General features: G+C 41.8%; 1 protein-coding gene across 1 annotated transcript; it reads right to left on the bottom strand.

Moving 5' to 3' along the window:
• Positions 1 to 46,164: 46,164 nt before the first annotated feature.
• On the bottom strand, positions 46,165 to 124,116 carry LOC126417182 (ribosomal oxygenase 1). Its single transcript, XM_050085083.1, has 9 exons — positions 123,964 to 124,116; positions 122,471 to 122,585; positions 101,895 to 102,129; positions 101,384 to 101,812; positions 101,089 to 101,302; positions 67,476 to 67,725; positions 46,808 to 46,928; positions 46,482 to 46,695; positions 46,165 to 46,383 (listed from the first exon to the last, which is right to left on the bottom strand). The coding sequence occupies exons 1-9, from the start codon at positions 124,021 to 124,023 to the stop codon at positions 46,330 to 46,332; spliced, it is 1,692 nt and encodes a 563-aa protein (XP_049941040.1). The 5' UTR covers positions 124,024 to 124,116; the 3' UTR covers positions 46,165 to 46,329.
• Between the last annotated feature and the right edge of the window lie 20,063 nt (positions 124,117 to 144,179).

Raw genomic sequence — 144,179 nt, 5'->3', positions numbered from 1 at the left:
AGGATTGATGGAATCTGAACAGGTGGAGGTCATTGTGGAAGGAGGGGTGGCAACCAGAGATGGGTAATTTGATGGTAAGGCCATTAGGGGTGATTTCATAAGCCAAGCAACAACACTGGAACAGTATGTGGGACTGTGATCTGGCTAGGGATAAGGAAACTTTTCTGTATTGACGTAGACAGAAGGAGCAAGGATCCACAGTGGTGCAAAAAAATGTGAAAAATTACATAAAAAAGTAGAATTACGTCTGAAAAATTACACAAAAAGACACCCAAATATGCGTGAAAAATATGAAAAGGAGAAAATGGATGCACATGGGGAAAAAACGAGATGAAATCTGAGGAAGACGATGATAGCGGAAGGCGAAAACTCACTAAAATTGGCGAGAAGTCACAAGGATCAAAGTAGAGAATAACTAATAATTAATGAATATATCTATATTACTGTGGGTAGCAGGTTTTAGGGCGGATAAGCTTGAAGAAGGGGGATGGTAGATGTGACCGGATGAGGCAGATTTATTGGGTGCGAACAGGGATAGAATGGGGAAAGTGTGGGGGCTGAGGAGGGGTTTGTAGGTAGAGATACAAGATCATGTGGCACCGGAAAGATGCAGCAGATAACATGCAAAGATGCAGGAACTGACACAGGGAGAGTGATCAGTTTGAAAGTATAGGATTAATTACATCGGTGGGAGTTTATTTCTCTCTTTTCCACTACTTAACACCCCCCCCCCCCCCTTCCTCACCTTCTCTCCTGCCCTCTGTCTAAACTGCAGAACTTCACTGTCCGCCACCCCCACCATACTATCCCTCCCCCTCCCTGCCCCAGCCTCCTTCTTACCCCCACCCAGTCGCCACTCCCATCATGCACTGCTGCTGCTGATCATGGTGTGATTTCAGTTCCTTCTCTAATGTTGTTACATTCCATCCTGGATCCTCCATTGTTTAATGAAAGGTTTGGAGAGATTTATACATGTATATTAGTACTGTTTAATATAACATTCAGCTTTTGTCTTCGGGCAGTTCAGAAATAAACAATCTAAATTAAGTCTTAGTTGCTAAGGTGAAATTTCATCTACCTTCAAGCCAAGCCTAACCTATAAGCAAATTATTTGTAATCTGTCTTGTCATATCCAGTTTGCTTATTATGAACTAAAAAACTGAGGAAAAATTATCATTGTATCATTTGATACTAAATAAAGATATTATTATTATCATTTCTAGCTGACCAAATCTGGCATTGCCAGGTACTCTTTTCCCAGTTTTCCATAAAAAATGAAAACTAAAAATGAACGTCATTTGTAGTATGATATCCCACACAGTATCTGTATGCTGGCTGCAGCTACTTCCCATGTCTACAACGTGATTTTGTATATAAGGCAATGCCTCGTCATAGCTCTATAGACAGCTTTTGCTTTCGCCTACAGCTGTTGGCACTTCACAGTAAAAGGCTGTCAAAAGTGATGTTAGGTATCAGCAATTTCCTTAAGTTGACCCATATTGTAGGAGTGTCTTTGTAGTGCCGAAAATATTTATTAAAACTTCATGCATGATACTGCATGTTTTCACATGTCTCAGTGTTTGCTTACGATATCACATCTCTCTTCTGATGCGACCTGCCTGATGTCTTCCTTATTCCCTTGAAATAAAATTGTTGTGCCATAAAAGTGTATTTTAGAGTGGAAAAAGTTAATTTCCATGTCATTCACCTTCCCAGACAGCCCTGCGCTTTCAGATGGCCCTGCTTTGAACCTGCCTGGCTGACTAATGATAAAGGCTGGTGTGCCAGCCAGTCTGAATGAGGTTCTTAGACAGCTTCTCACGTCCTGCTAGGTGAATATCCAGCTGATACCAACATCCCACCTCAAGGTACTCAGTACATAAACTTTCAGAACACTTTCTCGCACTTGGCTGCAGAATTTACTCTAGATGTAGACGGATGGGGTTCTCTTACCCTGTCGTTGGAGGAGGGAGATGGAGGTTGGATTCAACAGCTAGTGTTTTCACACTGTTGTAACTGACACCAAAATGCAGCCAGAACAGAACTGAACTTCTTGACGGAGAGTGTAGCTATTTATACAAACACTGAATATTCCAGAATGCTGTTTCTTATACAGTCACTGAATATTCCAGAATGTATTAACATTGCAAACGTAAGTTATTTCAAGAACCTTCCAGAAGTGAGCCAGTGGTGCTAATCACAATGTCATACTGCATGCACGACAGCTAACGACAGTGCTCCTGCTCCTGGAGAAACAGTGAGCTGCTGTTTCAGAAGTTTTCATTGGAGCTGACAACACAACCCTGGATCTATATCTTGTCAATGGTCCTATGAATGGCTGCACTGGTGTACCTTTGCATTCTGTTCATGCAGTTGTATCCTCTCCACTATGATGAGCGTTGAAGGTAACATGTCCAGCTGGGTTTTTCTTCAGTTTCCTCGAATCTTCCACAATCAATCTGAGCCTCTGGGCTTCAGTATGGCATCATACAGAGGACACAGATGAAGTCTCTGCATTTTCATCCTCTTGATGAAAAATCATAATCCTCGACTTCACACACTGATCAGCCAGAACATTATGACCATCTACCTCATAGCTGATATGTCTACCTTTGGCATGGATAACAGTGGCATGGAAACAATGAGGCCTTGGTAGCTCACTGGAGGGAGCTGGTGCCACATCTGCACACACAAGTCACCTAGTTCCTGTAAAGTCTGGGGAGAGGGGCAATGAACTCTTATGTCACATTCAATCACATCCCAGATGTGTTTGAACAGATTCAGATCTGGTGAGTTGGGGGGCCAGCACATCAACTGGAACTCACCACTGTTTTTCTTGAACCATTCCATTACACTCCTGGCCTCGTGACATGGCAAATTATTGTGTTGGAAAATGCCACTACTTTCAGGAAACATGCTCATCATGAAAGAGTGTATGATACTCCTTGGCTGTCATGGTGCCTTGCATGAGCTCCACTGGACCCATGGTGCCCATGTGAATATTCCCCAGAGCATAATGGAGCTGCTGCCAGCTTGTCTCAATCCCACAGTATGGGTGTCAAGGAGCTGTTCCCCTGGAAGACAACAGATTTGCTCACTCACATAGGCATGATGATGAAGAAGGTATTGGGGTTCACTAGACCATGCAATGCTCTGCCACTGTGCCAATGTCCAGTGCCAATGGTCATGTGCCCACTCTATTGTAGTTACCGATGTCATGGTGTTAACATTGGCACATGCATGGGTCATCAGCCACAGAGGCCCATTGTTAGGAGTGTTCAGTGCACTGTGTGTTCAGATACACTTGTACTTTGCCCAGCGTTAAAGTATGATGTTAGTTCCACAACAGCTTGCTGTCCGACATCTGTAATGAGGGCTGGCCAAGCAACCTCACAATGTCTGGATGTGGTTTCACCATGTGTTGAAGGCACTTACCACAGCACTCCTCAAACACCCGACGTGTTGTGCAGTTTCCAAAATGCTCAAGCTGAGGCCCTGGGCCATCACGGTCTGCCCTTCATCAAACACTCAGATAGATTGTGCGTCTTCCCCATTCTACAAATGGACAGCAAACTCACTGATACTGCACATGCGCTGTGTGTGTGTGTGTGTGTGTGTGTGTGTGTGTGTGTGTGTGTGTGTGTGTGTGTGTGTGAGAGAGAGAGAGAGAGAGAGAGAGAGAGAGAGAGAGAGAGAGAGAGACCAGCAAACATTCCTTACCAGGTGACACTGCTATCATCTGGATGGGCTTATATTGATAGTGTGTTCTGGCCGATCAGTGTATGTGATATCTGACAAGCGATGAAAGACAGGCTACAGCCAAAAGTACTGCATTAGTAACTTCTCTGGGAGTCTCATTTTCCACACAGGATTCATCTCACATTTTATGATTTTGGTAACTCTTAAGCAATGCTGTACAAATAGTTACGTTCTCCACCCAATATAACGATAAAATTAATTAGGAGATGGCAGGCAGCAATTCTCTCTCTTATACTTTTTTGTTCTTATTACTCTATATCTCATATATAGGGTGTCCAGTGAGGAAGTCCTCATTTCAAAATTAAATACAGGGTGGGACAAATAAAAGTAGCCCAGAGAGCAGAGTTCCAGTGTGCAAAGAAACACAGCAGAGGAGATGAAATACAGAACTAACCTGACTGTAGTAGATGTTGAAAGTGACCACCATTCATCTCTTGGAACTTTTGGGCCCTGGTCAGCAGGTTGCTGAAGGCAAATCAAATCTGGACTACTGGAATTGCTGCAGTCTCACCCTAAATGTTCTGCTACTGTTCTGGAAGACTATGAGGGTTGTTGCAGTACACTTTACTTGAGGGGTCCCCACACAAAATAATTGCACACTAACAGATTAGGTGACCCAGGTGTCCACTAGGGTGGCAACCAGACTGATATCTGCTAACAGCTCTGTAAGGTATGAAGATTGTGTAACTGTGCTCCCAGGTTTGGCTGGGTGTATGGGCAGTTACACCATCCAGCTGGGGTGTTGGTATATGCATACATTCATGTCCAGTTGTATCCAGTCATCTGGGCCACTTTTATTTCCCCACCCTGTAGCTTGAGGACTAAGATTGATAGATGAGTGCAACAAAAGTTATGTTTATTATAAAGCTGTAAGAATATTATAAAGAACTTGTACAGAAGTTTCAAAATTGTTAGAAAAGCTGTTAAGAGCTCATACAGTACTAGCAAGCTTAATTGAATCCATCCTACACAAGCAGTCTCTGCAGTCACATCATACTCTTATTTAAATGTCCACCAAAGACAGTACAGGGGTTGAAGTATTTGCACTAGCAGAATAGAAAAGTGGAAAACACAAATTCAAAAACAATTTATTGTTCTCACCGAAGCAAAACAATAATATAATATCCCAAAGAACAACCGACGCGATCCCAACTGCGGATCAACACAAATACAAAATAACAAATAATAATAATAATAATAATAATAATAATAATAATAGTAATAAAGACTCGACTCTTCAAGGGGAGAGAACACAAACAGTTCTACAACATCAAGAAGTTCGTCGACTATACCAAGAGATCGGCCAGCTAGAAGAGGTGTCTGGCCGTGGCCGTGGCTGCTGGCCGTGGCTGCTCTGTATCCTTCTGAGTGGTGTGTCAGACCGCCTTTTGCTGGCAGTGCACTGTCTTATGAAGCCTGTTGGTGGATGTATCTGCCGGAACTATTTGGGATAACATGCCTGGCATAGCAAAGTAGTTCCTAGGCTAGCTGAGAGCTCTGGTGAATCTGTTCTACAGGCTCCGCAAACAGGTAGTGGTCCCTGGTGGCTGTTGGTGGAGACGTGGTGGTGTGGTGTGGTGTGGTGTGGCCACTGGTAAGTCTTTGTTTTGACAACACAGACGACGTAGGATTTGCTGGTGAATATACACCCCGTGATGGTTGGACGTAAAGTGGGATGCTGATGCAGTAGGCACTAAGATGTCTGAAACGTGCAGCCACAGCAGACCTCCCCTATGGGGGGTGGGGGGTGGGGGGTGGGGGGTGGAAGGCCCAACTCGATGTCAGGCCCCGGGGACGTGGGCGACAGGAGACCAGGGGCAGTTGCAGGCGCAGGATGCACCTCCATGGGCGTAGGGCCCTCTGCCGGAGGGTCTGCCTGGGGTGTCACCAGCATCGACGGCGGAGGCGACTGCTGTCACAGCGCAGCCAATGAGCAACGAGACTCTGGTGGGAACCCACTGGGGATGATGCCAGGTAAACACCAGTGCCCAGGCTGGATCCTGTAGAGAATAAAGGGGCCGTGTTGAATGCAGAGGAGCTGGGTGGGGAGAAGACGGAAACAGGAGAGATGAGGGGAAATGATGAGGACAGCCGTGAAGTTTTCAAGCTGGGGATGATCCATCCCGAACAGTGGATTGGTAGGAGGAACGAAAGATGGTAAGGGCGTCATCTAGGGAGTATTGGGGACGCAATTTCAACATCTGGACTTTGAATGTCCGGACAAATCATTCAGGTAATCCGTCAGATGCAGGATGAAAGGGAGCATTATAAATCAACTGGATGCCCTGGGAGGTGCAGGAGGAGGTAAATTCAGCAGATGTAAATTGAGGGCTGTTGTCAGTCACCAACATCTCTGGAAGGTCCTCGACGGCAAATATGTGGAAAAGAGCTTGGATGGTATGGGTGGAGGTCATGGAGGACATGCGGGAGACATAAGGAAACCCACTGCTGGCGTCCAAAAGGATAAGCCAGGAGAAAGCGAGGAATGGCCCCGCAAAATCCAAGTGTAAACAGGAACAAGGAGAAGGAGCAGGAGATGATGGGAACAGATGGCGAGGGCGTGCCGACTGGTGCTGTTGACAAGAGGGATATGAGGCCACCATGTGGGTGATGGCAGCATCCACCTCCTCCAGAACACATGCTGGCTTGCAAGCCGTTTCGTCAGGATGATCGCCCCAATGACCAACATGCAGGAGCTCCATGGCCCGCTGGTGGAAGGATGGTGGCAGCACCACCCGTAAGTGATCATTACCACCCAAGATGAGGTGGACCTCATCTCTGACAGACAGGTCCTGGCAGTGGTGCCAGTATGCCCAGACCTCTGGTTGCAGCAGCTGACAACGATTTGATGGCCACCCAGGCTGAAAGTGGTCCATCAGCACCTGGAGTTTCAGGTCATCCGCCGTGTGACATGGCGACTAGCTTGGCATCCAGTGGCAAATCAGTGACTGCCTCAGCAGTGGTATCATACAGGTGGAAACAGGAAATCTGGTCAGCATCGAACTCCGGGTCAGCATCAAACTCTGGGTCAGCATCGAACTCCGGGTCAGCATTGAAATCCGGGTCAGCATCGAAATCCGGGTCAGCATCGAAATCCGGGTAAGCATCGAAATCCGGGTCAGCATCGAACTCCAGGTCAGCACTCACTGGGAGATGAGAGAGAAGATCCGCATTAACATGGGAAGCCATGGCGCGAAAACGATGTTGTAGGAATATTCCATGAGGAACAATGCACAGCACTGGAGGTGGTGAGCAGTCCTTGTGGGGATGGTGACCATAGCGCTAAACAACGAGACCAGAGGCTTGCGATTGGTGTAAAACGTGAAGTGACGGCCATAGATGAAATCGTGGAATTTCTTAAACCCAAAGATGATGGCCAAGGCCTCCTTCTCAATATGGCTGTAGTTACGCAGAGCTGGGGAAAGCAATTTGGAGACAAAGGCCCCTGGGCACTTGACTCTGTCGATGATGTGGGAGAAGACGGCCCTCACACCATAGTGTGATGCATCAGCAGCTGAGGTGAGAGGCTTGGTGGGGTCATAAGGGACAAGGCAAGCCGGCAACAGGAGAGAAGACTTCAGACAGCAGAATACCCTATCACAAGCCGGTGACCAGTGCCAGGGAACATTCTTATGGAGGAGGTGGTGAAGTGGTTCTGCCAGAGCCGTGGCATGTGGGATGAAACGGCAGTAGTAATTGAGTTGACACAGAACTGACTTGAGCTGGGAGATGTCCTTTGGGGATGGCAGCTGCTGAATAGCCTCGACATACTGGGGCGTTGGTCGAATGCCATTAGCACTCAAAACATGGCCGAGGTAGGTCACCTGAGGAAACAAAAAAAAAGGAAGACATTTCTCCTTGTTGCAACATAAGCCAGCAACCAGAAGAATCTGGAAGAGGCACCGGAGGTTATGAGCCAAGTCCGGGGTGGAGACTTGGTGGTGTGGTGTGGTGTGTTGTGTTGTGGCCGCCGGTAAGTCTTTGTTTTGTCAAGACAGACGACATAGGTTTTCCTAGTGAATATGCACCCTGTGGTGCAGGCATCCCATGATGGGTGGACATAAAGTGGAATGCCGATGTAGTAGGTGCTACAATGTCCGAAATGTGCGGCCACGGCAGAGGTGGTGCAATCAAACAATGAAATTTGTCACCACATCCTGTAGTGTCTCAACAGAAATGGATTCAGATGCCACACAGATTGGTGATTCAAGTTTGTTCAGCATAATGGGGTAGTTCCAAGAGACAGTGTCTTTCAATGTGCCCTGCAAAAAGTAGTCACAAAGAGTCAGACAAGGCAAATACAGAGGCTAATCTACCCCCTGCGCCAGTAAATTTCAGTAATCAAATGGAGCGTTCTGCTCCTGAAGTATTCATCAAGAAAGTGAAATGCCTGTTCAGTTCAATGTGGTCCAGCCCCATCTTGCATGAACCACTTTGTGCCTGGTCTGTTCTGCAACACTAGCTATGTGGAGACAAATTATTCCAAAATTGCAATGTAGCGGCCAGTAGTTATTGTTTCTTAGATAAAAAAGGCCTATAATGCCTCTGGTGCGTACCATATCCCAAACAGTAACATTAGGAGAATACAGTAGTGGGGTTCACTTCGCACAAATGAGGATTTTCAGAACCCCAAAATTGCAAGTTTTGTTGTTTCATGACTCCATTCAGGTGGAAGTGTGTTTTATTTGTGAACCAGATGTAACCAACATCAAGTCCTCCTTTATCAATCATTGTGAGAATCATATTCACAAACTTTATGTATGTCAGCCTGAAACTGTCAGTAGAGGTATGCGACAGTTATTATTAATATAATTGACTGGATTTTAGAAAAGCTGAGTAATCACCAACAAACAGGTACTAGCTGTTTTTTGGTGCACTTATTCCGAAAGATGCATCAGGTTCCCATTTCATAGCAAAAATAACTTTACAGCCTGCAACTAAAATACTTAAAGACATAAAAAAGTACATAGTGTTAAATAAAAGTGTTTGGAAACAAATAAAAGGCAATGAATGGTTATTTGTAGCACTAAAGGATCAAGGCATTACAGTGTCATGTAGCGTTGATAAACCTACTGATGCAGTTATTCGTGGTACAGGAAAATTGAAATTTATGGAAAGGTGTAGAGAATATGGTGGTCACATATTAGTACATCTGAACATATTACTAGAACAAATGTAACAAATAATGGTAAAGATCCGAATTTCAATATGTACATTGTATTACATTGTTAATTAAGAAAAGAGAAATACATTCTAGCTTCACACATTTCATGGTCATGGATAGACAAAAGAGGAAATGTTTGCTTACAAATTCTATGACTCTGCTCTACCTTTTTACATAACAACTGATCATTATTTAACTTCACACACTGTCTTTCTGCATCATCTATTAACAGTATTTCCTTCTCTGGCACTATATGTGTAAACAATTGTTTCTTTACATCTACTTCAACAGGAAGTGGCCAGATCTTATATATGTCAGAGACACTAGAGACTGTAAGGGGAATATTCAAGACATAACTTAAAATATTGCCAGCTAAGAACAAATCAAAGTCTGTTACTTTGAGCAACTGATAATCATTGTACACTGTAAGTGCTATTGGGAATCTCTTATCTTTAATGTCACCTTCTATCGGTTCTAAATATTGTACTACTTGCACAGAATTAATGATATGCGGTTCTAAAATATGTTTTTGTGCATTTGCAGTTGCAGTAATTTACTTTTCTAACTGTTAAAGATAGACATCTGCTGGATTAGGTTCTCATTAATGGTTATCAATATAACAGCTTTCTGCAACCTTCTCACAGTGCTACTTTTGAACTGTATTGTGTGCTGACTAAGCCATTTCATTCCCTGTTTGATAAGCCATTCATTTCTTGTTATGGAGCTTACTGTTTGATTAAAACTCATTAGCAATGCTTTTACTGTGGTAATCAGCTCTTTTTAAGCTTAATAGCTGTTTCTGCTCTCCTTCCAATACATCAGTTTTTGCCTTAAAATACAATGCATCATCTTCATCCAGAATTCCAAATATTTTGCTCATTACCCCAACAAAATTTAGTAGTCCACACTTTTGTAATCTTTTTTCATGGTGAACTAACTGTCCAATTAGTCTTTATGATTTCTCTATTTTACCTATGTCAAACAACAAAGCCTGTTTTGCACCGGCACATCCTGAAGCACTCATGTTAAGCAAAGTGAGTCTTTTATGACAGAATCCCACAGATCTGGTAGCTAATACTTTGGTGTTTTCAAACTTATTCTTTAATTCTACTAATCTTTCTCCATCTGACACTATAAAGATTGGCTTTCCCCATGTTGTCATAGTATAATCCTGGGGATGGCTGGAATTTTGTAAGTTGTAAACCTGGATGATGTGTCACCATTTGAACCAATGTAATTGCGAATGATAGTATGGCAACTGCCACTCCCAGATATGTTGTGGCCATCTTGTAACAAAAGTGTGTACTATCAGATACTTATTACCTCTTAAATGTATGACCACGTTTGGTCCTTTAACTATGTTTACCACATATGGGCCTTACCAATGACTATCTAATTTCTTCGATCTTCCTATAGCGGAGCTTTATTCCCTGGTTGAAATTCTTTTGGGTGTTGGGTCTTGTCATAGTATTTCTCATTCTTTAATTTAGAATGAGGTGCATAACTCTCATTCTCTCTTTTAATTCAGGGACATAATCACTGTAATTATAAATTACCTCTGATGAGTTCTTTTGCAAAATTTCTGGTGTATTACACACTCTCCCAAGGAACAACTCATGAGGTGTGTAGTCCATTGCACTATGTGGTGTTGTATTAAATATGAATACCGCATATGGAATCCAAGACTCCCAGTTCATCTGTGCTCTGTCTATAAGGTGTCTGAGCATTTCAGTTAAGGTTCTGTGCATTTTCTCTAACACGCCATTATTCTGTGGATGGTACCAAGACATCTGGATCTTCTCTATACACAGTAGTTTGCATACTCTTTGCTTTGTTTCACTAATAAAGTAACTATCCATATCACTTAGTAGTATGGATGGTATGCCAAACTTTAAAATAATCTTTTCCACTAGAGCTCTTGCTGCCATTTCAGTATATTGCTTTTCAATATGTTCTGCAACTACGAATTTCATCAGTGCATCCTGATGGTAAGGATGTACTTATTACCTTTGTGGAAGGGGGTGTACAAGGGTGACATCACATCTTTCAAAAACACACTCGGGTGTTGTTATTTCCAAGGATAATCTTATTCTTTTGGCAGCTTTCACATTGGCAAATATACTGCTCTATATTTGCTTTCATATTATCCTCTCATATGTTCTAACTATTCCCTGATGGACACCAGCTGGTGAATCACAAAAAATCTTTTAGAATCACTTTCTTTCCTCTGAACTCAAGTCTAGCAGCTGGTTCCTTCTCAGCTATGTCCCCTCTCATTACCTGCATACATTTATCTTCCACATGGCCTGGGGTGCTGGGCCCTCTTATCTCCCTTTCTCCATATGGGCTTTTTAAACTCTCATCCCCTGCATCTGTCTCGCCTGTTTCGGTTGCCTTTCCCAAGTTGCTATTATTGCCTTCCTTCTCATAAGTATCCATTCTCAGATTGCTGATTCTAGAGAGGGTGTCTGCAACCTGATTTCACCTGCCACTTGCCTGTACCATAAGGAATTTGATGATCACACTCTTCCAGTTTTAATCTAAATTTTAACAATCGAGATGATGGATCTGAAACACTACATTCCATGTTAATGTTTAACTTCCCGACATATGGCAAACATTTCCCATTCTATGGTGCTGTATGACTTTCTGCCTTTTTTAAAGTTCTGGATGTGTAAGCAGCGGGTAGAGCACTGCTCAGTTTTCTTTGACTCAGTGTGGCTCTCTCTGATTAGCATCAGTCATAACAACGAACTCTTGACTAAAATCAGGATACTGCACTACAGTTTTTCCTTCAACTGTTGAAATGCTTCCCCCTGTTCCATTCCCCAATTGTAAGCTACTCCTTTCTTCAGCAAATCATACAGGGGCTTTGCACTTTTCTATAATTGCTTATAAAATGATGGTAGTACCCACTTTGTAATTTTTCCTCCTATCTATGTAATTATGTAGTTCTCAATTCGTTCGAGCAATCAATCATTCATAATAGGAAATACAATCATAACTCAGTCACTCAAAATGATTCAGAAATTTTACTTGTTAGAATGAAATCAGGCGATGATTCTTCTTCTCTGCAGGCTCGTGCTTTGCAGCAGTCTGCTAATCTGTACAAATAAAATGCCTCATAATTTTGTGAGCGTTGTATAATCAGTCGGGAAACCTCAGATCAAGCGGATATTTGGGTTTGATGAAGTTTGACCTTCGAAAGAAGTAATGGAGCCCATCCCCTCAAACCCAGAACCGCCCACAGAAGAACGCCAAAAGTGACAGGATACTTTCCGGGACTGGATCAGACTCCGAATGTGGCTCTCCAGCAGGGATACGACTTCCTCAAATCCTGCCCTGAAATGAGATCCATCCTTCATGAAATCCTCCCCACTCCACCAAGAGTGTCTTTCCGCCGTCCACCTAACCTTCGTAACCTCTTAGTTCATCCCTATGAAATCCCCAAACCACCTTCCCTACCCTCTGGCTCCTACCCTTGTAATCGCCCCCGGTGTAAAACCTGTCCCATGCAACCTCCCACCACCACCTACTCCAGTCCTGTAACTTGGAAGGTGTACACGATCAAAGGCAGAGCCACGTGTGAAAGCACCCACGTGATTTACCAACTGACCTGCCTACACTGTGAAGCTTTCTATGTGGGAATGACCAGCAACAAACTGTCCATTCGCATGAATGGATACAGGCAGACAGTGTTTGTTGGTAATGAGGATCATGCTGTGGCTAAACGTGCCTTGGTGCATGGCCAGCACATCTTGGCCCAGTGTTACACCGTCCGGGTTATCTGGATACTTCCCACTAACACCAACCTGTCAGAACTCCGGAGATGGGAACTTGCCCTTCAGTATATCCTCTTTTCTCATTACCCGCCAGGTCTCAACCTCCGCTAATTTCAAGTTGCCGCCGCTCATACCTCACCTGTCATTCAACAACATCTTTGCCTCTGTACTTCCGCCTCGACTGACATCTCTGCCCAGACTCTTTGCCTTTACTAATGTCTGCTTGTGTCTGTGTATGTGCGGATGGATATGTGTGTGTGTGTGTGTGTGTGTGCGAGTGTATACCTGTCCTTTTATCCCCCTAAGGTAAGTCTTTCCGCTCCCGGGATTGGAATGACTCCTTATCCTCTCCCTTAAAACCCACATCCTTTCGTCTGTCCCTCTCGTTCCCTCTTTCCTGATGAAGCAACCGTTGGTTGCGAAAGCTTGAATTTTGTGTGTATGTTTGTGTGTCTATCAACCTGCCAGCACTTTCGTTTGGTAAGTCACCTCCGGAAAGGCAACTCACTCACCCTTCACAACCTTTCCAGCAAACCTCAACCTCCTCTCATTGCACACAGACCCAGTCTCTCCCATCTACTCAATCTCCCACTTCCAGCTCCACTCCCCCCAAAACCTCAAAATTCCAATCAACACAATCTGGAACCACAACACCCTAATTCAGTAGTTAACCTTTCCTCCAAACCTCTCTCCCAGTCCGAAACCTCTGTCCTATCCAAAGACCTCACCTACAGCCCTACTCCCAGATTCAACCAAACAGCCCTCGTCAAAGATTTACTGTCCTACACTCGTACTCTCTGCTGGAAATATCACTTTGCCATGAAGAAAAATGATCCTAATCCTACTCCTAATGATCCAACTCCCCAAGACACTATCCAAATTGAACGCTGCCTGGAACAGTTCCGTCCTCCGTCACAGCGGGACCCACCTCCTCTTCCTCAAAATCACCCTCTCGAAACCTTCCAGGAATTTCTCACTTCCAGCCTTGCCTCTCAGTCCTTCTTAAAAAACCTTAATCCTACTCCCAACATCACCACTGCTGGAGCCCAAGCTATCCGTGATCTGAAGGCTGACCGATCCATCGTCATTTTTCCGGCGGCCAAGTGTTCCACGACCGTGGTACTTGATTGTCGGGAGTATGTGGCTGAAGGACTTCGTCAGCTTTCAGACAACACTACATACAAAGTTTGCCAAGGTAATCCCATTCCTGATGTCCAGGCAGAGCTTCAAGGAATCCTCAGAACCTTAGGCCCCCTACAAAACCTTTCACCTGACTCCATCAACCTCCTGACCCCATCGACACCCCGCACCCCTACCTTCTACCTTCTTCCTAAAATTCACAAACCCAATCATCCCGGCCGCCTCATTGTAGCTGGTTACCAAGCCCCCACAGAACGTATCTCTGCCTACGTAGATCAACACCTTCAACCCATTACATGCAGTCTCCCATCCTTCATCAAAGACACCAACCACTTTCTCGAACACCTGGAATCCTTACCCAATCTGTTACCCCTGGATACCATCCTTGTAACTGATGTGTTGGTAAATGTGCCAACACCTTGTAGATATAGGAGGCCGAAATGCACGCTATCTAACGCAGACGGGCGTGAATTCTGGAACAGGATAAGTAGTGAATGGTAGCAAGAAAAGTATGCAGCTCCTCGAATACTTAACTTTTATATATCCTTTGTTGTTTACAGCATTCTTGATGAGACATTTCATACGATAACTTTCAAACTATGTAAGGCTAATGGCGCCTTGCTAGGTCGTAGCCATGGACTTAGCTGAAGGCTATTCTAACTGTCTCTCGGCAAATGAGAGAAAGGCTTCGTCAGTATAGTCGCTAGCAAAGTCGTCGTACAACTGGGGTCGAGTGCTATATCGTATCTCGAGACCTGCCTTGTGGTGGCGCTCGGTCTGCGATCACACAGTGGCGACACGCGGGTCCGACATGTACTAAATGGACCGCGGCCGATTTAAGCTACCACCTAGCAAGTGTGGTGTCTGGCGGTGACACCACAGTAACCATTGATGCCACTTGCTTATACACAAATATTCCGCACGTCCAGGGCCTCGCTGCGATGGAGCACTTCCTTTCACGCCGATCACCTGCGACCCTACCTAAAACTTCTTTTCTCATTACCTTAGCCAACTTCATCCTGACCCACAACTACTTCACTTTCGAAGGCCAGACATACCAACAATTAAAGGGAACAGCCATGGATACCAGGATGGCCCCCTCGTACGCCAACCTATTCATGGGTCGCTTAGAGGAAGCCTTCTTGGTTACCCAAGCTTGCCAACCCAAAGTTTGGTACAGATTTATTGATGACATCTTCATGATCTGGACTCACAGTGAAGAACTCCAGAATTTCCTCTCCAACCTTAACTCCTTTGGTTCCATCAGATTCACCTGGTCCTACTCCAAATCCCATGCCACTTTCCTTGACGTTGACCTCCATCTGTCCAATGGCCAGCTTCACACGTCCGTCCACATTAAACCCACCAACAAGCAACAGTACCTCCACTATGACAGCTGCCACCCATTCCACATCAAACAGTCCCTTCTTACAGCCTAGGTATTCGTGGCAAACGAATCTGCTCCAGTCCGGAATCCCTGAACCATTACACCAACAACCTGAAAACAGCTTTCGCATCCTGCAACTACCCTCTCGACCTGGTACAGAAGCAAATAACCAGAGCCACTTCCTCATCCTCTCAAACCCAGAACCCCCCACAGAAGAAACACAAAAGTGCCCCACTTGTGACAGGATACTTTCCGGGACTGGATCAGACTCTGAATGTGGCTCTCCAGCAGGGATACGACTTCCTCAAATCCTGCCCTGAAATGAGACCCATCCTTCATGAAATCCTCCCCACTCCACCAAGAGTGTCTTTCTGCCGTCCACCTAACCTTCGTAACCTCTTGGTTCATCCCTATGAAATCCCCAAACCACCTTCCCTACCCTCTTGCTCCTACCCTTGTAACCGCCCCCGGTGTAAAACCTGTTCCATGCACCCTCCCACAACCACCTACTCCAGTCCTGTAACCTGGAAGGTGTACACGATCAAAGGCAGAGCCACGTGTGAAAGCACCCACGTGATTTACCAACTGACCTGCCTACACTGTGACGCATTCCATGTGGGAATGACCAGCAATAAACTGTCCATTCGCATGAAGGGACACAGGCAGACAGTGTTCGTTGGTAATGAGGATCACCCTGTGGCTAAATATGCCTTGGTGTATGACCAGCACATCTTGGCACAGTGTTACACCGTCTGGGTTATCTGGATACTTCCCACTAACACCAACCTGTCAGAACTCCAGAGATGGGAACTTGCCCTTCAGTATATCCTCTCTTCTCGTTATCCACCAGGCCTCAACCTCTGCTAATTTCAAGTTGCCGCCGCTCATACCTCACCTGTCATTCAACAACATCTTTGCCTCTGTACTTCCGCCTCGACTGACATCTCTGCCCAAACTCTTTGCGTTTACAAATGTCTGCTTGTGACTGTGTATGTGCAGATGGATATGTGTGTGTGCGCGAGTGTATACCTGTCCTTTTTTCCCCCTAAGGTAAGTCTTTCCGCTCCTGGGATTGGAATGACTCCTTATCCTCTCCCTTAAAACCCACATCCTTTCGTCTTTTCGTCTTTCCCTCTTTCCCGATGAAGCAACCGTTTTTTTCCCACGTGGAATGTTTCCCTCTATTTTATATATATATATATATATATATATATATATATATATATATATATATATATATATATATATATAAAATAGAGGTAAACATTCCACGTGGGAAAAATATGTCTAAAAAGAAAGATGATGAAACTTACCAAACAAAAGCGCTGGCAGGTCGATAGACACACAAACAAACACAAACATACACACAAAATTCTAGCTTTCGCAACCAATGGTTGCCTCGTCAGGAAAGAGGGAAGGAGAAGGAAAGACAAAAGGATATGGGTTTTAAGGGAGAGGGTAAGGAGTCATTCCAATCCCGGGAGCGGAAAGACTTACCTTAGGGGGAAAAAAGGACAGGTATACACTCGCACACACACACATATCCATCCACACATACACAGACACAAGCAGACATTTGTAAAGGCAAAGAGTTTGGGCTGGATAGGAGTTGATGGGCGTGTTGATTGGCTGAGTGGATGTGTAGGTGAAGGATTAGGTGGGTGAGGGCAATGGATTGTTTGGTTTGGAACTGGTATAGGGACTGATGGAAAGAAGGGTTGCAGCCAGAGATGGGAACTTTAAGTGTGAGGCCTTTGGGGGTGATGCCAAATGTCAGACAAGCCTGAGAAAATAAAATATGGGAGTGTAATCTGGCTAGGGCGAAGGCATGTTTGCGGAGGGAATGTAAATAAAACTTAATGGGGTCGTTGTGAAGGTGTTGTGAGGGTGACATGGTACTAGAAGGTGGAAAGTGGAACACGAGGCTGAAATGAAAATGAAAATAAATATGAAAAAATATATGGGGAGAGATAAAGGTAAAATTAGAAAGCAAATGGAGATCTGGTGTGAAAAAAGGCGAAAAAGGGTTGGTTAGGGCTGGGCTATGTTGATCCTGTGGTGAACTTGTGTAGGTAGATAATGATGTGCATAAAGGTTAGGTGGTTGTGTTGCCGCCAAAACACGTTAAAGGGTGGAGAAATTCGGGAAAATTTCGAAAAAACTACGTGAGGATGTATTAAAAGGAGTGGTTTGGTGGTGGCAGATTATGGAAATGAAGCTAACAATTGTTGGATGAAGAAATAATGACGTTAAAACCTGTGGGAAGCGGCTAAAAATGATCGGTGATGTGAGAAAAACGGAAATGGAAATAAAGCAAAAGTTATTAAAACTGCCGAAAGGGTTGTTTAATAGCTAAAAGGAACTGTTTGTGGACTGGAAACGGTGGATTTTATAGCAGCAAAGCAGGAAAAAAAAAAAAATTTTTTTGGTTATGGTTTCGAAGTGATTTACGTATTATTACGTATTATTGAGTGTATATCGACGGGATAAAATTGTATACTGGATTACGGTAAAAAAGGGAGAAGGTGAATAGAAAGTGAAACTGTTGGCAAAAACAGAAGGAGGAAATAAGACGACAGAAAAGACTTCGAAATGTAACAGTGACAATAACAATAACGATAACAATAACAAACGTGATTGTTGGCTTCAAATTAATGATATGAATATAATAGAGGGAAACATTCCACGTGGGAAAAATATGTCTAAAAAGAAAGATGATGAAACTTACCAAACAAAAGCGCTGGCAGGTCGATAGACACACAAACAAACACAAACATACACACAAAATTCTAGCTTTCGCAACCAATGGTTGCCTCGTCAGGAAAGAGGGAAGGAGAAGGAAAGACAAAAGGATATGGGTTTTAAGGGAGAGGGTAAGGAGTCATTCCAATCCCGGGAGCGGAAAGACTTACCTTAGGGGGAAAAAAGGACAGGTATACACTCGCACACACACACATACACAGACACAAGCAGACATTTGTAAAGGCAAAGAGTTTGGGCACTGCCCAAACTCTTTGCCTTTACAAATGTCTGCTTGTGTCTGTGTATGTGTGGATGGATATGTGTGTGTGTGCGAGTGTATACCTGTCCTTTTTTCCCCCTAAGGTAAGTCTTTCCGCTCCCGGGATTGGAATGACTCCTTACCCTCTCCCTTAAAACCCATATCCTTTTGTCTTTCCTTCTCCTTCCCTCTTTCCTGACGAGGCAACCATTGGTTGCGAAAGCTAGAATTTTGTGTGTATGTTTGTGTTTGTTTGTGTGTCTATCGACCTGCCAGCGCTTTTGTTTGGTAAGTTTCATCATCTTTCTTTTTAGACATATATATATATATATATATATATATATATATATATATATATATATATATATATATATATATATATATATATAAATAAAAAAAACAAAGATGATGTGACTTACCAAACGAAAGTGCTGGCAGGTCGATAGACACACAAACAAACACAAACATACACACAAAATTCAAGCTTTCGCAACAAACGGTTGCTTCATCAGGAAAGAGGGAAGGAGAGGGGAAGACGAAAGGATGTGGGTTTTAAGGGAGAGGGTAAGGAGTTATTCCAATCCCAGGAGCGGAAAGACTTACCTTAGGGGGAAAAATGGACAGGTGTACACTCGCACACACACACATATCCATCCATACATATTTTTCCCTTTTAATCGTACAATTTACTATTAGTTATCTTTCATCATAAACCTCAATATTCAGATTACAATTCTTCAAACAATGCTCAGGCTAATCAGCACGAAGACAATCTCGGAAGCTTTTTCCTAACAACCATCAGAGAGAGTACTACAAAGAATAATTATGCGCTCATGGCATAGCTATTGTATGAAACTACTTTGCATGTGGATTCTGCGGGTATGAAGATAGAAAATTAGTAAACTTCATTCAAGGGTAGAATTGTATCAGAATAATTCATCGAATATAAAGAGATATTACAACTTAACTCTAAAAAGGCTTTTAATTGTGCAGTCATCTCTGGTTGGGGGTAATGCTATACTACTTTAACCTTCTTTGGATCAGACTTTAACCCCTCTGCTGTAAGAACATGCCCCCAAGAAAGTAATCTCTTTACACAAAAATTCACGTTTATCTGCTTCTAACTTTAAACTGTAACATCATAATCTTTCAAAGACCTCCTCAAGATGACTATTATGCTCTTCTAGTGAGGAGCCAAATACTACATGTCATAGATAAATGAATACCTTTTCTCCTTGCAATCCCATTAGAATGGTATTCATTAGCTTCTGGAATGTACTAGCAGCTGTTTTCAAACCCCTTGGCACTGTACTGTACTCATAATGCCCATATGGCATACTAAATGCTGTTTTCTCCTGGTGTTTCTCGTGTAATAGCAGTTGATTATACTCCTTGGCTAAATCAAGTGTTGAGAAATACTTGGGTTTTTGTAGCCCATCTAAAATTTCATCTATCCTAGGAAGAGGATACACATTATTAACAGATATCTCATTCAGGCATCTACAGTCTTCTAAAATCTGTCATTTTTGTTTCCTGCTAGCACCCATTTTCTTTGGAATCATTATAAGGGGAAAACTCCACCACTGCTACTTGGAACTATAATACCATCTTATAACATTTTATTAGTTTCCTTTGCAAGAACTGTTTTTGCAGTTGGGGGTATTCTATATGACCTTGAACATATTATCTGATCTTCTGCTTCTGGTGTTAACTTTATTTCACGCCTTAGCACTTCTGTTTACATCAACTGGTCTCCTGGCAAGTGAAATATATCATTATACGATATATATATATATTTCCATTATGGAATTTCTTTCTTCATTATTTAAGTGCTCCACTCTAAGATTCTCTTTTAACTTACTTGCCCTGGATTTTATCTCTGGCCTTACTCTTTTCACTTGCCTTACTCTAAATGCCTCTTCAGGTGGTCCTCAGCCATCAGTACAGGACACTTCATTGATAAGCTCTCCTCTGCAGTGTTTAGCACATTTGTTACGCATGTGCTGTCATTTACTGATACCAGTGCTTCTTGTACGTACACTCCTGGTCTAATTTCTAGCATAGGGATGATCACTTCTGACATATTCCTTAAGTCTACATTCAATTTAAAGATTCGCTCTTCTCTTGGTCCCATTATTATTCTTCTCCCTTTTTTCATCTCTATTCCTGTGGATTTTCTCTTGCACCGACATTTCCCTACTTCGGAGGCTCCAACTGCAGCTGAATCATCACCTAGTTTCGGAGCTTCTGCTGTCATCAAACTGGCTCCAACCATACTCGATAACACTATTCTACATCTACATCTAATTTATACTCCGCAAGCCACCCAACGGTGTGTGGCAGAGGGCACTTTACGTGCCACTGTCATTACCTCCCTTTCCTGTTCCAGTCGCGTATGGTTCGCGGGAAGAACAACTGTCTGAAAGCCTCCCGTGCGCGCTCTAATCTCTCTAATTTTACATTCGTGATCTCCTCGGGAGGTATAAGTAGTGGGAAGCAATATATTCGATACCTCATCCAGAAACGCACCCTCTCGAAACCTGGCGAGCAAGCTACACCGCGATGCAGAGCGCCTCTCTTGCAGAGTCTGCCACTTGAGTTTGCTAAACATCTACGTATCGCTATCATGCTTACCAAATAGCCCTGTGACAAAACGCGCCGCTCTTCTTTGGATCTTCTCTATCTCCTCCGTCATCCCGATCTGGCACGGATCCCACACTGATGAGCAATACTCAAGTATAGGTCGAACGAGTGTTTTGTAAGCCACCTCCTTTGTTGATGGACTACATTTTCTAGGGACTCTCCCAATGAATCTCAACCTGGTACCCGCCTTACCAACAATTAATTTTACATGATCATTCCACTTCAAATCATTCCACATGCATACTCCCAGATATTTTACAGAAGTAACTGCTACCAGTGTTTGTTCCGCTATCATATAATCATACAATAAAGGATCCTTCTTTCTATGTATTCGCAATACATTACATTTGTCTATCTTAAGGGTCAGTTGCCACTCCCTGCACCAAGTGCCTATCCACTGCAGATCTTCCTGCATTTCACTACAATTTTCTAATGCTACAACTTCTCTGTATACTACAGCATCACCCACGAAAAGCCGCATGGAACTTCTGACACTATCTACTAGGTCATTTATATATATTGTGAAAAGCAATGGTCCCATAACACTCCCCTGTGGCCCGCCAGAGGTTACTTTAACGTCTGTCCATTGATAACAACATGCTGTGTTCTGTTTGCTAAAAACTCTTCAATCCAGCCACACAGCTGGTCTGATATTCCGTAGGCTCTTACTTTGTTTATCAGGCGACAGTGTGGAACTGTATCGAACGCCTTCCAGAAGTCAAGGAAAATAGCATCTACCTGGGAGCCTGTATCTAATATTTTCTGGGTCTCATGAACAAATAAAGCGAGTTGGGTCTCACACAATCGCTGTTTCTGGAATCCATGTTGATTCCTACAGAGTAGATTCTGGGTTTCCAAAAACGACATGATACTGGAGCAAAAAACATGTTCTAAAATTCTACAATAGATCGACGTCAGAGATATAGGTCTATAGTTTTGCGCATCTGCTCGACGACCCTTCTTGAAGACTGGGACTACCTGTGCTCTTTTCCAATCATTTGGAACCTTCCATTCCTCTAGAGACTTGCGGTACACGGCTGTTAGGAGGGGGGCAAGTTCTTTCGCGTACTCTGTGTAGATTCGAATTGGTATCCCATCAGGTCCAGTGGACTTTCCTCTGTTGAGTGATCCCAGTTGCTTTTCTATTCCTTGGACAATTATTTCGATGTCAGCCATTTTTTCGTTTGTGCGAGGATTTAGAGAAGGAACTGCAGTGTGGTCTTCCTCTGTGAAACAGTTTTGGAAAAAGGTGTTTAGTATTTCAGCTTTATGCGTGTCATCCTCTGTTTCAATGCCACCAACATCCTGGAGTGTCTGGATATGCTGTTTTGAGCCACTTACTGATTTAACATAAGACCAGAACTTCCTAGGATTTTCTGTCAAGTCGGTACATAGAATTTTACTTTCGAATTCACTGAACGCTTCACGCATAGCCCTCCTTACGCTAACTTTGACATTGTTTAGCTTCTGTTTGTCTGAGAGGTTTTGGCTGCGTTTACACTTGGAGTGAAGCTCTCTTTGCTTTTGCAGTAGTTTCCTAACATTGTTGTTGAACCACGGTGGGTTTTTCCCGCCTCTCACAGTTTTCCTCAGCACTTACTTCTCCGTCTTGTGGCTCCAGCCACAATTGGACTAACGCATTGCTCTTTTATGTTAAGTTTTCACTTTTCTGTGGTGCCTGCCACCATAAAACCAGCCCCAACCACATTTGACACACCTTTTTCTCTCTCTGTGGCTCCGAACCGCCATTGAGCAGGCACCTATTATGTTCGACACACCTTTAAGTTTTTCTGTGGTTCCAATCACAAATGAACAAACACATCACTGACTAGTGGCTCATACCACACCTGCACTATAGTAACTGTTTCTCTTGGGTTCTGTACCCTATAATTTATGTTTTTCCTTTGAAATTCTCTCTTCGGGAACTGTTGTTTCCTTGCAGTTTACAACTCAATTTGTTTCCCACAAGTCCATACGTTTTTTTGTACCATAATTTATCATAGCATTCTGTCTGATTAGGAAATCCCTTCCTAACAGGCCTTCAAATGGAAGATCTACCTCTGCCCCTGTAACATGAACTGTGTGCCTTACTAACAGATCTCTTGCGACTTGTAATTCAGTGATTGTAGTACCGATACTTTCTATCTTAGCAAAGGTATTAACCATCCCTCTGATCCTAATACCTGTCTCTGGATTACACATTCCAACATTTCACAAACTTTCCTTTTTAACTAAACTGGTCTGTGTGCCACTATCTCATAAAAAACTCATCGGATTCCATTTTTCTTTCATACACAGCAATTCTACAAAATTATTCTTATTTGTGCAGTTGACTGTAAATATCTTGCATGATAAGGTGCAAAGCGACTGCCTTATTGTGCCCTTTTCAGTTTTCAGCCCCTTTTTCCTTCTCTTTGCTAACCATGCACATTCATTGCAATGCCTGGCATAATGGCCTCTCTGGTTGCACTTAAAGGATGTTACATTACTTGATTGTGCACATGGAGTGCTGTGTCCCGACAACTTACACTGGGAACACTTTACTGGCTTTAGACCCTGTTTCTCTACAATGCCCTTTGAATTCTCATTCAATTTCTGCTAGCCTTTCTGCATTTTATCATTCTAATTTTGCTAGCTTCTCTGCCTTTTCTTTTTCCTCTTTATGTTTTCTTTCCACTTCTGTCTCAATTACTCTCAATTACTCTTACTTGTTTTCGTAGTTGACAATCTTTCACCATGTGACTTTGCTTACCACAGTTAAAGCAAGACAGGTTTTTAGGTCTGTCTATCCTTGGTATCCTAACAACAGTTCTCCTCATCGGCTTTTCTTTTGCTGATCCAATAGCAATTTCCTCCGTAGAGGCAATATCAATGGCCTCGGAGAGTGTTACCATCTGTCCTCTAGCCATTACTATTGTTTTAATTGTCCTCATAAAGTTCTTGTATGAATACTGCCCTGCCCAATTTCAGAACCAGAGCAATACCACCAGCTAACTCAGTTTTGGTCATTACATCTCCAATTGCCTTTCTAAAATGATGCTGTAAGGCACCTATGCGTGAAACCCGCTGTGTAATGCTTTCGCCATGTTCGTGTCTGCTTGCAAACAGTTTAGAAGCATAATAATCTAAAACCTGTTTGCAACCCTAGTTTTCCACCAAAATAGCACATACACCTGTCACAGTGGTTGTCCGATCCCCGAATAACAATTTACTCCTGGCAATTCCAATTATTTGTATCTTAATGAATTTGAGCAATACATCATGTTGATCAGGGGCCACTAACTCAAATCCACTGATGCAGTTATCTAGAAATTCATGTAACTGCACTTTAATACCATCAAAACACTATGGCAATAATTTCAGAGCACCACTTAAACTAATGTACTGACTAACTGGTGATGATTGTGCAACATTACTACCACTTACTTCTGTCTGTTCGCGTGACTGCATGCTGCACCAACAATTTTTCTTACCTTATTTGATTTTTTCTGGAGTCTGCACTGCCTTCTGCCTCACCTCTCTTGTCACATCACCTCCCAGCCATGTTGTTAACACTGTCGGCCCAGACCTGTCTGCCATGCACCTCCAATTACGTTACCCACTTTCTTGCTGCTGGAGGACCCTTCTGGCTTGTCTGCTTAGTGACGTTACGACCTCTCTCTCTGGAACAGTATTCTCCCATGCCTCCTGTGAAGTCAAACCCACATTATGGTGGACCTCCCTGGCCCATCCGAAGGTCTTGTGCAAGGCTACCTCTCTAGATTGGTGTGCTATTACGTCTCGTCATCAACCCGCCTCTCACGTAGTCGAACCCGCACCATAATGGACCTCCCTGGTCATCAGAATCATTTTCTTCATTGTTCTCTATTCTTTCTTCACCTCAAGACGCCTGCTACACCTCGTCTCAGTTTTAGTTATCAAAGCTGTCAATCTTTTCCTGACTTCGGGCTGAGTACCGTCAGAAGTCGGCAACATCCTACACCTATTTCTCAAATCTGTGGCCTGGCCAACTGCAATACTGTGCAGAAACACAGTAAGGCTTTGGCTATCTGTAACCACAGTGTGACAGAAGGGATGCCTAATGCATGCTAAAAGCACAGAACAGGGTGCCTATTTTTGCCAACGCCACACCTGGCACCAAAAATTAATTTGTCACATCTGTAGTGTCCTGTGAGTGAATCAGAACAGGAGCTGACGCTGTCTCCAGTCATGAAGTGGCTCATCCAACTTGTAGATTTGGTGCCTGAGAATACAAGCTGAATTATTTCAGATAAGGAAACTCATTGGGAAAAGGACTAGGAACTCTGAATAATAATTGAGACAGTTCAACAAAGTAGGATTGGAAACTACTGTCGAATCTTACAAGGTACTTCCAAACTGACTATGTTGTGCAATCGTGTGTTCACACTGTGCAGTTAAGTGCCATGAGAAATGAAGTCCTGTCCCGAGGGCAGAGTAATGCAAGTCCAGCATCTGAGGCAGATTGAGATCGGAATCAGAATCCCCATCAGAACTGGCAATGCCGCTTATATAGGCTCACATGATGTGCCTCCCACTTGATCATGCTCTGTCCTCTTGACCTCAGCTCCTTTCAGAAGCTTCTATCAACTGGTCATATAGCCCACAGTGCCCTTATCACAAACATACAGTTCCTCCTGCTACCTAGCATCCCTGCTGATATTAGGTTACTCCTTTACTGGCACCCCTTGTGCAACATTACACTCTTAGCTATACTCTCTCAATACTTCACACTACTCATTTGTGACACCTCCCTCCACGAGGGAAAATTTTGTAGTCTCTGCCCTCAGAGACCGCAAAATTTTTCTGTCAGCTGTTTTAGTCCGTGCCTCTTCAAACTGACTCTTTATTTACATTCATATGTACATTTTCAGAGTTCTCCATCAATTGGACTTTACATGTAGAATGACTGAAACCAGCTGATCAGAGCACATATTGTTAAGTAAGTTATTACAACAAACTTGAGCATGAGGCTCCCTCTCTCTGACAGAAGCTGCTTTCACATCTTGGTATGCTGCAGTCAATTTGACACCTTTCTGAAATCCAGATTCAGCCAATGTTGTAAGTATTAGCACTTGATTGCAGCAACTCCAGTTTTTTTTTTTTACACTCTTTGCTTGAGGTATTATTTTATCAGTGACCTCTTGGTTGCACTGAAAATTAGACTTCCCAATAATTTATATGTCATGATCAGTAAAGATGGCCAACAGCTAGCCACATCAGTTCCTTTTCCCCCCCTTATTTCAGAATTGCAATTACTTCAGTTCTCTTACACATCTCAGGTAATTTTGAGTTCGCAAAATTTCACTGAAAAATTCAAGGAGCCATTGTTTTGTGCAGGGGCCTAAAGCTTTAAGGAAATCTGAATGCCCTCCAGCAGTTTTGTTAGTCTTTGGAGAGCTCCGAGCTAAGTTAAGTTCACACTTGTCAAAGTAACATGCATACTGGGGTAAACATTCAGAAAATATCTCTTTGCATATAGCTGTTTCTTCACAGTTTGTTTATATGCCTTAATGATGACTAGCTCTGTCACTATCACTACACTGCAAATAATCCCATGAATTATTTTGCCATCAAGTACACAAAAATAAACTGAAGAACCATAAAATTAACTACTAATAATCATTTGCAGTTTAATTCTTATTTTAGTTTCTATGCAGATGTATTTCACTCAATTGTTTTAGGTATCTTCAGCTGTCTTACAAGGATAAAAATTCTATTCATCCAAATTTCAATAAAATAAACAATTTCAAGAATTGAACCATTTTAATAAAACCCAGCCAAGTTAAACTTCACAGTGAGAAAACAGAATGTGAAAACAAACAGAAGTTAAACGTACAACAACAACAATTTATTGATTGAAACAAATACCATGACAATCCTTTAAATTATTATAGATTTGCACCTGTTAATAATAAAGCCTTACAAACACATAGGCCAACAATTGAAATGAAGTTTCCTATAACCTATGGCCAAACTTGATGCACTGAAGTATGCAATATGTACCCCTCCCTCCCCCTATTACGTTAGAAGTATGACATAGTGAATGAGTGGTACTGTGTTTAGAAAACCCGCCCCATACCTTTCCCCTCTCCAGCATTTCACTACTCAATGGGATGTAAGACATTTCTGTTTCAGTATTATAAATTTATAAATATATATTTATTTTTTTATTGCTGTTAATACAGAGTATATGTATGCTCATGCCATTTTGTTATCTAACTGCACAGATTCTCTTAAAGTTTCTACAGTGTATCACAGTTTGTAGCTAATGCCAACACAAGATCAGCTGACAACCAGTGTGCATGAGGTGAGCATAATAGTTAACAGCCCTAAAACACTCGCAATAAGCAGCATCAGGGGTAGGCTGCACAGGGTGTGGTAAACCATCAAGGAAACGAAATGATGAGGAACCGTGTTCAGTAACTCGTGCTTTCATCGCAACTAACGCTCACCAACGCCCAAGCCGCTGTGATGGAGGATATGGCTACTGCTCAGTCACAAAACTCCTGACAGCAAACAACTAACAGTGTTTCAGTTTCAAGCAAGCAGCCGAGGGCATCTCATACTGATTTTTTGTGACAGAAAGCTTATCAGGAACCACATTTCTGGTCACAAGGGGTGACACTTCAATGAATTGCTTCAACACAGTTTTAACACAGAGGATACAACAACACAGATGCCAACAGCAGCTAACAACTCTTCTATTTCCATGTACGGAAGGAATTAATGGGACTGAACTCAAAATTCACATGCTGTTTATTTCAATGGAACTTCCTAGTAGCTGAAATCATGGAGCCAATTCTAGGTGCGGACATAAGTCATCAAATACAGGACCGTATAAGGGCACCTCAGGGACCTTTCCACTTCGTACCTTTCTTTTTGCATCACATGGCACATATGCGGTGACTCCAGAGCATTTAATGCAAAGATTGTGCTGGACACAACCTGATTCTGCATACAGCACACTTCAACAACACAATTGCAGATGTCTGGATATTTAGCATCATCGACTGTGAGAAAGTTTACTAAATAAATACCAGTGGCCCTAGATGTCAAGAAAACAGCCATTGTAATGCCATTTGGCTTGTTCGACTACCAATTCATGCAAAATGGATTTAAGTATGTGGCAAATATTGTCAACTATTTTTCCACAAAGTTCTTAGAGGTTTGGACTTTGTATTTTGACAGCTTAATGTTCTCAGTCTCACCAGAGCAATGTGAAAAGCACCTCACACAAATTTTCAAGCAACTAAAACACTACAGAATAGTCATAAACAAAGAAAATGCTCTCTGAGCAAAGAAGAAGTGGACTATCTCAGTCTCAAAGTGCCAGCTGCAGGTATCTTGCCACTGCCACAGAGAGTGCAAAGCATTTGAAACACATCAGTTCCATAAACATACAAGCAACTGAGACTTTTTTTTAGAAATGCTGATCTATTACCATTGGTACATGCCCAAAGCCACTGACCTGCAAGCACCACTGATAGACATTTTAGAAGGAAAACATTCATCTGGAAGGAGGACAGTGAAGTGACACAGGTGCCATTACATGGACTCCATAAACTCATGCTGTGCTTCTTACGCACTTACATCATGACACACCACTGGCATTAATTGTAGACACCAGCAAGAAAGCCATTGCAGCAGCAAGTCAGAGGAATGGTGTTTTTCCACAAATGTTCTGAACCACCAGCTACCATTCCATTAGTAATGGGATGATAGAATGGTTCCACAAAGCTATCATAGAGGCTTTAATGTGCAACGGCAGCCATCAGAACTAGTGCATGGTGAAAAAATTATGACTTCCAGCCAAGTCTGTCTCCACTAAGTCCCAGCAACTCCCAACCCCAGAAGCCACAATGGAATTCAGTTAACTGCTACAGAAAAGAAGGGCATAAGCTGCAGAATCATGGGGACTAAACGGGTTTTTGTACACAAAGAGCTGCAGTCGACACTGCAAGTCTGAGTGAGAGAAAACAGTGTACGACAGCTCTTGCAGCCATATTAGACAGGACCTTACAAAGTGCTCCACCAAAATAGAGTAAACTGTAGAGAAAAGATAGTATCAACTGAAAGCCTCAAACCGGCACATGTAGAAACAAAAGCCACACACCAAACACCCATTGTCTTAGTGCAGACTCCTCCAAACACTGAGAGATCACATCTTTCTAAACCCCAAATGCCTACAAACTCCAAAGAACGGGATAATGCTTTGAGCAATCGCTGTCACATGGACTGGCAAGACCATCAAGTTACCAGTTCTCTTCCATTCCTGGTGCTCCAGGTTTCAAGGAGGGGGGAGCTGGTGTAGCTACTTTGGCAATCAAAACATCAATTGTTAAGAGTGTAGGGTGGGATCTCTGCTACCAAGTTTAATTTCTTGTACGCGTGCTGTATAAAGTGCACCTAGCAAGTGTTTAATGAATGTCTAGTGTTTGATTTATTCTGCAATCAATTCTGTTTGGAAGTCATTACATACCTGTAACTAAACTCCAGTATTGTGGTTACATATGGGTATTGTACAATATTTTACTATGTTGTATGAAACAACAAGATTTAAATGACATAACACATACACATGCTGTTTTAGGACTGAAATTAATTTTTGTATAGAAAGTTCATGTTTTAACACTTTCGCTGCGGCTGACGCTTATAAGCGCCGCAAAAAGCCATGAGCCAGTGCAGCTGACGCTTATAAGCGTCCGCGCTCACTATCGGATTACTCAGTCTAGTTGCAGTGTCTAAGCTAGCATCATAGCGTGTAAACTTTTGTTTTCTGTGATCAGTTATCGAATGTATATTGTTCGTAATGGCGGCTAATGAACGTTTGAATGACGCCTGTGTGACCGTATAGGTGTCAGACAGCAAACAGACTTTAAAACAAGACCACAATACAGTCGAAGCTTATTTGAAGTAATGCATCTAAGGTGTCATCCTTAAGTCTGTGTATAACATGACCCTACAGATCTTACAAGGTCTTTACGTCAGCCTGTAACTCAGGTGTGCTTAGGAGCGTCGGTTACGAGCGGTAGCTGCACTTTCGGAGTGTTACCGGCCCGCACTCGCAGGTTGCCGGGCCGCACTGGAGAGTTGCGCGCCTGCACCGATGCCGCAGCGAAAGTGTTAATATTAGTAATCTGAATGTACATTAGTTTTATGAAATACTGTTATCAGTATACTATTTTATTATAAGTATGTATTGAGTGACAATCCAAAATAACTACCTATTTTACATCCTTAATGTGAAGCTAGCATACCACATGTTACCTTCATTACTCAAATACACATTGTTTGACCTTCAGGCAGACTTGAATAATGGTCTCCAAGGTGTCCTGGGTTAATCCCAGTCCTTTCTTGTTTGGGCATGTTTGTACATACTACAGCAGTTGAGTACAACATGTGAAGTTTGTATTTCATTTCCATGCATTTGTGAAAACACCTTTAAAATTATGAAACAGTTGTACAAAAATGGATGCATAATGTACCACTGTATTATGTACAGCTGCTTCATGTGTCTACAATGTGATTTTGTAAACGCCTCTAAATGCCTCTTAATGATGCCATATGTTTTATGACTTACAGTCAGCTCTAAGTAAGCCGTACCATACTTGCACTGGATATCGTAGACATCTTTTTCATGGAGCCGCATGTCAACTTTCACCATACCTAACAATGCACGTTTTCAGAGATGGACGGAAATTGCATTTAATGTTACATCAAGCCAGGATTCTGCTGATTCGGTTCAGTATCATGGGCTCAGTAAAGCAGTGTTCTCAGCCCTTTGTATCAAACAAAATCAGCGGAATTTTGGCTCAACAAAACATTAAATGTGTTTTCTGTCACCTCCGAAAATGTGTTGCTGTTACTCTACACTATCTTCTATTTCATGCATTGGGAAAGAGGATATTACGTCATGGAGCTTTGCCCCATCTGCCTCGCACAGATGAACATGTAGCTCAGATGTTATCTGAATTTCTGTATAAGAATTTATATCTATTAGGATCAACTGTAATTCCTGTGGGTGAGTCCCTCCGTCACCTCCCAGTGCCACATGTGATGCAGCATGTAACATCCAGAGGCAGCAAAACCATTAATTCTGCAATGATGCAAAAACATGAGTGGAGCAGCCTTCAACTGTGATATTAACATCAACCCGTTTAACTGCTCTGGACGTGTTAACGTGCGTGCCTTTGTACCTGTCCCTGTGTGCTCTGAACGTTTTTACGCACCCCACTAGTCGTCCTACCTGGTACTCTGAACGTGTCTACGCGCAGACACGTCAAAGTACCAGGTAGAAGGGACTGGTGGCACGCGTAAACATGTTCAGAGTACACAGGGACAGGTACAAAGGCGTACGCATTAACACGTCCAGAGCAGTTCAGGGGAGTTGGAACACACTTTCCCAACAATGTTAAATTTAGTGACTTAGCTTACCTGTATTTCAGGAACCACTGTAGCCATTGACATGAAACTTTTACAGGACATTAAACTGTATGTTCTGAGTCTGCTGAACTACAATAATTGCTTTTCAGCCACTGCTTTTGGAAATGCAGTTTTTTAATTACACAGTTAAAATTTTGTGCACTTTTTTTGTATGTTATCTTAAATAATTTTAATTAAACACAACATTATGTTCTTCTTTTAGTTCAGTAGACTCAGGATATGTATGTCATTACTCCCTGAAAATTTGAATACTCTACTCAACGTGATTTCTGAGATTTAGGGAAAAATGCAACAGAAAATGTAAATTTCTTGGAACAGCTTCTTAAGTTTCAAAAGACTGTAACTCACTCAATATATGCTTATTTTTTTATTTTTAGTCACTCAGTAGCACCCTGCACCATACTGTATATCATCCTCTTGATCTTTTTTGGAGTTTTTCTTCTTTTCTTCTTTCTTGAGTCCTTAGTGGCCAACTGTGTTGCAGACTCTGCTTTAATCAATGCGGACCCTGTCCATCTGTTCAAGTTCTCTGATGCAGTTTGCTCCAGGATTAATTCCCATATGCTGTAGCACTTTCACCCTACCAATGTTGTCATCATTAAAAGCAGTAACAGCATCACTGACCGCCCACTTTAGTATCTTCATTCCAACAAAAACATTTTTTGGTAAGCGAGTCCGTGTAAGATTATTGAACGACTCATTGGGATTTTGAGTCTGACCATGCAGACACTTTTTCAGTAATTCAGGATTTGCCAGCTCTCTGTAAATAGGTTTTATGATATCCATGACTGCTGCTGGAATGGAATGTTTATGGCTGTATGAACTGTTCGAGTACTGGGCATTGCAGTAATTGCACCATGAATCAGGTCCAGGAAGGTAAAGATGGTGTACTGGTTTTTCATCAGTTGACAGTCTGTGGAAGAAGGTAGCCCATACTACCTCCTTCATTTTCAACAAATCCTCAGTGTTATTTCTAATGGACATAATACAGTGGTACATTATGCATCCATTTTTGTACAACTGTTTCATAATTTTAAAGGTGTTTTCACTGCTGTAGTTCATCAATCATTTTGTCTGTCAGCCTGCCCCTTAGGGTTTTTACCATCAGAAAGTTTCTTGTTTCTCAAACTTTGTTTCAACTTCCTCCACCTGGCGCCCATCATCTTCTGGACATGATCAACACATTCCAGTTTTGTGATAATCTTCTCATCATAAGGCTGAATGGCTATTACACTGTCATATGCTTACGAGTCTCCATCACCTAAGAACTTACTGTAACACACTCCCCCTTTCATTCACAGATAGACTAAAAATTTCAATAGCTGCAGAGGTGTCTCTACCACCACTTGTTCCTTCATAATTTCTGTCACAGATGTGCCATCTTCATTCCCTGATTTATACTTATAACAATGTTTGGTTAAAATCTGGCAATCTATTACCTTTCCAGTATCCACAATGGTCACCGTAACAACTGAATTCTTATACCATTTACATATGTCTGCCTGTGTCTGTATATGTGCGGATGGATGTGTGTGTGTGTGTGTGTGTGTGTGTGTGTGTGTGTGTGTGTGCGCGCACGAGTGCATACCTGTCCTTTTTTCCCCCGTGTGTGTATGTATATATACAGAGTGTCCCAGCTATCTTGTCCACCCAAAATATCTCTGGAACAATAACAGCTATTGGAAAACGACTTTCACTGGTATCAATGTAGGGCTGGGGCCCATGAATGTACATATTTGGAAACATTCTAAAATGAAAGCATATGTGTTTTTTAACACAAACTTATGTTTTTTTTAAATGGTCCTCCTATATTTTTTCTTCAGCAATCCATAGCATCACAAAGCACATACACAATGCCGTTAATTGCATCGCAATATTCCCATTACATCCCGAGATATTAAGACGCGAAGTTGACGCTTGAAACACCCGACATGCGCTGCTAGCACACGTCTTGAGGCTCAGGCATGAACCCCATGCTGCCCGTAATCGCGATGCGATTGACATGCGTAATCACACTTCCATACTTATCAAGAGGTCTGAAACGAATAATACAGTCTGCTGCCATCCTGCATTAACGTCGTACATTCCAGCAGGTATTTATCCCATAGGCTATGGGTGATGCGGTTATGTAACATATCTGTGTACCGCAACGTTAGTCACAAAGTTAACTTCGCTTATCGTTAATCCATTACTAAAAACGTAATGCCGTTCAACGTTAAAACTTTACTTTACTGTAAATCTAACGCAAGTGGCAGTTAATCATTCACTCGTAATAGTAAAATTCATGTTGATGGTTTTAGTGAAACGAGCAAGTGGACTAAAAGTGGTAACAGTAAACTTGTTTCATTTAAAGTTTTACCGTTGTTTAGGTAAAAATGTTTTGATTTGGGAAGTTCAGGTAGGCCATAGAAGATGAATGTAAACATGTTTAACCAATTAGTTTTATTATCACATAATTATCAATGTTATGTTTATCTAATGCGTTAAATGACAAATTGTTGCAAACAAATGTTTCTTAACATCACTGGGTAAAATGGCCCTTTGTAGAAACTTCCACTGTGATACCAGCACTACATACTAAACATAGTGTTCACATCTCATGCTCAAAGTGATGCCCATTGGCCTGCATACATAGGGTCACTCTGTGGATAAAGGATGCCCTACTTCGTGCAACTGTTTCCTCTTTGATGGCTGTACAGCATCAATAATGCATTGCTTCATGTCCTCTGGTGTTGTTGGTTCATGTTGGTAAACAGCATCCTTCACAGGTCCCCAAAGAAAATAATCCAGCGGTGTAAGGTCCAGAGACCGGGCAGGCCACCTAACTGGGCCACCTCGTCCAATCCACCTACCAGGGAACTTACGGTTCAGAAGTCGTTCTGCTCGTAAGGCATTATGTGCAGGGCATCCGTCATGCTGATACCACGTGACCATTCTCCGGTTCAGAGGTACGGTGTCCAAGAGAACAGGAAGATTGTGTCATATAAATCTGGAGTATTGTCTACCATTTTAGATGCCATTTATAAAGAAAGGTCCGATAATGGTATCTCCAATAATCCCACACCAAACATTAACTTTCCACGGACGTTGATGCTCTACCTGACGGAGCCATTTTGGATTGTCTGTGGACCAATCACAAGATGTGAGACGACCAAACATCCGGCGCGAAGGCGATGGCTTGTCAGGGAATCATCTTCTGTACAGTCGTTCTGCCTGAACAGCATTTTGTCCACCTACAACAGGGTACAGTACAGGTATGTAGAGTGGGGTAGAAAACAGATATATTAACTTAATAATCATAATGTTCGCTAACAGTACTATCAACTAACAAGCAATCTCATAACGTATTTGCCGTCAACGTACATTCTCCATAGATCAGCAGCATTTCTACCATATCTTCATGTGTGTACATTATACTGTACAGTATAAGTTCCACAACACAACGTTTATTCACAATGTGTACTACCTCCGTGCTGTCACTAGATTACTCTGAAGCACGACTACACTAGCAAGCGGTGTACTGCACGCCAAAGCAACAACAAATGGGATGCTCTGAGGGTGGCGGAGTACAGGAGTTTGCATGGGTCGCAAATCATAAACAAGGCGAAGTGGTAACTGTGGCAGTAGCCAGGCCCTGCGCGACAGGCACAATGGGTCATATAACGCATTAGATAAACCTTATTTTGGGTGTGCAGGATAAATAACAATCTGGAACCACAACACCCTAATTCAGTAGTTAACCTTTCCTCCAAACCTCTCTCCCAGTCCGAAACCTCTGTCCTATCCAAAGGCCTCACCTACAGCCCTACTCCCAGATTCAACCAAACAGCCCTCGTCAAAGATTTACTGTCCTACACTCGTACTCTCTGCTGGAAATATCACTTTGCCACGGAGAAAAATGATCCTAATCCTACTCCTAATGATCCAACTCCCCAAGACACTATCCAAATTGAACCCTGCCTGGAACACTTCCGTCCTCTGTCACAGCCGGACCCACTGCCTCTTCCTCAAAATCACCCTCTCGAAACCTTCCAGGAATTTCTCACTTCCAGCCTTGCTTCTCAATCCTTCTTAAAAAACCTTAATCCTACACCACTGCTGAAGCCCAGGCTATTCGTGATCTGAAGGCTGACCGATCCATCGGCATTCTTCCGGCGGACAAGGGTTCCATGACCGTGGTACTTCATCGTCGGGAGTATGTGGCAGAGGGACTGCGTCAGCTTTCAGACAACACTACATACAAAGTTTGCCAAGGTAATCCCATTCCTGATGTCCAGGCGGAGCTCCAAGGAATCCTCAGAACCTTAGGCCCCCTACAAAACCTTTCACCTGACTCCATCAACCTCCTGACCTCACCGACACCCCGCACCCCTACCTTCTACCTTCTTCCTAAAATTCACAAACCCAATCATCCCGGCCGCCCCATTGTAGCTGGTTACCAAGCCCCCACAGAACGTATCTCCGCCTACGTAGATCAACAGCTTCAACCCATTACATGCAGTCTCCCATCCTTCATCAAAGACACCAACCACTTCCTCGAACGCCTGGAATCCTTACCCAATCCGTTACCCCCGGAAACCATCCTTGTAACCATTGGTGCCACTTCCTTATACACAAATATCCCGCACGTCCAGGGTCTCGTTGCGATGGAGCACTTCCTTTCACGCTGATCACCTGCCACCCTACCTAAAACCTCTTTCCTCATTGTCTTTGTGACCCTATCATCAACAAATTTTATAAAGAGGATGGTTTCCAGATGGGCCTTCAGCTGCAAAACATTCACATCCTGTTTAGTCTGTTCTTTGCTCTTTTCTTCTGTTGCTATAAAAGCAAAGGAGAGAACCTGCTTGCTTACTAATGTCTGCAATGTTTCATTTCCTACACATCTGTCAGTTTCGGCTTGTAGATTTCACATTTTTTGACCACATCTGGAACATTTACTTATGCATGCACGTTCCTCAACCTCTGACTCTCAGCTAAGAGTTCCTCATTATTACCTTCGAGTTTGGCTCTTTCAAGTGCATAGGGTAGATGATTCTTAATTTTTGTGGTAAGTATCATGCTCAATTTTCTCATGTTTCTCTATTAAAGTTCCCTGGACACTTCCTCTACTATTCTGCCTATGACAGTCTTTCCTCAGATCTGTGGTAGAGAGCACTTGACACTTCCATAGTGGCCATGCTTACAGATTGAAGGTCCACTCATCTTCTGTGGGGCTCTTCATTAGTAAAGCAGCAGTACGAAGCTGCACTGTTTGGAAGACCAAAGGTTGCCTCTGTCTGTTGAGGTAGCTGTCAAGGTGGGCACGGCCACTAGGGGTAATGAACGATGGCTCCTGCTACATTGGCTACCACTGCTGATGGGAGTGTAGTGCTGTGCTACATACAGACACAAGAACTGACATGACCTGAGATGCTGAATGCAAGAGCAACACATGTCGTACAAGTGCCGACGGATGAATGCTTTGCAAAACTTTAATCATTCACTTTGTGTAAATTATACTATTTATAAATTACACTACTTATGGGATAAACAAGAAACGCAGTAAGCCACAAAACATTCCCAGCAGTCACAAACATAAATACTGGAACTTTCTGTAATTAGTTTCAACTTATGAATATGACGTCTGAATACGGAGCTACAGCACCCTGTGACTGACTTGGCTGCCATATTACTTCATATCATACACCAGATCTGCTATAACTTCTGCACATTTTATGTGGGCATGGCCACCATCAACCACCTGTGGGCAAGATCAGAGTTGTCCAGCCAGCAGTGGAACATAGCGCTGAGCACAGCATTCTCAACTTCAATGGTTGCTTCACATCCTGTGCCCTTTGGATACTTCCTCCAGTATCAGCTTTTTTAAATTTTCCTTGAAACACATTTCCTTCAACCCATAGTCCTTACCTCAATCTCAGCGAGCCGCCATCCCACAACAGACAGTCGTGTGGAGTGCTTTTGAAGAAGTTTTCTGAAAGATGTCTTGAGCAGCTAGTTCAGCTATCCACACATATTGGAAATATCTTAGACCTTGTAGCTACAAATAGGTCAGATCTTGTAAATATTCTTCACGGGTTTGCCGCCGGATCACGTTGTGCAAATTCCACAATATTTCCTCGGAGCAACTGTCCGACAACTTCAGGTGGTTCAACCTTGCTCGAGGCTAGGTATGATTGATGGCATCCGCACACCGATGTCCCGTTTTTATAACACGAGCGCGAAGAACGCGCAGCTGTGAAAATTGTGCATGCAGTGATTTGCCCTATTCAAACTCCCTATGCCGAAAATTGCAGAGCGGCTCTCCCGCACGTTCACTGCACACTGCGTTTGTCAACAGTGTAGCCAGACATTACTCACCAACTGCCATACTAGGCCAGTGTTATGACGGGCCTGTTATCGAAGAATCTTGATTTTTGTATTGTGATTTAATGGTAGCCAATGCAGGGTTCCAGGCTGTAGTCAGCTGAAATCCCGTATCCTTGTTGATGAGATTATCGGCTGTACGGACATGTATTGCTTCCTTAATGACGCAGTCCCAGAAAGATGATGCCGGGGTTAAAACTTCCGTCTTTTCATAAATCATACAATGTCCTGTATCAGGCAGTGCTTCGCAGTTGCCGACTTTTCTGGTTGACAAAGGCGTGTATGACGATGTTCATCGCAGTGTTCTTGTACTGTGCGGCATGTCTGGCATATATACGCTGCCCCACACTGACAAGGAATCTTGTACACACCACATTTCCTCAGTCCAAAGTCATCCTTAACCAAACCCAACAGGTTTCTGTTTTGCAGATGGTTGAAAAACACACTTAATTCCGTATCTTCCAAGGACTCTTTGGTTTCTTGATGACATGGCACCAAAATACGGCAAACAGGCCACCAGCGAGGAAGCAACAGCGGGCCGCTCGGTGGCTCCCAGCGAAGTAGCACTGAGTCAATGGGGAAGAAGACTGCCGAGCTGGCTGTTGGCGCAGCCCTGACGATGCGGCCCTACAAGGCTGACACACAGCAGCGAGTTGCACTGGGTCGCTGGCCTCAGCATTGTGGGAGCCTGCGATGTGGACTGACTTGAATAGGGCTCTGTAGTTGAAACAAATAAATAATTTAGAAAGCTCGTACGAGTCTTAATGCGGTGCCTTCTGCCTCATTCCACTACATTTGGTGTCCGACACCACTACATTTGGTGTCAGAATAGTGGACGTCGTCTGTACAGTACGACGTTCGAGCTCACCGCCTGCATTACAGTCACAAGATGTGCTGAGTTTTGACCATTTTTCTTTAGAGTATTGGACTTTTCTTACCTTTTTTTTGTTTTTTTCGAGCATGGCTCCTGGCAAGCCACATTTTAGATGTTTTATGCTGCTGCAGTATTTTTTGTTATCAGAGTAAGTGTTAGCATAATGACACTGAGTGTGATGATACGGAGCTGTAGGAAGTCAGGCAGGAGGACGAGCAAAGGGCGCTTGATGTATTTTTGAAAGGCTTACTGGCGCATATGTCACGGAAAGTGAATGGACTCCGAAAGTTTTGTATTCGGCCATTCAGCTGGCAATTCAATGAAATAGACGTGGCAACAGGGGTACACGAGAGGCAAACAGTGTTTACAGCTGGAGTGAAATGTTTTAAGTGTGGTCGTATGGGACATGTGCAGAGGCAAAGCACCCAGTCACCAAGGAATAATGGAAAGGGTGGAAATTGGCAGCAGCGAAGATGGAGAAGTGGGGATAGGAGAGGTGGGCAATCGTTAAACGGCAGAGGAAGCCAAGACCCACCTAAGGGAGCTCCCATTTAATTTCAATGCTACGAATAAGTATGCAAAGGTGCAATGTTCAGTGGTAGGATCCGTAGGAACTAAGAAGTTTAAGATTTTGTTGGATACATGGGCGCACGTGTCAGTGGCTACTAGGAATATAATGGGACGAAGGAAGCTAGACCCACCATGTTATAGGTTGTGTGGAGTGGGGGATAAGGAGGTCATGCCTTTGGAGTTGGTACAGTTGACTTTTGAACAGAGAATGTCTGATTTAATGCATGCATAGAGGTAGTACCATGGGTAAGCGAGGGCCACGACATGGTCCTAGGAGTAGATTTCTTGCATCAACATCATGCCAAAATTGACCCTGGACAACAAACTGTGGAACTTGTTCCAGCTAGGAGAAACCATTGTCAATGCAGAGCTGTCGCGAGGGGCATTCAACGTAATGAACAAACCAATTGAACCGCGTACATCAGCATTATGGCTTAATTCGCATTAGTGTGTGTCTAGTGGCACCAGGAAGTCGCTTTGGGTAAGTGTGGAGTCAAATCTACCTGTGGGTACAGTATGTGTTATTGAACCATTGGAGGATAACGAATTTTTGGATCCATTAGGTTGTATTGTGAAACGTAGTGTTGTACGCGTACAGGAGGGGAACAATGGGCAAGTAGTTCCCGTGAATGTGGATAATTTTAGCAGTGTACACGCAAATTTGAGAAAAGGAGTTTTAGTAGCAAATTTGGATGTGCCAGATGACAAAGACTGGTGTTCGAGAGGTAGACGAAGCGATCAACCACTAACTGCCGATAGAACTGCATTGTGTGACAAAATTAAGCATTTGAAAGGAGGAGAAAGAGAGCATATGGAAGAATTATTGTGGGAATTTAAGGATTTGTTTTTCTCACAAGGGTCGTTATCAGAAACTACATTAGTTCAACACAAGATACCAACAGGGAATGAAGCACCTGTTTACCATAAACCATACAGAATACCGAGGTATTTGCAGCCGATTGTGGAGGATTTCATTGATCTGCAGCTTGCGGACAGTATTATAGAGCATAATAATAGTTACTGGGGAGCGGGCATTGTCTTTGTGCCTAAAAAACTACAGATGGAACTAAGAAATACAGGTTCTGTTGTGACTACCGATACCTCAATAATAAGACAGTAACAGACGCATACCCCATTCCAAACATATTGGGCACTTTGGATCACTTAGGACAAAGCCAGTACTTTTCTACAATGGATTTGACAAGTAATTATCATCAGTTAGAGGTGGCTCCAGAGGATCGTCCAAACACTGCTTTCTCTACGCCTGGAGACCATTACCAGTACATTAGAATGCCATTTGGTTTGAAAAATGCTCCGGCAACGTTTCAGAGGTTGCTAGACAGTGTCTTGAGGGGTTTGAAACAACAGCAGTATCTTGTCTATTTGGATGACATTATATTGTTTTCAAGTAGTATGCAGCAACATACACAGCAGTTAAGGAAAGTCTTTATGAGGTTAAGAGCAGCTTATTTGGTGTTGAGCTGGGAGAAGTGTAATTTTGTATTAGAAGTAAAATATTTGGGTCATATTATCAGTAAGGACGGAGTGCGAACAGATCCGAGATTGGTACAGGCTGTAAGGGATTTTCGGGAACCGAAAACAGTTAAGGAAGTACAATCATTCATCGAAATTTGCAATTTCTATCGAAAGTTCATGAAGTGTTTTGCAGATTTAGTACAGCCGTTGACGTGATTGTTGCGGAAGGGTGGGAAATTTGAGTGGACAGAATAGTGTCAGAAAGCATTTGACAAACTGAAAGAAGTGTTAACGTCAAGTCCGGTTCTTGCATTTCCAGATTTTGAAAAGGAGTTTATACAAGCATGCAATGCATCGAATCAAGCATTATGGTGTGTTCTTAGTCAGGAAATTGGTGGGAAAGAGCATCCGGTAGCCCATGCGTCTAGGCAGTTGAATGCAGCAGAGAGGAATTACTCAACAACAGAGAGGGAGATGCTTAGCATAATCTACAGAATCACATATTTTAAATGTTATTTATATGGGAGAAGATTTCGGATGTTGCGTTGAAGTGGTTGTTGGGGTTGAAGGATCCGTCCACTAGACTCGCTAGATGGGCTGTGAGGCTTAGTGAATTTGACTATGAGGTGGTGCACAAGCCTGGGAAGAAGCACAGTAATGCGAATGCACTAAGTAGGAAGGTGGCAAAAGTAGAAGTCATAGTTATGACCTAGCCATATGGCAAGAATTACAGGACGTGGACAATGATTGTAAACTGTATCGGACACAGCCACAATTTAATATGTATGACTGTCTTCTGTGCAGGGAAATGAAGTTGGGGCCAAGGGTAGTAGTGCCAGGGAAGCTGAGAGATGAGGTTTTAAAGGAAACACATGATCACGTCTTATCCAGTCATGGAGAGTGTAGAGCGACGAATAGGAGAGTAGCGGAGAGGTATTGGTGAAGAGGTAGGAAAGGAGATGTGGATCAGTATGTTAAGAATTGTATACCATGTGCACAGAGAGCAGATTTGAGTCAGAAACAGATACAGCTTCAACAATTGTCAGAAGCGACATGTCCATTTTCTTTGTTGGGGATTAATGTCTCATGACCTTTTACGTGAACACCATCGGGGAACAGATTCGTCCTGACAATAATAGAACATTTTTCAAGGTATATGGAGATGGTGGTTATACCAAATCAACAGGCAGCAATGCTCGCACAAGCGTTAGTAAACAACTGGATATTGAAGTTTGGTGTACCGTAGACAATAATTACTGACCAAGGGACCAACTTCATGTCGGATTTAATGAAGGAACTGTGTAAATTATTGAACGTAAAGAAGTTGAGGACGAGCGCATTGCATCCACAGGCCAACAGAAGGACAGAACGAGTACACAGAACAATTGGGAAGATGCTGAGTTTTTATGTGGATTCTCACCACAATCAGTGGGAGGAGTATTTGAAGCATGTTGTATGCTCATATAATACAGAAGTCGATACAAATACTGGTTTATCTCCATATGAGGTAGTGTACGGCCGAATAATGCCGTCATTGTTTCATTTGGTGAGGGTACAGAAAGGAAGGACTGGTGAATCTGTACGTCAATTCACAAGGACAATTCGGGATATTTGGAAACGGATACAAAAGGCGAATACAAAGGCTTTGGAAAGGCAGGAAGATGCAGTAAAGCAGAAAGGAAGTTTACCGCAGTATTGAGTGGGACAATGGGTAATGCTGTCCAGCCCCCATACGCAAAAAGGGAAAACAAAGAAGTTCCTCACGAGGTATCCAGGGCCATACCGAGTTGTTGAAACCACATCTCCCACTAATGTTAAGCTTCAGCTGCCAACTAGAACAGCAGTAGTACACACTGGGCGATTATGGCCATTTGAGGGTTGCCAGGATGTGATTCCAGGCGTGTCACAGGAAGGAAAGAGGAAGAAAGAGAGAGTGAAGAGAGGTGCTAAGCACAGAGAAAACCAGGAAGATAGAGTACTGCATGAAGTACCGTATGCTTTGCGATCCAGAAAGTAGTAGGATAATTGTAGTTTTGTTTTGTTTTCTTGTCATGTATCATTGGGTTTGTGTAGAGTAATTAGGCATTGTATTTTCATATGTTGTATGAGTTTTCGAGTTTTGTGAGCCTAATAGGGGCAGCAGTCTTTTTGGAGAGGGAGGAAGGGTGATGGTGATCCCTGACCTCGTGTCACTGAAAAGGGAAGTGTAGCATCTGACATATGTGGAGTGTTGTTGGAGGCGAAATCAAACGCGGGTCTGGAGAAATAAATGCGTCGCAGTACATTTTGCCGCAAAGTTGTAATAAATATGTGTTGAACGATGTCAGAGTTGTACGATTTCCAGTTTAAATTTTTAGTTATTGACAGTGCTGGGTCAGGAAAGTCGTGTTTATTGCACCATTTCGTATAATGTAAATTTAAGGATGAAATTAGTCTCACAATCGGTGCTGAGTTTGGATAAAAAATAATGAATGTTGGAGGAAAATCTGTGAAGCTACAAATATGGGACACATTCATGGTGCAGTTATTTTTAGCCAGGGGAAAAGTAATAGACTGTCCAAGGGACATCATGGAGCAAAAATTGAGCTTGCAACGGGTCGGGATGCATTGGATCTTCTCCACCTACGAGAATTTGGTAGTAGTAGCAAAGTGTTTTGAGTGGGGAGTATTTGCAGAAGTGAAACGTACAGAGCTTGAGGGGAGCAGAATTTTAATCTATGGAACTAAGTGTGACATAATAGGACCAACCCTCTACCTGCCAGCGACAATTTCAGGTGTCACACAATTGAATGTTACGCAGCCACAGCTGTACTGGCCAGATGCCACTTTAGAGTTTTTCCAAGGCAGACTCTGACCTTGTTAAAACATACTCTGGAGCCATGTCTGTTGAGATCCATAAACCAGTTCATTTTAGAGCAAGAGGGCACATATCAGCCGAACAGCTTGTGCAACATGTTGCTCAGTATAGGGGAAAGGCAACAGCAAAGAACGATCATTTTGAGCACCTCTGTGCCAAGTGTCATCGCAGCCTTAACTTTGTTATATGTTGTTTTCTTTCTAATCAGGCGGAGAACTAATTCCAAGAGGGAACCAAGGGTAGTCAAAGTCCCAGTGGATTGGATACCGAGGGCATGAGATGAGCAAGTAAGGGGTTGATTGAGCAGTGGTTGTCCAGTACGGAATTTTTACATTTTGTTTCATGTCATGGTTTTAAGGGGCACTAGACCACATTTAAGTTTTCCAATAGTAAGGAAATATACCACGGGTGCCGACCCCAACAAGTTAAGAGCTAGTTAAGGGTCGACCCGGGGACCGGCACTTTCCGAAGAGGGGAATAATGTAGCGGCACCACAGTTTAAAATAGGAAAGTTAGATTCGGTGCAACATTTCTGACTGCATAAGTTACAGCCAGGCGTTGGCCTGTTGAAAGTAAGTGACGCTGGCCAGTGGTTGCGAAGTAGAAAAGAGTAAACGCAGTGGTATGCATGTCGCAAGTTACAGGCAGAAGGGACCCCACTGCTGCAATCTAGGTGTTGTGAGTACATGACTCAGAGCGGCGCTTTAGCAAAACAGACACATACAGCCCCGTATAAATAGGTGCGGGTTTCTAACGAGATTCATTCAAGTGTGGCAGCTCTCCTGGGCGGCAGAGCGTGTCACACCACCAGCTACACACAGCAGCAGATGGGGCGCCAGTCGACGATGGGTTGCTGGTTTGACCCTCTGAGGCCGACACGGGGTATGTAGCCAGCCAGCCAGCCAGCCAGCCAGCGGCAGGCCACTCCATGGTTTGTTACCGCGGGCAGTCGTCGTGGTTTCCAACACACGCCGGAGGCATCCCAAGGCGAGGGTTGCAAATTAGGGTGCCGGATCGCAGGCGCCTGTGGTCACTGTGATCTCAGCTACGCCAGCAAGGAAGGAAGCAGAGGGCCGCTCAGCGGCTCCCAGCGGAGCAGTGCTGAGTCAGCGGGGAAGAAGACCGCTGAGCCAGCTGCCAGTGCAGCCCTGACGACGCAGCCCTACAAGGCCAACACACAGCAGTGCGTTGCACTGGGTCGGTGGCCTCAGCATCGGGGACCTGCAACGTGGACCGAGGTGAATGTGGCACTGTAGTGGAAACAAGTCAATCATTTGGAAAGTTCGGATGAGTCTTAATATGGTGCCTTCTACATCTTCCCGCTACATTTGGTCATCCTGATACATTCTGTGGCAGAATTTACAACTACAAAAGAAAGACATTGAAGCAATTCAGAGGGGGTAGCCAGATATGTTACCGGTAGGTTCCAACAACATGCTAGTGTTACACAGATGTTTCGAGAACTCAAAGGAGTTCCTGGAGGGAAATCGATGTTCTTTTCGAGGAACACTACTGAGAAAATTGAGAGAATCAACATTTGAAGCTGACTGCAGGATGATTCTACTGCCTACAACATACATTGCTTGTAAGGACCACACAGATAAGACATGAGAAACTAGGGCTCATATGGAGGCATATAGAAAGTCTTTTTTCCCTTACACTTTTTGCGAATGGAACAGGAAAGGAAATGACTAGTAGTGGTACAGGGTACCTTCCTCCATGCATCATATGGTGGCTTGCGGAGTGTTTATGTAGGTGTTGATGTGTAATGTGCCTTTTGACCGTTCAGTGTCTTCCTTTCAATATTTATATTCCATCAAGAACTTCCCATTATCATATCTACAGCAAAAATTCTTATCATTAAACTAAACTGTCTTAATATAGAAAGAGTAATAAACTTCTTCACATCAAGTTCAAAATTAGCACAACGGCCAACCACAAACATTGCCCCACAACCAATTATCAAAGTACAATAATTTACTAACATAGTATCATCAGGCATATGAGCAGCCATAGCAAAAGTAAGTCAAGAAGAGAAATGACCCTGGAATTCTTTTAGTTGTAACAACCAAAACTATATGTATGACAATAAGTTTTATTGCAAAAGAATTAGAAAAAATAATCATAGTCTCTTTCACTGACTCATTATTTGTCATAAAAATTATCATTGTTTTGCCACATCTCTTACTACACTGTTGCTAGAGACAGTTTTACGTTCCCACCAAATTTCAGGATGAACCTTTCACTAAAGCTGTGTGGGCGTTGTAGTGAAACTTTCTAACAGATTAAAACTGTACGCTGGAATGGAACTTCAGCCCACACTCTTACATCTCCTGGACAATGTCTAAGCAACCAAGTATCCACGTTAAATGGACAATCTGTCGTCCTACAGTTTCCGCCAATATCTCTCTTCTAGTTTTGAAACTTCTGAGCAGTTCAGCTTCATACCTGGCTGGGGTAATGGTCACAGATTAAGGTTTGTTTCCTGAATGATTCTAACATTCTGCAGTGCTTGTGAGTTCTTTCAAGACAGTTCCTTACCACAACAGGATGATGATGATCAAGTTGTTATGTTAAATTTCTTTCTCAGAAGATACATGCTGATGCTATCATAAAATAATTACAGGATAAAGTAAACAGGCTGGAAAAATGTAATGATGACAAATTCACCTAGATAATAATTCAGCAACAAAGTGAAGTCAGTTTATTAAAAGTTTAATCTGGCTACAGAAAGGACAAGCATCACAAGCTGAGGTGGAGTAGGATGTCACAATCTGCCACACTTTCTAAGATACTCAGTCAAATACACAGATCAGAAATGTTTTACAAGTAACCAGTTGGGAACTCTAATCAGACTTGAGGAGGAGCCCACGCTGCCAAAGGTCTGAAGCCAGGCTTATCTAAAGGAAAAAAAGCATATAATTTAATTATTATGCAGTATAAAATAAGTGAATCACAAATACAACACAATTTTATGCCCTTGAGAGCAACTGCATACCTTCTCACTGTCAGTATCCAGTGGTATGTCTGAAATACTGACAAACTGTGGGTAACAGCTGATGAGAAATTCAACACCTGGCGCTAAGTCTGCTGAAATTTTGAATGATTGTGGATCTTCTCCATGGTACTCCATAGAATTATCAGCATAATGAAAAATGTCGACAGTATCTTCATCATCATTATCCTCATCATTGTCATCTTCCATTACTAGCCTGCCAGAATAATGATTTGACTGAGTCAATTTGCAAATAAAACTTTCAGTGCCTCTCACAGGTTCAACCAGTACTTTATTATCAGTACTGCCATATTCTAAACTTATATTACCTTAGTATGTGTGCACGGAGCAGTTTTATTTTTGTTGTAAGCTGTAGTTTGGTGTCCTTCGATATCTTCCCATCACTTAACATTCTTAACCCTCCACCTGTTACAGTCTGTTTCACTTCCTCTGTAAATATGATTCAGAAATAAAATTAATTTATACAAATACTAGAGAGTGCTTCACTTTTATTATTGTAATGAATGTGTGATTCATTGTGAACAGAGCATTACAAAGAAAACTTAAAGAAACACGATTTGAAATCTAATACTCTGTTATAACAGTGTTGTCTTTCATTAACAGGAAAACAATATTCTGAGTGTAGAGAAGAGGTAATATGTTTCCTTTTTTCCTTGAAATTGCATAAAAAAAATTAAAAAGTAAATTTGATAAATATATGAAACACTTATTAACGTTACAGCTGCCAAATTCTTAACCCTAAATATCCTAGGTATGTTCATAAATCAGTGCACTCCCAGAGTATGTTGGGTGGGGGAATAGTTCCACTTTCTGCCACCAGGTGAACATATGGCACTGTAAGAAATCATAATGTGCTGTGGTTGCAGGAAAAGGGGAGAAATAAACACATGATAACGGTGGTTCTTAAACATTTGTCAGGATATGGTCACAAGTTATAACATATGTTCAATACGGCCTCCTGACTCGGCAACATGCTGCATCCATAAGATGGTGTGGTTGACAGTTGCTCGCAGCATATCTGGTGTAATCAGAGCAATATGTTGTGTGCTTTCCTTCTGATCAGAAATAGTACAGATACATCCCTAATGGACATGATATCCCCACAAGCAGAAATCATATGGATTTAGGTCAGGGGATTTGGAGGGCCACACATCTTGAAATTCTCTAGAGATGATGTGGTCATTTCAGAATGTTTCTTGAAGCAAATCTTTCACCTGTCACAGCATGTGCTGTTGCCCCAGCTTACATGAAAATAGTGGTGCAAACATGGTTGTGTTCTTGCAAACCTGGAATCATGCATTGCATAAGGAGATACTTATAACATGCACATGTCACTGTACACCTAACAGGCCCAAGAGATGTCATCTCCTTGAAGAAATACAGATTGAGAATGAAGGAGCTTGTGAAACCACACCACACAGTCACATACACTGACTGAAGTGGATGTTCCTGCACAACATGTGGCAGAGTATTCATGGGGGGATACCAGAGTAAAATGTGCCACAAAATCTTTTGAACTGTTGACCAGGGCAGAGAGATTTCCTGTGACACAGTTCAAGCACTGGCATCTGAATCTGAGGCATGTGCTGCACCGTTGTCCACAGCTACAGAAAGTTTGTCAACAACTGTCATGGGAATGAGTTGTCTCCCTCTCCCTGCTGCACAACTTAATTCACCTGTTTTTCCCAACTTCTTGATCATATTATTTAGCTCATTTACTGACATGGGGACTCTTTGCAGCTGTTTCTTTCGGTGATGTTCCTGCAATGTAGATTTGCTATTGCTGCCGTTCTTATAAAACAACTTTATCAGGAGTGCACGGTCTTTCTTCTCAACAGCCATTACATTCGTATGGAAAATTTCAACCTCCTTAAACCTTTTCACTGACAGACATTTCACAAAAGAAATCAACAAACATCGCCAAGTGAAAAAGAACATGTTGTTGTTGTTGTGGTCTTCAGTCCTGAGACTGGTTTGATGCAGCTCTCCATGCTACTCTATCCTGTGCAAGCTTTTTCATCTCCCAGTACCTACTGCAACCTACATCCTTCTGAATCTGCTTAGTGTATTCATCTCTTGGTCTCCCTCTACGATTTTTACCCTCCACGCTGCCCTCCAATACTAAATTGGTGATCCCTTGATGCCTCAGAACATGTCCTACCAACCGATCCCTTCTTCTGGTCAAGTTGTGCCACAAACTTCTCTTCTCCCCAATCCTATTCAATACTTCCTCATTAGTTATGTGATCTACCCATCTAATCTTCAGCATTCTTCTGTAGCACCACATTTCGAAAGCTTCTATTCTCTCCTTGTCCAAACTATTTATCGTCCATGTTTCACTTCCATACATGGCTACACTCCATACGAATACTTTCAGAAATGACTTCCTGACACTTAAATCAATACTGGATGTTAACAAATTTCTCTTCTTCAGAAACGCTTTCCTTGCCATTGCCAGCCTACATTTTATATCCTCTCTACTTCGACCATCATCAGTCATTTTGCTCCCCAAATAGCAAAACTCCTTTACTACTTTAAGTGCCTCATTTCCTAATCTAATTCCCTCAGCATCACCCGACTTAATTAGACTACATTCCATTATCCTTGTTTTGCTTTTGTTGATGTTCATCTTATATCCTCCTTTCAAGACACTGTCCATTCCATTCAACTGCTCTTCCAAGTCCTTTGCTGTCTCTGACAGAATTACAATGTCATCGGCGAACCTCAAAGTTTTTATTTCTTCTCCATGAATTTTAATACCTACTCCGAATTTTTCTTTTGTTTCCTTTACTGCTTGCTCAATATACAGATTGAACAACATCGGGGAGAGGCTACAACCCTGTCTTACTCCCTTCCCAACCACTGCTTCCCTTTCATGTCCCTCGACTCTTATAACTGCCATCTGGTTTCTGTACAAATTGTAAATAGCCTTTCGCTCCCTGTATTTTACCCCTGCCACCTTTAGAATTTGAAAGATAGTATTCCAGTCAACATTGTCAAAAGCTTTCTCTAAGTCTACAAATGCTAGAAACGTAGGTTTGCCTTTCCTTAATCTTTCTTCTAAGATAAGTCGTAAGGTCAGTATTGCCTCACGTGTTCCAGTTTTTCTACGGAATCCAAACTGATCTTCCCCGAGGTTGGCTTCTACTAGTTTTTCGATTCGTCTGTAAAGAATTCGTGTTAGTATTTTGCAGCTGTGACTTATTAAGCTGATAGTTCGGTAATTTTCACATCTGTCAACACCTGCTTTCTTTGGGATTGGAATTATTATATTCTTCTTGAAGTCTGTGGGTATTTCGCCTGTTTCATACATCTTGCTCACCAGATGGTAGAGTTTTGTCAGGACTGGCTCTCCCACGGCCATCAGTAGTTCCAATGGAATATTGTCTACTCCGGGGGCCTTGTTTCGACTCTGGTCTTTCAGTGCTCTGTCAAACTCTTCACGCAGTATCATATCTCCCATTTCATCTTCATCTACATCCTCTTCCATTTCCATAATATTGTCCTCAAGTACATCGCCCTTGTATACACCCTCTATATACTCCTTCCACCTTTCTGCTTTCCCTTCTTTGCTTAGAACTGGGTTTCCATCTGAGCTCTTGATATTCATACAAGTCGTTCTCTTTTCTCCAAAGGTCTCTTTAATTTTCCAGTAGGCGGTATCTATCTTACCCCTAGTGAGATAGGCCTCTACATCCTTACATTTGTCCTCTAGCCATCCTTGCTTAGCCATTTTGCACTTCCTGTCGATCTCATTTTTGAGACGTTTGTATTCCTTTTTGCCTGTTTCACTTACTGCATTTTTATATTTTCTCCTTTCATCAATTAAATTCAATATTTCTTCTGTTACCCAAGGATTTCTACTAGCCCTCGTCTTTTTACCTACTTGATCCACTGCTGCCTTCACTACTTCGTCCCTCAAAGCTACCCATTCTTCTTCTACTGTATTTATTTCCCCCATTCCTGTCAATTGCTCCCTTATGCTCTCCCTGAATCTCTGTACAACCTCTGGTTCTTTTAGTTTATCCAGGTCCCATCTCCTTAAATTCCCACCTTTTTGCATAGAGACATCAAAACCCAAACATTTTGTATTCTGACTGCTTACAGTGCCATATTTTCATCTTGTGACAGAAAGTGGAAATATTATTTTTTCTCCTACATACTCCATGAGTGCACTGATTAACAAACATACCTACAATGTTTCAGTGTCTGCACTGTCACACTCTCAAAACCCTCAGTTTAATTATGAACACCCAGTATTATACTGACAAATAATTCATAAACACACAATACTAACAATTCCAGTTAAATATAATGATGTGAGGTCTGACAAAACAGAAATGAGACTACGTACATTAGTCGAATCTGTTTGTCTTCGAGCATTGGAGTATGACGTTTTCAACTTTGAACTGTGTCTTCGTGCTATGACAAGTTTCACTTTGGTTTACCATCACAGCAGCAGCATACAAGCAATTGTGTTCTTGCATTCTAAAAGAAAATGTGTTTGAGGTCTGACCCAGAAATTTAAACTGATCATGTTTACTTACAAAATATGTTCAATTCAGGGTCATTATCTTCAAAGTGAAGCCAACCTGAGCCCAAACATATCCACAGTGAAAGGATTCAGTATATCAGAAATGCAACATGTGCAAATATCAAACAACAAACAATTCCTAGGTAAGGTAAGGTAAGCAGACTGGTTATTTTGTCAGATTTTGTACTATAAGGCAATACAGTGTTCTTTGGCAAATCGATGTCTAGCAGACACAATTAACAAACTGAATACAAAATACATAAGCTTATATGTAGGGTACTGTAAGTAAGAAACAATGAGAAAACATGTTTATGATTCATCAGATGTTGAATAATATCATGTATGGAAAAGGGTAAAGAGGGGCAGAGAAGAGACACCACGGGCAACAACAAAGGGGGAATAAGCAGATGACAAATATAGTCAGAATCAGGGATCACAAACTCAATAAAAGGTTAACAGAAGATAGCTTGTTTTAGGTCTTGGGAATTGCATATGTTAATGACACCCGAAAAACACAGTTCTCTAATCATGAAAATCAGTGTTGTAATGGGGACCCTTTTCGCAACATGGTGGTTTTATCTATTGACACAAACTGACAACTGCATATTTAATCCTAACAATAAACCTACTGTGACAGCTGAAAATTTGTGCCAAACAGGCTTGCAATTGGATTTCCTTCTTACTGCGAGCAGCTGCCTTAACCATTAAGCTATCTGAGTATGCCCCAGACCCTATTTAAACTTTCATTGTAAGTGATGTTTCCACAATGGTTTTTGAACACTACTATCAGAGGTTCTTCAGGAGTTCATTGTGAGAACGGAGTTAGTAGAAGACTGTGACTTTCCCTGTGACAAGGGGTATATACCAAATGGATTAAATGCACTGAAATGAAAACAATGGATCAATAGGGATGAAATCATTGAAGATAAAATGAAATATGATTGCAGTGCAGTTCAACTGAATGCTGGTTGCAGTAGGTACGCAACAAAGAAGATATTGAGACAGAACAGACTAGTGTGGAGAACAGTATCAAACCAATTTTTGGACTGAAGAAGATGACGACGACCATGTGACCAAACATTATGGAATTAATGGCATATTTACTTCACATGGCTAGAATCTTATCCAAAGACAAAAACTTTAAGACCACTTTAAAACAATCAGCAAACCATTTTGCTCCTTTAAACTAATTTATCTACCAAAAAGGAACTAATAATGTAACTAGACAGACAGAGTCTACTCACCATGTGGCAGCAGGAGAACACACGCATAAAAGATATTACAGTTTGCAAGCTTTCAGAGCCAGTGGCTGCTTCTCCTCCTGGCAGAAGAGCTGAAGGGAAAGGAAGAGGGGTGAAGTAAACGGACTGGTGAGTTTTGGGAAAAGGGGTAGAGCTTGGAAAAGTTGTTCAGAAGCCCGGATTCTGGGAGACTTACTGGATGGGATGAATAGGAAAGACTGATTGTTGGGGACTGCACAGGAAGAGATTTGGAAACCTGAGAGCTTAAAGGTGGAAGACGGGGCAATATGCAGGACAGAGATTACAGCAGAAAACTAAATGGGATGGAAGAAAGGAATAGTCACTGTGACGAAATGCTCTGACAAAGAAATTAATCTAAATTATGGCCAGATGGGTGGCAAGAACCAAGGACATGTTGCAGCACCAGTTCCCACTTGTGGAGTTCTGAGGAACTGGTGGCCTGAGATGGGGGGGGGGGGGGGGGGGAGAGGGGGAAGAACCCAGATGACACGTGTGGTGAAACACACATCGACGTCATGACTGTCATACTGTATAGCATGCTCTGCAACAGAATATTGTGTGCTGCCTGCATGCACACTCTGCCTATGCCCATTCACTCAATTTGATAACATGATAAGTGGTGGTAGGGGGGTGTATAGGGCAAGCCTTGCAATGGATACGGTCACATGGGTGGAGCCATAGGGTAGGGAAGATGGGTGTAGATGGAGCAAACAGTCTGACAAAGATATTGCGGAGACTGGGAGGGCGACAAAAAGCTATTCTAGATGTGGTGGGCATAATCTCTGACACAACGAACCTCATTTTTTAGGGTAAGCCTTGTTTAAGTAGCTGATTAATACATTCAAGACCACAATAATACTGAGTGATAAGTTGTGTACTCGTAAGTTGTTTCTTGGAGGGATCAGCAGTATCAGGATTGTATGTGATAGTCCAGAACGTTTGGGTGAGAATAGTGGTGTATTGTTGTAAAGAGTTTGCATCTGAACCAATATGTTTGCCTAGAATTTCAAGGGTGTACAAAGGAAATGTTTGACATGGAAAGGATAGCAACTGTCAAAATGTAAGTACTGTTGTTTTTTAATAGGTTTAACGTGAACAGGAGTGTGTACCTGACCTTCGGTGAGGATGAGATCAATGCCAAGGAAAGTGGCATGGGATCTGGAATAAGACCATGTGAAATTTAGCTGGGAGAATTATTTAGAGATTCCAGGAATTATAATAGGTCAGCCTTGCCTTGAGTCCACATGGCAAACATGTCATCAATGTATCTAAACCAAACCAGGGGCTGAAGGCTTATAGATCCCAGGAAAGCCCACTCCAAGTGACCCATGAAAAGGTTAGCATAGAAGGGGACACCTTAGTTTCCACAGCTGTGCCTCTGTCTGTTTGTACGTCTGCCCCTCACAGGGGAAGTATTTGTCGGTAAGCATAAAGTTGATTAACATGAGCGGGAAGTATGTCATAGGTTCTGAATCGAGTGTGTACTGACTGAGGAAATGCTCAGCAGCAGACAGACTGCATACATGGGGGATGTTGGTACAGAGGGAGGTGGCATCACTGGTGACAAGCAAGGTGTGTGGTGGAAGTGGGATGGGCACAGAGTTGTGATGATCTACAAAATGGTTGGTGTCTTCAGTATAGGAGGGAAATCTTTGGAGTAGTGTTGCAGGTGTTTATCAACTAAGGTAGATATATAGTTGGTAGGTGCTTTGAAGCCAGCAACTATAGGACGGCAAGGGTAATTGAGTTTATGGATCTTAGGAAGAAGGTAAAAGGTGGGGATACATGGTTTGGATGGGGTAAGAAGAATAGATTGAGGTGTAAGTCCTTGTGAAGGTCCTGAGTTTTTAAGGGGGGGGGGTGGGGGGGGGGAGGGGAGGGATGCACATCAGTTTCAACCACGGGAATGGGACCCTGATAGCAAGAGCACTACATAGATGTGTCAGACATTTGGCAGAGACTTTCACTTACATACCCCCATTGGTCAAGTACCACAGCAGTAGATCCTTGTCTGCAGAGAGGATAGGGATAGAGTCAGCTCTTAGGGACTGAAGAGCCTGTAGTTCTGGATAGGACAAGTTAGGGTCATGTTGCAGGAACTTGAACGGCTGTGAAGCAATGCTAGATGTTAGGAATTCTTGGAAGGTTTGTAATGGATGATTCTGAGGTACTGATGGTGGATTAAGTTGGGATTGTAGGCGTTCAATGTCAGGTTTGCTGTGGGAATGGTTTTGGAATTGGGTTGGAAAGTGATATTTTCAGTTGACATTATATTTAAATGAAAGTTGGCCCTTCACCAAAGTAGCATGATTAAACGCAGGTTTAGGGCTGAAAGTGAGACCCTTGGGTAACAGAGATAATTCATAAGGGGAGAGTGCTTTAGGTGAGAGGTTAAGAACACTGTACTGTTATGACTTGTTGTTATGATTATGAGTTTTTATTGGTCTGGGAAGCAGTGGTGAAGGCTGAGGGATGTTATGGAGGCTGGCCTAGCTCAGTTTGTAGGAGAGGGGTGGTGACTGGTGATGTGGCAGTTTATGGAGCTGCAGAGGGACAGGAAGGGAAACACCACTGTTCAGGTAGTTTAGGAGAAGGTGAGATAGCTTACTGAGTAGAAGTCAGGCATGTTGTTGCAGTTTGAAATTGGCTTGGCAGGAAACAAGAGGGGCACACAATTAGAGGATTTTGTAGAATGAGATTAGTCTGGTGGAGTGGAAATTGGCAGACAGAGCATATATATCACAGATTAGCTGGTTATGTGCAAAAGATAACTGTATTTGAAACTGTAAAAGAGGCTGGTGTAGAGTAGGATTACATCTAGAAACAGAGGCTTTCAATGCTAGGCCTTTGGGAGCAACCACAAGGAACAAGCAGGTTTCAAGAAATAGAATGCGCAACCTTAGTTTCAATAGTGCAAAAGCAGGAATTTTCAAAGCTCCTTACTATAACAGCAGCTGTGTATTGATTGATTTTTTGAAGCTTTAACCTCAAAAATTAAATAATGATTACCAGCACAAAAACTGGTGAAAACATACAGGCACTGAATTAATACTTTGCATTTCTGTATTCTTTAAAACAAAAATGGTAACCATAGGTGAAACTATACTCCATAAATGACATTTAGACTGATCTGTAACATGAAATATTTTCCAATGGGACATAAAAAATGTTTCCCCATTTCCTGTTGTTTTACAGGATATTGTTCTGTGAAACCGAAGAAATGAGCTATAATTATATACATTGTTAGTACACTAAAGTAGACACTGTACAGATTGAAACAAACATCTTGCAACAGTGTATGCTGTGTTTGCCAACCTAATAATTTTTGGGCAAGTTCTGCAATACACAGCATAACAAGCTACAACAGGATAGTTCACAATGCACCAAACTGGACACGAGTATGATGTGCAGGCTAAGGCTCAGCCTGTCTTGTCTTTGCTTGGTACATCTATGAAGTACACAGTACAGCATGACATTTTATTTAACACTGCAGTGCGGCATTGTTCTATCGCTATGACCTTGTTTGTTTTGGCACAATCATCGTGTCACCGCTGTTTATGCTTCGCTACTTTTTCATGGTATAAATCAATTTCACAGATCAAGTGACTGTTTGCACAAAAAGTGTCAGTCTGGTGAACTATTGTTACAAGCCCTTAAAAATGAACTGGACTGACAGAAGAGAACAATAAGAATTTTCAACATCTATTGTGTTTTATACAGTTGCATAATTGATGGGTACCGCAACTATTGAGAGATGAGACCATTTGTTACACCACAGAGTAGAAAAGGGGAAGGAATCAAATTTTTTATAAAGCTCACGCTGGTACTGCCACAGGCAACACTAGGCAGAGGTGGTGACTTAACAATGCAGCAGAAAGAAACAATCAACACTGTAGATCAATTGCGGACGTGAGCAAACGTTGCTGCATCTGCACTAATTCCCAGGCACGAGCTACTCGTTCAGTAGAACCTTGACTCAGAGAGAGAGAGAGAGAGAGAGAGAGAGAGAGAGAGAGAGAGAGAGAGAGAGATTCATTAGCTCTATTAATGTGTAATGTGGAGAAACAAGCTATATCTCAGATGCAATAACACCTATCAGAGACTTGAGAGAGCGGTTAAGAGACTGTAACAAATTGTTAAGCAAACATAGCAGAATGAGAGTCACTGACCACTAGTAAAAAAGCATGCCACATTTGGAGATAATGAACAGAGCATCACCTAAATGCCTTCTACCTGTCTCCATAAATACCACAGTTCTCTAGCTCTCATTTCAATTTGTCATTAGGATTGATGGCACTCATACCAAAGCACACAATTCAATGATTTTTTACAATGTAGTGACATCCATGTATTAGGTGTTCCAGCACTTCTCATGATCACACTGCTTGCCATTCCTGAGATAACAACATCCAAGTAACCACTATCTGCTGCTTGTGGAACTTCACACTAGCCTCTTAACACGATGCTGAGGGGGAGACTGAGGGCCTTGTAACACCAATATGTCTTGTGGTGCTCTCTGTACTATCATCATCACTGCTGGATGAGAGGCCATCCAGTGCCCTGTGCCTGACCATCACTACAGGTACTACTTCTGGGTGCCAGGAGTCTATCTGTCTCCAAGACAAATTTGAGGACATGGGCTTTAGCATGAGGTCCACCAGCTTGATGAAGTCACTGCATGAACACCAAGACATGCCGCTGTGCCAGGTTGTCCTCGTTGACAACCTGGAAAAATCGCAAAATTTTATGGGTGCAATATGTTGGACGTGTCAATGTCACAGTAAAGTCACTCTGGGCCAAAGGTGAGACAGTGCAATGCTATTCTTGCCAGCAGCTTAACTACATCCAGAGGTACAGGTCTATCCTGGCCTACTGCATCAAGTGCTCAGGCCCGTGGGCTTTTTCGCAAGAAGCAGCTGACTTGCTGTGATGGCAGAAATGCACATGTTGCCAGCTAAAGAGGGTGCTTGCCCTTCTGCAGAGGCTGTGAACACAACAGCGAGGCACGGATGCATCTTACAGAAGGGTGTAGCTTCACACTAGCTTCGCTGCTGCTACTAAGGGTGGGGCGCCTGACCCTCCACCCAGAGGCATGAGTCACGGCAGCCACCTGCAGCGTCTGTGGCTACACCTGAGGCAGCGGCTTCTCCCGCAGCCAAGACTGCCGCTCCCCGCAGGTGCCACTGTCGCGCAATGCAAGCCACACCCATGGCAGCCTGAAACTGATGTGCTGCTGTGGTAGCAGCCCATTCCACGTGATGTGCCACAGCCAGCATCTGAGGCCGTGCAGCAGCTGCCGCATGCTGAGCGGCCACAACCAGCTGCCTCCATGGTGCAGGCCGCCCAAGCGGCCTCCACAGCTGAGCTCTGATCAGTCTTGTGATCATTGAGCCAGTTGCTCCAACAGCTTCTGGCACTAGTCATCTCTGCTAGGATGGTCCTGCAGGCCTGCGTTGTGACTTCCGAGCAGTGGCAGGTGCAGAAAAACCTCAAGGAGGGGCGCTAAAGATATCTTAAGCTACCTTGACTTTCACCATAATGATAAATAATCACGTACAGGTAAAGTTTAAGAAAGTTTTATCTAAACTGATTATACTAATATACAAGACAGTGCCTCCTTATGATATAAAAAAGTTAATTGTGGTTCTCTTCCTTAAATGATGAATTAGAAGGAAACGTATAAAATACAATGACATGGACATGCATGCTACATAGAAAAGTACAACTACTCGATAACTCAATTCAGTCAAATTGACTGACGAAAGAAATGAACGAATAGCGTGTGGGCTGACTGCCGGGGGTGGTGCAGGTGGTAATGTGGGCAGCTCCACAAGTGGGGCGCGTGTGGCCTCCATATGTAACCGCGACTGCTTCCAAGACGCAACATTGATAATTTACATATGAATGGTCTTACCATTTGTGCATTCAATGCAAACCGTTTGGTGTCCTAGCAAAGGGAATTTGGGGAGTTCTTGTGGGATGAGGCACCTAACACCTGCTTCATGTGCGAGACCTTCCTGAAACCTGGAATACGGGTAAGGGTAGCCAATTATCAGTGCTATCGCAGAGACTAACTGATTGCCGGTGGAGGGACTGCTGCCTACTACAAGGTCCAGCTGCCGCCTCTCGCCGTGATGGAGGCTAGGGAGTAATCAACTTCGTTGGACCCTAAGGCCACTGAAGGTATTGCTACAGGAAGCAGACCTCGACATCCTGCTATCACTGTGAAGGAAACATTTCACTGCGGGTGATTTCAATGTTAAAGGCATGCAATGGAACTCCTGCCTCACCAACACCAATGGGTGTCAACCTGCTTCATGCTGCTCTATGCAATGGTTTTAGGGACTTATGACCACGTAGTACTCCTCGCTCGAGGCCAATCCATATGCTCAACATCACCATATTCAAAGGTGTCAGACAATTATGTTGGCCATGGCCCAATGCGCCCTGTCATCCAACCATCTCCTGGTGGTCTTCGACATGGAGGTAATTGGTGCATCCATGCCAGCTGGCTGTCTCAACTCGGAGCCAAAGTGCTCGGCTGACTTAATGATGTGCCTGATCCTGACCTGGCGGGGACAGATGAAGTGTTGCCCTTCTTCGCCTGGCAGTTGATCGGTGCTGCACAGGTGGTCACTCCCTGGAGGTGAGATGTCATGCCAGCTTCCATGGCACACCTTACAGATGATTACTGACAAGAATCGCCTCTTCTGCCTCCCTGTGATGAAGCACTGCCTAAACAGGGCATGGTGCGAGATTTGGGCCACCATTGATGACCACTGAAACCATGAATTAGCGGCCTTGTGGCTACCCCACAGATAACTGACAGCAGTGCCTGACCGATTGCTACGTGTTTCCTCTGTTGCCATCACCAAGTCCTGCCTCTCCATGCGGGGGGGCAACACCACCTGCAAGCCTGATGCTAAGACCAGCATCCTTGCAAACGTATTTGCCAAAAACTTCCAGCCAGCCGTGGATGTGATTGATGTCGATCACGTCCATCTTGTCAAGAACTGACTGCTGGTCTTCCTTGCAGGCAGGTGCGATGATGACATGATCGTACCCGTAACAGCCATGGACTGTGATCGACAACTTTGCCGCCTCGTTGTGAAGAATGTGGGTGGCACCAAAAGTATTGGCAACTGTCTGTTGCAGATACTGCCACCAGAGGTCTATCAGCCCCTGGTGGACATCTTCAACAGTATTCTGAGCTCCAGAGTCTTTCATTCCATGTGAAAACATGCGGAAGTGGTTGCCATCACCAAAAGCGGCAAGGACCCCTGACAGGCAGAACACTACTGGTCGATCAGCCTGCTTGCGCCCTTCTCCAAAGTCTTTGAGAAGATGTATGCAGGGTGGCTGCTCTGCCATGCCATGGCTGAACAGCTCAATCTAGAGGAGCACTTCGGTTTCTGGAGTGGCTATTCTATAACATAACAGCTGCTGCGCCTGCTGGAGCAGGTGATGCAAGCCTTGGAGATGAGGGAGTACCTAGGGGTGTTGCTCCTCGACATCTCCAAGGCTTTCGACTCCATGTGGCAAGACAGCATCGTGTACAAACTCTTTGTGCACGGGGGTACCAATGTTGCTTGTGGTCTTGCTGTGCTCATTCCTTTCAGAATGCACTTTCCATGACTGAGCAGATGGAAGGACTTCCACCGATCCCCCAGTACATGCGAGGATGTCACAAGGTTCCATTCTTGGCCCCTTGCTTTACTCCCTGTACATGGTCAATGCACCATGGGTGGCACACATGTAGTTTACACTCTATGCTGATAACACAGAATTGTTCACCTGCAGCATGAATGTGGTCATGATTCAATGCCACTTCCACGGCTTGACTGTGATGTCCTTGTGACTGATCCACCAGATAGCACCTTACATTCAGTGCAGCAAAGAGTCAGGTGGTTACCTCCTCGTGGAAGAGTCTGGCTCCCGACCTGCCGCTGTTGCAGACAGGCAAATACCTAGAGGTGATACTAGACAGATGCCACGCATTAGAGAAATCGGGGAGGGCAACAGGATGTCTTTGTGTGCTCTAACTGCTGCTCAATCCTTCCTTCCCCCCCCCCCCCCCCCCCCCCACAGCATGGCCTCTCCACGTACCTGGCCCCATTTCAAGCTGGCACACGAGTATGCAGCCATGTTGTGGGGTAGTAATGCTGCTGCCTCACACATTGCACACTACAGTGACTCACGTTGTGTATAAGCTGCCTCACTACCAATGAAGCTGCTACATGAGGAGGCTGGAATCCCATTCTTGTGGGACCACTTATGACAGACTGCCAGGGTGTTCTATGCCATGGCTGAACACACTGACACCTACCTATTCAGGGAGCTGGGCCACCAGGCTCTCCACAGGTTGACCAGACGTTGGCCTGACCTGTTGCGGGAAGAAGGCCTCCTGCAGCAAAGAGGCAATGCAAAGAAATGTCTCTTGACATTCACACAGGCCAATCCAATGAGAGAGGTCCCTACTTCCAATATTAGGTCCCTGCAGGAACAGCAGTTTTCTGCTTAATCTGCATGCTGTCTCAGAAAGCCAGAGATCTTGAGCGATCAAGCGGAGCCTACCTGTCCAGTGGGACCAGGATCAGCTGACTACATAACTTCCGACAACACAGTACTTCCTGACGGTTCACCACAGTCATCATCATCATCATCATCATTATCTTCTTCTTCTTCTTCTCCAGGAGCAGGATAGAGGACTTTCTAATGCAGTGTGGGGGGATAATCTCTTGCTATGGCTTTGCCTGCAGACTGCAGATGTCATCCTGCAATAGTTCAACTGGATTACTTGGAGTAGCAGTCTTGTCAGTCGAGCTGACAGTGGGAGTCAGAGGAATTTCACCATGTCACTGGCACGAGGCATCAGCCAAGATTGACAAGACGACACAGAACTGTAAATCCTTCACACTGTTATGAACATCAAGAAGCACTTTGTGCTAAATTTGCAGGTATGAGGCACATGATCAAATTGGTGAAACAGATAGCACATTTTCTGTGGTTGCACACATTGTTCCACTGCTAGTTGCAAAACTTTTCGGAGGCACTGATCAAGTATGGAGAAAGGAGACTTTATATATTTCTGTGAAGTGCATTGGTTAAGTCAAGTGGCACACCTGGAATGATTTTTCAATTTTAAACCCAGTAGTTTAATTTATAAAGGTAAAAGGAGAGCAGGTATGAAAATTAGGACATCTGGAATGGGTTGCAGGCTTCGAATTTTAAATAGACTTGACTACACAGCCCACAGACATTGCAAGGTGGGAAACAACTTATTTCTTATTTGAAGGGGCTACATTTAAAACAAAAATCGTACAGTGGAAGGAATAAATTCTGAAAATGAACACTGCCCACTTCTCTAAGCTCAACGGCATTAACACAAGTTTGAAGAATTCATTGTGGTCCTGAAAGAATTACAAGAATATTTTTCTAAATGTTTTAGGACACTGCCAATGCTACATTTGTTTTCAAGCTGTTTTCGAGCCCATTTAGCTGAAAGAGACCCTGTGATCTGCAGCTGGAACTGATTGATTTACAGGGTAATTCCTGCTTACAAGACAAAGTCTTTTACATTAAAACTGTCCAAATGATGAGGTTGCAAATGTGATAAAATATTTCAGTCAAATTATGCATATGAAAGGCTTTGTTTGACTATGAAACTAAAAAAGTCATGATTAGTGCAGAACCTGAGTGCGAAAAATGGTTAAATTGTCTTCGTCTGTCTGTATGCTGACAGTCTGTAGCAGATAAAAATTATTTTGTCTTCCATGTAAACAAAATAAATAATACTGAAAATCTGTTTTGCTTTGGATCTATGTTGCTGAGATATATAAAACCAGTCTTACACAGCGTGAACCCACTGCCATTTAAATGTGGTGCTTTTGCAGTTTTCCTGTCTTCCCTTCCTCACACTCAGATAGTGCAGTGTAGAGGTGGGGGAAGTGTGCACCCAGGTGAGAGTGCTACAGGATGTAAACAGGAGCACCGCTCGTGTGCCAAATTCTTGGCCGTCCTACAACTACAATAATGATATTTACTATTCTACTATCACTATTCTAAGTTCTAGAATAAGTTCAGCTTTCAACTACCAGCAAGATATTGGAAGTTACTGTATATATAAAAATGAATAGAAAACTTGCCATAAATCAATAACTATTATTGAGAGAGGTGGTGGAAGGAATCTTTTGTGGTCTTCCTGAAGAGAAAAAATTTAAATCACGATATCAATGTAAGAATTGTAAACCTGCTCCTCTCACACGTGAATCCACTTTCCGATGCCAGCAAGATATGGTACTCTGGAAAACGAACAACAGTCCAACTGCAACAGTAGTAGCTGATTCCTTGACACTCTTAACATCATACACTATGTTTCACAAAATGCAGATATAGGATGTGGCAAGCTACAAATGGAACATTTACTGTGTCTTTTACTTGTTTATTGTACTGGTACATGTTTCATTGGTCCACACAATCATCTTCATATGGAGAACTGTTTGGTTACACTTTCGGGATTAGTGCACAGCACTGAAGTCACAGTAGCAGGTGTGTGTATTCTGCACTAATATCAGGAATGAAACCACACATGATGATGATGATGATGATGATGATGATGATGATTCCTAATATGTACACAGTCCAATCTAGTCACGTTCACGAATGATGATGGAATGATGAGGACAACACAAACACCCAGTCCCCGGGCAGAGAAAATCCCCTAACCTGGCTGGGAATCGAACCCGGGACCTCATGATCCAGAGATAGCAATGCTAGTCACTAGACCAGGAGCTGCAGACTGCGTCAACTACAGCTGAGCAGCTGGCCGCCCGGGAGTTTGTCCCGGGGGCCCACAATTCTCTACCTGGAGACAATTGAGTGAATCATTAAAATGCCTACAAGTTCTGATGGTTCACAAGTGTGTGAAGCAATAAACTGTATTATTTATATTCAATTATCATTGCTGTTGTAATGACGTTGCCCTTTATGGGCAAAATAAATACGACTCAAGCTACCATCAACTGTATCTGAATTCTACATAAACGATCAATTATCACTGGTATCAGTCAGTGTTATTTATAAAGAGTACAAACCATTTCACATAAGCTTAAGTAAGTTATGTGTGAAATGATCAATTAATAGAAATACTTTTCTACTTTTATTTGGAGAGATATAACAACAGTGAATTCTTTGTATGTCCATCCTTTTGGCAGGAGATCTCTGGGACGATGGCCATTTCCTATTGTGACAAAATAAAGCACCTAGAGCCATCCTTATGATTTTATTTTATTTTGTTGATGGCCGTTTACTATTTTGACAAAATAAAATACCTACAGCCGTCCTTATGATTTTACTTTATTTTGTTGCAACCAGTTTCAATGCTTCAATGCGTCATCTTCAGGCCGTTGTTGAAGCTGTACAGGTTGATACGATCCCTATATACATCACATCAGTTGCCAGCATTACTGGATGGATTGAAACTGGTTGCAACAAAATAAAATAAAATCATAAGGATGGGTGTAGGCGTTTTATTTCGTCACAACACTGAATTCTATTCTTAACTTCACACCATGATCAACATTGAGGGAGGGAAATAGTTTAATTTGAAATTAAAGTAAAGGGTGATGACTTCCAAGATTTGTGACACACACACACACACACACACACACACACACACACACACACACACACAGAGAGAGAGAGAGAGAGAGAGAGAGAGAGAGAGAGAGAGAGAGAGAGAGAGGAGGGGGGACAACATGTGAGCTGTATAAACAAACTAATGAGGCATACCATAAACATAGTAAAGCTGAACTCTGAACTGCATAAGTGCTTACGAGAGGGATTAAATTGCCCCAAAATTACTGATCAGGACAGGGACTAACATAAGAAACAATAAGCGTGTGAGAATGAACTGACAGTAAATATTAAGTATTACACATGACAAGATGCTTTTAGCGGATAGGTCAAAAGATGATAAATGACATGCTAAAGAAATAATTAATTGCAAACAGAAACAAATCATAATTAAATGCAGAAAAATAAAAAATACATGGAGGCACAGTCAACTGAGAAAGAAGGAGGGATGGGGCAGGATAAACTCAGAATATAATACAAGTCAAATTTAAAACTCAGTGTTTGAGAGAGACTCCACAGAAGTCATAGACTTCCCAAATTAAAATTTCTGCTGCCTGTTTACACTGTGATTGATCATATATGACCACCCACGGCTCAAAATTAGAATTATATTAATACCTTCAGCTACTGACGGGGACAGGTGAAAATGTGTGCCCCAACCGGGATTCGAACCCTGGATCTCCTGCTTACATGGCAGACACACTATCCATCTGAGCCACCAAGGATAGAGCAACTGCAGGGACTATTTCGTGCACACCTCCCGTGAGACCCACATTCTCACCTTGTATGTCCACACACTACATTCGTAGTGTCCCACCCCAACACACTCACTACTCATGGAACACATTCTTACCAAGTCCCGTAAGAGTTCGGGAATGTGTGTGCATCCGCACAGAAGAAGGAGGTCATGGCCGGTATTGCCAGAACTATATACTTATATGGATATGGTGTCGGACATGTCCGAAAGAACAGACAGCATATCCATATAAGTATGCCCACATCTCACTCCAGGCTGTTTCAACTCTACCCCATGAGGCAGAGATGTCTGCAAGCACCCACAGCTCACTCAGAGGGCAGGTGCAGAAGACAGACTATCTTCCACATCACCCTACTGAATGATGTTCACATCTTGTTCTGTTGTGTGTATGGGCCATTTGCCCATACCTGCCAGTGGGCACATGGCTGGTACATACAATCTTACAGGCTATGGCCTAGTTTCCTGACTGGCCAAATGTGCCCACAGGCAGGTACTCAAGCTGGAAAAATATGGCTTAGTTCTGATAGAGACGCAGTATCAGGGCCACAACCACCAGGATCATTTTAGTCTCATGTTGCCCCCTCTGATGCTCTACTACACCAAGCAATTCGTTCCATGTAACACAAGCAGACTATCTCTTTTGGGGTTGCTGGTATAGATGTATTTCTAGTCTGGCACTCTAATGCAATTACTAAATTTTGCTGATATTAGGTACATGTGCATCACAGGAGTTTAGTGCTATTAAACACTATTCTGTGTTCCTTTGTCATGTTGTTTTCTGAGACAGCACACTTCTCAAACTGTCTTAGTTTTATTCAGTGGTTGAAGTGACTGCTAATCATCACTGACAAGCCCCAGTTAAAAAATTTTGTATGACCTTTTACAACTGGTGATAATGTTATGATAGTAGCAATGGCCTCTGTGAATTTAAGGAAGTCTTACAATGCACATACTGGTATTCTGATTTCTATCTTTTTTTGATGAAAACAATATTATGATCCTTGGTAACTTGAGTATGTAAGTTTTACATGGCTTATGAATGACTTCTTTATATTCGTGGTTGCTATAACGAAAAAATATACAAAGAAGAAGCTATGGAAATTACAATTTGTACATAAGATACAAACATATCAAACAGGAACGTAACAATGGTGAAGAGATGGGGAAAAGTATGCAGAATGCAAACAGAAAATTAGAGGAATGAAGCCTTTGGAAGAGAATGGAGTAAATCAAACTAGAGTAAATTGAACTTATGTCAATTGTAGTAGCAAAATATAACTGGAGAGAGAGTACAAATCTCTTGAGTAGGGAAGCACAATACTGGGAGCAGGTCCAAATGATTTTAATGGTTTATGAAGTACCCTGGCTGTTACGTTAAACATTATGCATGAAAATAGAAGTTGCTGCCAATTAAGACTGTTTGTAACTGCTAAACTTTGTGACTGACTTTCTTCCTTTGGTGTCTGCAGATATTATCTTTTTCCTTCTTGTTTGCTACATTATTCTTGAAGCTGGAGGTAAAAAAACAATTTCAATTACTTTTTACACTTTTGTTGCTCAGTACAATTTCCACAGTTCCTTTCGTGACATTTGACGTGTAGCTGCCTCTCTTCTACAGTACATATTGTTATAATTATTTTTATAAAGAATGTTGTGATTGTATGTAACAGATTATATGATACTAACTCACTATTAGCAACAAATTGTATTAAAACATAAACAATAAGCATGTCATTTTCAAATCACAATGTTCTTGAAGACACTTAATTATTCTGTGAAAGAGCAAGGATTGAAAGTATGCAAAATAGTAGCATGTTAACAAATTGAAAGTAGTTTGTAAGTGCAAGGCAAGTCTAACTACAAATACTGATCAGCTTACCACTGAGTATTTCAGTTTGTTATAAAATGAAATCTAGTAATTTTTTGTGGACAGAAGATATTTTTGGAATGTGGTTCATCTAATGCAACTAAATGAAAAGCTGTTTTTATTGTGCCATACATGTTTCACTTCTTTTTATTTATGAAGCATCTTCTGTAACCTGTAATATAGTTTATATATAATATTTGTGTTCCATAATAATTACAGACTTGTCACTTGATTACAGTTTTTTCTTATTCTTTTGTTATTAGGTGAAAAACAACTTTTTGTTGCACAAGTTTTGTGAAATTAAATTAATATTTATATCTGCTTACAATATCTCTGATCTTATTAGTGCATATGTGTCACCTGGAGTTGTACTTAGGTGGTCTGTGTACCCAAGATGTCCAATTTTCAGCATTTTACGAAACAAATATTAATTTAACAGAACGAAACTTGTGCTACAAAAAGTTGTTTCTCACCTAACTACAATAGAATAACAAAAAACTGTAATGTAGTAACAAATCTATAATTATTATGTAACAAATATTATACACATTAACAAACTGTATTACAAGCACCTGCAGATGCTTCACAGATAAAATGATGTAAAATGAGTACCGCAAAATAAAAACTGCCTTTATTTAGGTGCATTAGATGAGTCACATTCCAAGAGTACAGAAGCAACTTAGCTACAGCGGAAAACATAAAAAATGGCAACAAGATGTTTGTTTACTTACTAAAACACTTTGCAATAGAAGTATTTATAGAGAAAAGTTATGTTAACAGCTGATAAACTGTATTCACGACAGTACAGAGCTGACTTATCATCATATCTTGTGATCTGGTAATAGACCACACTGCAAGAAAAGCGCAATGAATGAATGAATGAATGAATGAATCATCAATGATGTGTGGGCTAGAACTTCACCTTCTGTTAGAACAGGAGGAAATGCATCATGCATGAACTCCTTTGCCATCTGATCAACAGCTGCATCAATGGGCAAATGTTCCCACAACTTATCAAACAGCTGATGCAGCTGTGTTATGAAAGCTTCTCTACGTTGATCTCCAGTTTTATCGCTGTGTGCAACTCCCATATACTGCAGATAATCAACTGGTAAGCCTCGCCGAAAATCTACAGTTTCCTCAGTAGCAACGCTAAGTGCCGCAGGCAGCATCTGCAATATCAACATATAAATCTCATCATGAAGGAGAAATTTCAGGGATATGGAGCATTTCATGTTACACATTGTCACAAGAGAATCAGTCACTTAAAAAATGCACTAATAGGCCAGTAGGCTTAAAGTACAAATCAGAAATAATTGCTACAAACGGTTTTATTGTTTTAATGGCTGCATTTTTGGCCCAATATGACTATCCTAGGTTTCCTCCCTGGCAGAGATGTGTTTAAATGGTGGGGATGGGGAAAAAAGGGGGGGGGGTAAAAATATACCCTCAAAAGGGGTATTTTTGAGGTTTTATGGTTTATCTCATAAAGAATACATTAAAATATATCTAAAAACAAAGATGATGTGACTTACCGAACGAAAGCGCTGGCAGGTCGTTATTCACACAAACAAACACAAACATACACACAAAATTCTAGCTTTCGCAACAAACTGTTGCCTCAACAGGAAAGAGGGAAGGAGAGGGGAAGACGAAAGGAAGTGGGTTTTAAGGGAGAGGGTAAGGAGTCATTCCAATCCCGGGAGCGGAAAGACTTACCTTAGGGGGAAAAAAGGACAGGTATACAATCGCGCACACACACATATCCATCCACACATTTAAGACACACCAAATGTGTGGATGGATGTGTGTGTGTGCGCGAGTGTATACCTGTCCTTTTTTCCCCCTAAGGTAAGTCTTTCCACTCCCGGGATTGGAATGACTCCTTACCCTCTCCCTTAAAACCCACTTCCTTTCGTCTTTCCCTCTCCTTACCTCTTTCCTAACGAAGCAACCGTTTGTTGCGAAAGCTATAATTTTGTGTGTATGTTTGTGTTTGTTTGTGTGTCTATCGACCTGCCAGCGCTTTCGTTCGGTAAGTCACATCATCTTTGTTTTTAGATATATTTTTCCCACGTGGAATGTTTCCCTCTATTATATAGAATACATTAAAAGTGGTAGGACATTAAATTCTGCATTGAATGAGACCAGATGTATATTTTTTGGACCACTGTTCCCACACTAGTGCTCAACATAGTTGTACAAATTTTATACATTTATGAAAAATTTTCGTTTTATTTTCTGCTTTTTGGTAACATCATCTGAACTAACCCACCTATCAATAAAGTGGTTCTTATGAAAGTTACAGAGGAGTAAATTCTGCATTCAACTAGACAAAAAGGGAATTTTTTTGGACTGCTTGTTTCTGCATAGCTCCACCTTAAATTTGGACCAACTCACATTGATTGTATAGGTTGTAATGAAGAATAGGGTATTGTTTTGTTGCAGCCTGTTTCATACTGAAGTCAGGCAAAGGGTAAAATGTGTCATACTCACAAGAATGAGTGACAATGAGAGAAGAGATCAGCACCTTGAAGAGGGGTCTACCTCAACAAGTCCCTTGGAAGCCCTTGATCATGAAACTTTGAAGCAGATATTTGCACAGAAACTTTAAGAGCTGGAGCTGAATGGACTCTCTGCATTGACATGACTACTCTGATGAAGCAATTCATCCAGGCTGAGTGGAGTGGCAACTGGGAACTGCACTTCACCACTGATAAGAAAATGCTACCCTATTTTCAGGCTAGTGGGCTTTTTCTGTATGCTAAATTTGCGAAACTCTATTCATAAGACATGGTGGGCCTTGAAAAGTAAATATCTCAGGAAGACTATACACAGTTTGCACTCAACAGGTGGTTTCAGTCAGAAGGTCTGGTAAGTTTTGGAGGGGGTTATGGTCTGACATTATGACTGGCAGACCCTAACGCACTCACTGTAACGTTCTAGAGGGCCCAGTCATGGTCGCAGCATTTCAGACAGAGTAGATGGATCCTGACCATGCCAACTGTTATTACTGTGACTCGGCAGGTGGAAGAGTTTTGTGGCGTATAACTCACTACTTCAGAGCAACATGTTGATGTGAGGAATGCTAGAGTGCAGAGTGATAATGCAGACCTCCAGAAGTTTATTGAGTGGTTTCAATCCCAGGATCCTTCCCCTGTTACTAATTTTGTTATGTCCATCAGTACAGGAATTATCAGAGATGACTCAATCAACTGCCAAAGAGCCTTTGAAATTGGTAATTCGTCAATGTTCAACCTGGTTCGACAAACCTTTGACAAGTTTGTATATTAAAAAAAAAAGAAAAAAAAAAAAAACACAATGATTCAAATCTCAGGTGACCATTGATTGGGGAATGTACCAGCGAACACTGAAACAGTATTCCATTAGATAGTACTCCTCAAGAAAACCAATGAATAGCTTAAAGAATTCTTCCATCATGAGCTAACACCCTATTCCCTCTCTCTGTTTGATGCAGTGGGACTGAGTAAGACTCCCAAGTTAGTGTTATATGACACCACTGAATGAGGTAAACGTGGAAGGAGCAGCTTTTGTCATCAATGATGGATTTCTTCTCCACAGAGTTGTGTGGAAGAATGGTGAAACATTCCAATTAAATATGTTGACTACCTAAAAAGATACTACAAACGAAGTGTGACAAGTGTGGTGTTTGAGGGCTACCCAGAAGACCTGCCCACCAAGAGCATCAAATAAGCTGAGCATCTCTGTCGAAGCCAAAGACACACTGCTCCTGGGATCATCTTTATCGAGTTAATGATGCTGACCATGACGCAGAAGCAATTCCTTTCCAATGATAGAAATAAAGTGCTTCTCATTAACTTGCTTACCGAGAGGCCTGAAGGTGAAGGCTTCTCAGTAAAGCAAGCCAATGAAGATACAGACCACCTAACTCTGCCACAGCCTTTGAGGTATCACAGGAGCATGAGACAGTTGTGACAGTTGATGAGGATGCAGACTTCTCATCATGCTCAATGCCCTAGTCACACCATCAACAAAAATATTTCGCAAAACTTGAAAGAGGTACAACAAGTATTTGGTCGCAAACGCTTCAAATTGGCAGACGACATCAGAAGGCCACTTATATTTCTCCACACCATGAGTGTGTGTGGTATGACCTCAGCATTCTTCAAGTAGGGCAAAGAAGTTGGTCAAGCTGTTGGTTGAAAATAAATGTCTTCCAAAAGAAATCAAACCTTTCTTTGAGCTCGACGCTTGATCTGAAGCTATTGCCAAAGCTGGGCTAAGACTAACAACCCCTACGGAGGTAGGGCAGGAGGTATTTTAGATAAATTGGGATTCGACCTGTTTTCCAAAGATCTCGAGAAATCCAAATTCAACCTGGTGTCCCTACCACCAACATCAGAAGCAGCCCGCCAACATTGCTTGAGAACTGACCCACAAGTGCACATGTGGTTAGGACACCATATGAATTCATTCCTCTGCAGATGGGAGGCGTCAGAGTTTGGTCTTTAACCCTTTCCTACCTACAAGGTGCCAGCTCCACAGTCTCTTCTCTCCACAAATTTCTGCAAATGCAACAAGGGCATGCAGGTGGTTGTGGAAGTTGGAAGGCTGGGATTAAGTGCTCACTGATTTGTACCAACTACAATGAGAATTCCTGTTCAAAAATGGCTTTGAGCACTATGCGACTTAACTTCTGAGGTCATCAGTCGCCTAGAACTTAGAACTAATTAAACCTAACTAACCTAAGGACATCACACACATCCATGCCCAAGGCAGGATTCGAAGCTGCGACCGTAGCGGTCGCTCGGCTCCAGACCGTAGCGCCTAGAACCGCACGGCCACTGCGGCTGGCAGAATTCCTGTACAAATCCCCTCCAAACCAGATGAAATTGATGAACCAGACATTGGACTGCATGTATGGAGCAGCGAAAATTACAGACCTTCAGGAGCTGAGTGATTGGGCGACAGACTCCGAATAGGAAATTACAGACTTTGAGGAGTCCAGTGGTGCAACGACAGTCAAACATCGACATCTGTGAAATTTGTGTACTTACCTATTTTTTCCCCTTTTCATCTTCATATCTTTAACTACAATTTTTGTTACTATGAAATACGATCACTAATTGATTTCAATAATTGTGTTTCTTTCTCTGCCTCCATCTTCACATCAATTGAATAGATCTCATCACATTCTATACGAAACCATTTTTTAATATTATCTTTTCATATATGCTAAAATTTTAATATTTTATTGTATTATTATATTTACTAAGTACAATGCAAGTACCATGGAGTGTTACAGCTATGCTTAATATACGGTAAATAACACTTATTGAAGAACTACAGTTTAAACAGTCTTCATTAATGATATGAAATGGTCCAAGTTTAAGGTGGTGCTGTACAAAAACAGGTTGTCCGAAAAATTCAATTTTGGCCTCATTGAACACAGAATTTATTTCTCTATAACTTTTGTAAAGACCACTGATAGGAGGGTTAGTTCAGATGATATTACCAAAGAGCAGAAGTTAAAATGAAAATTTTTCATAAATATGTAATATTTGTCCAACTTTGATGAGCATTAGCATGGGAACAGGAGATCCACAAAATACGTGCCTGGTCTCACTCAATGCAGAATTTAATGCCCTACCAATTTTAACAGGACCATGCTTTCGATATTTTGAGTTCTTTACAAGGTATAACTGTAAAACCGCAAAAATATCCCTTCTGGGGAAACATTTTTACCCTCTACCACTTAAGCACAACTCTGCCAAGGGTGAAAACCCGCATAGTCATATTGGACCGCAAATGAAGGCATTAAAACAATAAAACCTTTGGTAGCAATTACTTCTGATTCATCTACTTTTTTAATTTTGCTCTACTGGCCTATTATAACAAATTACACCTCCTGCTGATTCACTCACACTTATTTACAGAAATTATTCCCAGATATCATTTACAAGTTTCTTCACCATCACCTGCCTATATAGAATGTCTGTATGATTCAGGAAAGGTTTATGTTTTTTTGTCACATTCCATATTATGGAAAGACAATTACAGAAAGTTTAATTCATCCTATTTATATTTTGCAAAGTGAATAGTAGCTCATTTGGCACATTAATTGCAAGCCTGTGCAGGTGGGTCACACTATCATATTTTCCCCCAACAGGTTCTACAAAAGCCCTCAACTTGCTCGGGAATTGTACAAAATGAAGTTTCATCTAACAGGTGCAGTTATCCCTTCTACAGAGGATTTTCCATGCAATCTGAAGAGAAAACTTGCTGAATATGAGTTCTGTGCCTATCGAAGTAAGATAAAAAATTTTCATCTTTCATTCCATGACAAGAGGTTATTGACTATATAAGGTCCTCGCTATCTTCGAGATTTTGTGGATTTTTTTCAAAAACCTGATGATATGTCTCCATACTTGCAGATTCTACAAACCAACTTGAATGGTCATTTGGTTGCCACTCCTCCCAATGATTTTCAAAAATTCTTATATGGTCCTATATCCAGTAGAATCACACATCCTTGCCCTGTTGCTGTGGCAGGAGGAGACAATCTCATATAACTTGAAAACTGTCTTTATTATGTACTTTTATACAACCTCCGAGTGAGCATGTGCCACTAACACTTTCCAAATGTAGAAAGATTGCTTTTTCCCCCAAAAACTCTACTCTCATGTAATAATAGTAAACACTTTTGGTATGTTACTGTTTGGAACAGTAGACTCTGTTGATGTTACAGAAATGAGAGATATGTAAGCTACCAATGGTAAATCCATGCATACTTGAGTAAGCCTAAACCAACAAGGATGCAACATTTGACACTATGATGGGTCACGTATGGCACTATATCAGAATGAAGCTTATTCTGAGGTTGAATTCCTTTTTTAAAATAATACTTTCTTAAAGGTTTGTAATATACTTACAACGTAAGCATACATCTAGCTTTCCTGTGACAAAATATTACATGACTGTGTCAGATATGCAGTGATCACTGAAGCATGTCCAGAGTTTGTGGTAATGATGGACTGGTGGCATACACAGAAAGCCCAATTTTTCCAAACCTGAATAAGGATAACAATGATTGAACTCTGTGAGGTTCTTTGTGTTTGCCATGAATCCAAACACACATGTAGCTTGTCATTATCCCCTTACAAGCACTTTTCTACTAAGGAAAGATTCTAAGTAGCCCATATTTTCACAAGTAAACCATAAGTGAAATGAGCGGAAGCAGCCAATTTGGGCTGGGTCACTTGGGCACATACCACCCACATCACCCTGAATAGATTTTCATAGATTACATAGGCTGGCACTAAGAATGACTCTACATTATTAGTAGTATTTTGCGAACACAAAAAGTAGTTTGTTTTTAGGACACTGTCTGAATTTACTATGAATCTAAGGAACATACAACATCAAATAAATTGTACTTGCTACACTTGTATTAAAGCTGTTTACTTATGTAAAATACCCACATACAGCTGACAAGTTCTTCAGCTTAATAATAGCTGGAAAGCAATAAGTGCCAAGTCAAGTGAATAGACTGAATGTCCCCAACAACTTTTATTTCAAATTCTGAGTATTTTCAGTGGTGAGGTATCTTAACTGCTATCATGAAAGATGATTTTTGTGTTCTTTCTAAGGCAATGCAGATGCCATCCATTGAACTTTTTAATGAACATAGTTAGTTGGAAACATTTTTATAGTATCTGCCACTTGTTTTAGGCACTGCAAGGTAAACAACAAAGATTCTAAAGCATCCCAGAAAACACCAGCCATCTTTTTTGACAAATGAAATCTACTACTCATTTTCTGGCACAGAGCGACTGGCTTTCATGAACCGTTAGTATCACAAGTTCCTTTTAGCGTGAAGCAGTAGACCAGCATATCTACCACAGTAACATTTTAAATTACAAATACAACTGGATTCTTCTACAACTAGCATAAACATTTGCAGTGCCCACCTTGCATGATACTTCCTCTTAGTTAATCCACCATGCAAAATGTATTGTAATCTTTATCTCGATACGCATGTGATGTCGTCTACTGCATACAACTTTAATTGCCCATTTTACAACAGAATATTGTGCACTGTGTTGATATTTCCATCTCTGGTTACCATTATGGGACATTTATCAGGTGAATATCTTTAAGACGTATACAGCCAAGATGAATTCAGCTGCCCAATTTTTCAATGATGAACATGACAGAACTGACTCCTTATAAACCTTTTCCAATTAGGAATAATTTCAACGGGTGATATAGGGACCTGAAAATATAGCATCTGTTTTTGGCAAAATTAGCATTTTTTTTGTAAATAACTGAGGGTATAAATTCAAAAAAGTGTCATTCTATGTGCCTGAAGATGAAACTGGCCATGAAAAACGATTGGAGGTAAAAAAATAACAATGAAAGAGGATAAACAGTTCTCATCTTTATAATAAGTGGATTGTTTGCTTTTGTTAAAACTTCAAGAGCTTTTTCCAAAATGGTCTTTGCTTTTCGTCTACTTTTGGCTCTATTTAAGATTTTGACAACTGATTGTTCCTGTTGAGAAGCAGACTTTTATCCTCAGCTGGTTGAAGAATGTTGACTAATTTTGTTTTCTGGTCGCTTTAAGTGCAGACACTATAACATGGCAGTCAGCCACAAATGTAAACAAATGAGTATTTTGATCGGCTGAAGTGAGAGGAGCAGCGCGGGAGAACAAATCCAGCCTCCCTCTCGCAGGCCGGCTAGCCTAAAATCACATTCTATTTTTCTGTGAAAGCAGAGCTGGTACATTGCCATAGGGATAACTGATCCCTTCTGGTGCCATGGGCATTGAACTTGAAATAACAAAACAACAAGCAATGCACAACCCACGGCAAAATGGAGTGCACAAAGCACTTGGTAACGGTTACAGGTTGACTGCTTGCTGAGGTTGGCTGTGACATAAATGACATAGTTCAGACACGACCTCTACTAGTATACAAAATTGTTAAGGCTTTCGTGGCCACTTGTTGACAAACTGCCTGTTGGCTTCTATCTCGGGTTCTTCAGTCGACGTTTGTCTAATCATTTTTCCGACATTTTTACAGCATGAGTGGCTGGCATTGTCGAAGTTTCACTTTCCATTTCTGGTTGTAGACTGGAGTCGAGCTAGCAGCCGCAGACTATATGCATCTGGCACGCCAGGTCCAAGTGTTTCTCTGTCATTTCCGGCGTGGTTCTCTTCCTACCTGTAATGGTCATACGCTGCAGCACAGGGGGCCAGGATCCGTTTACCTTGAGGCTTTCTACTTTCTTATTGAAGCTATTCTAGTGTTCGTGTATTTCTATAGCTTCTCTGAACAAGCAGGTGTGATAGTTCTTCTCTACAGACAGAACTTCCATCTCAGTGAATTTTACTATGTGGTCGGTGCCCTGCTTCAGCTGATATTCCCACCTGCCCCAATCACCAGTGTCACTTATGTTCCATGATTCTGGTGTTAACTGATCGTCTAGTCATTCCAACAAACTTTTCCACATGTGCATGGTATGCAATATACAGGGTGATTCAAAAAGAATACCACAACTTTAAAAATGTGTATTTAATGAAAGAAACATAATATAATCTTCTGTTATACATCATTACAAAGAGTATTTAAAAAGATTTTTTTTTCACTCAAAAACAAGTTCAGAGATGTTCAATATGGCCCCCTCCAGACACACGAGCAATATCAACCCAATACTCCAACTCGTTCCACACTCTCTGTAGCATATCAGGCGTAACAGTTTGGATAGCTGCTGTTATTTCTCGTTTCAAATCATCAATGGTGGCTGGGAGAGGTGACCGAAACACCATATCCTTAACATACCCCCATAAGAAAAAAATCGCAGGGGGTAAGATCAGGGCTTCTTGGAGGCCAGTGATGAAGTGCTCTGTCACAGGCTGCCTGGCGGCCGATCCATCGCCTCGGGTAGTTGACGTTCAGGTAGTTACGGACAGATAAGTGCCAATGTGGTGGCGCTCCATCCTGCTGAAATATGAATTGTTGTGCTTCTTGTTCGAGATGAGGGAACAGCCAATTCTCTAACATCTCCAGATACTGCAGTCCAGTTACAGTAGCACCTTCGAAGAAAAAGGGACCAAAAACTTTATTGGCGAACAAATGTACAACTAAATGAAACTTTATAGCTCCCTTAATTCCCCGACAGATAGTGCTTAGCTCTGCCTTTTGTCGTTGCAGAGTTTTAAATTCCTAAAGTTGTGGTATTCTTTTTGAATCACCCTGTATTCCCAACACTGGAAGTGGGTCTCTTTTCTCCTTTGCTGATCTGAGACACTCTTTGATCTTTGTTGATTTGGGCATAGTCTTTATGCCATGTTCGTGCAATATATGGCTGATTCCATCTGTCACTCTGGGAATGTATGGCAGAAAGGCCATACCTGACTTTTTTTTCTTCTATTTTCTCACTTCACCAAGTGTTTGGTTGTTATACTTCTAATATAACTTGTGGCATACTCACAGCACCTCAGACCATTTTCCAAGTGTTGTATTTCGCATCAGAGGTGCTGCGGCTCACCTATTCGCCTTGCTCATGTTACGAGTGTATTAATTTGACTCTTTTTCTGGCTCAGGTGGTGATTTGATAGTTTATGCAGGTATTGGTCTGTGTATGTCGGTTTTTGATACACATTGTGCCCCAGGTTTTCACCATCCCTTGTGACCAGCACACCTAGAAGTGGTAGTTTTTTGTCCTTTTCTACTTCCATGGTAATGGTATCTTTCAGAATCATGGTTCAAAACATCCCTCTCCCACCCTAAACCTGCCATGTTTTCATGCATACTAGCAAAGATATGTATTCATTTGTTTTAAAATGCTATACCTCAATTAGGCAGCTAGTTGTTTACACAGCTATCACAGCAAAAATCGGTCAGAGTATGAGCTTGGTCGCATTATCTATTTGTTCCTCATTGCTGTAGCAGAGGAAACTAGTGCCACTTAATGCTTCCTGTGAAGTGATGTTAAAATGACATGCTTCCATAAAACTAAATACAAACATTAAAATCCATAGCACTCAAGTAATGAAGAACCTTGGAGACTTCTTATTGGATATCATTATTTTCATGTTATAACTGGTGTGCTATTACAGTGTGCCATTTCAAGGTAGCTATACATTGTAGATTTATCACAAACATGTCACTCGTGGTACTATTTATTCTAATTAGATGTCAGTTAATGACACATCAGCACCAAAAACCTGGATATTCTATGATGAAAGACATTGTTGATGGGTGCTGTGTGTGTTCACAGTGGTGTGCGATTAGAGATATGGAATTACGAAGCCACAAGATGTAGTTGTGTGTTGTGCTATACTCAAATATTTTTTCATACATCTTTACATTTCTGAAAGATTCTAGGACTTTCTTATTTTTGTAACACAGGTATATCCTGCAATATTCATTGTTGTTTACATTCAAGATTGTTCTCTCTCAGGAGAGTATTTGTTCTATTTTGTAACTTTAGTCTGATTAAAAAATGAAAGATCAAAATGTGATTGAAATGTGCAACAATGATAATTACATCCTTGCTTGTCACAAGCATTTATCTTTATTTTTTCCCTGAAAATGCCACAATTTCTGAGGGACCACTCACACAACTTACTTTTGTAAAACTCTACAAGACAACAAAACTCGGTAGTAGTCTACAAATGAGTTGGAGAGATACACAATGCTTTGGACATCACTTCCCAGTAAGCTTCGCCCTTGTAATATCACTCTGTGGATGACAATTATGGCTGCTAATGCACAGTAACTGTGGTGATTAGCTTTCATCTGTGCTTTGCTTCTATTTGTTAACTTCTTTATAATATGCACAAGAATGTCTGCAGCTAATAGCCAAAATGAGAAGCAGAGTGATTAGGCTATTAAGATCTGACAAGGGAAACTTATCACTGCTGATTAACGGTAAACTTTCAGTGGACTTCAGCACTAAATTTTACATCTGCTGCTACCGTGACCATTTTGGCGTAGGATAACAGTGAATCATAATCACTGTCCTTTTTCATGGCTAGTTGTCAGTCATGTTGTTATTCTCACACAGGCAGAAATCCCACAGCTGAGACCCACATAGCCATACTTGACATGTATCTTAAGGGCCCTTGCAGCCTCAAATTATTGACATGATAATGCTGTGTCAATGTATCTTGTGAAATTACAAGGCCAAGAAGGGCATAATATTATGCCTTGCAATACGCAGGAGAAATTATGCAGAATGAGTGAACAAGTCTGAAAGCTTTCTGTGAACGTTTCAATGGACCAGGAACTCTCTCAAGGCAGCAAAGAATCATAACCCCAAAAACTAATTAGAAATTAAACAAGTGAACTGTATAAATTATTCTGCATGTATACCATTTTCTATGTATTGCTCTCTGTTGTAACAACTGTGCTGATTGATAACGTACATGATCTTATGCCTGTGCTGTAACAACAGTTTCAAGAAAGCAGACATTTCTGCTAACTGTCATAACATCATGATCTACAGTTTCCTCTGCTGTTGCGGACAATGAGGTATCCGTCATTTTCAGATTAATCGCGAACTTAATCTATCCACAGCATGACCTGGTGCTTTTCTATACATTTTCCAGTCCACTTTCTAATCTTCTGTCATTTCCTTTTCTCAGTTCTTTGCGAAAATGTGTTCAGAGCAAACAGAATTTCCCTCGGTGATGCAAGTGACATGTATTGCACAATATTGCCCTCACATGGTACAGTATATTGTGTAGTAATTATTGAGCACGCAAGGGTGCCTATATTGATGATTCAATGGGCACAGCTGATATGGCATCAGAGCATAATTTAATGACTCAGTAATACATCACTGTGTTTATGTACAGGTGTGCTCTTTATTTTGCAATCTTACGCACATTTTCTATCAGAATTGAGCTTTGGTAGACGACGTGTCAAAACAAGTATCTGAAAACTGGTTACTTTTTTGATATTTATACACAGAGAATAGAAGTATTTCAAACTATCTTTGATAAAATAATTCATCTGGATAGAGTCTGCTATGAAATAGCATTTATTATGTAAAGGATAGTTACTCACCATATAGTGGAGATGCTGTCGCAAATAGGCATAACAAAAAGACTGTCTGAAAGTAAACTTTTGGTGAACAATGCCTTTCTTGAAAATATAAAACACACACGCACACACACACACACACACACACACACACACACACACACACACACGTGACCAGACAGAGAGAGAGAGAGAGAGAGAGTGTGTGTGTGTGTGTGTGTGTGTGTGTGTGTGTGTGTGTGTGTGTGGGGGGGGGGGGGGGGGAGAGGGAGGGGGGTGTGTGTCTATTTTCAACAAACACCTTTTTGGTTGAAAGCTCACTTTCCGACAGTCTTTTTGTTGTGCCTGTCTGCGACTCAGCATCTCCGCTATATGGTAACAACTATCCTTTACATAGTAAATGCTATTTCATAGCAGACTGTATCCAGATGAATTATTTTATCAGATATAGATTGAATTACATTGTTACATTCCATCCTCGATTTTTTGATTATTTATTAGGTAAACTCGCATTCTTACATTTTGAGGCAGAACTTGCATCTATATTCAAGTTTATTGCAAATGAGATTCTTTCAGGTCCCTAGTGATATATTACCCAAAGGAAGAATGTTGCCATGGTACTGCATTCCACAGCTACTTTACAATGTTCTAAAAGGAATCTTATTATCAAGATCACACTCACACTATTTACATTTTGCAACATGCTTAAAACAAAAACAAAATTGCATTGCTATCAAAACCTTACAGTGCCATATCAGGAACTGTTTCACCTGGCCTCAATAGCATTCAATTTAATCAGTCACCATTGCTCACTTTGGAGATGAAAACTGTACACAGTAAAGACAATACTGTGATTTTAAAAACTTGCTTAAACACTTTTACACAGTTTCTTTGGACTTTTTCCTGGGGAACAAAGACTTAATATGGATTCAAGCACAATTAGAGAATGTAGATAGAATTTTAAACAGAAACAACCGATTTTTCCCCTCCCTCCCCCTGAATGTCATATGAGACAATAGTCCAAACAATTTAAATAGTTTTATAAATAGCTCATCTTGGGTAATTGTCTGTTGCCTGTCACTTACAAAAAATCCATATTCAAAAGAGGAGCATGTTTAGTCACACCTAGTAATCATAAAACTGCTAACAGATGAGCATGGGGTACCCTGAGGATGTAGCACTATCAAAGAACCCACAGGATTTGAGTTGGCCTTGCCCACCCACTATCAGCTCTACTATCAGCCCAAAGTCGTGCCCAGGTTACCCTACATTCTTGGTCATTGCAGGATTGAATATGGGAGACATGGTATCACATATTCGCACACCTGCCACTCTGGTGCTGCCCCTCACTATCACAAGAGGACATGCTCTGGGTGTAGGTGGGGGCCTCAAGCATGCAAACAACCTCATATTCAACTGGCCTCTGATTCTGTAGGATAGGCAACAGAACTGGTTGTCATTATCAACTTTGAGAAAGGAAAACAGGATAGTGGCTTGAAGTTAGGTATCCGTTCCAATCTTAAGCCCTATCTGTGATACCTCTTGGGCCACTTATTTGGACATCACTACTTTCTCTCACAGCTCCCCTCTCTCAATACGAGTGCCTTTGTCTATTTATCAACTGAGAACTCAACAGACAGCACAAGAGGAATGCTCCATCTGAGTCCCCAGTTGCATGGACTTAATTCTGCTATTCATCATGTACTTCTGTTCTGAAACGTCTACACAGCCTTGTTTAAAGATAATAGCCTGGCATATAAGGTTGCTTGCACTTGGCCAAGGTCAGAAACAACCTTCAACTCACTAGTAGGAAAAATGGATATTTGTTCCAATTCTATCTTGAAAATTCAGCTTTGTCAAACACAGATGTCTTATTCCCGGGACTGAACTTTAAACTGCCTCATTGGTTTCTTGCACTGGAAAGTCCATGAGGGAATAACAACATTATGGAAAGGCTGCACACCACAGAGGAGTAGTTGAGTCACAGAAAGGTACAAAGAAAAAGAGCACTAGAAATATTTTTAGCTTCCAGACAAAGTCCTTTTTTATGCATTCGAGATGGGTGTTCTACTGACTGTCTAGAAAAGAGATTGGCAGTTGAAGACTGGGGCTGACCAGGTCTTATATGTATCATGTTGCACCATGACAATGGCCGGTTTGTGGCTGTTCCTCAATTTCAGCACAATGCTCACTTATATGGGAACTTCATATCTCAATTTGGACTACTTTTTTGATTACTTGAATTTCACCCAAACTTTAACATCATTACAAGGAGTTATATTTTAAACTCAAAAAGGATTGCGATGAAGTGGAAATTCTTTGAGGCAATGACCAATGAGCCAAGTAAAACCATAGCAGAAGAGTGGAATATAATACAGATGGGAACAATTTAGGTCAAATAGATCCATTGGTACAGAAACCACAGGAGGACAGAAAGAAATCATGGATATTCCATTCTCAATTTTATAAGAAACTAGAAGAAAGCAAAGTACACAATCTAAATCCTGCAGCACAGATTACTTGGGAATGAGATCAACAGGAATCAGAAATAAACATAGCTGGAATAGTTTTCAGGGAGCTGTAAAGAAATTGAAACAGATATTGTAATTGACAGAATTAACAATGTACACAAACTGTTTCTCAAAAATTAATTTAAAGGTGTTAAACTAGACAGAAAACCTCTGTTCAGCATAGACACTGGAGTCTGAGGCAATTAGCACTAGCACACCAAAAGTCTGTAGGACTGAGGTGAGCTACCATGAAAGCTTGCTAGAGGAAAAGGACATTTACATGGAAGAAACAGTGATTCAATAAAATGGTCAAAGTCTGGAAGAGAATGTAATGATCTGAGCCAAAAGAAGTCAGCAAAAGTGAGCGAATTAAATTAGCATCAGTGTTATTAAAATCACTGGACACTGGTACATAAAGTGACTCTCATGATCTTAACCTGCAAAACAAGACAGGAACCATTTTCAGAAAAGCATTCCCCCAAAACTGAAACACAAGGCCAGAAAATACGGAAAGTACTGGACGAGCATGATGATCACAATATTATAAAAATTTCGACAAGGGATTGCACTGCAATTAGTTCCACTTTATTCAATGTAAACAGTCATAGGAACACTTGTGACCTTACACTTTGTAATGTACAGGGGGAATAAAGAAACAAGGATATTGTCATTGGAGACACACGGATGAGCCAAAACATTATGACCATTTCCCACCACTAGACTGAATGCCATTGGTGACATTGTGGACGAATGTCGTGATGGGGAAAATACATTTTTCTTTTTTCTTTTAGGCAACTGAGGCCGTAAGCACCTATGTTATAACCTTACAATGCCAATAAGTAAAACCAAAAATTAAATGTCCTTTGCCATATTGCTAGAATGGATAAAAAGTAAAATGCAATAGACAGCCTGCATGTTGATCACTGAAACAGCAGGCAACTCAGCCGACAAACACACACTGAAATGTAAGTGGATAAAAAAAGAGCACTGGGTCAGGATACGGCGAACTGTGAAATATTGATGACAATGAGCACAAAGTGGTGGGGGATCACCACTTAAATTGTTATGGCTGAAAAGACTGCCCAATACGCAAATTAACTAAAATGATCTCCTTGTGACTTGAGGGCTGAGAGGAGGTCAGCCAAGCCATTGGGAGAGGTTTAATCCCCCGTAGCTCGTTCCCATGAAGAGAAGACCAGTAGTGATGCCAAAGTGACACCATCTGCCAACAGATGGCAACACGGTGATCATCTGAAGGAATGGAAAAACTAGCAGGCTGAGGGAGGAGAACTACAACCTTGGCAGCAGGACAGCAGCTTCATTTCCTGTTCTGTCAGTGGAAAAGCGAAAGCCATTGTCGATTCTCCACAAGTAAAGTAGATCGAGACTTCGCTGAAGATACCATTCAAAGACAAGTCCGTGGAGAACTGCAACAGATTGCAAAGTTGTCCACAAAATGGGAGCCAGCAATGCCTGGCGGCGTAGAGGCCATAGTAGGGTCAATGGCTGTAGTAAAGAGAACAATGTTCCAGTACAGAGTCTTGAGGCATTCCATTCCCTTGGAAAAAGATGTGCGATAAGGCTGGTCTTTTAAAAGTTTGTGAAGGTAATGGGCAGGTGGCTTTGGAATTCCTCTGTGTACAGAGTACAGAGGATATTTTGTGTATAGAGTACAGAGGATATCAGTCCTTGAGCAGTTGTCTTAGGCTTTCTGCAAATCAAAGAATATGGCCACAGTCTGGTATTTCCGCAGAGAACCGTTCATGACATGGATTTACAAAGTGATGAGATGGTGAGCTGCAGAACGACGCGCATAAGATGTGCATTGTGCAGTGGTTGATACACTGTGATACTGAAGCCACCATACCAGCTGACAGTGAATCATATGTTCCATCATCTCGCGAAACAGCTGATGAGGGAAATGGGGTGATAGCTAGAAGGAAGGGGTTTGTCTTTACAGGGCTTAGGTATGTGTACGACAGTGGCTTCATGCCTGCATTGGGGAAAAGTGCCATTTGCGACTGTACATATGAAGGGGAAAGTGGGGCGGGGGGGGGGGGGGGGGGGGCGGGAGGCAGTGGGGGGCAGGGGGGAGGTCAAAGCATACTGGAAGGAAATGCAAGAGGTTAAAGCAGTTGTGAGGATGCAGCTTCATTTCCTGGAAGCAGAAAACAACTGGACGATATGATTCCAAGAGCAACTGTAGTTCCTCCTTGTTGAATCTAATGCCACAAATGTTCCCACTGGAGAAGAGTCATAATGGGGAATGGGAGTAGGAAGTCACCCGTTGGGATTTTTTGTGATCTATCAAAGGCTTTTGATTGTGTAAATCATGGAATACTTCTAGATAAGCTCAAGTGCTGTGGTATGAATGGTTTAAATCGTACCTAACTGGAAGAGTGCAGAAAGTTGAAGTAAGCAGTTCACATAATATGCAAAAAACTGGTGATTTCTCAAACTGGGGAACAATTAAGAATGGGGTGCCGCAAGGTTTGGTCTTGGGTCCTCTGCTGTTCTTAATATATATGAATGACTTGCCATTCTATATTCACGAAGATGCAAAGCTGGTACTTTTTGCCGATGATATAAGTATAGCTATCACACCCGACAGACAAGAATTAACTGGTGAAATTGTAAACGATGTTTTTCAGAAAATCATTAAGTGGTTCTCTGCAAATGGGCTCTCATTAAACTTTGACAAAACACAGTATATACAGTTCCACACAGTAAATGGAATGACCCCATTAATAAATACAGACTTCAATCAGAAATCGGTAGCTAAGGTAGAATATTCAAAATTTCTAGGTGTATGCATTGATGAGGAGTTGAACTGGAAAAAACACACTGAGGATCTGCTGAAACGTTTGAGTTCAGCTACTTATGCTATTAGGGTCATTGCAAATTTTGGTGATATACATCTGAGTAAATTAGCTTACCACGCCTATTTTCATTCTCTGCTTTCGTATGGCATCATATTCTGGGGTAACTCATCATTGAGTAAAAGAGTGTTAATTGCACTAAAGTGTGTAATCAGAATAATTGCTGGAGCTCATCCAAGATCATCGTGCAGACACTTATTTAAAGAGCTAGAAATCTTCACTGTAGCCTCACAATATATATATTCACATATGAAATTTGTTATTAACAATCCGAATGAATTCAAAAGTAATAGCAGTGTACATGGCTACAACACTAGAAGAAAGGATGATCTTCACTACTCAAGGTTAAATCTAACTTTGGCTCAGAAGGGGGTAAATTATGCTGCCACAAAAGTCTTTGGTCACTTACCTAATAGCATCAAAAGTCTGACAGATAGCCATATAGTATTTAAAAAGAAATTAAAAGAATTTCTTAATGGCAACTCCTTCTACTCATTAGATGAATTTCTGGATATAGAAAGTGGGTAATTTCCCAACCTCCCACAAAAAAAAAAGGGAAACATTCCATGTGGGAAAAATATATCTAAAAACAAAGATGATGAGACTTACCAAACAAAAGTGCTGGCAGGTCAATAGACACACAAATCGAAGGCCAGACATACCAACAACTAAAGGGAACAGCCATGGGTACCAGGATGGCCCCCTCGTACGCCAACCTATTTATGGGTCGCTTAGAGGAAGCCTTCTTGGATACCCAGGCCTGCCAACCCAAAGTTTGGTACAGATTTACTGATGACATCTTCATGATCTGGACCCACAGTGAATAAGAACTCCAGAATTTCCTCTCCAACCTCAACTCCTTTGGTTCCATCAGATTCACCTGGTCCTACTTCAAATCCCATGCCACTTTCCTTGAAGTTGACCTCCACCTGTCCAATGGCCAGCTTCACATGTCCGTCCACATCAAACCCACCAACAAACAACAGTACCTCCATTATGACAGCTGCCACCCATTCCAATCTGCTCCAGTCCGGAATCCCTGAACCATTACACCAATAACCTGAAAACAGCTTTCGCATCCCGCAACTACCCTCCCGACATGGTACAGAAGCAAATAACCAGAGCCACTTCCTCATCCCCTCAAACCCAGAACCTCCCACACAAACCCCAAGGGTGGCCCACTTGTGATAGGATACTTTCAGGGACTGGATCAGATTCTGAATGTGGCTCTCCAGCAGGGATACGACTTCCTCAAATCCTGCCCTGAAATGAGATCCATCCTTCATGAAATCCTCCCCACTCCACCAAGAGTGTTCTTCCGCCCTCCACCTAACCTTCGTAACCTGTTAGTTCAACCCTATGAAATCCCCAAACCACCTTCCCTACCCTCTGGCTCCTACCCTTGTAACCGCCCCTGGTGTAAAACCTGTCCCATGCACCCTCCCACCACCACCTACTCCAGTCCTGTAACCCGGAAGGTGTACACGATCAAAGGCAGAGCCACGTGTGAAAGCACCCACGTGATTTACCAACTGACCTGCCTACACTGTGAAGCTTTCTATGTGGGAATGACCAGCAACAAACTGTCCATTTGCATGAATGGACACAGGCAGACAGTGTTTGTTGGTAATGAGGATCACCCTGTGGCTAAACATGCCTTGGTGCACGGCCAGCACATCTTGGCACAGTGTTACACCGTCCGGGTTATCTGGATACTTCCCACTAACACCAACCAGTCAGAACTCCGGAGATGGGAACTTGCCCTTCAGTATATCCTCTCTTCTCGTTACCCGCCAGGCCTCAACCTCCGCTAATTTCAAGTTGCCGCCGCTCATACCTCACCTGTCATTCAACAACATCTTTGCCTATGTACTTCCGCCTCGACTAACATCTCTGCCCAAACTCTTCGCGCTTACAAATGTCTGCTTGTGACTGTGTATGTGCAGATGGATATGTGTGTGTGCGTGAGTGTATACCTGTCCTTTTTTCCCCCTAAGGTAAGTCTTTTCGCTCCCGGGATTGGAAGGACTCCTTACCCTCTCCCTTAAAATCCACATCCTTTCGTCTTGCCCGCTCCTTCCCTCTTTCCTGATGAGGCAACAGTTTGTTGCGAAAGCTTGAATTTCGTGTGTATGTTTGTGTTTGTTTGTGTGTCTATCGACCTGAGGGAAACATTCCAGGTGGGAAAAATATATCTAAAAACAAAGATGATGTTACTTACCAAAAGAAAGCGCTGGCAGGTCGATAGACACACAAACAAACACAAACATACACACAAAATTCAAGCTTTCGCAACAAACTGTTGCCTCATCAGGAAAGAGGGAATGAGAGGGAAAGACAGAAGGATGTGGGTTTTAAGGGAGAGGGTAAGGAGTCATTCCAATCCCGGGAGCGGAAAGACTTACCTTAGGGGGAAAAAAGGACGGGTGTACACTCGCGCGCACACACACATATCCATCCACACATATACAGACACAAGCAGACATATTTAAAGACAAAGAGTTTGGGCAGAGATGTCAGTCGAGGCGGAAGTGCAGAGGCAAAGATGATGTTGAATGACAGGTGAGGTGTGAGTGGCGGCAACTTGAAATTAGCAGAGATTGAGGCCTGGTGGGTAACGGGAAGAGAGGATATATTGAAGAGCAAGTTCCCATCTCCGGAGTTCGGATAGGTTGGTGTTGGTGGGAAGTATCCAGATAACCCGGACGGTGTAACACTGTGCCAAGATGTGCTGGCCGTGCACCAAGGCATGTTCAGCCACAGGGTGATCCTCATTACCAACAAACACTGTCTGCCTGTGTCCATTCATGCGAATGGACAGTTTGTTGCTGGTCATTCCCTCATAGAATGCATCACAGTGTAGGCAGGTCAGTTGGTAAATCGCGTGGGTGCTTTCACATGTGGCTTCATCTCCGCTAATTTCAAGTTGCCGCCACTCACACCTCACCTGTCATTCAACATCATCTTTGCCTCTGCACTTCCGCCTCGACTGACATCTCTGCCAAACTCTTTGTCTTTAAATATGTCTGCTTGTGTCTGTATATGTGTGGATGGATATGTGTGTGTGTGTGCGCGCGAGTGTACACCCGTCCGTTTTTCCCCCTAAGGTAAGTCTTTCCGCTCCCGGGATTGGAATGACTCCTTACCGTCTCCCTTAAAACCCACTTCCTTTCGTCTTCCCCTCTCCTTCCCTCTTTCCAGATGAGGCAACAGTTTGTTGCGAAAGCTTGAATTTTGTGTGTATGTTTGTCTGTGTCTGTTTGTGTTTCTATCGACCTGCCAGCGCTTTCGTATGGTAAGTCACATCATCTTTGTTTTTAAATATATTTTTCCCATGTGGAATATTTCCCCATTATTATATTGATATCATTAATTTGAACCCAACAATTACGTTTGTTATTGTCACTGTTGCATTTCGAAATCTTTTCTGTCGTCTTATTTTCTCTTTCTGTTTTTGCCTGTAGTTTCACTTTGTATTCACCTTTCTCCTTTTTACCGTAATCTGCTGTACAATTTTATCCCGCCTATATATACTCAATAATACGTAACCCACTTCCACACCATAACAAAAAAAAAATTTTTTTTGCCGCTTTCAACACTACCGCCGCTATAAAATCCACCATTTCTAGTTCACAAACAGTTCCTTTCACCTTTTAAACAACCATTTCGGTTAGTTCTAATAACTTTCGCTTTATTTCCATTTCCGTTTTTCCCACATCACTGATAATTTTTAGCCGCTTCCCACAGGTTTTAATGTCATTATTTCTTCGTCAGACAATTGTTAGCCTCATTTTCATAATCTGCCACCACAAAACCACTCCTTTTAATATATTACACGCAGTTTTTTCGAAATTTTCCCGAATTTCTCCGTCCCCTAACGTGTTTTGGCGGCAACACAACCACCTAACCTTTGTGCACATCGTTATCTACCAACTCAAGTCCAACATAGCCCAGCTGTAACCAACACCTTTTCGCCTTTTTTCACACCAGATCTCCAGTTACTTTCCAGTCCACCTTTATCCCTCCCCATATATTTTTATTTTTATTTTCATTTTCATTTCAGCCTCATGTTACACTTTCCACCTTCTAATACCATGTCACCCTAACAACACCCCCACAACGACCCCATTAAGTTTTATTTACATTCCCTCCGCAAACATGCCTTTGCCCTAGCCAGATCACGCTCCCATATTCTATTTTCTCAGGCTTGTCTGACATTTGGCATTACCCCCAAAGGCCTCACACCTATAGTTCCCATCTCTGGCTGTAACCCTTCTTTCCATCAGTCCCTATACCAGTTCCAAACCGAACAATCCATAGCCCTCACCCACCTAATCCTTCACCTACAAATCAACTCAGCCAATGAACACATCAGTCAACTCCTATCCCTAATAAAAGTCCTCAATCTTTCCTCTCCCACATCAACACCGGCTGTTCAGAGCATCCTCCTCCAGGCCAGCCGCAAATTAGAACATCATGCCACCCTCCACCTCAAAAAACTATCCAATCTCCTGGTTTCCCACCTCCGGAAAGGCAACTCACTCACCCTCCACAACCATTCCAACAAACCTCAACCTCCTCTCATTGCACACAGACCCAGTCTCTCCCATCTACTCAATCTCCCACTTCCAGCTCCACTCCCTCCAAAACCTCAAAATTCCAATCAACACAATCTGGAACCGCAACACCCTAATTCAGTAGTTAACCTTTCCTCCAAACCTCTCTCCCAATCCGAAACCTCTGTCCTATCCAAAGGCCTCACCTTCAGCCCCACTCCCAGATTCAACCAAACAGCCCTCGTCAAAGATTTACTGTCCTACACTCGTACTCTCTGCTGGAAATATCACTTTACCACGAAGAAAAATGATCCTAATCCTACTCCTAATGATCCAACTCCCCAAGACACCATCCAAATTGAACCCTGCCCGGAACAGTTCCGTCCTCCGTCGCAGCGGGACCCACCTCCTCTTCCTCAAAATCACCCTCTCCAAACCTTCCAGGAATTTCTGACTTCCAGCCTTGCATCTCAATCCTTCTTAAAAAACCTTAATCCTACTCCCAACATCACAACTGCTGAAGCCCAGGCTATCCGTGATCTGAAGGCTGACCGATTCATCGTCATTCTTCCGGCAGACAAGGGTTCCACGACCGTGGTACTTGATCGTCGGGAGTATGTGGCTGAGGGACTCTGTCAGCTTTCAGACAACACCACATACAAAGTTTGCCAAGGTAACCACATTGCCGATGTCCAGGCAGAGCTTCAAGGAATCCTCAGAACCTTAGGCCCCCTGCAAAACCTTTCACCTGACTCCATCAACCTCCTGACCCCACCGACACCCTGCACCCCTACCTTCTTCCTAAAATCCACAAACCCAATCATCCCGGCCGCCCCACTGTAGCTGGTTACCAAGTCCCCACAGAACGTATCTCTGCCTACGTAGATCAACACCTTCAACCCATTACATGCAGTCTCCCATCCTTCATCAAAGACACCAACCACTTTCTCAAACGCCTGGAATCCTTACCCAATCTGTTACCCCCGGAAACCATCCTTGTAACCATTGATGCCACTTCCTTATACACAAATATTCCGCACGTCCAGGGCCTCGCTGCGATGGAGCACTTCCTTTCAGGCCGATCACCTGCCACCCTACCTAAAACCTCTTTCCTCATCACCTTAGCCAGCTTCATCCTGACCCACAACATCACTTTTGAAGGCCAGACATACCAACAATTAAAGGGAACGGCCATGGGTACCAGGATGGCCCCCTCGTACGCCAACCTATTTATGGGTCACTTAGAGGAAGCCTTCTTGGTTACCCAGGCCTGCCAACCCAAAGTTTGGTACAGATTTATTGATGACATCTTCATGATCTGGACTCACAGGGAAGAAGAACTCCAGAATTTCCTCTCCAACCTCAACTCCTTTGGTTCCATCAGATTCACCTGGTCCTACTCCAAATCCCATGCCACTTTCCTTGACATTGACCTCCACCTGTCCAATGGCCAGCTTCACACGTCCGTCCACATCAAACCCACCAACAAGCAACAGTACCTCCATTATGACAGCTGTCACCCATTCCACATCAAACGGTCCCTTTCCTACAGCCTAGGTCTTCGTGGTAAACGAATCTGCTCCAGTCCGGAATCCCTGAACCATTACACCAACAACCTGACAACAGCTTTCGCATCCCGCAACTACCCTTCCAACCTGGTACAGAAGCAAATAACCAGAGCCACTTCCTCATCCCCTCAAACCCAGAATCCCCCACAGAAGAACCACAAAAGTGCCCCACTTGTGACAGGATACTTTCCGGGACTGGACCAGACTCTGAATGTGGCTCTCCAGCAGGGATACGACTTCCTCAAACCCTGCCCTGAAATGAGATCCATCCTTCATGAAATCCTCCCCACTCCACCAAGAGTGTCTTTCCGCCGTCCACCTAACCTTCGTAACCTATTAGTTCATCCCTATGAAATCCGCAAACCACCTTCCCTACCCTCTGGCTCCTATCCTTGTTACTGCCCCCGGTGTAAAACCTGTCCCATGCACCCTCCCACCACCACCTACTCCAGTCCTGTAACCCAGAAGGTGTACACGATCAAAGGCAGAGCCACATGTGAAAGCACCCACGTGATTTACCAACTGACCTGCCTACACTGTGATGCATTCTATGTGGGAATGACCAGCAACAAACTGTCCATTCGCATGAATGGACACAGGCAGACAGTGTTTGTTGGTAATGAGGATCACCCTGTGGCTAAACATGCCTTGGTGCACGGCCGGCACATCTTGGCACAGTGTTACACCGTCCGGGTTATCTGAATACTTCCCACCAACACCAACCTATCTGAACTCCGGAGATGGGAACTTGCTCTTCAATATATCCTCTCTTCCCGTTACCCACCAGGCCTCAATCTCCGCTAATTTCAAGTTGCCGCCACTCTTACCTCACCTGTCATTCAACATCATCTTTGCCTCTGCACTTCCACCTCGACTGACATCTCTGCCCAAACTCTTTGTCTTTAAATATGTCTGCTTGTGTCTGTATATGTGTGGATGGATATGTGTGGATGGATATGTGTGTGTGTGTGTGTGTGTGTGTGTGTGTGTGTGTGTGTGTGTGTGTGTGTGTGTGTGTGCGCGCGAGTGTACACCCGTCCTTTTTTCCCCCTAAGGTAAGTCTTTCCACTCCCGGGATTGGAATGACTCCTTACCCTCTCCCTTAAAATCCACTTCCTTCCCTCTTTCCTGATGAGGCAACAGTTTGTTGCGAAAGCTTGAATTTTGTGTGTATGTATGTGTCTGTTTGTGTTTCTATCGACCTGCCAGCGCTTTCGTATGGTAAGTCACATCATCTTTGTTTTTAAATATATTTTTCCCGCGTGGAATGTTTCCCAAAAATCATGGAAGAATTTGGGATCGACCGAAAGACACAAAAAATCACAGAACAGACACTTACAGGAACAACGGCCAAAGTGAAATTCATGGGCGAAGTATCAGAACCCTTCGAAATCAAATTTGGAGTCCGACAGGGGGACGGACTATCCCCAATCCTTTTCAATATTGTTCTAGAAAAGATAATCAGGGAATGGGAACCTCACGTAAAGGGTATCCAAATTGGTATCAAGAAAGAGAACTGAATTAAGTCAAGTGCCTTGCTTTCGCTGACGATATTACAATTATCACCAATAACAGAACAGGAGCGATTCACGCAGTGGAAAAACTACATGAAATTTCACAAAAAAACGGACTACAGATATCTTATGAAAAAACCCAATATACGGAAAGGCAGCCAGAAAAAAAATCCCCTTTAATAACAAAATATGGTAAAATTGCACAAGTCTGCCATTTTAAATACCTCGGTGAAACTATACAGTCCTCAGGATTAAACCGAATTGCCAATGAACAAAGAATCACCAAGCTCCAGAAGGCCTACAAGCTAACATGGACGCATTACAACAAGAAGTGCATTTCGACAGACGCAAAATTAAGGCACTATACAACAGTGATTCTTCCAGAAGCAATCTACGCAGCTGAAACAATGGTGATTGATGGTCATTCAAAAATTAAGGAAACAGAAAAGCAGGAAAGAAAAATTCTCAGGAAGATTTATGGTCCAATCAACAAAAATGGCATTTGGATGAAGAGACCACAAAACGAACTCCTTAAAAAGATCAACATAGTGACAGATGAAATCAGAAAGTGCCGAGCCAAATTTTATACACACATCTACAGGATGGAAGACTCCAGAACAGCAAAGAAATTATTCAATATTATAACAAGGAGTAAATGTGGCACAGAATGGCTGAAACAAGTCCAGAGGGATCTACAGCAGATCAACATAAAAAATCTCGAAGATCGCACTGAGTGCCGGCATAAAATCGCAAGTGTGAAGTTTGGGGAAAGAACATCGCGTCAGCCTGGTAAAAAATGGACAGAGGAACGGAAGAAGGAGCATTCTGAGAGAATGAGGAGGTTTTGGGAAGCAAAGAAGAAAAACATCCGAAGATGAAATTATGAATTCAAGTTCAATCGCTCTCCTAAAGAGGAACAATCGTTATAATAATAATAATAATAATAATAATAATAATACTGAGTGTCATGTAATATTTTGTTTAATGTAATATCTTGTATAGACACCTTTTATTAACCTGACACGTTCCACATCTTTACGAAGTGTCGTATTCATGATCTATGGAACAAGTACTAATCTAATCTAATCTAATCTAATCGAAACAAATGTAGGGCAATCACCTCGACAGCTGCCAAGTGCTAGCCTTCAAAGACTCACTGCTATGGCGCAAGGAGGCCGGAGGGTCCTGTTCCATGAAATCAACAGAGGTGTTTGCAGTCTCTCTTGGTCAAATTGCAGATTCCAGGGCAGAAAAACAGTTCGCAGTGTGCACCGGTGAAATGCAGGTCAGCCGGGGAAGGGTATCATGCGGCGAAGAGAATCTACATGTGGAAAAGAAGAATACCGTTTGTCTTTATTTGATTTCTTACATCCTTACAGTGGGCAGACGAAGACCCAGATGTTTGTTGGCTCGGTTTTTTTTTTCTGTCGTTTCAGCCTGCTTCAGACCACAAAGATTTTTCTCTCTTCCCTGATGATTGTGTTTTACTCCTTTGCCAGTAGATTTTCATTTTGGCTGACTGTGCTTCTTTTCTCTGTTTTGACCATTTGCAGGCAGGACGTGGAACTGGTGTAGTAAGCAAAATAAGGTTTTTAGTAATTTTGACTTTTTCTCTGAAAATTTCTCGATCTTGAATGTCATCAAATGAAATTTTAGCTTCCTGTAAATCCTTTTTAACTTGGCTTGCCCATTTTGAATGCGATTTTGTTTTTGAAATTGATGAATGTATGCAATGAGTAAGTCTTTGGGGGTTCATTCTTTCCAGATGACCAAAAAACATCATTCTCTGCTTCCTCATGCTGGTAACAATGTCTTCTGTATGTTTGTATAATTCACAGCTGTGTCTTTGGCAGAATTCTCCATTTTCTTTGATAGGGCCAAGGATTTTTCTCAAAATTTTTCGGTTTTTTATTTCAAGTTTTCATAGTGGTCCTTTCTCTGTCACATTTAAACATTCTGATGCATACAAAGCTGACGGCCTAATTACGGTGTTATAATGACAGTCTTAGATTTAAAGACAGGCTTTTGCTTTTGTATAAGTCTTTGCACAGATGAAAAGCACCTTCTAGTTTAGAACACCTACTTTCTACAGCTGCTTTTTTCTGAACCATCAGGTGTAATTATTTCTCTAAGATATTTAAATTTCTTCGACTGCTTGATTTTCTCTTGTTGTATTTCAATATGAGGAGGAGCGTATTTGACGTTTGTGATGAATTCAGTTTTGTTAAATGCTATTTTTAGGCCAGTCTTAGCAGCAATTGATTGTAGGCTGGACACTTGAACCTTAGCTTCGTCAATATTATTTGCAATGAGTGCCAGATCATCAGCAAAAGCCAAACAGTTTCCACTGAGGCCATTTCTTTTGTGTCCAATTTGAATCCCATAACCTGGCGGTACGGTTGTCTTCCACACTCTGACTATCTTTTCCAGGACACAGTTGAAAAGCAACGGAGAGAGCAGGTCACCTTGTCTCACCCCTGTACAGATTTCAAATGGTTCTGATAGTTCGCCTCTGAACTTTACCTTTGACACTGTGTTATTTAAAGTGGCACTTATCAGATTGATTGTTTTCCTATCTAGACCGAATTCGGCAAGTGTGTTCTTTTTTGTTTCTCGATCAATTGAGTCATATGCTTTTTGAAAGCCGACAAAGGTCACAACAAACGTTTTTGATCTTAATTTGGCGTATGATATAACAGATTTCAGGTTATGGATTTGCTCTGCACAGGATCGTGATGTCCTGAAACCAGCTTGATATTCGCCCAACTGTTGATCTAAGACTGATTCAGCTCTGTTTAACAACAGTCTGGAAAAGATCTTGTACGTCGTTGGTAGCAAAGAGATTCCTTGGTAATTATTCAGATCACTCGTATCGCCTTTTTTATGAAGTGGGTGAATAATTGCTATGGTCCAATCTGGAGGTAGAGTTTCAGTTTCCCAAATCTTCACTATGATATCATGGAGATGTTTTATTGTATCATGAGCTGCATATTTCCACATTTCAGCCAAGATGTGATCCTCACCTCCAGATTTGTTATTTTTCAAGCCCTGTATAGATTTCATGATTTCATCTAATGTGGGAGGAGGACAATCTGCAGGAGGAACTGTAGGATAGAAATCAAGCTTTTTGTTTGTATTTTCAGCATTCAGTAGGGATGAAAAGTAATTTCCAAAAGCTGCAGCACATAATTTGTCATTCAAATTTAGTTTTCCATCAAGTCCTCTTATATGTAATGTAGGAGGTTTAAACAGCAATAGTTGCGATTTAAAGGCTTTATAAAATTCCCGAGTGTGATGTCTTCTAAAATTCGTTTCTATTTCATCGATTTGGTCTTTGTTGAATAGCCTCTCAGTTGTTCTCAATACTTTTGATGTATCTTTCCTAACCTTCAAGAAGTTTTCATGATTTTCGGAGGTTTCCTTGCTATTCCATTTTATCCAAGCCTGTCTTCGCTTTTCAATTGCTTCATTACAATCTTCGTTCCACCACGGGTGTTTGTATTTTTTATTGGTCAGTATAGTTTCAGTGGCTGGCTGTACCATGGCTTCTTTAATTCTGTTGCAGTCTGTTTTATTTGGTTTGCTGTGTAGAGTTTCTGTAAATTTGTTGTTGACATCTTTCAGCTGAGGTCTGTTTTTTCTTGAAATACTGGGAAGGTTCTTTCGGCTATCTGGGATGATATTCATTTTTCCATTGGGAGTGAAGATTTGGGGGCTGGTTGTGCAGCTGTTGGAGAAGACGACGGCAATGCTACCAGGATACTGGGTGATTTCATACCTGCAGTACTGAATTGGAGCTCCTTCGTGGATTGAGGCATGTCAATGATAGTACTAAGTGCCAGATGATACAATGCAGGACTTTCGACTAGCCATCAACTTGCAAGTGAGAGGGTAAGGTACTTTTTCCTTCACTCAGACCTTCTGAATGGCCCGCTCATTGAGATAGAGAGAGACTCACGGGATGAAGCAGCATGTTTGCCATTAAAACTGATACAGCTGGGAGGAGAGGGCGAGCAATCGCATCTCGTGAGCATCTCTAGCATAACTAACACATTTGGCCATATTTTGACAGGACACACAAGTGTTGTTATAATGTTGGTAGCAATGTATCAGATTCAGAATATACGGGCGAACTTCATAGCTTGCCTTAATCTTCAATGGAAGCACTACTTGATCAAATGTGAGAAGAAGAGTGCTTGTAGGCACTAAGTTTGCATCAACCTTTTTTGCTACCTGATGGACCACAGTGATGCCCTGATGAGAGAGATAATGTTGAATTTCACCCTCAGTCACACCATCAAGCACCCGAGTATAAGTAACACCACATGAAGAGAATTCAGCATACAATGGACATCAACACGAACAGTACAGACATGGAGAAGCAAAATAAGCAGTAGTTGTGCATGAAAATCACAATTGATCTCCAAAAGCAAAGTACCAATACATAAGCGAGGGCAGGACTTCACAGAGCTTGTACTTGTATCAACACCTTTCCAAATAAAAACAGATTAACTGTAATGGAAGACTGACATCCTTCGGTATGTGACAAAGAGGAATTGAGCTGCACCTGGGAGAACAATTGAATCTTTAGCCTCATTCCATTTACGTTTGTTCAATGGGATTGAGATGAAGATGATTGGCTCACTGTGAAAAAATCTCCCACGATTGCCAGCATCTCCAATGGCACGCACCTTCTGTCTGGGGATCCCCTTCATATGGGGGCCTCACTCACCTTAGGTAATTGTTCACACCTTCTGAACTCCAGACAGAGGGACCAATTGGCAACTGGGAAGGTAACTGCTCAGGTAACAACTCCTCCCTGGGCCTGGCCTATAACAGCGGGTACATGTGATCCCTACCCGTTAACCCATAGCTGGGAATTACGCCTTACCCTGTCACCCGTTATGTATCAAACGCATGGGCCATTCTTCCGGAGTGCACAAGGAGGAAGAAGAAACAAAGAGAGACCTCAAGCAGCAAGGTGGAGGAAGGAGAAAAGATGGAGAATGAAGAAAGAAAGAAAATACAGATGAAGGACTGTTTTGATGCCAGGCTACCGAAACTTTGAACGTATTCCCAAAAATACCCAGGACATGTTTTCCTGCATGAAGATAGACTTAAAGAACAGAAAGGGATGAGGTGCTGCAAAATCTGAGGACCAGTGATAGCCAAGAACAGACTCACCAGAGAATGGTGGGCCCCCTACAGTTTTTCAGTGAGGTATCTGAATGTCTATGGAGGAATGGCTGGCCATTCTTCCTCAAAAGCCAAAACCAGAGCAGGTAATGATATTGTGTTGTTACCAATTTGATTTTTCTCATACTTGGCTTCATCAATCAACTAAAATGGCCTATTCAGGTTGTCAATTTGAAATACAATGTTACATTCTGCACTATTCCTCAGTTTCAACAGTTCATTCAGTTTCAAGTATCCATTTTCATTTCTTCATTCATATGGCATTAACATGTCATTTGTGATGTTGTAATAAATAATGAAGTATGAGAGAATATTTCCAAAAACCACAATGTAAAGCACAGTATCAGACAGCTCACCTTCTTGTGAATTTGTCCATATGTATGCACACTGTAACCTGAATTACTGGTGTGCTTTTTAATGTGGTTCTTGAAATTCCACTGTTCTTGCAGTATTCTCTCAAGTTCTGTTTCTTGTATGACATGTAAGATGTTACTACTGCATGTAAGAACATGGATGCAAGTTTATTTGAAAGTGACCAAGCAGTCAAAATTAGTCAGCAACATGGAATAAAACCCTGTTCACGAGACACATTTTGATACCTGTATGTTATATTTTCTAGGCCTCATGTTACTTCTTAATTAGAGTTGTTTACATCTTAAATATACAGAATGTCATTGTTTGATGAATTATGGATTGGCAGTGTATAGTGTTCTATCATGATGATAATCACCTCACTAAGAAAAGAAATATGAGAGCAATTACCAGTACAAGGTCAACATACATACATACATAGTGCATCTCTCATTCAATACTCTCATAGTTCATATCCTGGCTGTGTATAAATACTGAGAACATTTAAAGTGATTGGAAATAATAACAATCAACTGAATGCCCAAAGTAAAGTAAAAAATATACAATGAATCTCCATGTTTACACAAGAGAAATGTTTATCTTTATAAAAATAGCCCTCTTCAACCAAAAATAAAAATTTACAACTTCTCAAAATAAATAAAATACATTCTTTTTTTAGTGATAATCTTAAAGCCTTTTTGCTTGTTAATTGTTTTTAAAATATATATCTTTATTGACATATAAGATCAAAGAAATATGACATTAGCAAATGCGAGAATAAAAGATATAAGCAATTGTACAAAATCTATGTGAGTGAATTTCTGTTATGTAACAAATTGTTGCCTTTTACATAATTATGTGATATCTCGTTTGCTCCATGAATATTATGGATTTATCATCACATGAAATCACTGTCATCTATTGTGACACCTGTCATATCTTAATACGCACACTTTGGGTACATCAAGGTGTGCATATCTTTTCAGAAAACGATTTGGAGAACCAAAAGAGAAATAGCAGTACAAAGAAAATGTGTTTTTGAACATTGTTCTGACCTGTTAAAACTGTGCTGCAATTGTACCTGCTTTCTGTAGCTATTCTATGATTACTGTACACATGCAAATATGGAATCAGGCTTTACAGTTTTAAAAGTAGCTTCATCTGGCAGATGGAGATAACACATTTATACATCGACATGGCATTTCCACATTTTTACTGCAACATGTTGCACCAAAAATAATGTGAACATGTGATTTTGATAGATCTTTTATGTGTAAGTGCCATTATTAATGATATTTTCTTAGTATACAAATTATAATATGGTGATAACCAAATGTCGCACTTTAGCTTCGAAACAATGAAATCCATCATGGCATCAAAAGAAGGTTCACACTGCAGGTGGCCAGACAATGAAAAACAGAATATGTGTTTGTGTAACACAATGATATCATGACAGTCACAACTACCACCTAGCGGCGTGGTACAGACAGTTTGAAAATACTTGTGATTGGTCATGATATCTTTACTATAATGAACTGTAAATACTCCAATATCAATGTTGGAAACGTGGTTCTAGTTGTTGGATTTCAACTCCCACAATCGATTTTTGCTCCCATGTAAACATACAACTAACTTTGAAATATTCTTGGATTATGCGCGTATGACTTGTTAAAAATTTCAGCTAATGTGCATGGTGTGACTATTTGTCCAATGAAGAAAAAGTAGAAACATTAGACTGAATATGAAGCTGTGTACCTCTAATATTTCACTGAACAGGTGCAAGCTTTGTGCAGACTACATCAAAAATCATAACAGTTGATTTCCAAAGGAAATACATATTTGACCTGTCTAGCTAAACAACTTCAGTCTGTAACATGTAAACATGAGGACCAAAAAACGATTTCCCAAATTTGCTTTTAGTCTTCTGAAAGTTGTGTAGCACCTAAACAGAGTGATTATGCCAACTTTTGAACATAAGGTAGATATAAGTATCTTTGTTCTATGAGTGTATGTCGAATTTTTTTGACAAAGACCTTGTTGGTCGAAAGCAAACTTTCTGACAGTCTTTTTGTTGTGCCTTTCTGTGCCTCAGCATCTTCACTATATGGTGAGTAGCAACCATCCTTTTCATTACATTGCTATATTTAGTATGATTGGCTAAATGTAATACATCAGAAATCTCCTAAAATATTTTAAATCCACTATCAGTGGCACCATGTCTTCACAAGACATACACTGACTTCAAAACAGATGCACTAAACAAACTTCCTAATCTCTAAACATGTAGCAATTTGCTACATCATGCTGTTCTGAATTCCTCACAACATGTATGCATCCACAGTTACAGGATCAGCAAGGGCACTACCAGTTTCTTCGACATTTGTCGATGGAGTATAATAAACAAGCTACAAAAATACTGTCAACCAAAGTGTCGTTTTAATGCAGGAAACATGTTGTCATTAAAGCAGAACTGATGTATACAGTTTTTGGAGTTGTGCTGGTTGAAATAGTGGGTGTTGTGGCTATTGAAGACTTGCTGTAAGTGTCATACAATTATTAATAAGCCAGATACCATACCGTGGAGTCTAAAATTAGCAAATGATGAGGAAAAATTACACCTATATCTGGAATCAATCTTTCCACCTCGAGTATTTTAACCCACTGCACTAACTGGGCAGTGCTGTCATCCTAAGATGAATTAAGATACTTAACATACATGTGATTACACTGCTGGTAAATTACTATTCTTTGATGCCCATCTTCTATTCAAAATATGCAAGGGATGTAATTTTGTCACGGATATTTTTGTACAGCCAGCAGAGAAGAAATCACACTGTGAAGTTTGAATGTGTGAATATTTCTGCACCTTTAATATACAGTACAAAACAGGGACAAAAATTAACAGAGGTAGTTAAAAAAAGTACCTTTTCAAGAATATCAGCCCATGAATGTCGCTGATAACTTGATAATGTGATATGCAATGAATGTTCTCCTGGAACAGTATTTGCTTGATGGATGAAGCCACGAGGGAAGTACAGAATGTCCCCTGCAGTCAGAACCACATCGAGTAAAGGTTCACCCAGTTCCTCCTGAGTCAAATTTTGACTTGAAAATCGTGGAAGTACTTCTTTTTCAGACCTGCAACATAAAATATTGACTGAAAATGTTCAGCAGTACATCAGAACTTTCTGTAAAATCCACAGTGATTGTAGAACCAACCGGGGTGAGTAGACACGCCAGTGTTTCTTGCCTTCTATCTGCATGACAAATGCTTCTATGTCATCATAGTGAGGTGCAAATCCTTGTGAATCTGGAGGAGTAAGATACACATTAGCACCCACCATACATCCAAATAATTCCTGGAGTGTTGCAACCATCATTCCAACCTGTGGAATGAATGACTGAGGATTTAATAATCTAACACTGCATCCATTTTCATAGTATGCCCACACCCTTTCTGCAGTTGCCCTCCCTGGAGGATTCAAAGTCTCTCTAACTCCATCTGAATATGTTGTTACATCAATATTCTTCGTAAACTTAACATTGTGTTTACGTAACATTTTATCTATCATCTCTGTAGATAACACAGCTGAATAATAGGATGGATTATTCCGTTGTCCATGATATGGCCTCTTTTCCCATGGATCCCTAGTGACAAAAAGAAATTTGCTTTGATTAAACAATGGTCTATCATGTACATTAGACTGCTAATGTGTTTATACATACGTACTTCATGAATTCATCAAAACGGAGAGGATGAACAAGCCATTCAAACATTATTTTTCCTTCCTCAATGCTTCCCATGTTTTCTGACTCCTCATGCCCATTTGTTTTTTCAAGATACTGATCACTGACAGCCGTATCTTCTTCATTGTTTTCATCTCCATCTCTTTCTTCCAGCTCTACAGTACGATTTGAGATTTTCTTCTTCTTTTTTCTCTTTGATTTAAGGCTCTCAGTGTTTGCTGCAAACAGTATCATATTAATGCTGCTTATAATTCTTAAATATGTGAAAAGTCACATGTCCAGATAATGTTATTAAGTGTACATTGTAATGAAATAGAGATTCGCCTGCTGACCAGTAAAATACGACTAACATACATCATGACACACAATAATTACATTACATATAAAGTAATAATTTTCAATTTACACCTATCACTGTATGCCATGAACAGTGATAATCATGCTAAAAAGGAAAGTAACTTCTATACATTACATTAAAGGCCATTATTTGTTTGCACTGTGAACAATCTTCAATTTACTAGACTTTTATACACACAGGAACAGTGTATTTCATATAAAATGATAAAGCTTTAGCATTAACAATCATCATTATTGCAATTACATTGATCACTATTAATGTCAAAATATTAATCTTAAGAAGTTTGGCATTGCAAAACTCTGCATTTCACAAAACAATTTATGTAAAATATTTGTACTTTCTGCTTACCATGCTGCATAGATAAATTCATTTGAACTAGTTTCTATCCACTGTAAATTATGATAAGTCTTTATTACAACTGTACTGTCAGAAAGCACACATTGTAAATAAACACATAAGGGACTATGTTGGGCTAATCACAGAGAGAGAATTGTTAAGTAGTTGTTGTAGGTGCAGGTGGAAGAAGTTGTTATGGGGATCTGCAGTTTATTACTGGTTTGGCAAAGTTTTATGAACAAAAGGATCAAATTAACAGGTAATGTGTTTTGGAATTTCATTTAAAAAAAAAAGAGGGATAAAGCAGAATCCAAAAGGATACAAGCCTTGGGCATTACACCTACACACTGCAAACCACTGTGAGGTGAATGGCAGATGGTATGCCCCATTGTACCAGTTATCAGAGTTTCTTCCTGTTCTATTCATGAATGGAGTTTGGGAAAAATGGATTACTTGAATGTCTCCCTGTGTGCAGTAATTACTTTAATCTTATGCTCACAGTTTCTATGTGAGCGATACCTAGGGGGTTGTAGTACATCCCCACAGTAATCATTTAAAGCCGGTTCTTGAAACTTCATTAACAGACTTTCTAGGGATAGTTTGTCAGCCTTGAAGAATCTGCCAGTGCAGTTCCCTCCCATGGACTAAACAAACCAGAGACCATTTGTGCTGCCCTTCTCCATATACATTCAATATCCCCTGTTAGTTCTACCTGGAATGGGTCCCACACACTTGAGCAATATTCTAGAATCAGTCACACGAGTGATTTGTAAGAAATATCTTTTTTAGACTGATTGCCCTTCCCCAGTATTCTACCAATAAACCAAAGTCTGCCACCTGCTTTACCCACTACTGATTTTATGTGATCATTTCATTTTATATCCCTACAAATCATTACACCCAGGCATTTGTATGAGTCGCCAATTCCAGCGGTGACTCACTGATATTGTAGTCATAGGATACCACGTTTTTTTTTCATTTTGTGAAGTGTATAATTTTATATTTCTGAACATTTAGAGCAAATTTCCAATTTCTGCACCATGTTGAAATCTTATCAAGATCTGACTAAATATTTATGCAGCTTCTCTCCGACAGAACTTGATTATTAGACTACTGCATCATCTGCAAGAGGCCTGAGTTTATTGTTAATATTGTCTGCATAGTCATTAATATACAATACGAACAGCAAGGGTCCCAACACACTTCCCTGGGGCACACCTAAAGTTACTTCTACATCTGATGATGACTCTCCATCAGATAACATGCTGTGTCCTCCCTACCAAAAGGTCCTCACTTGATACTCCATATGACTGTACTTTTGACAATAAGCATAAGTGGGTACTGAAGCAAATGTTTTACGAAAATAAAGAAACACTGCATCTACCTGGTTGCCTTGATCCAAAGCTTCTAGTATGTGATGTGAGAAAAGTGCAAGTTGGGTTTCACATGATTAATGGTTTCGAAATCCACGCTGTCTGGCACAGAGGAGGTCATTCTGTTCAAGATACCTCATTATGTTGGAGTCAGAATATGCTCCAAGATTCTATAACAAATAGATTGTCAAGGATATTGGACGGTAGTTTTGTTGATCACTTCTACTACATTTCTTGCAGACTGGTGTGGCCTGTCCTTTTTCCAAGAAATGGGCACAATTATTTGTTAGAATGATCTACAATAAATTATAGTTAGAAGATAGATTAACTCAGTTGCAAATTCAGTATAGAATCTGAGTGAGATTCCATTGGGACCTGCAGCTTTGTTCAATATTAATGATTTCAACTGTTTCTCAACGCCACCGACACTAATACTTATTTCATTTGTCTTTTTAGCAGTACGAGGATTAAATGGAGGCAAGTCTCCTGGGTTTTCCTTTGTAGATGAACATTTGAAAATGGAGTTAAGCATTTCAGCTTTTGCTGTGCTACTTTCAGTTTCAGTTCCTGTCTCATTCACCAGGGACTGGACACTAACTCTGATGCCACCAATAGCCTTTACATATGACCAGAATATCTTTGGGTTCTGCGAAAGATCACCGACAATACTCTGCTACGGTAGTCACTGAAGGCATCACGCATAGCTCCCTTGATAGCCAAAAGTGTTTTATCCATCATCTCTTTATCTATGGCCCTACACTTTATTTTACACCTGTTACACAGTAATCTCTATTTCTTTAGAAGTTTCTTTACAGTGAGTGTATACAATATAGGTCCTCTCTCATTATTAACTATTCTACTCAGTACAAATGTATCCAGTATGTGGTCAACTATTCTTTTAAACTTGAGCCAGAGTTGCTGTACATGCTCCCAACCTGTGGTGAAAGTTTCAAGTTCCTCACGGAGACATAACATTACTGATTTTTTTTATCTAGCTTACTGAACATATACATCTTTCTGCTTGTTTTAGTTGTCCTTTGGTAATCATTGCTGCCACAATGTCGTCATGGTCAATGATACCGGTTATGATGTGGCCATCTTCAAGGATGTCAGGTCTCTTTGTTGCCATTAGATCATCCAATATATTTCCATCATGAGTGACGGTCCCAACTATCTGTTCTATGTAGTTTTCTGAGAAGGCATTTAGTTGTCTTATCATGCTCACCACTAACAAAACTGTAATTTTTCCAATAAACTGTTGCATGATTAAAGTCTCCAACAATGATTATAGTGTGATTGGGGAACTTACAGACAAGTGAACTGAGGTTTTCTCTAAAGTTTTCGGTTACATAGGTGTCTTGTGGGTGATAGAAGGATCCAATTTTCACTTTGCGCCCACACCTAATACTGAGTCTTGCCTAAACAATCTCACATGCAGCTTCAATTTCTGCCTCTGTGGATTTGAGTTTCTTGTCTACTGTGACAAAAATACCACCTCCATTTCCCATTTGCCTGTCCTTTCAATATATGCTTAAATTTTCCCAAAAAATCTCACTGTTATTGTTGTAACTGTGACCAGGACGGTCACGGGGTATTACTGACAGAAGGCATGGCGGGACCCGCAGAGATACCCGCGAACAACAACACAACGTAAAAGGACGAACACGATCAACGTAGGACAGAACGAATACGACAAGACCGAACAACAGAGTCACAAGGAAACAAACTCGTACATGAACCAGGAAGAAAGCAGTCTAGCGCAAGCGAGGTGTAAACTGACGTAAGCGAGATTAGGCTGACCGGATGAGCAAGTGGCCGGCGTTTAAGTACGTTCTCAGGGGCCCCGCTATTGGCCGCTGGGACGTGTTCCATTGTGGCGCCCCCACACTAAAAGCGGGCCAGGAGGCGCGCGCCACCAAAGCTTATGGTGCAGAGGTCTCTATGGGTCTTCGACGTCCATGACGTCTGGCGCGGATTCAAATTCCGCGGCGCGCGGTACCAGAGTTATCAATTTTAGGGTTCAACCAGCTTTCTGTACCTAGTATTCACTGCTTTTGGGAAGCGATTCAAACTCTGGCACTTTGTTGGGAATGCTTCAACAGTTTACCATTAGGATTTTAATACTCTCACCTATGGGAGGAATTTATTTCTATCTTACACTGATACTTCTAGGTTTCCTACAGCTATTGTTGTCTGGATTGGATGGAGAGCCATCTAATATAAAAAAAACCTTGTGTGCTCTCCACAAACAGTTAGCTATCCGAGTTGCAGCCTCTGCTGTGTAGCGCACACCTGAACTATTTAGGGGGACACTACAGTTCTCAACCCTATGGTGCAAGTCCAGAAAGTCACAGTCTAGCATGTCGCAGAACCTTTGAAGCCTCTGGTTCAGTCCTTCCACTTGACTCGGAACCAAAGGACCATGATTAGTTCTGGGGACAATACTGAAAATTGTGAACTTTGTTGAAACTCCACATGCAAGACTGGTCTCCTCATTCTCTGCCAGTCGCTGGAATGATGCATGACTGACCTTGGAGCCCACATGACAGGCATCACTTTTTCTGACATCTGCCACAAACTGCAGTTGGATGCACCCCGTTCCCTTAGTGGCTTCCAGAACAGCCTCTTCAACAAGTTGTATGAGGTCTCCAGGCATACACACTGAGTGCGCACGGTGTCTTTTCCTGTCCCTTTCTGCCATTTCCCTAACGGGTTGCACAGTCACTATACATTTGACCTGCTGATGATTAATAGACCCCGACCCTTTTGCGTTTCCCTCCTCCTGACAAAACAAGTTTCCCCAGAATAGCTGAAGTGAGTAAGACAGCACCTCAAACTCTTTGGTTACAGGGATCGGTACAATATCCTCAGTCCTCCTTGGTCCCCCGGGATGCCTAGATCTAACATTCACATGCCACTCGCAGTCAGGTGGATGGATAAAGACAGATACTGTACTTCCTGCAGAGCGGGTAGCAAATGAGAATAACAACAGCTTGATCAATGATCATGGACACCTTCAATACATCACGATAAATATTAGCACATTAGTGCATCATATCCTGGTTTAAAAAAACTGTTTTTGTATCTTTTACAGATAACTCTCACAGTAGAAAGCAATGTATGACATAATTTACGTGATAAATGCGAGCAGAACTGTTACAAAACAAATATATATGACAAGCTAAAAAAGAGGAACCTGTAAAAGTTCTGTTTGCTTAATTCCTGATCAATCAGTGAAACTTACTTTACATGAGATGGAACACTGTCTATGGTCATATGACTGTGCATCCCCAACCAAGCCATATACACTACTGGCCATTAAAATTGCTACACCAAGAAGAAATGCAGATGATAAACGGGTATTCATTGGACAAATATATTATACTAGAACTGACATATGATTACATTTTCATGCAATTTGGGTTCATAGATCCTGAGAAATCAGTACCCAGAACAACCACCTCTGGCTGTAATAATGGCCTTGATACGACTGGGCATTGAGTCAAACAGAGCTTGGATGGCGTGTAGAGGTACAGCTGCTCATGCAGCTTCAACACGATACCACAGTTCATCAAGAGTAGTGACTGGAGTATTGTGACGAGCCAGTTGCTTGGCCACCATTGGCCAGACGTTTTCAATTGGTGAGAGATTTGGAGAATGTGCTGGCCAGGGCAGCAGTCTAACATTTTCTGTATCCAGAAAGGCCCGTACAGGACCTGCAACATGCGGTTGTGCATTATCCTGCTGAAATGTAGGGTTAAGCAGGGATCAAATGAAGGGTAGAGCCACGGGTCGTAACACATCTGAAATGTAACGTCCACTGTTCAAAGTGCTGTCAATGTGAACAAGAAGTGACCAAGACGTGTAACCAATGGCACCCCATACCATCACGCCGGGTGATACGCCAGTATGGCGATGACGAATACACGCTTCCAATGTTCGTTCACCGCAATGTCACCAAACACGGATGCGACCATCATGATGCTGTAAACAGAACCTAGATTCATCTGAAAAAATGACGTTTTGCCATTCGTGCACCCAGGTTCGTCGTTGAGTACACCATTGCAGGTGCTCCTGTCTGTGATGCAGCATCAAGGGTAACCGCAGCCATGGTCTCCGAGCTGATAGTCCATGCTGCTGCAAACTTCGTCGAACTGTTTGTGCAGATGGTTATTGTCTTGCAAACGTCCCCATCTGTTGACTCAGGGATCGAGATGTGGCTGCACGATCCGTTACAGCCATGTGGATAAGATGCCTGTCATCTCGACTGCCAGTGATACGAGGCCGTTGGGATCCAGCACGGTGTTCCATATTACCCTCCTGAACCCACCGATTCCATATTCTGCTAACAGTCATTGGATCTCAACCAACGCGAGCAGCAATGTCACGATATGATAAACCGCAATCGCGATAGGCTACAATCCGACCTTTATCAAAGTAGGAAACGTGATGGCACGCATTTTTCCTCCTTACACAAGGCATCACAACAACGTTTAACTAGGCAACGCTGGTCAACTGCTGTTTGTGTGTGAGAAATTGGTTGGAAACTTTCCTCATGTTAGCGCGTTGTAGGTGTTGCCACCTACGCCAACCTTGTGTGAATGCTCTGAAAAGCTAATCATTTGCATATCACAGCATTTTGTTCCTGTTGGTTACATTTCGTGTCTGTAGCACATCATCTTCATGGTGTAGCAATTTTAATGGCCAGTAGTGTCTTATCAAGGACACGAAACCACACCTTGTAGTTGATGATACGACTTGATCAGTCTGCCACAGCAGATGATGGGAACATTTTACATAAAGGGGGCAGCCAAGAAGTAATACAGTGCTGTGGAGGGGATAGAGTTGCTGTGTAGGGAGCTCAATTAAGAGGAAAGAATAGCCAGTTTTTGTTTTTAAATGGATTTGCCAGTCATCAATATACATTGGCTCCAATACTAAAGCAACAAACAGAAATTTTGAAGGCTGTATTTATTTTGCCACAAAGTATTATAAATGGGTGATAGTAAAGCAGAAACGAAGAACACAGAATGTAAGCAATTGTGCCATGCATAATAGTACACAAAAATAATGTTCTTTTTTCCCAACTTAACAGATTGCACACACATTCTGACAACTGGTTAATGTGCTCAGTAGTATGGGCTGTGACCACCTCTGGCGGCAATACAGACCTTACGTCGACAGGGCATGCTGTGAATGACGTCATCAATCTCATGTTGAGTCAATAACAGCAATTCTTCCTGCAGAGTTGCTCACAAGTCTTTAAGCGCAGGTGGAGGATGCTGACGAGATGCAACCTGTCTGCCTAGTACATCCCTCAACATGCTCTATGGGATTTGAATCGGGAGAGCAATCAGGCCACACCATGTGTGCAAATATCTTTAGTTTCCAAGAAAACATCAACCACCTGTGCTTTATGAGGTTGAGCATTACTGCCCACCAGCTCTAAGACTGGACCCACAGTGCCTCACAACAACTGCATGTGAGTCTTGAGACCTTACAGCAGTTTAGCCTTGCTGATTGACATGTACAATTTCACAAAGAGGTGTTTGAGTGGTCAACATAATCCCTGCACACACTATTAAGGATCCTCCTTGATATCAGTCTCTTTCCACAATGTTTGGGTCCCAAAATTGTGTTCTATGTTCCCTCCAGATGCAAATTCATCAAGAACCACTCCCCAGACCAAACTGGGACTCATCAGTCGAAAGAACATTGGCCTACTGTTCAACTGTGCAGCTGAATTGTCCAGACATTGCCTTCTGTGCAGATGTGGCAGAGGTACACATACAGCAGGTCTCTGACAGTAAAGCTCACTCTGCCGAAGCCTTCTGTACAAAGTTTGCCCTGTTACAACATGTGCAGTGGATGCTGCGAGGTCAGATGCCAGCTGCGCTCAGTCAATTAAAATTCAAGCAGACACAAGTATCAACTGATAATCATCTCTGAAACATATGTTCTTTATGGTTGGACAATTGTTATTTTCTCACGCCCTCGTTTAGTGAGATCTTCGGATCAACTAATTCTAGTCTCCTACAGTGGCTAGGAAAGCTTGGGGTGGTGACTACGTTAATATTGCATAACTCTGAACTCCAAGTTTTTATGAGCATAGAAGTGGCCATGGCTACATTGTTAGTGGCATAACAGGAAATCCAAATCATGGTGTACAACTAAACGATATACACATTGTTTAATTGAAAGAAGATTATAGTTAAACATAATGCCAATGAAGGTGTCATTAGAGAAGGAGCACAAACATGAGTAGGACAATAACAGCTTATTAAATTAGCTGAGCCATTTTTAAAACAATGTCTGCATTTAACAATCTCTACATTTAATTTTTCTGTAACTTGGCAAGAGCAATGAGACCTAAGTATGGATGATCAGATGCATCCCCCCCCCCCCCCCCCTTACACACAGTTATTACCTTCCCAAACTTCATTAAAGTTATGATGGTCTCCTCTTACATGTTCCTGAATATCCACCTGCAATTAATCATTAATCCAGTACCCAGTTAAACTCTAGGCTGCCAGCACTCAAGGAATAATTAAAATGTATAAACCGATATTGGTTTGGTTCCTGCTGATGCTATTGGTAGATGGGATTTCCCTAGGCATGGTCTGCTTCTCAACAGGAAAGGAAAGGGTTTATTGGCTGGGTGATAGCAAAATTTTTAGAGATTCAACATTGAAAAGAATGTAAGCTTAATAAGAAGCTGAGGCAAGCAGGTAATCTTAAAATATTACAAGACTCTTGTAAGAGATTTAAAAAACAAAGTAGATGAGGTTCTTGTTTGTTCGGAAGATTTAGAAACTGAGGATGTAACAAATATACTATGTCTATATGATCATCATACGATATGTATAAGAAGAGAGAATATGGATTAAGGATGACTTGTTATATATTATGTTAAATGTTATCACAGTGTGAAATATTTAGACACTTAAAAAAAAAAGTGTAGCAACATTTAGAAGCAGGTGCCTGTGAGTTTAAACAAAATAATGGTACTTTTATAATTGTAACTATATACAGGTCCCTACTGGGAAATTTTTAGCTATTTCTGAAAACTTGGATTCTTTGTTGTGCTATCTGTCAGACATGGGAAGCAAATTATTATTTGTGGGGATTTCAGTGCAGATTTTCTGAACGAGTCTGATACCTTGAAGTATTACGCGGTTCTTCAGATTTGACGTCAGTTATTGATTTTTGTAGTTAAGTAGTACAGAAAAGCAGCACACTGATAGATAATATTTTCATAGACCAAGATAAATTTAATCAGCTAGGATTAAGAAGGGTCTTTCTGATCACGACACACAGCTAATTACAGTGCATGATGTAGCTCCATACAGTAGTGAGAAAAAGTTCCTAAAATGTTGCATTCAATTAATGATTTAACTATTGCAAATTTTCAGAAGAGCTTGCAGCAGTTAGATTGGGATTAGGAGTACCAGGAGCCTGACACCAATTTTAAATAAACTTATTTCATGTCACATTTTTGGGTATATTTGGAAACAGGTTCCCTAACAAAACAGTGAAATGTAATTGTAATGAACCATGTAAAACCCATGGGTTACTAAAGGGACAAACATAATGTTGTAACTGGAAATGTATCTAATAGCAAAAAAGTGTAATGACTCAGAAAGAGTCAAATACTATAAAAACTTCTGTACTACATTAAGATGGCCAGATGAACGCGTATTACGTCTAGATGTACGCATATTATGTCTGAGATTATCACCTCTGATAAAATTAAAACAATCTGGAACATTGTTGAAAGGGAAATAGGGCAACCAAAAGTGCATGAAGATTGTATTATCAACAAAATGAATGAAAAGTTTTTCAACAAAAAGTCAAAAGTTGAAAATATTTTTCATAATCATTTTTAAAATGTCGTGGAGAAAATGGGGTACAGATGTTCATTATAAAAGGCAAGGCTATGTATGAAAGAGGCAATACCTATGCAAATTGATAAAACTGAAATTCTACCCACATCTCCTTTTTCATCTAGGAAAATAACAAAATTAATAAACTCATTCAAAAGCAAAAGCTTGCATGGAATTGACAGTTATTCCAACAGAGTACCAAAAGCTTGTTCCCAACAGACAAGTAGCATTCTCAGCCACATACACGGATCAGCCAGAGCATTATGACCACTGACCTACTATCGATATAACTCTGTCCAGGCAACATCAGTGAGCATGCTGTCCGTGTCTCGAATGCGGACGGCGCGTGACCTATCTGAGTTTGACTGAGGGCAGATTGTGATGGCCTGGAGGCTCGGAACATGCATTTTTGGAAAGTGCACAGCAAGTTGGGTATTCGAAGAGTGCTGTGGTGAGTGTCTTCAACACATGCTGAAATCAAGTCCAGAGGTCATGGGGTTGGGCGGCCACCCCTCTTTACAGATGTCAGATGTTGTTGGCTGGACAGATTGGTAAAACAGGACAGGTGGCGAACTGTGACAGAACTAACATCAGACTTTAATGCTGGGCAGAGCACAAAAGAGTTTGAACACACAATACACTGAGAACTCCTAACAATAGGCCTCCACAGCCAATGACCTATGCTTGTGCCAATGTTAACACCACTTGGCAACTTTGACTGAAATGAGCATGTGACTGTTGCCACTGGATGTTGGTGCATTGGCAGAGTGCTGCAAGGTCTGATGGATCCTGATAACTTCATCATCATGCTGATGTGAGGATGCGAATCTGTTTTCTTACAGGGGAACAGCTTCTTGACACCTGTACTGCAGGACGGAGACAAGTTGGCAGCGGCTTCATTATGCTCTTGGAAACATTCATGTGGGCATCCATGGTTCCAGTGGAGCTCGCGCATGGCACCATGATGGCAAAGGAGTATTGTATGCTAGTTGCAGACCACATATACCCCTTCATGACAAGCATGTTTCCCGATGGCTGTGGCATTTTTAAACAACATTATGTGCCATGTCAGAAGGCCAGGAGTGACATGGTGTGGTTTGAGGAACACAGTGGTGACTTCCAATTGTTGTGTTGGCTCCCCAATTCGCCAGATGTGGAACTAACCAAATACATCTGGGATATGATTGAATGTGAAATCAGAGATCATTGCCCCCTCCACTGAATTTACAGGAATTAGGTGTCTTGCGTGTGCAGATGTGGTACTAGCTCTCTCCAAGTACCTACCAATGACACACTGCTTCCATGTCATGACATGTCACAGCTGTTATCCGTGCCAAAGGTGGACATACCAGCTATTAGGTATGTGATCATAACGTTTGGTTAATCTGTGTACATAATAGCTCACTGAAAGAGGGCATTTTCCCTGATAGACTGAAATATGCTATTTTGAAACCATTACAAAAAAAGTGGGAGTGGACTGATGCCAACTACCACTCAGTCCCACTTCTCACAGCTTTAACCAAAATTTTTGAAAAAGTAATGTATTCAAGACTAGTTTAAAAAATCCATAAAAATACGTTACTAACAAAATATCAATTTGGCTTTCAGAAAAGCCTTTTAATAGAAAATGCTATGTATGCTCTCACTGATCAAAAATTAAATGCTCTGAATAACTGAACATCGCTCATTGGGATTTTTTGTGATCTCTCGACAACTTTTGATAGTGTAAATCATGAAATTCTGCTAGATAAGCTTAAACATTGCGATCCAATTGGGACAGTGCCTAAACAGTATAATTCATATTTAACTGGGAGAGTGCACAATATTGAAATAGAAAGTTCATATAATGTGCAAAGATCTGCAGATTCTTCAAGCTGGGGAGATATCAAGAATGGGGTCCCACACGAATTAGTCTTTGGTCCCTTATTGTTCTTAACAGACTGACAGAAAAGTAAATAAATTATATTGCAACACAAAGATAAAGTTGTGTTGGTAGGTGTGTTTCTACATCCGAAAGATGATATCCATTCAAATTTTAAGCCAATCGAAACATGGAAACTACAGGTGAGAATATCAACAATGTATGAAAAGACAGCTTGCTATATATCATAAATAATACACGTCAAGTGTCTTTTAATTGTGCCTGTATGCAACTTGACATGTCTTCTGTATGGTAAGTAGCAATCTGTCTTTTCCTACATCGTTCAAATTTTGTGCCAGTCGCATAAGAGTGGCACTAGTAGTGGCACTAGTAGCACCACATTGAGGATGCAAATCACGTTCCCTTTAAATACACGTTGTAACAGTAGGGAGTGTTACTTACCTCTGAGATTGGATGTGGTGAGTTGATATTAGTCAAGAATGCCTTTACGGGGACAAAGATGCCATTATCAACACCTCACTGAGTTCGAATGAGGTCGTGTAATAGGGCTACGAGACACTCAATATTCATTCTGTGATACTGCAGAAAGACTTGGCAGAAATGCAGCCACTGAATATGACTGCTGGCAGCGGTGATTATGAGAATGTACAGTCCCAAGAAGAGCAGGCTCCAGATGGCCACATGGCAATACTGAGAGGGAAGACCACTGTGTTCGGTATATCGTTCTGGTGCATCATATCACATCTGCAGCAGCAACTATGCAGCTGTTGGCATCACAGTGACACAGTGAACTGGCACAAATTGGTTACTTCAAGGTCACCTCTGAAGGCAAACACCCTGTCACGTGCATTCCACTGGCCCCAAACCCCTGCTATTTGTGATTCAGTGGTGTCTAATGAGAGCTCACAGAAAGGCAAGGTGAAGGTCTATTGTGTTTTCTGATGAAAGCTGGTTCTGCCTCGGTGCCAGTGATGGCCATGTGTTGGTTGGAAGGAGGTCAGCTGAGGGTCTGCAACCAGCCTGTCTGCGTGCTAGACATATTGGACCTACACATGGAGTTACAGTCAGGGGCGCAATTTTGTACGACAGCAGAAGCATGTTCATGGTTATCCCATGCACCCTCACTGCAAATCTGTACAGCAGTCTGGTAGTTCAACCTGTTGTGCTGCCATTTATGAACAGCATTCCAGGGGCTGTTTTCCTACAGAATAACACTTGCCCGCATTCCGCTATTGTAACCCAACATGCTCTAAAGTGTCGACATGTTGCCTTGGCTTGCTCGAACTCCAGATCTGGCTCCAGTTGAGCACATGTGGGACATCATGAGGTGACAACTCCAGTGTCATCCACAAACTGCATTAACCATCCCTTTATTGGTCGACCAAGTGCAACAGGTGCTGAACTCCACTATACAAGCTGGCATCTGAAAACTGTACAACATAATGCATCTACATTTGCATGCTTGCATTCGACATTCTAATGGTTATACTAGTTACTAGTATACCAACATTTCAAATTTGCAATGGCTTATCATGCTCTTACATTAACCTGCGATCTTGCAATGTTGATCATTTAAATATGTCTTCATATTTTCGTGCTGCAAAGACTGATCCATAAAATTTTGGGTGTGCAGTTGCATAAATTCGACTTCTTCTTCTACTTCTTCTTCTTCTTCTAATATTTTGGCTGAATACCGTCCAGCCCCCTTCAGAGTTAGCTGAGGTGACTGACGCTCCAGCACTTGCTCCATCCTTTTAAACCAGCGGACCGCACCACTACGCATGCGGCCAAACATGCACAAGGCACCAGAGACATTGATTGGCGGCAAAGAGGTATGACATATGCATGGAATTAGATCTACGGCTGCGCAGTCGATCCACAAGGTGGCACCGATGTATCGCTGCGAGCTGAACTGTCACGACGTCTTTGTGATTTTATTACAGAAATTGCCAGAGTCCATGATTTTTCCAAGCTGAAGCCACTATCTCTATTAATTAAATTGATTGCCAACCGATTTTCAATTGCTTCCTTCACAACTGAGTCCCAGAAAGATGAAGTTGAGGCTAAAATAGTGATGGTACTGTACACCATAGTGTGCCCAGCGTCAATACAGTGCTCCGCCACCACTGATTTATTAGGTTGTAAGAGTCGGGTGTACATGCAGTGCTCTGTGCACCTCTCCTGGACAGTACGTGTCGTATGTCCGATGTATGAATGGTTGCATTCACGGGGGATCTTGTAAACCCCAGGCTTCCAAAGCACCAAATCATCTTTAACGGAACCTGGTTTTGGAACAACTATCACCTACATCTAAGGATATCTGTGGAGTTACCCTACAATTCATGGCACTGGATTGATGGTACAACGTGGGCTAAGTCAGACTGGGTTTGTGAGGTACACACATCGAGACAGAAGGAAAAGTTTAGCCGGTTTGAGACGTCTTCACATCTAGAAACCGTTATTCGACACTCCCTCATTAGTATAATGGATAAATATTTGGATGACAATAAGATGATGGTTTTAAATAAAGGACTGAACTTTGCACTCACATCGAAGGTTTTACCAACACCAGCTTTCATCAGTGCCTTTCAAGAAGCTGTTCATCCTCTTTCTATGGATTCAGCATAAGAAATAAGATGCAAATCTTGTCGAGCAGTTACGTAGGCTCGCCCACAAAGAAGTAACATATCTGTGGCAGAGAGGGCTGTACTACGTGAACTTTGCCAGGATACCATGATGGTAGTTCTTCCAGTTGATAAAGGAAATGCCACTGTTTTAATGTCACATGATGACTATCATGATAAAATGAACAGTTTTCTGGGTGACAGCACATACTGGAAGATTAGTAAAGACCCCACCAACCAAGACTGCTTCGTTTCTGAACACCACCTCCCTTCCACCAGAAGTTGTGCGAAGATTGAAACCAAGTTGTGTGGTTCCTCCAAGACTTTATGGACTTCCAAAGATTCACAAGAATGGTGTTCCTCTGCATCCGATAGTGAGTAACAATGGCTCTCCTACCTATGATTGTGCAAACACTTAGCATAATTATTAAGACCCCTGGTGCGAAAATGCATTCATGACATACATATCTCTGTGGAATTATTGGCAAACTGTCTGCCACTGTAGCTGAGGGGACAGCGCACCAGCATTTAATGCCAGTGGGCCCGGGTTTGATTCCCGGCTGGGTTGGAAATTTTCTCCACTCAGGGGCTAGGTGTTTATATAGTGTTCATCATCATTCTTTCATTCTCACTGACACACAAGTCACCAAAGTGGCGTCACCTCAAAAGACTTGCACCTGGCAATCGTTCATTTCATCGGCAAACTGAAATCACTCAAACTGTGCAATTCTGATATGTTCATCAGTTTCAATGTAGCATCACTGTTTCTCATTGAAAAAACTCTCGATAAAGAGATTTCAGCTTTGGTTGAACGTGTTTTGACCTCAACATATTTTTTTATTATATAACGAATTTTATGTACACACTGACATTGTTGCCATGAGTAGTCCCTTTTCGCCTTTGCTAGCCAACTTTCTTAGGGAGGACTTTGAAGAGAAGATGCTGAAATCTGCTAGCTTGAAGCCCACACTGTTTTGGAGGTACGTTCATGACACATTTGTAGGGTGGTCCCATGATGAATTCCATCCACAGACAAATTCAGTTCATGATGGAAATCGAAAAAGATGGGTGCCTTCCATTATTGGATGTGTTAGTATGGTGCAAAGATGATGGCACTTCGGGACACGCAGTATATCGAAAACCGATCCATGAGGATTTATATTTATGTGCAAATAGCTGCCACCAACCTTTGCAGACAATGAGTGTACTCGAAACTCTGGTACACAGAGCACACATCATTGCTGACGGGACTGGTTTGGAGGAAGAGCTTCTACACTTGAGAAGAGTTTTTGAAGCCAACAGGTACTCTCCACAGCACTTAGGCATTACAAATGAAGCCAACTGTGGGTGCATGAAAAGCAGAAGAAGAAGTCAAATTTATGCGGCAGCATGCCAGAAATTTTATGGATCATTTAAATATGTCATCTAGTCAACTGTATTCCTGGAGTTTCATTACAGCATTAATTACTTTTTAATGTTGGGGAGTTTTTCCCCATCAGTGCATACATTAATGACTTGCTAAATTATAATTTTATTTATGTAATTAGTATGCATATTCCACGGATCCATACACGCAAGTAATACACTTGGATGTGGAGCATGTCAATACAATTATAAAAATACAATTAATACTACAGAATAATAACAACTTAGTACGATAATATAACTTTTTCTTATTTACTAGCTAACATTTATCTAGCATTGTAATTCACTGTCTGAGATTAACACAGTATAGTATCTGTCATCTAACACATGAATAACAAGATATATCTTTTTCTTCAAGGAGTGCGTTAAAACTGTATATGGGAACTTTTAATTATTTCTGGAAAAGAATTCATCTAAGGAGTACAGTGGATGGTTAAGGAGGATTTTTTAACATATATCTGAATAGCATTTCCTTTTCTCTTGTACATTTAATATAATTAGGCAGTGCATTAAAAGTCTTAATAGCAGCATTCTTTACTCTCTTCTGTACAAGTGACAATTTTTTAGTTCAAAATGGAGATCATCTTTACCCCTACTGTTATAGTTGTGGTATGAACAATTTATTTCATTATGAGCATAGTTTAATGACAAAATTCATCAGAGAGCATATGTACTGACTTCTTGCTGTCAGTATTCCTAACTGTGTGAGGAATTTTCTACATGATGTTCCTGGAGAAACCCCACACAAAGATTCAAAGCTACTTCTTTTTGCTGATGTTACAAATATATTGACCACAGCCAACAACAAAAAATAACTGAGGAAACTGTAAGCAATATATTTCATTAAATTTTGATAAAACACAGCATATACAGTTATGTACATTAAATGGCACACCACCATTAATAAACATAAACTTTGCACACGAGTCTGTAGCTAAGGTAGAATATTCAAAATTTTTGAGTGTGTGTACTGATGAGAGATTGAACTGGAAGAAACACTGATGATTTACTGAAACATTTGAGTTCAGCTGCTTTTAGGATTATTGCAAATTTTGGTGATAAACATAGCAGTAAATTAGCTTATTATGCCTCGCTGCTTTTGTATGGCAATATATCTTGGGGTAACCCACTACACAAAAGCATATAATCAGAATAACAGCTGGAGCTGACCCAAGATCATCTTGCAAACATATACAACGGGTATTCACAGGAGCTTTGAAATATAATATTCACTTATGAGATCACTCCTTGTTCAAAAACAATAGCAATGTACATAACTACAACTAGGAGAAAGGCTGATCTTCACTAGTCTGTGTTCAATCTACCTTCGGCACAGAAAGTGGTGAATTATACTGCCACAAAAGTTTATATTCATTTACCAATCTGTCACATAACCAACCAGCATTTAAAAACAAATTAAAAGAATTTCTGAATGGCAACTCCTTCTACTCAATAGACAAACTTTTTGATACACATTTATAATTTTGCAACAATGAAAAAATTGAATTGTGACATGTACAGAAACTAACGTGTTCCACATCATTATGAAGTGTCGTATTCATGATCTATGGAACAAATATTAATCTAATCTAATCAAAAGAGAAATCAGTGTGGTTTGATGGCAGATTTGTTTTTGACAACTTAAAATATTGTGCTTGTTATGCACTTCATCAAAAGCATTTCAGTGATGTGAGTTGGTGGGACAAAGTTGATCCAAACACACAAATGGTTTGAGGATCAGTCCTTATTCTGTCCAATGGTACACTGGGGAACTACATGAGATCTAGGAAATTCAGAGCATTTCTGATTTTTATTTTCTCATTTTCCTTCTTCTGTGTGGAAATGAATATCGAGTAAGTAGTTATATATGTTGTTTTGTTACACATTTGACTTCATGGTGCACACAGATTATTACAGTTGTTTCCTTTCATTACACAACAGCGTAATCCTGCCCTGATGGCTGGCACATACCTCATTGTCAAATTATAAAGTGACTTTCATCTTGACTGAACTTTTCGTAATTAATAACAGTAAGACGCTAGAATGGGGACGGTTCTATCACATTTTTTGCACGGCAGTGTTGATAGCACCCAACATGAAATGTGATATGAACAACGGTGTGTGTCAACCAGAACTTGTAAGTAGTCTAGGAGTGGCCAGATCCGATGTAGCAAATACTGACTGGAAAATAACCATGGAATGCACAATTTATTCAAATAAATGGCAGTCAAAATCCCAGTAGTTCACAAGATATACACTATGTGATCGAAAGCATTTGGACACCGCCAAAAACATACGTTTGTCATATTAGGTGCACTGTGCTGCCACCTACTGCCAGGTTCTCCACATCAGAGACCTCAGTAGTGATTACACATTGTGAGAGAGCAGAACGGGGTGCTCTGCAGAATTCACAGACTTCGAATGTGGTCAGGTGATTGGGTGTCACTTGTGTCATACGTCTGTACGTGAGATTTCCACACTCCTTAACATCCCTAGGTCCACTGTTTCCGATGTGATAGTGCAGTGGAAATGTGAAGGGACACATACAGCACAAAAGCGTACAGGCCGGCCTTGTCTGTTGACTGACAGAGACTGCCGACATCTGAAGAGGGTTGTAATGTGTAATAGGCAGACATCTGTCCAGACCATGACATAGGAATTCCAAACCGCATCAGAATCCACCGCAAGTACTATGACAGTTACGTGGGAAATGAGAAAACTTGGATTTCATGGTTGAGCGGCTGCTCATAAGCCACACATCAGGGCGGTAAATGCCAAACAATGCCTCGCTTGGTGTAAGGAGCATAAACATTGGACGATTGAACAACGGAATAACGTTATGTGGAGTAACGAATCATGGTACACAAAGTGGCGATCCAATGGCAGCTTTGGGTATGGCGAATGCCTGGTGAACGTCATCTGCTAGCGTGTTTAGTGCCAACAGTAAAATTCTGAGGCGGTGGTGTTGTGGTGTGGTCATGTTTTTTGTGGAGAGGTCTTGCACCCCTTGTTGTTTTGCATGGCACTATCACAGCACAGGCCTACAGTGATGTTTTAAACACCTTCTTGCTTGTTGAAGAACAATTCGGGGATGGCTATGGCATCTTTCAACACGATCAAGCACCTGTTCATAATGCATGGCCTGTGGCAGAGTGGTTGCACGACAATAACATCCCTGTAATGGACTGGTCTGCACAGAGTCCTGACCTGAATCCTACTGAACACCTTTGGGAAGTTTTGAAACGCCAACTTCGTGCCAGGCCTCACCAACTGACACTGATACCTCTCCTCAGTGCAGCACTCCATGAAGAAAGGGCTGTTTTCCCCAAGAAACCTGACTAAACGTATGACTATGAGAGTGGAAGCTGTCATCAAGGCTAAGGTTGGCCAACACCAATATCGAACTCTAGAATTACCGATGGAGGGCACCACAAATTTTCAGCCAGGTGTCGGGATACCTTTGATCACATAGTGTATGTTGTCATTGCATTGAATATAATTTTGTCACATGGTATATAAAGCCAAACATGCAATGGAGAGCAATAAGAAATGTGTGTAACCCCTGATACTGACTTTCCTTTGAATCACTACCTGAACTATTCAGTAACTATAGCGAAGTTGTTTCTCATGATAGTACATTGACTAGCTTAAACAATACACAACTAACCTCACACCTTTCAGTCCACCTTTCACTATGCTACATATCAGTTCCATTGTGGCCGGCCGCTGTGGCCGAGTGGTTCTAGTCTCTTCAGTCTGGAACCACGCGACCGCTACAGTCGCAGGTTCGAATCTTGCCTTGGGCATGGATGTATGTGATGTCCTTAGGTTTAAGTAGTTCTAAATTCTAGTGGAGTAATGATCTCAGATGTTAAGTCCCATAGTGCTCACACCCATTTGTACCATTTTTTAGTTCCATTGTGTGAAACAGAACAACAAATATCATCAGACTGTTAACTGTTTGCAGTGTACTTGCCACACTTTCACTTGTTTCTGGTAAATACGGGCTGCATATATTAATCCACTGTATTCCCATTACACTGCAAATTGCTCAACAATAACAATCTGAAGCAATTAAAAGTTTACAGCTACATTTCATCAAGTCATAAAGAATATATCTTGCTCACTTTCTTGCCTAAAACTATCCTCACATTAGTTACACAAAACTGACACACTGCAGACTTATGTAACATACAAGAAAAGTGCCCAGGCTGCACAGCCACTATTCTTAACTTTAGTTATAAAAATATTAAATGACAACGGAAGTAAGTAAGATTGTAATGTCTCAGTGATGATGTCATCACAGCACAAACTTGGAATGGAAAATTGGTTCCTGTCTTGTCCAGTAAACCACAAAAACCTAGATAACTAGAAGAGGGTTTAATCTCACTCCTCTATGATGTATACAGAGGCAACTACTACACTAGCTTGCTCAACATGTGATTGAAGTTCCAAGTTAGAGAGTTCAGACAAACAGTGGCTGTGTCAGCTAATTTTTCATGTCAGAGAAGGAAAGGGCATACCACCTCTCACAGAACCACGCCTAATACGGCCCAAGTAGCTTACTGTTGTGGTTTGAGCAATCTTGGCAGTCACTTTTTCACTTTACTGTGCTATCAGAACTTCAAATTCAAATCATGGTGGCGCTTAAATATACACAAATGTATTTCATACCTACCAGAGGACTGCCTCTTAGTTATTACAGAGATGTCTTCCAAGGCATCTTGATTTGGCACTTCTAGTCTTTTGTTGTCTTTCTTAAGTACATCTAGTTTCTTCTTCTTTTTCACAATCTGAAATTTGAAAACTTATATGTTTTATAGAAATTGGCAGTAAGTGCCTGTAAGAAAAGCAACAAATCCCACATTTATATTCTGTAGAAATGAGGTCATGAAAGAAAAGTTCCCACGTAAATACGTTATTTCCTATACCAAGTCCAAGTTCCTTGCAAAAATTTGAGGGGAGAGAGAATACACAAAGATGTAAATCTATGTCTCCTTCGCATGCACCCCATTAAAGGGATGGTATTACAGCAAAGAAAATAGATATTCATGTGAAGCCAATACCATTGCCTGTAATACAGTTACATCATGAGGTAAGAATGGTGAATTCATATCCTGGGAATGTTTCAATGAAAACTGACTTTTCCACTACCCTAGCTGACATTACACTATTGCATTACAGTCAATAAAACACATTATGAAGAAGATCATGATAATATTTTAGAATAGACCAATCATATTCCACAGGTTCTGTGGAGTGGGCCACTGGAATGAGGAAAAATCTGAATATGTGCATTCTTTATGTGTGATGCAATAACTTAACATTAAAACACATAACTGTATTACAGGGCTAAGTTTTATTATAAAATAAACTAAAAGTAAGAGAGTTTCTGTGAAGATACCCTTCACTAGAGTTGCCCAACAAAGTCCTTTTAGTCTTAAGTTTCATCACATCACTATAACACATCTGGAAAGTTGTTCAATAGATGTGTACCCATTTAATGTTAATCCCTTGAGGGCGCTGCAGACATTTCTTTAAAAAATGAGAAATATTTGTGAAGAAAAATGAAACTAACCATGATATGTAATCTATCTGCAAACAGTTGTTCTCGAGGCATTTCTAGAACACCAGGTTTGTCTTTGTAGTCTCCCCCTCTCAAAAAATTATTCCAACTAATTATATATAGAATAAACTAGTTCCACTTTGAAATCACATACTGTGTCACTCACTAACAGCCACTATTGCAAACGGATATGAATTATGGTGCTTCATTAAAGGTACTGGGAAATGAAACTGAGACAATAAATGAGTAACACGATTATGTAAACAAGCCTGATATCTACTCAAATCATGTGCGCGCTGACTGTAAATTTAAATAAAATCTTGGAGAGGTGAACGATTGACAACTAGCACAGAGTTCCCTGCGGAATTATTCTGTACGAAAGGTAGAATTTTGAAATACATTCACGATACAAGTTTTGCTTAATTACCACTGAATGATCGTTAATAGCACTGTTATTGGTTCTAAATTTGTGGTATTATTTCTGTGATCACTTGAACGCATAACAGAAAAGTTATAAGCTTCAACATTATTTACAGAACTATCCACTGCCTTGAAAAATCCAGTCATATAAACAACAGACTTCCACATTCATCTGAGTAACCTACATTCTTTTTGGAGTAAACAGAAAAAGCTGACACCGCTCTCTTCACGTTCACAGGTGCCATCTCCGAACCATAACAACACGCGGTCCTGCTGTTTTAGTGTGCAAACAAATGTCCTAAGATCTTCAAAAATAGCTAGGACACTTCGACCATAGATACTAAATGGTCGAAACTAATACACATCAGGGGTCCTCTCACTTTCAATAATATTGTAAAACTGTCAATGTACTGACCGTCGGATGGAGCTTAATTTACTTGTTGCCAATACTAGAAATATTGACGAGCAGTATTATAACCCCTCAAATAATTCATGCTGAACGTGTGAAGTCAAGTATTGATGGTCTGACAATATTTTGCATTTAGATGTTGACAGACTCTCATGAACCAGCCACACGGCATTAGTGTGCTGTGCACTGTTTAAGTTTTTAATTCACCATTGTTTGTATCATACCTCACATTCAATTTGTAAGCGGTTCATAGGTTCGTCCGCACGACGCATCTTTCGTGTTTAACTGTGCACATGCGCACAAATTTTCAGGAGTGGAACAACACATGCGCATTTGTGCTTTACTGGAAAGGGAGACCATGCGTGAAACGCCTAGCTTCCCTCTGTCGGTGGAAATTTTTGCGCATTTTAGCAGACGACAGGCAGATGGGGCCCATGTGTGATTTTCCAGTGTACCGTATCGAGGTTATGCTGTGAAGCAATTTATGTGCAATAAAGACTGTTGTCTCCAAAGGAAGCTCGCTGACTTTTATAGATGATTACAGACTAATAAAAGTATATGGAATGCCGCTTCTAAAGATTATTTGAATAAAAATATGAAGTGTGGTGCCCTGAGCGTCAAGATATAGGGTAGGGTAGGGAATTTCCCCTAGCGCTAAAAGTTAGTAAAACAGAAACGAAAAATGCTAGAAAAATTTATTTATTACCTCAATAAAGTTCAGTTGGAAGTTTAATTTTATTAAGTTTTGATTCTGGAGACCAAATTCCGCAAGTGACGTCCCTCTAGTAGCGGATCATGGGCCTACATTCTGGAGAAACAAGTTGGAAAATCCCCTTTTTTCTCTTTTGAAATGTGCATACCTAACGTTTCTAACGACCATCCCCACCACCACTACTACTGGCAGATTGGGCGTTTGAGCGCTGTTACTTGTAAAACAAGTTAACTCGACAGTCCTTCTTCTCGAATCTTTTGATGACATCGTCATACCATGTGTCTTGGTCTTCAAGCATTTCAGAACTGACTTTCCAGTAGAGGTACACGCAAGAGCTGATCAGCAATTATAGGCCACACTGTTCCTCAAATAAGTTTTTTACACGTTTCAGGAAAGCAAAACTCCTTTCAACTGAAACACTTGTTGCAGGAATAGTAACAATTAGGCAAATAGTTTGAAAGCTTCTGGAAGAATTTAGTCCATTTCATTCACAATCATTCTTTTGATAATGTTTCCCAAACTGAGAGAGTGAAACCACGCCGTATCAATCGGGGGCGGGGGGGGGGGGGAGGGAGGGTGCAAGAGGGTCAGTCGCCCCCCCCCCCCCCACCACTGCTTCAACTGTGTGGAGGGTGAGATACGGTTTCTGCCCCCCCCCCCCCCCCTCAAAATTAATTTGGAGTTTTCTTAGATCTACAGGCAGAGCCAGTGAATAAACTGTTGCTGTCAAGAAACATAGGATCATTATTTTTGTTGGCACCAGTTTTGCTTTTGACGAAGCATCTTATAATGTCTACTACATTCTGTCCTCTCCCCTCGTCCCATTTTTCAATCTGGCTCCTAATGGGACCTCTGTATGCATGTGTAACAAATTCTGCACAGCACTTTCGAACAGTAGTTGAGATGATAGGGTCCTCAGGTCGTATAGGCGTAAGGCCTAAGTCGTACGGGCGAACTACAGAGTAGAGATGGGCAAAACTGTTCTTTTCAGAGATCGGATCAGAACTGTTCACTCCCTGAAATGAATTAGCTCTTTTTCATGACTCACCACTCATTTACAATAGAAAATAAATGGAAGGCACATTGCCCTTTAAACTTGGTTTATTCCACTACTATACCTGTATTTTGATCTTATTTGATCCTATTTTGAAGTAACACAGATAATGAGTAAGAATTTTCTATTGTTTATTGAAATTTCCACGATATGACAAAGTTTTTGATTATTGATTTATTTTGCACTATCGTGGTTTTTTGGGTGATCGGAAAATGTTGTAACTTCAGATTTACATTAACAATATATTTGGCTACAATGTATTAAAATTTCATTAACCTCATACAAATACATCGCAAGCCATATATTTTTAAAGTGAACATTTCCTTCCGAACACGCCTAAAATCGCAAAATCCGTACCAGAATAAGAAAAAAACTATAAATTTGACTGTGAAACGAAAGTGCTGCATATAGCCTTACGCAGAATAAAACAAGGAAAATATTGGTGTATCACATTTTGCGATACGTTTATCGGTTCGCTCGTAATTAAAGCGTAAATTCGAGTGTCCATAATAAAAATCCTATAGTAAGAGGAGTCGTCAGGAACCTAATCTAATCAGTTTAAACAAATAAAAATAAAATAAAAACAAATGATGTATACATAACATAATAATGTAATATACGTAGCGGTATTACTACGAAGAACAATATCCAGTAGAGGCGAACTCCGATGCAGAGCCGCTGAGTCGAGCAGGTCGAGCCGCGAGCTGTATTACTGCGTGAGCCGAGACCGCAGAGACCAGAGTGACACCTGAGTCGCTTTGCTCAACGCTCTGGCTAGAGTCGAGACGGATGAGTGAGCGTTGAGCGGGCGAGTTCCGAGGGTGGGGGGAGCGGTGAACTCACCCGCTCCGAGACAAATCGTCTGTTCTCTTGCGAGCAGGTTGTTGCAAGTAGTTCCTATGTTATCCGCTAGGTGGCTCTCTGTCCTGTTGCTCGCATCAACTGCCCAGAGGGCAGGACGTGCGACTGAAACGATCGCCGACAGAGTGCGATGCGAAGTCAAGCTGCGCCAGACACTGCGCGCGGCAGACGACGCACAGAGACGGCACGGCATATGTGAAACACAAAATCCAATGGGGCACTGCACAATGCAGGCAGCCAAGGTAGAAGCAGGGCAGAGGCCGGCGCTGGCTGTGTTGTGTGGCGTGCACTGTGCTGTGACCAGCAGAGGCGCCGCTGATATGCTCCGTCTCTCTCTCTCTCTCTCTCTCTGCCGTCGGAAACGTTTGGAGCTACCGTTCTTTTTTTCTGAATCACTGATTGTTCACTCCTTTGAAAGATTCAACTCTATGAATTAGTTCAAGAGTGCATCCCCCATCTCTACTACAGAGTAGCCAGTGCGCCGATTTTAGGAGAGGAGCACCACAGTTAAAGCAGAAATCTTAACTGTAAAAAACTGGTTTTGCTGTCTCTTTACGTTGTTAACAGTTATCCTCTGCACCTGCTTAATACACTACTGGCCACATTAAAATTGCTACACCACGAAAATGACGTGCTACAGAAGCGAAATTTAACTGACAGGAAGAAGATGCTGTGACATGAAAATGATTAGCTTTTCAGAGCATTCACACAAGGTTGGAGACACCTACAACGTGCTGACATGAGGAAAGTTTCCAACCGATTTCTCATACACAAACAGCAGTTGACCGGCGTTGCCCGCTGAAACGTTTTTGTGATGCCTCGCGTAAGGAGGAGAAATGCGTACCATCACGTTTCCAACTTTGATAAAGATCGGATTGTAGCCTATCGCGATTGCGGTTTATCGTATCGCGACATTGCTGCTCGCGTTGGTCGAGATCCAATGACTGTCAGCAGAATGTGGAATCGGTGGGTTCAGGAGGTTAATACGGATCGTCGTGCTGGATCCCAACGGCCTCGTATCCCTAGCAGTCGAGATGAGAGGCATCTTATCTGCATGGCTGTAACGGATCGTGCAGCCACGTCTCGATCCCTGAGTCAACATGTGGGGACGTTTGCAAGACAACAACCATCTGCACGAACAGTTCGACGACGTTTACAGCTGAATCGAGGTTCTGTTTACAGCATCATGATGGTCGCATTCGTGTTTGGCGACATCGCGGTGAACGCACATTGGAAGCATATATTCGTCATCGCCATACTGGCGTATCACCCGGCGTGATGGTATGGGGTGCATTTTGATTCTGACAGTTCCAGTATCGTCAGCATCCTCTGGGAGGTCATTCAGCGCCTTGAGACGACTTGAAACTTGCCTCAGATCAACACTGACTCAGTCGAGACTCACCCATCTACTCCTCCTCTGCATTCATTAATATAGGGCTAGAAAAATTTATCTTAATGGATGTCATGAATGAATATGTCTCCAGAACTGCCAAAAGGAAAACTACATTTGGAAACTGTATGTAAAATTTCTTAATTTAAATACAAAAAAAATGTCTTCTTCTTTTTCACACAAATCATGTTTTGTTTTTATTAAGATGTGATGCACAGTGTTTGTAAAATAGTAATGCTAACAAAGGGTCTCTCTCTGGCCGATTGATATTGCAGTCTATAGTAAACATGAACTCCATTTCGTAGATCGTCTCAAAACAGAGTAGGACCAATGTCATCTCAGATAAATGAAGTTTAAAAAAAAAAATTAAAGCAACGAAATAGTTTTCAAGAGCAATATCTATAAACTGGGTCCATGTTAGTGTTAATGTGTTGTTTCTCTCTGTATAACAACACAGTGCTAGTTAACTAACACACCTTTCCACACTGTCGGTGTGCATGTATTGTTAAAGGTTTTGCTGAAAGACGAAATCAGTAAATGGGTAAACACGAACTCTTTTTCGTAGATGGTCTCAAAACAAAGTAGGACCAATGTCATCTCAGATAAATGAAGTCTTTTTAAAAATTAAAACAACGAAATAGTTTTCAAGAGCAATATCTATAAACTGGGACCATATTAGTGTTAATGAGTTGTTTCTCTCTGTAGAACAACACAGTGCTGGTTACCTAACACACCTTCCCACACTGTCAGTGTGCATGTATTCTTAAAGGTTTCGCTGAAAGACGAAATCAGTAAATGGGTAAACATGAACTCCTTTTCGTAGATGCTCTCAAGACAAAGTAGGAGCAATGTCATCTCAGAGAAATGAAGTCTCTTTAAAAATTAAAGCAACGAAATAGTTTTCAAGAGCAATATCTATAAACTGGGTCCATGTTAGTGTTAACGTGTTGTTTCTCTCTGTAGGACAACACAGTGCTGGTTACCTAACACGCCTTTCCACACTATCGGTGTGCATGCATTCTTAAAGGTTTTGCTGAAAGCCGAAATCAGTAAATGGGTTAACATAAATTCCTTTTCGTAGATGGTTTCAAAACAAAGCAGGACAAATGTCATCTCATATAAATGAAGTCCTTATAAAAATTAAAGCAACGAAATTGCTTTCAAGAGCAATATCTATAAACTGAGTCCATGTTAGTGTTAACTAGTTGTTTCTCTCTGTAGAACAACACAGTGCTGGTTACCTAACACACCTTCCCACACTATCGGTGTGCATGTATTCCTAAAAGTTTTGCTGAAAGACGAAATCAGTAAATGGTTTTGCTTGACCCCCCCCCCTTCTAAGGAAATAATTGGTATGCCATTGGAGTGAAATGCATATGTTGGGAATAAAAAAGTCTTCAGTTCTACATTCAACTGCGAGCTACTGAAGGAGACACTATATGTTTCTAATAATGAATCCACCCTGTTTACAGGGAAATGCTGACCATAAAGGGCGAACTGAGTAGTATTGCCTAATTTAAGGAAGAGAAGTTTCTCACAATGAGAAAATCTTGATTCAAGTTGTGTTACAATACCTGGTGTACATAAAGTCTGGCAATGCTTTCAATTATTTATTGTACAAGAACCACACATTGTACAGATATCACAGATGAGTCACTTTGAAGAGAATATATAACACCACAGTGTAGTTCGGTAATTTGCCGATAGTCAGTGCTAGTCGCAAACATGGCGAATTCAGGTGCGGAGTGAGCTGTTTCATGAAATGGCCTCCCCAATCACCAGATCTCACTCCGTGTGACTTTTTTTGTGGAAACACATTAAAGATCTGGTGTACGTACCGCATGTACCATGTGATGTTGCAGAGCTCCGGGTGAGAATATGGGAAGCGACTGCTACAGCCTTGCTGGGACGGGTATAGCAAGAATTCGATTACCTTATTGACATCTGCTGGGTTACTCATGGTTTGCATATCGAATGTTTGTTCAAAGTGCAGTATGTATGACATCTGTACAATGTTCAATTCTTGTGCAATAAATAATTAAAAAAGTTCCCAGACTTTATGTACACCCTGTATTATCCAATACCTCGAAGTATGTCTGTTAGTATTTTGACATCAATGGATTGCCAGTGCATTCAGCCATCATTTCAGCTCTATACATGGAGCCTTCAGCTTGCAAATTAGTTGAAATTTGCACTACTGGCCATTAAAATTGCTACACCAAGAAGAAATGCAGATGATAAACAGGTATTCATTGAGCAAATATATTATACTAGAACTGACATGTGATTACATTTTCACGCAATTTGGGTGCATAGATCCTGAGAAATCAGTACCCAGAACAACCAGCTCTGGCCGTAATAACGGCCTTGATACACCTGGGCATTGAGTCAAACAGAGCTTGGATGGCGTGTACAGGTGCAGCTGCCCATGCAGCTTCAACACGATACCACAGTTCATCAAGAGTAGTGACTGGCGTATTGTGATGAGCCAGTTGCTCGGCCACCATTGACCAGATGTTTTCAATTGGTAAGAGATCTGGAGAATGTGCTGGCCAGGGCAGCAGTAGAACATTTTCTGTATCCAGAAATGCCCGTACCGGACCTGCAACATGCGGTTATGCATTATCCTGCTGAAATGTAGGGTTTCGCAGGGATCGAATGAAGGGTAGAGCCACGGGTCGTAACACATCTGAAATGTAACGTCCACTGTTCAAAGTGCAGTCAATGCGAACAAGAGGTGACCGAGATGTGTAACCAACGGCACCCCATGCCATCACGGCGGGTGATACGCCAGTATGGCGATGACGAATACACGCTTCCAATGTGCGTTCACCGTGATGTCGCCAATCAAGGATGCGACCATCATGATGTTGTAAACAGAACCTGGATTCATCCGACAGAATGATATTTTGCCATTCGTCACCCAGGTTCGTCGTTGAGCACACCATTGCAGGTGCTCCGGTCTGTGATGCTGCGTCAAGGGTAACCGCAGCCATGGTCTCCGAGCTGATAGTCCATGCTGCAGTAAATGTCGTCGAACTGTTCGTGTAGATTGTTGTTGTCTTGCAAATGTCCCCATCTGCTGACTCAGGGATCGAGACGTGGCTGCACTATCCGTTACATCCACGCAGATAAGAAGCCTCTCATCTCAACTGCTAGTGATACGAGGCCGTTGGGATCCAGCACGGTGTTCCGCATTACCCTCCTGAACCCATCGATTCCATATTCTGCTAACAGTCATTGGATCTCAACCAACGCTAGCAGCAATGTCGCGATACGATAAACTGCAATCGCGATGGGCTACAATACGATCTTTATCAAAGTTGGAAACGTGATGGTACGCATTTCTCCTCCTTACACGAGGCATCACAACAATGTTTCAGCGGGCAACGCCGGTCAACTGCTGTTTGTGTATGAGAAATCGGTTGGAAACTTTCCTCATGTCAGCACGTTGTAGGTGCCGCCAACCTTGTGTGAATGCTCTGAAAAGCTAATCATTTTCATGTCACAGCATCTTCTTCCTGTCGGTTAAATTTCGCTTCTGTAGCACGTCATTTTCGTGGTGTAGCAATTTTAATGGGCAGTATTGTAGAAGTCGATCAATTTATCTTCATTTAAGTTTTTCATGTAAGCTATGCATTCTGAGACAGCATTGTTGCTGAACTACGCATCACTGTTTTTTTTCTGAAGAATATTGCAAAGCAGTTCACTCTTTAATAATATTATTTGAAAAATAGAGAGAAGGAAAACGAAGTCAAAGTCTAGGGCGCAATTTTTCAAACCACAGGCTTCTCTTGTAGGCAGTGCACTAGAGTCTGGCCTGTCAATTATTGCATTTGATATCTCAGTTAGCCCCGAACGGTTTTCGTGAACGCTAGATAATATTCTGGCGTTTTAGTTTCATATCTTTCCTCTGTTCGACAGAATGCGTTTACCAACAATACTGTCCAGACATGCTGTATACGTTTGGAACACCGTGGAAGAAATCAGGAATACCCCGAAATGTGCAGAACGAAATCCTTATTGGTTTTATACATGAACAGCTCTGCTGCAAAAGTAAATTTAAACGATGTGCAAAACAAAGGTAAAAAGAGCTTGGAAGGCGATTTCACCGATCTTAGCTTGCAGATCATTTAATTCTCTTGCACCATCATAGGTGTGGGCAACAAGTGTATTCTCCGTATCATGACTCCGAAACACGTGACTCAGCACAGTAAATAACGCAGCAGCACTTATACAGGGCTATTACAAATGATTGAAGCGATTTCATAAATTCACTGTAGCTCCATTCATTGACATATGGTCACGACACACTACAGATACGTAGAAAAACTCATAAAGTTTTGTTCGGCTGAAGCCGCACTTCAGGTTTCTGCCGCCAGAGCGCTCGAGAGCGCAGTGAGACAAAATGGCGACAGGAGCCGAGAAAGCGTATGTCGTGCTTGAAATGCACTCACATCAGTCAGTCATAACAGTGCAACGACATTTCAGGACGAAGTTCAACAAAGACCCACCAACTGCTAACTCCATTCGCCCATGGTATGCGCAGTTTAAAGCTTCTGGATGCCTCTGTAAGGGGAAATCAACGGGTCGGCCTGCAGTCAGCGAAGAAACGGTTGAACGCGTGCGGGCAAGTTTCACGCGTAGCCCGCGGAAGTCGACGAATAAAGCAAGCAGGGAGCTAAACGTACCACAGCCGACGGTTTAGAAAATCTTCCGGAAAAGGCTAAAGCAGAAGCCTTACCGTTTGCAATTGCTACAAGCCCTGACACTTGATGACAAAGTCAAACGCTCTGAATTTTTGGGGCGGTTGCAACAGCTCATGGAAGAGGATGCGTTCAGTGCGAAACTTGTTTTCAGTGATGAAGCAACATTTTTTCTTAATGGTGAAGTGAACAGACACAATGTGCGAATATGGGCGGTAGAGAATCCTCACGCATTTGTGCAGCAAATTCGCAATTCACCAAAAGTTAACGTGTTTTGTGCAATCTCACGGTTTAAAGTTTACGGCCCTTTATTCTTCTGCGAAAAAAACGTGTATCTGGACATGCTGGAAAATTGGCTCATGCCACAACTGGAGACTGACAGCGCCGACTTCATCTTTCAACAGGATGGTGCTCCACCGCACTTCCATCATGATGTTCGGCATTTCTTAAACAGGAGATTGGAAAACCGATGGATCGGTCGTGGTGGAGATCATGATCAGCAATTCATGTCATGGCCTCCACGCTCTCCCAACTTAACCCCATGCGATTTCTTTCTGTGGGGTTATGTGAAAGATTCAGTGTTTAAACCTCCTCTACCAAGAAACGTGCCAGAACTGCGAGCTCGCATCAACGATGCTTTCGAACTCATTGATGGGGACATGCTGCACCGAGTGTGGGAGGAGCTTGATTATCGGCTTGATGTCTGCCGAATCACTAAAGGGGCACAAATCGAACATTTGTGAATGCCTAAAAAAACTTTTTGAGTTTTTGTATGTGTGTGCAAAGCGTTGTGAAAATATCTCAATTAATAAAGTTATTGTAGAGCTGTGAAATCGCTTCAATCATTTGTAATAACCCTGTAATTTCACTAAAATCATGAAAACTAAGAAAATGTTCTTAAATGTCGCAGATGGAATGTACTAGTTCCGCAACAATAGAGCAATGGGACTTGTCTGAAGCGTCTGTTGCTTTGTCCACAATGCAGACATAAAATAAGGTTCTATCCAAATTTGAATGTATACAGGGTGGAAAAAAGGACTTTACAGCTTTGGAACGATATAGAAATTTATTGAGATAACTTACAGTATCATTAGATGTGTCATTCTGTAGCAAACAGCAGCAAGTTTCACGTCAGAGTTTCAAGTGTCATTTTGGTTCAACGTGACTACCATTTGTGATGCGGCCAACATCCCACCAGTAATCAATTTCTTCCCACACTTGTTGCAGCAAATCGGGCGTAATTTGTGCAACGGCAGCACAGACTCGATTTTTTTGGTCGGCTAAACTATTTGGTAGGGGAGGAACAGACAAACGGTCTTTAATGAAATCCCAGAGGAAGGAATCCAGTGGTGTCAAGTCTAGGGAGCGGTGTGGCAATGCAATTGGCACTTCACGGCCAATCCACCGACCTGGAAAGCGATTACCAAGGACACCTCGAACTTCTGTGAGGAAATGAGGCGGTGCACCATCTTACTGGTAGCGAACCATCCCACAAGGACATCTTCACCGATCTGCAGAATTAAAAAGTGTGGACTGTGGGCAAGGCTCTCTCTAAACTGATCGACATAACCATCAGTACACGGGCGACCTGGTGATTTATTAAATCGCAGTGATAAACCCATCTCAACAAAGTTCTTGTGCCAAAGGTAAATTGTAGGCCTGTCTGCAGGTTCTTTAGCGTCTTCGGTGCGAAATTTGCGCCGAATAGTTGATGAAGAGATCCTTTCATGAAACCTAAACACACCGACGCACAGCAAGCACGCTCCACACCAGTGAAAGTAGCGATTTTAACTGTGGACTACTCTGGCGCTCCTGGTGGCCGAACAGGGTATTAATACACTACATGAATCAAACTTGAGGTTGTTTCCTACAACAGGACACATCTACTGATTCTATGAGTTATCTCAATAAATTTCTATGTCATTCGAAGCTGGAAAGTCCTTTTTGACTCACTCTGCATAGTCACAAATCTCCTCATGTATACATTCAATCAATACATTCTGTATAGTTTTTGAAAAATCCATGGAAATATCCCATTTTCTGTTAGTGTGCTTTCAACTCGTCTTCTCTGTTTAACACGAGGATAAAAATTTCTCTGAAATTTCTGGGATTCAGGGAATCTTCTGTCATCATGACATGTTAAAGCTACCAGAAAAGACTTGTGACATCAGTCAGAATTTTCATGATGTCTCTGTTAGCTTTCAGTTCACTGTTGTGGCTGATTTTCATCAGTTTGTGATGTTCATTAAGTAATTTTGAAATACTAAACAGTTATATATATGAAGATGGTACCGTATCTATTCTTTCGGACATGTTCGAAAGAACAAATACCATCAGTGACCATGCAGCTCGTTAGAATGAAATTACAATGAAATGAATACCCATAGCTCCATACAGGCGTTGATGTAAGTCAACGTGGACGGTTGAAAATGTGTGCCCTGACCGGGACTCGAACCTGGCATCTCCTGTTTACAGGGCAGGACGTTCATCCATCTGAGCCACCAAGTACACAGGGGATGGTGCGACTGCAGGGACTTATCTCTGGCACACCTCCCGTGAGACCCACATTCGCAACTTATTGTCCCGAACTATATTCATAGGGCCCCTGCCCATTATACTCATTACTTACGGCTTTACTGCCGATTCCCGTAAGAGTTAGGGCACTGTTTGTGCATCCACACAGAAGAAGATGGTCATGTGGTTGGTGAGCCTTTAACTATATCTATATGAAGATGGTATCTGTTCTTTCAGACCAGCAGCTCGTTAGAATGAAATTACAATGAAATGAATACCCATAGCTCCATACAGGCGTGGATGTAAGTCAACGAGGACAGTTCAAAATGCATGTCCTGACCAGGACTCGAATCCGAAATCTATATATATATATATAGTTAAGGCTGACGAGCCATTTGACCATCTTCTTCTGTGCAGATGCACAAACAGTGCCCGAACTCTTATGGGAATCGGCAGTAAAGCCGCGAGTAATGAGTATAATGGACAGGGGCCCTATGAATATAGTGCGGGACGATAACTTGCGAATGTGGGTCTCACGGGAGGCGTACCAGAGATAAGTCCCTGCAGTCGCACTTTTCTCTGTGTCCTCGGTGGCTCAGATGGATGCCGGCACGGTAACTCAGCGTGTTCGGTCAGAGGGCTGGCTACACTCTGTAACAATAATAAAAAAAACTGAGTGAACGGATCAACGAAGAACCTAAGCGAATGTTATCGGACGTCCGACCCGAATAAATTCCACGAACGATATAGAACAAAATGAGGTAAACAATTTAAAAAAAAGATGGATAGAGCGTCTGCCTTGTAAGTAGGAGATCCAGGGTTCAAGTCCCGATTGGGGCACACATTTTCAACTGTCCCCATTCACTTACATCAACGCCTGTATGCAGCTGGGGGTATTCATTTCATTGTAATACTAAACAGTTATTTGGATAGTTTCTATGTGCAATGAAACTACTTAGATGTGGTGTAGAAGAAGCATGCCATGCTAAACCTCTACACAGAGCCTTCAGGTCGTCGAAATCTTGAGCGTACTATACAGTTTTTCTTGTGCTTAAGAGCAAACATGGCCAGTAGAATAATTTTCCTTTTGTGTGGCTAGCACATAACCACTTGTCCTGCTCATACCATGGAATTTGGAATGCACATGTTTTTGGACTTATCTTTCGGAAGAAGGTGCAGTGCCGGTGTTGGACGTCCTTTCTTAAAAATTTCGTGTCATTCAATTTCATATCTCCTTGAAAACGTCAGTTTCTGCAGTAACGATTTTGTCGCTCGAAAGCGTTACATTAGTAGTTGTACAAGGTTGGGCTCCATCCATATTCTCTGCACATGAGAAAACTACAGCACACAAGACAACCTACAGCAGTGGCACCACAGTTATTGGCCTCCTTTGTCATGGAATTACGCAATAACACAGCTGCGACAGTCTGTTCCCCCTTTTCCGTTACTAGTAACGACATCAAGGTTACCACAGCAACTGAGCATTCACAGATGGCCCGGCATGTGATTGGCCTCCTTGGCCAAGCTCTACCTGCCAGCCCACACTCCATCAGAGCAGGCAGGCCTAGAGTCCGCGAAGCAGTCGCCGTTGCCCACACACAATCAAATGGGTCAGTGAGCAAGTTGGTGCAATAGTCGGGCTACGAATGGGCGGCTTTAGATTAGGGTTAAGCTTTCGCACTTTGACTTACTCTGTTGTGCTGGTGGTTTAGAAGAAAAAACACAAGCTAATGTCTTTTGCGCTCATTGACAAAAGGCCATAAAGTTTTACAGTAAAATAATTATTGCTACTGCTACTACTACTACTTCTACTATCATATTTTTACCACAGTGAAATGAGGACCTCCCGCCGGAGGTTTGAGTCCTCCCTCGGGCATGGGTGTGTGTCTTGTCCTTAGCTTTAAGTTAGTTTAAGTAGTGTGTAAGTCTAGGGACCGATGACCTCAGCAGTTTGGTCCCTTATGAATTCACACACACACATTTTTTTTGAAGTGAGGAGGCCTGACCCTTGCCTCCTCTGATCAGTTGCCACTGTGTCCCTCGTTGTCAATACACAGCTGCAGACGGTTTCTAAGCTTCTGCATCATTCTGTAGAGCGTCTGTTGTGGAACATGGCCCCTGTGTATAGCATCCTTCAAGGTTCTCAGGGTCCTTGGACAGTGTTTATAAATTTCAGCTTCGAGATAACCCGAAAGGAAAGAGTACTACAGACTTAAATCAGGCAAGCATGAAGGACATGGAATGTCGCTAAACAGACAGATCAAATGACTGAAAAAGATCTTCTTCAAAAGATGGGCTGTGGCACCATCTTGCTGAAATGAAACGAGTTTCATAGGCATTTGTTGAAGTTGTGGTTCAAAAATGTTTTGGATCAAGTTCGCAAACTATCCACTATTGACGGTAATAGCATGGTTGTTATCCTCAAAAAAATAAGGTCCACTGATTTCCTCCGCACTAATTGCACACCAGATTGTGACCCCATCACTGTGACGAGATCTCTCATGAATTTCCCCAGGATTAACATAACTCCAATAACACATATTCTGTTTATTAACACAGCCAGGAAAGTGAAAGTGTACTTCATCACTGAAGAAATTCTGCGCATCTTGAGGAACGTTTTCAGTCAAATCTTCACAGGCTGAACGTCAATTTTGTCAGTCCTGTGGTGACAGTTCTTAAGCGATCACCATTTTATACGGATGAAATTGGAGGTCTTTGCAGAGAATCCGACGCACAGTACGACTAGAAAGTGCAAGCAAAGACACGCTTGCGAACAGAACGTTTAGGGGACTGAAATACAGACCTTATTACACGACATGTTTTCAGGAGTTCTGTGTTCCTGCGGGCTCCAGATCTCTTTTTCATAACATAGCCACATCAACGAATATTCACTACCAATAACAGAATCGATTTATGGTAAGGAACACGGTTTCAAGGGAGGATTTGATATAGAGTACTCGTAGCACGCTGTACTGCCCTATGGACCAGTTTTCGGATAAATAGATTTCAACAGTAAAAGCACATTGTCTGTTCCACAACACCATGTTTGCTACTAAGGCCAATATTACACTGGCATATCTGTCAAAGTTGATATGTCAAATAAATCTGATGGTGTAATAGGGAACGTTGTAAAATTTCGCCTGTTGTCAAAAAATATGATCAAATCTAGGGCTTCGCCGCAGATTTGATGATAAAAGTCGATCGTCTTCTGTTCACTGCAACGTGAAATGTAACCGCTTGGAGCGCTGGTCTCGCCTGTTGTCAAATAAATATGATCAAATCTAGGGCCTCGCCGTAGATTTGATGATAAAAGTCGTTCGTCTTCTGTTCATTGCAACGTGAAATGCAAACGCTTTGAGCGCTGGTGTCGATACAGCTATTGAGGCCTCTGTAATGAGTTCGTAAACATGGCTTCAAAGTAGGTGTGCTCCTTCGACTCAAACTTGCTTCGTCTAGGGTGGAGAGGGTGAGCAATGGGCACAGTGCATGCTATTAATTGTGTGTTGATGGGCAGGTGGAATATGTTGCAGGCGACATATATCCACAAGCAGTTACTGCCATCCAACTCCACATCTGGAAACATCCAGTCAGCTTTTCAGCAAGCCAGAATAGAGGACGCGGTCACTCTGTAAAATAAAAAATTCTTTCCTAGCTTTCCTTTCTACTTTGTCTATTTTTGAACTCTGGGAGCCAGAAGTTAATAAGCGCTTCATCTGTTTCGTACTTTTCATTAATGTCGTAGTTGGTGGAACACTAACCCCATTAATTAAATTATTCAAAAATAAAAATAGTTCTTATTGCCCATGTAGTGTACTAAACATTTATTTACCTTTACATATCCCCCCTTCAGTGCTTCATAAATTGCTTCACACATTTCTGAAATTATTTTGGTTAATCTGCAATGTGATATTCGAGTGCTGTGTTGTTAACTAGAGTAGCTCTCTCCTGTATCAAGACATACAGGTGTCACAGTTTGCCTGTGTCCTGCATATATAATATTTCTCAAGAGAGTATTCTGTTTTGTAATACGAGAAGCCGCTTTACTGAGCAAATACTGAAATACATTCTCATTCATTCGTAAGTAATTTATATATAAGAGTTGATGTCTTCCACTTGCAGCTCTCACATCAAATTTTGCTGGCTGCTTTTATTATCTCGATGTATGCCTATGGCTACATCCAAGTATGTTTCCTTTTTTCCGCCGTTTTTCTTCCAAATACACACATAATGCAATTGTGATACTAGCAACTGCAGCGCATAATGACAGGTTATTATCCGTCATCGTGAAATTTCATAAAAAATATGACGACAGTATAATATCCCTTTTTAGTGCCACGTCAAAGATCTCTGTCAAAGAAATTTGACTAATATTTTATTATATTTATTTGTGATAGAAATATGATAGTGTAATACCGTTCTGTCAACGGTACTAACGTGTAAGTCCACTGCCTCCCTGACCTTGAAGTCCATCCCCGCTCTTCCATCGCTGTCTCTTTCTCCGCAGTACCAATTTAAAATTAGGCATAATTCCTTGCTCCATCCTGTATTAGACAAAAAGTCTACGATCATATTACTAACGTGGGATCCAGATGCGCGGTTTAATGATTTCCCTGCTGACGAGATTGGTGACACGCCAGAGAAGGTCAATAGTGAACAATTATTTTGTATGTTCACCGAGAAACAATACTCATGTAAAAAAACGAGTTTGTTGATTAATTTTTTTTTCTTTTCATAGTTCAGTACCAAATTTTGTTATTTGGAGATTAATAAATAGTTCTTCATGAACATCAGCAACGTTTTTCCTACAAATTTTAGGGGCACGCCTGGGACATGACGACGCACTTTTCCTGCCTAATCTACGACATTTACGACGAACTTTTCTGAGCGCCGTTTCGCCTGCGACGATGCAGCGACATGTAATTCTGGTCATTTGGCGTTTATGACGATGATTCACATTTTAATGACGATTTACAGTAGCAGAGCGACTCAATGAGAAATTTTAAGCGTGACGGAAGGAGAAACAGCCGACAAAAAGGAGAAAAAAATCTAAAAATGGCAACGTTGGGTGAAATCGGAAAAATAAATAAAAATATAACCTCTGCCCCGGTTAAAACCATCAAATATCCACATAAATTACTTTCTGGAACAGTTACAGATGACAGAAGACATTGGAAACGCTTGAGAGAAATTCTGGTTTTAGTTTTCAGTCACGGTCTGGTGAAGCACCATTCATTGACGCACCATACTCAGAAGCGGAGTTAGGAGCAACCTGCAACATATTATGTATAGATAGTGGGACGAAAACTTATGACTACCAACACTTGTTACTATTTATCCAACACTGACAAACTTCTGGTAAAATTAAAGACAATATGGAATATGAAGAGGACACTGATGATGCCAATGATGAAGGAGAGGATGCAATTCAAATGGGTAGCGAAAAAAGATTGAGTTTACTCAAAAATGTGTCGGCAGGATATTATGATGTCTTACTCACAGTATTCTACCTACCATTAGGTGAACTGCATCAATTGTGTGGTTCGAGTCGTGTTTGTGTGCCTTATTGTACAGTGATGTCAACGCTGTGTACGTATCATGGAGTTTTACCTTCTTCCAAATGCGGATTAAATTATATATTTACTGTTACTGCGCTGTTTGTACGTGTAAATGGTGTAGTACATTTACATTTTTTCTCTCCCACCACTTGTTAGCAATGGAAACTCACCACTCGACAAGTGAAATGGCGGATGAGCCATTCTGATATGGTTTATCAAATGGACTAGCCTGTGAGCCCATGTCCTGTGCACTGAAAAATATCCACAGCGCAGAGTGCCTTCGGGTAAACTGTTTGACAGAGTTTTCCAGCATCTGAGGGACACAGGTACCCTCACACCTCGCATGACTTGCAATGGAAGGCCCTGCACAGTCTGCTCACCTGACATGGAGGGGTGTGTGCTACGTTCGGTGGAAGAAACCTCTGGGACCAGTGTGCGATGATTAGCAGCAGCAGAAGGGCTGTCTCACTCCCTTATCTGGAGGGGGAGGTTACTTTATGAACAATTTTTGTACCCATATCATCTACAGCACGTTCAGGCCCTAAGGTCACAGGATGATCATGGTAGATGGCAGTTCTTTCAATGGCTGTTGCAGAAGTGTGCCACAGATCCACTGTTCACATTCAAGATTTTATTTAGTAATGAGGCACGGTTCACAAGAGATGGTCTTGTGAATTTCCATAACCAGCATGTATGGGCAGATGTAAATTCCCGAGCAATTCAGGAAAGAGGGCATCAACACCGATTCTCAATCAATGAATGGACAGGCAAACTTGGTGATAGATTAACAGGGCTATACATACTACCTCAAAGGTTAACTGTGGTGCATTATCTGGACTTTCTCATTAATGTGTTGCCTACCTTGCTGGAGGCTGTGCCATTGCAGCAAAGAATACAGATGTGGTTCATACATGATGGCACACCAACACACTTTCGTCAAAATGTGCACAAACATCTGACACAAACATTTCAGGATTGCTGAACTGGTTGGGGAGGGGGGGCGGGTTACACTTCACACCTTGGGGACACTTGAAGGAATTGGGCTACACCATACCAATCAATGACATGCAGGCACTACAGGGTCGAATCTTCAATGTGTGCCAGCAGGTACAACAGCTGGGTCTATTTCAAAGGACGCATCACCAGAGGGCAGAGGAGTGCATTGTCATGGATGGACGCTGTGGTGAAAACCTCCTGTAAATACTTGTGTATCGCGGGAAGTATGCATTTCCAGACCCATATTTATTGGACGTATTTTTCTTGTTTTGATGAGTACTGACACCTCTCAAAGGATTCAACCCATTTTTTGAACACACTGTGGGACCCCCTATATCTTGTAGGCCGCGATGGTTATTGCCAGATTGCTTAGAAATTGCAAAGGTAGAATTCGACAGTATGATTAGAGACTGTCCAGAAGTCCTTGGTCTTCACCGCTGCATCTGCTGCCAAAAAAGTGTGGTGCATTGATCCCTTGCAGCGACTACGGAGCACTTATAGCCCATACAGTGCCAGATCGTCGTCCACTGCTGTTACTCTGCGATTTCAAAGAAGTGTTGAGTGGTGTCCACCTGTACAGTATGTTGGGTTGCACCGAAGCATACATGCAGATACCCGTCACCAAGGAAGCCTTTCTGAAAATGGCTATAATTACACTGTTTGAGCTGTTTGACATTTGGTCTCAGAAACGCAGCACAGACAAGGCAGAGATTTATCGATTCAGTGTTTCAAGGGTTGCCATTCTGTTTCTCTTACCTTGGCGACGTATTGGTATTCTCAGCCTCACCAAAAGAACATCGCCAGCATCAAATAGAAGTTTTCAAATGGCTGGACGAATATGGCGTTGTTCTGAACACAGTGAAGTATATTTTTGGTCAACCACAAACCGATTTTTTTACACACTGCATTGCCCAATCAGGCCCCATACCGTTATCTGAAAAAGCGGAAGCGATTTTGAGAATCCCCAAGCCTTCCACAGTTAAGGAGCTGCAACGATTTCTATGGATGCTAAATTTTTTTCGTCGGCATCTACCACGGCCAGCATCAATTCAAGAACCATTAACGACTGTGCTCGCAAATCCGAAATGAGAAGGGAACGCATATATACAACTGGGAGAGACCGCATGAACTGCTGTGTTCAAACAAGCAAAATAAGCGATAGCGGACGCTGCATTGTTGGAGCACGCTGACCCAGGAGCACCGTCAGCATTGGTGGTAGATGCGATCCAGGTGGCGGAGGGTGCTGTGTTGCAGCATCGCATGATGCATGGCAGCCTCTACGTGAGAAAAATCACAGAAACTGTCAACATCGCAACAGAAGTGGAGCGTTTACGACCGCGAACTGTTAGCGATGTACGATGCAATCAAGTACTTCCAACCTTAACTAGAAGCCAGTGAGTTTCTAATCTTCACTGACCACAAGCTGCTCATGTATGCATTTCGGCAGAACAACGCCAACAGTTCGCCACAGCAACATAACCAGCTTATGTTTATCACACAGTTCAACATGGATATTAAACACATATCCGGGATCGAGTATGTGATAATAGACTGTCTGTCCCAAGTCAGTAGCATTTCCGCCATTGACTACTCAGAGCTCACGAAAGGACAATGCATCGACCAGAAACTGCGAAAGCTGTTATAAGAAAGAACTTCGTCGTTAGACTTGCAGTTCTTCGACGTTCCTGGCACTGGCATCAAATTATACTGTGATGTATCAACAGCAAAATGTTTCAAATGGCTCTAAGCGCTATGGGACTTAACATCTGAGGTAATCAGCCCCTTAGACTTAGAACTACTTAAACCTAACTAACCTGACGACATCACACATATCCATACCTGAGGCAAGATTCGAATCTGCGGCCGTAGCAGAAGCGCGGTTCGGGACCGAAGCGCCTCGAAGCGCTCGGCCACAGTGGCGGCCCAACAGCAAAACCATGGCCGTTTTCACCAGCAAGATTCTGGAAGAAAGCCTTCGAATCTTTACACAATCTGTGTCACCCTGGCGCGCGATGTACGTTGCGCCTCGTCACAGATCGCTTCGTATGACCAGGAATGAAGAAAGACTGCCTTGAGTGGACGTGATGTTGCTTACAACGACAGTGCTGCAAGGTCAGTCAGCGCGTATGTGCGCCGATCGGCAACTGTTCCGACAATACTACTTGATTCACCCACTTGCACGTGGTCGTCGTGGGACCACTACC

This window comes from Schistocerca serialis, chromosome 8, assembly GCF_023864345.2.
Source record: "Schistocerca serialis cubense isolate TAMUIC-IGC-003099 chromosome 8, iqSchSeri2.2, whole genome shotgun sequence".
Classification (NCBI taxonomy): Eukaryota; Metazoa; Arthropoda; class Insecta; order Orthoptera; family Acrididae; genus Schistocerca; species Schistocerca serialis.
The sequence above is the reverse complement of the archived record's forward strand: the minus strand, read 5'-3'. Positions and strand labels throughout refer to the sequence as shown.

Excerpts from the sequence above, each read along its gene's own strand:
- LOC126417182 (XM_050085083.1), bottom strand. The coding sequence starts at position 124,023 with ATGGCACCTGTGAACGTGAAGAGAGCGGTGTCAGCTTTTTCTGTTTAC. Across the intron at positions 122,586-123,963 it reads CTGTTTACTCCAAAAAGAAT|ATTGTGAAAAAGAAGAAGAA; the intron begins GTAGGTTACTCA and ends TTCAAATTTCAG. Across the intron at positions 46,696-46,807 it reads CTCCGTGCACACATACTAAG|GCTAGTAATGGAAGATGACA; the intron begins GTAATATAAGTT and ends TTATTCTGGCAG.